The sequence below is a fragment of the Platichthys flesus genome, chromosome 5 (assembly GCF_949316205.1).
Source record: "Platichthys flesus chromosome 5, fPlaFle2.1, whole genome shotgun sequence".
Taxonomy (NCBI): domain Eukaryota; kingdom Metazoa; phylum Chordata; class Actinopteri; order Pleuronectiformes; family Pleuronectidae; genus Platichthys; species Platichthys flesus.
In genome coordinates, this window is record NC_084949.1 from 27,252,552 (window position 1) to 27,390,149 (window position 137,598).

Sequence of the window (137,598 nt, forward strand, 5' to 3'; positions counted from 1 at the left end):
TCCTTAAAGAACGTTTAAAATGGAAATTCAAATCTACAAAGAATCATAACAACAGAGCAAAGTCAATGTGCTGATGGAGAAACAATCGAAAACTCCTGAACAGCGTCTAAATGGTTGGATAATAATTAACTCTCAATCACTTGTTCAAAGGTTGAAATTAAATCAGAAATGTATATGTGGTAATTTAATAAATGTATTAGAGATTGGTAATACAGGATTAATATGGCCTATTTAAGGTGAGCTCACATTTTATAACTTTTACACCTGCAAACCTGCATGTCATTGATAAACAGTCATGAGTATTTCTCTAATAACATGGTAATGAACAGATTCACCACCTGACCTGAGCAGCTTGCAGCCTCAAAGATGTCTGACCCTCTTTATATTCAGTCTCTGGTCTGGACCTCACATTTTCAGGGAGGGGTTCCCACTGCTCAGTCAAGATGGAGACAGCTTAAAGCTGAAGGAACCAGATGATCTCAGGGTTTCTCTTCAAAATAATACTTCAGATGTAAAGTGGATGTGTACGAAAGTGCATTACGTGGACAGAATAACCATATAATATAATATATCATAGTTTAATGTTGTGAGCTGAGAATGAGAGTAAAAAAAATCATCTGACAGACATACATTTATTTTAGTAGCATATGTTAAATAAGTCTAAGGAGGCGTCAAGATGAGAAGAGTTGAAGATTTCAACATGTTGTTGTCGTCGTGGTAAAAACTTGTCATTCCAGCTTTGCCGGCAGGTGATAGTCATTTTTGTGTTTGACATTTGACCTGCACCTGTTTGGACCAAAATAATTCACCTGTAGGTTAAAATGTCTGCGTGGGAAGTTCACACTTAGAAGTGTCTTCACCTCCGGCCTCATACCTGAAGTATTGACACTAAGGAAACATTTCAGTCATGTCCTGCAGGATGTTTTGGGTCATAGAATATAAAATGAGTTTTTGGGGAAATTACATGTGAGAATGTGAAGTAGAAGAATCCTATTTTATAAATCAACGACACTTTTATTTTTCTTCCTTTCATAAACTTCTTCTACTTTTTGTTTATCAGTTTTATTATACAGCCTCCGCTGAGGTTATATCTTCATACACAACTGAAACTTTACAGCCTTCAGGGGTCTGAAATAAAACCAAACACATAAATGGTTACAGACACTTCCAAAATCATGGGTTGAGGCTGCTGGGTCGTGAAATGGGATGGTTTGAAAAACCAGCATTTTGAAGGTTTATTAAACTGAATCTATATCCTCTCCCTCTTTTCTCTGTTGGTTCCCTCTCCTTCCACCAAACCACTGACACCTGTATTTATATAGCACCTTTTACAGCAGAGGTCATAAAGCATATTGTTGTATATTGTGGATTCAAATATTAATCTGTAGGTTTATTGTCTGCAGTTTGATTCTTTGTCAACCTGCCAGGGACTGAAACTGAGTCTTAGAGACTAACCACAGTTCTCATATTCATTTGTATGCACTGTCCATTTGATTAAATCAGATAAATGAAATACAAAACTAATTTTAAAGGAACGAGGCTGCGGAGGAGGCGGTGTTTTACTTTGAAAAGCGGAAGTGCGTGGGGGCAGTAATCCGGAGACCACCGGGAGACTTCCGCTCGGGGAATCATCACCGGACCGCGCGCTGGAGAAGGTTCCATTAATTCTACCGGATTCTGGGGAGCGGCTGAATGATTGAGCTACAATCTTCAATGAGTAAACACACCCCAGTAAGTCCCGCGTCCTCGTGTCCCGCGGCGTCCATCTTGAGCCCGCTGCTCCGGAGCGGCTCGTCCCCAGCTGGCCTCCGGGCTGTGTGGGGGGGAATCACGGCCTGCTCGAGACTAACCCGGGTTAAGATCCTCACGGCTCTACCGCTTCACATGTAGCCTCCTTGTGGTAACAGAAGCGGGCTAACTCCGGGGTGTAGTCCCGGTTGTTCCGCTGCGGGTAAAGCTCCGGGTTGTCCCCGGGGTGAGGAGCCGGAGGAAGCCGCTGTCAGATGCGCAGCTGCCGGCCAACTCCGGCTCTCACGCTCGGTGCAAACATCGACGCGTCGTAGCGGGGAATAACAGGAAAATGGCGACGGACGGTTCCCTCGGTGGTTGTGCACACTGTCGAGCTGCTCTCCGCCCGTAGCGAGGCGTCGTGTCTGCAGCCTGGGGGAAGGCGGAGGGTCGGTGCAGCCCGGAGCGGCGGCCGCTGCCTGCAGGGCCGGGGAGGATGATGGCGGCCAGCGCCTCACACAAAGGAGGCTGAGCCCCGAGCCTCCGTGTGGATCCTCCATGTCTCCTACACGTCTCCTACACGTCTCCCCTTTACACCATCTCCTTTGTCCTCGGTTTTATCACTCTCTACCGAAAGGCAGAGTTTCACCCGGAGCCCCCCGGTTCACCGTCGGAGCGGCTCCGGTTCATTCGGTGTGAAGATCTGTTTATTCAGAGGTGAACATCCGCAGAGACGTGTTCCTGCCGATGGCTGTAAAAACATCCAGGAGGGTTTAAAGTCCGTGGTGATCAGGGTCTGTTAAAGACCCGGCGAAGGGGCTCAGTTTACACGGATGTGACCTGCATGTCAGGAACCACTGCTCTCTGGAGCTCAGCAGCCATTAGATGTTCTCCAGAGCTGCAGTTTATATCAGATCCAGGCCGGTGGGCTCGTGTATTTACTGTCACTCAGAGAGTTCACATCTCTGCCAGAGGTCTGACCAGACCCTGGTCCAGATCTGGATCTTATTTGGACCTGAACCAGGGCCTGGTGGAGACCAGACCCCTGAAGCTGCAGGTTGTTTTTCCTCCAGACCTGTGACGTGGTCCCTGGGAGGCGGGGACAGGTTTCTCCCACTTAGAGGGTTTTGCAGACATGTTATTGTCGTTGATGGATCGTGGAGTCAGAATCCAGAGGGCCGTCTGTCGAGTGTTAACCTCTGAAACACAGGACCAGATTTATTTACACTCAGTTCCCTAATTTTTTGTTAAATATTTCATCAGAAAAAAACAATGACAAAGAAAGTGTGTGTGGGGGGGGGGGTTATCCAGCATCCGGCCTCTGATCCAGATCCAGTTCTTTCCCGACTCGTATCAGATTCTTCACTGTCTTTGTGTGATCCAGCTCAATAATAGACGATTAAATTAAAACACGCCCTCCATGGCAGAGCTCACAATCCTTAATATAAACTCAATTGTCCAACCAATGATTAAATAATCACGGTTGTGTTTAAGGTCAGTGTGAGAATGAAACCCTCACGCTCCTGTGGTGGGTAGTGCCTTGCTCAGCGGTGACTGATACTGGTTTGTATTAATCTCTCATGAAATAACAGAGAAATTCATTCCACCTGTTTTTCAGAGTAAGAAGGAAGTTGATGTTGAAACCGAATCCACCCAAACACTTTATGGTTTTATCACTACTCGTGTTATTACTTCCTCACAGTGTGTTTCTGCAGGATTGTGTGTTGGAGGTGTTTATTAACACAACCTGCTGTTGTTCCTCTTAGTGGATTTAAAATGAGCTTTAGAAAGAATCTCTTGTCGTGTTGGACTTCAGGACCAGGATCAGTACTGGTGTGGGACTGGACTGAGGTTAAACAACATGAGACGACACCGAGTCTTTAATCCTGCTCCCGAAATTAACTTTAAAACATCATCAAGACGAGATTAAAGTTAAATCTGTCGTTTTCATTTGATCATTTGATTCTTAAAGTGTCAAAAATGCAAAGATATGACAAAATCTCATAAACCGTGTTGGAGAAACATGGAAAAAACACATTTACTTTATAATAAACCTGTGAAAATTAAGAAAAATCCTTCAGATTCTTAAATTTCCAAACCAACATCAATAACATTTGAGCTCTTTGTTCGGTCACCGGATTGAAACACTAATTCAAGCTGCACAGAAAAGTCAGTTAATCAACATTCTGATAATTGATCGCTTGACTCGTCTTTAACAGAAACATCAGAATTCTACTGGTGTCGTTTTCAGTTGATTTAAAAAAAGGGAAATCTCGTGTCCGTCAGTCAGTAGGCTGGAAGAAAACATTTAATGGATGAAAGTAGAACTAAGGCGCCGCTGCTCTGCCGTGTTTCAAAGTGACTTGTTTTATTAACCTCCTGAGCTCTTGAATCCTGTCTTCTAACGAGCTGCCTCCTCTGTCCTCTGCAGCAGTTCCGTGGTGTTCTGGGTCACACATTTATGGAGTTTCTGAAGGGCAGTGGGGACTACTGCCAGGCTCAGCACGCTGCCTATGCAGACGAGTGAACAGCCGAACTCGCCATCGATCCGAAGCACTTGAGCCACAGGAGGAACCCCGGAGCGTTGGCAGGACCGGGACGCCTCCCAGAACCAGCGACTACTCGGCCTGGATGGGGTAACTCCACCCGCTGCACACTGCCCTCGTCGGCCAGACCCAAGGTGGAACCAGCCTTGTTTTTTTAGTTTTCTTCCTTTCCTTTAGTTTCATTCCAAAGAAGAGGGTTTTGAGTTTCTTTTCCCATCGTCCACCCTTTCGGCCGCAGACTCCCCGAATCGACCCGTCGCAGCCTTTGTTGGTTTTCAGTTTTTCCCGCCTTGCCAACCTCGAAGACGACCAGAGCTAGTTTTTGTTTCTGGAAGCTCGTTGGACAGTTTGCGTTTTTGACATTCCCTCCGAGTTCAACTCAGTGTTTACATCGGTGTGTCGCCATGGCTCGCATGAACAGACCTGCCCCTGTGGAGATCACGTACAAGAACATGAGGTTCCTCATCACCCACAATCCCACCAACGCCACCCTGAACAAGTTCATCGAGGTGAGCAGCGTTTGCATCGGGTCTGATTCATCCATTTGTTCAGATAGAAGTGTCTGTTCACTTTGAGGAAGCATGAGGTCAATGATTCCAGCCTGGGGGAATGATTTGAGTAGAGATAACAGAACATGAGAACTTTGAAAACTGTAAAAGCACTTTTGATATCTTTTAATAGTGTACATGTGTGTCTCTCTGCTTATTATCTCTCACCAGTCACCTGATGTATTTTTGCAGGAGCTGAAGAAATATGGAGTCACCACTGTAGTGAGAGTTTGTGAGGCCACCTACGACGCCGCCCTGGTGGTGAAAGAGGGAATCCAGGTTCTGGTGAGTTCAAACTTAAATAACTGACGAACCTTGTGATTAATGTTTGTCCCTTTGAGCTGTGGGTCTCCCTCAGTTCTTGAATTAATTTGACTCAAGCTGCTAATTGTTGTGATTTTTTTAAACAGCTCCTCTGCCTGTTTTAATAAAGAGCATAGAAATGAATTTAAACTTAATGTTCATAAATTCAAACCTTTTTAAAATGTCAAGCAAAGCCTCTGAAACAGAAGAAAGGAAAAGGCCTCCATCCCTCCATTCCCCCCCCCCCCCACAACAACATGTTCTCTCGGCCCGCCCACTTCTTTTGTTTTGGTTTCCAAGAAACTGGGCCAATGACGTTATTTCCCTTTTGCCTCCTCTCCTGCTCCAGGATTGGCCGTTCGATGATGGAGCTCCTCCCTCCAACCAGATCGTGGATGATTGGCTGAACCTGCTGAAGCTGAAGTTCCGGGAGGAGCCAGGCTGCTGCGTCGCTGTCCACTGTGTGGCAGGACTGGGGAGGTGAGCGCTGGTACTGGGTTCTCAGCCCAGTAACTGGTTCACACCTGAGCTGTGCTGGTGGGAATCTGACAAGTCAAACTCACACTGGCTCGTTACAGCAAAAAACTGGGGATTGTTTAAAATCTTTATTTCACTGAAAAAAGATGAACACGAAGTAGAAGACAGAAGTGTTGACTTGAAGAAGTGCTAGTTTTATTTAAACAGGAAGTTAGAGGCTACTCATACAACCTCTGTTTCCTGAGGGTTAAACAGATAAAGCTAAGAAGACGAAAGCTTCACATTTTCCCAAATGTCAAATGTACCATTTTATTTATGAAATAATGATCATTAGATAAAATACGAAAGTGGCTGATACCGTTTAATTATATCAAGTCAAATTAGAGTTTTGAAATCAAGTAGCCAAAGTGTCAACACACGTGTCGTCAGTTGTGGTTTGACAAACAGACGTTGTGTGGATTCTTTTTCTCATGTTGTTGAACACTAGTCAAGAAAACACACATTACCTATTAATTCTCTTTAGTTCAAGTAATTCTACATATTTCTTTATAGTTAGTTAGTTTATATATAGTTGGTTTTATACTCTTTAACTGTAAAATATCAGAATCAGAAAGTATTTATTGCCAAGTAGGTTTACACCTACCAGGAATTTGCTCTGGTTGTTGGTGCATACAATGAACATAGAAACATAATAACACAATAAATATAACACACATAAGAAAAGCAATAAAAAAACTGTATATTTACTCACTATTTACGTCTTATTTACTCACTTTTTCTAATTTTTATACAAAGTAACATTTATTTAGACAAACATATCTAAATTAAATAAAATGTGAAATGCAAAATAGTGAACAGTGTCAAATTGCAATATGCAATGTAATGCAGTATAATATAAAATATCAAACCTTTGATAAAATCATCAGAATCGTTTCCAAATTGTCTCTTTTCTTTTTTATATCATCTGTTAAACTGGAATCTGAACTTCTTCCTCCCAGTCGGTCAGTGGGTGAGGATGAACCAGTTGTTTGTGTTTCCTGTTGACTGAGGTCCGTTCTGCTCGTCTCCTCTGCAGAGCTCCGGTTCTGGTCGCTCTCGCCTTGATTGAATGTGGGATGAAGTATGAAGACGCTGTCCAGTTCATCCGACAGTAAGTTCACGTGATAACACACAGTCTGAGGTTTGGTTAAGATGAAGGAATGGGTTATGAACAGCTGAGGGGCCATCGCTCAGCTGGATAATTAAGGCAAATGTGTATGTTGATATTCAGGTGAGAAATCCTTTGAGTATAAAATCCAATGCTTGATCAGGATATGAACGAGCGGCATGTTTTACAGTTACATTATCTGCAGCACCCTCTAATGACTGATCCTCCACCACTAGATCTACAATATAATAACTGTCCACTAGACCAAAATACTGTGTGACATAACCTGCACATCCCACAGACAGGAAACCAGCAGCGATGAGTCACAGCTCTAAATAGAAGAGGAATCAGATACAAGAAGAGGGACTCAGGTGGAGGAAGTGCTGTTAGAGTCCGATGAGTCATCGCTTGATGGGAGATTTGTTCTCACCAGATAATGAACCCGTTGGTACTTTGACCTTTAACCTTTTTACGTTTTGCTGTACACAGAGTTGTGTGTTTATAGATGGAAAGAACTGAGGATTTTCTACTTTTTAAGATGTAACTCAACACTTTGAGTTCCTGTGAATGTGAAGGCAACGCACACTTCTACATCTTCACCTGATAACACATGAGCTCTGCTTGACCTTCTCCTGGCGACCGCACTATAACTTTTAACAAACACCACAGGGCCGTGGTTTAGTCCTGGTTCCTTCAGGCTTCCATCACATTCCCACAGAACCCCACCAGCCTCAGACAGCATGTGGTGGTTGTTGCTCCTTCTGACACAAACCTTCTCTTTGTTTCAGGAAGCGTCGAGGAGCGTTCAACAGCAAGCAGCTGTTCTATCTGGAGAAATATCGTCCAAAGATGCGCCTGCGCTTCAAAGATTCCAACGGCCATCGCAATAACTGCTGCATCCAGTAGGGCCAAGCCCTGAGCCCCGCCCACACCGCCCCCCCACCGCCCTGCGGACCGGCTCAGTTCGACCTAGCTAGCTTCTTCGTACCCGGCCGGCTTGTTTCCTTAGTCATTGTGTTGAAGTCATTTTATTTGGAAAATCATGTGCGGTAGTTAAACTGTCCTTCCCCCCCCCCCCCCCCCTTCAGGCTCCAAAGTAGTGCTAGAAAAAGACAAGTCCAGAGTTTTGTGAACCGGGTGTTTCCTGTTCTTACGCCCATTAAAACAAAAAAAAAAAACTAAGCCAGGGCAGCGCTGAGTCGTGTATCATCGTAAAATGTTGGATTAATTGTTTCTTCTGCAAACGCAACTCAAAGATTTTGATTGGCCGGTGCGTTCTACGTCACCTGAGATTGTGCTAAAGGATAAAAAGATGAATTCATTTCCTGTGAGCAGATAAGTCCGCCCCTCCCTCCGCTTCAGTTTTAGGATTGTGTTTCCCAGACTGACTAGAAAGAGGTTTTGCCTTCCTGGAAATCAGACGGTTCATCCATAAATGCCTTAAAATCAAAGTGGAACAAAGGCAATCGAGGCAGATTCGTCTCCCGCTGGCATTTGGAAATGGTTTCATTTTTCTACTCGGAACAACAACAAAAAAAAAGAAATAGTTGCCTTTGTCTTGTGCAGGAAGTCTTACACACACTTATGCCCTTTCAGCAACTATTTTTTTTTATATAAAAATGCTTAATTGTTGCAGTATTTGTCAACTGAAAGTCTAGGAGCTTCGTCTCTTTTCTTTTCTCTATCAAACCATCTGTTTACTAATTAACTGCCATGTCCAAAATGTGATTTCTCTCATTTTTCAGTTTGTTTTTTTCCGCTTCAAACTGGACTTCCAACGTCTGCGATATTTTGTATGCCTTTTTATTTTATGTCCGTAACTTAAGACTTGGATACTTGATGATTTTATGTATTTGAAAAATGTGTACTATTATTATTAGGTTGGCTATTTATACTATCAATGGATGTGTGATTTAGTACCGTGAGCGACAAAGTTGTACCTGTTCACCAACTTGTGAGAGTACATTAAATGATACACTGAAAAACAACAAGTGGACGCGTTGAGTCGTTTTTGTATTTACAGTTTTTATTTAAATAGTCTGAACCAAGCTTCATGTGTTTGTTCCATTTGATCTGTTTGTTTTGGATTTACATTTTAATTTGGGGACTAAAGAATTTAGGGTTGACATCACCTATAAATTGTGTTTTATATTAAACTGGGCCTATTGCCATTTATAAACATAGCTACACTGTTATTGTGCACTCCATACTAATATTACACGGGTTCATATGTTCATGTTTTTAATTTAAACGCGCAAGGTACATGGTGGCCATGCAACTGCCATTTATAAACATAAATCTTGCATACAAGACTGAGCTATTAAAGTAATTCACAGATTATGTTTTTATTTTAAACATACATGTAGAAGAGACAGTGAATCCTCAAGCCATGTATGGATGCCACACATACTCCCACATCAGTGAGACCATGAATGTCGGACCCTGATGGGTAGAACACAACTTATCTAAGCTTGGACGGATGGAGGTTGTCAGGCAGAGGGTCAAATCAGCCTCACAATATGTTGGATGCATGTTAATGTGTATTTAAACACATTTAAATTTGTGGGTAACAAATTGGCTAGAAAATAAATCAAAGATTCTAAAAAATATATAAAAAGTTGTCTAATCAAACAAACATTTTGCGACCCCCCCTGCAGTACCTCCGCGGACCCCCTGGGGGTCGCGGACCCCCTGTTGAAGACCTCTGCTCTACAGCACTCCACTGATCAAGGATTTCATCTGGTTTGACCTGAGATCACAAACATTAAACTTGTCCCTATTGAAATGCCATCGGCCGACTTCACTTCTCTCTCAGACGCATCCTGATCATTTAAGGGTCAAAGTTTAGACTTCAAAATAAAAGATAAATCATATTAATTTGAGCCTTATTGAAATTGATTAAGTGATTTTAGAAAATATGTTTTTAAAAAATATGTTTTTAAGTCCCTGATAAAAACAAGTTGGACAGAAATGTGGTTTGAAAGAGATTTTGTTCAGGGCAGAAACTGAATATTTACAATTAACAAACGTGAAAACAAAGACTCAAATTAAACTTCCTTTTTGATTTATTGTTTACCCGCCTCACCATATTTAGCAGGTTTGTTTTAGAGAAATAAATATAATGCTGACAATCACAGTAATTCATGTTTAATTCAGATTTTGTCATATTCTCATCCTGTCAGTTTTGGGCCGTTCTCTCGTCCGTACAAAACATGCCAGAGGTTATCAAAATGTATTTATTTCCCCCTTTGTACAACTTGAAGATGTCGTGTCGAAGCTCGATATAATAAATAAGAAGTCATACAAAACTGCCAGAGGGTTTTTCACACATCACCTCAACTCATCACAAAAACAACGTCATGACAGAAATCATCAAACACATCCTGCGCTCAGAGGAAAAGGCTCACGGCCATCTTTAAGTGGATAAACAACAAAGATACTCACAGACAAATGTTAAGTATCCAACAGTATAACTTGCGTATCAACACATTTACATAAACATACACATTGTTGTTGTTGTTGGGACAGAAATGGGTCTGGTGCGGTTCATACATATACAGAGTTTTTAATTTCACAAAAACACGGACTACTCCTTTAATTGTACAGTACACAGATGGCACACGTGAGGTAAAAATTAAACTGTTTTTTTACAAGAAGGTTTCAAAAGTGTTGGTGCTCAGTTTCCACCTTCAGGTCAAAGATGGCGCCGAGAGAACAAAGAATTCAAATGAGCTGACCGATTCAAAAAAGTGACGAAACCCAAATGGACCAAATCTTCCTCTAAGTTCTGGTTCTGCTCCAGTCTCTCAGTTCCTCCAGCTCCTCCTCACATCTCGTTGGGGCCCTTCATGCCGGAGTCCTTCGCTGACACCGGGGACGCCACCATCGCCAGGATGCACTGCGACGACTCGCAGTACCCGTTCAGCCCCGCGGTGCCGGGAGGCCCGGGCACGCCGTGCATCCCGGGAGCGCCCCGAGGTCCACGCTCTCCATCCCGGCCGTCGCTGCCGTAAGCCGGTCGACCCGGTTCACCTGAGCACCGGAAGAAAGAGGACGTCACAAATGTGTCCAGGACCGGGTCTCACCCGTCCCTGCTGGAAGAGAAGCTACTGGGCCAACTGGTCAGTGACTCGACTTCCCTCACTGACATTTGAACATTTGAACATTTGAACATTTGCACTAGACTATTATATCTACTACTGTATTATCCCACCTATAGTGTATTCATATTTAAATATTTATCTTGCTCACAGTGTATTCATCATTCTTATATCATACCTCTTAATACTGTTCATATATATATTGTCTCTTTTATTGCTTTTCTTATGTGTGTTGTATTTATTGTGTTTTTATGTTTCTTTGTTCATTGTATGCACCAATAACTAGAGCAAATTCCTTGAAGGTGTAAACCTACTTGGCAATAAACACTTTCTGATTCTGATATTCCACTTATATTTCTAAGTGTACTTCCTATTTATTTACATATTCCACTATGCACAATACTCTGCACTTTTACCGCCTTTTTCTGCAATTCTGGTTAGATGCTAAACTGCATATCATTGTATATGTACTTGTGCCTCTGAAATGACAATAAAGTTGAATCTAATCTAATTTAATTTATTTATTCTATATGTTTGTATATAATAAATGTGACTTTGTGGATTTCCGAGCTGCTCATTCACTGAATGACGCTGAGTGAGAGTCAGAGGACTGAGGGGACAGTTCTGAATTGTCTCCGTCATACTTGTCGTTTACCTGATTGACCGGGCGCTCCGGGTGCTCCTTTGGGTCCTCTCGCTGTGTGTCCTCTCTCTCCTGGGTCACCGTGGTCACCTGCCGAGCGGACACGTGACACCGAGAGGAAGTTCAGACTCTATCTGTTCCTTCATTACAGTTAGAATGTAAACGTGTTTGAGCTGTGAACAGAATCATACGACTGTTCTCTGATGAAACACTCAAGCTGCTGGTTTGAGGTGAAACTCCCACAGTGTGGTTTCCAGTCCACCAACGTTCCCACTCAAAGCTCCTGGTGTTTGTGGAGCTGCTAATCAGAATCTCACCTTTGGGTCCTTTGCGGCCCATGACCCCGGACGGCCCCTTCAGCCCCGGCAGTCCTCGAGATCCGGAGTGTCCGGGGAAACCGTTCTCCCCAGAGGATCCCGGGGGTCCAGGCGGGCCGGGGGGGCCAGGCAGCCCGGAGACTCCTGACTCGGGCCTGCTCAGGCTGGCTGCTAGCTGGGCCAGCTGCTCTGTGGCGCGGGAGGGACAGGGGTCAGACTTCAGAGTCACTGGGTTTCACTCAGAGATCGTTTTGAATTTGAGTTTCATGCAGCGTCTGAGACACAACTTCTTTCTTATGTTCAAAGTTGAACTCATAAGTTACACACTCAGGAGTGCGTTTGCTTCTCATTAACACAATGGCTGAAAATTGAGTATTCACTATTTTTCAATCAATATCAAGTGATGAGAAAAGCGTGATCACGTGACCATGCAAACACTTACCTTGCATCACCCTCATGCAGACTTGTTTGATGTGTGTGTCTGTCGGAGCTTTGCCCTGCACAGACAAAGTGATGAGCAAACATCAGAAGGTAAAAGTTTCCCTTCTCACTTCTGACTCTGACGTTAGATTCTGTCTTTTATCATCACTTGTCTAAAACCACCAGATTGGTCCCTTGATTGACAGGAGGTCTTACCGCTGGTCCCTGGGATCCGGGGAGGCCCGGTACCCCCCCGTCGCCCTGCATGCCCCGCGGCCCCGACTGGCCCGACTTGCCCTCTTTCCCTGGCTGTCCTCGTCCACCCTCGGGTCCTTTGTTCCCCGTCTCTCCCGGTGGGCCGGTCTGCAACCGACACATTGAAACAACAGATGAGCCACAGAGCGCCACCTGGAGGTCAGACATGTCCCTCCGCTCTGGATTATCGTCTCGTCTGCACCAAACTGCACAAACTCATCGATCTCTGGGTCAGAACCATGACTGAGGTTTTACATCAAGATCCAAAGAGCATTTCCCAAGAAAGAGACTGAAACCAGTAACATTAAACTGGTTCTGACTGGTAGATCTGATCTGCTTCTCTCAGCCCGTCACACAATTTAGGACAAATTCAGTATAAATTGTATGAAATGTTCTGAGTTAGATTTCCGTCAGTCGATATAAACGAGAAGTCAAAGAACCTGCTATTGTATGATTTAGTTTTATAGATTTTGGGAATAAAGTGCATGCAAAACTTAATAAAGCTGCGTTAGCTTGTGATGAAAAGACTCAAGTTATCCTGTGAGTTTACTTCTGACAGCTGCAGGACGTAGTAAACAGCTGGATCGGTATCAGACAACCTTAAGGCATTAATAATCATATCAGAGTCGTGTGGTCAGCTGACAGGTGGAGGTGTGGTCATGATGTGTAGTGAACGTACCGATCCTTTCTCTCCGCCTTCTCCTTGTTCTCCCTGGAAGAAGAAACAAATATAAACAATCCAAAAAAGTGGGATGTGTAAAAAACTATTGTTCCAACACATTCATCAGACTTTTTCAAATCTCAACATGAAGTAGAACTTAAAATTAAGTTTCAGTCCTGCTGTTTCCTGACTCATCATTAATCTGCATTCAGTCGTCCATCACTCACCAGGTCTCCTCTGTCTCCAGCCGTCCCCTCGGAACCCGCTGGTCCCTGAAGGAAAGACGGGGACAGATGTTTGTCTCTGAATCTGATGATCAGAATGTGAACATGTGATATTAGGACCTAGAGGAACCTACCTGCTCCCCTCCGGGTCCGTCCAGACCGACTGCTCCCTGACGGAGACAAAACACAATCACTCTTTAGATGATCCGAGTCTGTTGAGGAGGAAATAACTAAATCCATTGAATCCTTGTTTCCTGAGGTTTCTCTCACGTTACAGATGTTGATGATCCTGATGTGGACTTGAGGTTCAAATTGGATCTCACCTCATTCAGTTTGAGCTTTGAGACTTTAAGAAATGAGACTTCATACTGAATATTCATCAGATGTATCAGCAGCGTTTTCCAATCAACAAAGAGCTGCTGCTGCTGCTGCTGTTGTTGTTGTTGGCAAATGAGTTTCTTAAATCCAAATTGTCTCTGATTGGTGGAATTTGATTTTACCATTGAAATGTTTCCCTAAACTGTGAAAGTCATGTCGGCTCCAATCGGACACCTCAGCTTCACTTCACGTTTACCAGAGGACGACTTTGATTTCTCTAAAGTTTTTGCTCTTAAAATAATTATCTTCTGTCTTGTTCGTCTTTTTACATTTTCTAATATGTGTATTTGTTCTGAACTAAAAGGTTTGAAGGTCTGAATTCATCTCGGAGCTGGTTCCAGACTCATTTGACCTGACAGCTCTCACCCTGTCTCCTTTCTGACCACGATAACCAGCAGGTCCAGGAAGTCCTGGAAGGCCCGGATCCCCTTTGCCTCCCTGTAAAAACACACACGTGAGGAAATAAACTGTTAAATACACACACACACACACACTCAGAATCATAACACACCACCAACTGTGAGAAGTCCCCCCCTCCACCAACACCACCACCATCTTGACTACATCTAGTGAAAAAATAAAACCAGGTCCCTCCGCGCCCGCACGGGGCCGAGCTCCACCCGTCAGATGTCTGTGGGCGTCAGTGGGCGCTGGTGGTGGCGTACAGTGAGCCCACCACCTTCAGGCATTCCTGGGGAACAGAGAACTCTTTCAGGGCTTCTCAGCTCCTGTTCCTGCCCCGATTCCCCCCCCCCCCCCCCCCCTGAGCTCCAGAGAACCCCCCCGGGCCTCAGATTTCTGTAACAAGAGGCCATTCATGCTCGCTGGCCGGTGGATTACAGACTAAACTGCAGGGACAGAAGTTCATCAAGCAACGAGCCTCTGGGATAGACCTGTTGAATAATATGTTCAGGATGGGAGACGTGTTCAAACACACTTTGTGTTTCAGGGTTTGTGGTTAAACACACTTTGTGTTTCAGGGTTTGATGAATCGCAGCCGAACACTTCATCCAACTCATCGTCTCACGAGTCAACTTCCACCGCCCTGTTGGTTTTCATGTTGTTTTAATAAGAGAAGCTGCTTTGAGACGCAGGATCAACCTGAGAGAGAGGAGCTGAGTTCATAAGGTTCAACGTCCACTAGAACCTGCGTGTACTGATTCATAACTCCATGGTTTTATCATTATTATTATTTATCTTGTGAAAGTGTTATCATAACTTTCTTTTGTTGTTTTCTTTCTGAATTCACTCTGTAGAGAATCATACGTGTCTGGTCTTATATTGTTGTGTTGTGTTCTTTTGTGTCTTGTTGTGTCTTGTCTTGTTGTGTCATGTTGTGTCTTGTTGGGTCTTGTCATGTTGGGTCATGTTGTGTCTTGTCTTGTCAAGTTGTGTCTTGTCTTGTCATGTTGTGTCATGTCTTGTTGTGTCATGTTGTGTCACGTTGTATCTTGTCTTGTTGTGTCTTGTTGGGTCATGTTGTATCATGTTGTGTCATGTTGTGTCTTGCTGTGTCTTGTTCTTTCTTGTCTTGTTGGGTCATGTTGTGTCATGTTGTATCTTGTCTTGTTGTGTCTGGTTGTGTCATGTTGTGTCATGTTGTGTCTTGTCTTGTTGAATCCTGTTGTATCATGTTGTGTCATGTTGTGTCTTGCTGTGTCTTGTTCTTTCTTGTCTTGTTGTGTCTTGTTGTGTCTTGTTGTGTCTTGTCTTGTTGTGTCTTGTTGTGTCTTGTTGTGTCTTGTTGTGTCTTGTTGTGTCTTGTCTTGTTGTGTCTTGTTGTGTCATGTTGTATCTTGTCTTGTTGTATCTTGTCATGTTGTGTCTTGTTGTGTCTTGTTGTATCTTGTCTTGTTGTGAGTGTAGCAGTAAACCCTAGTTTCTCTCTTAAACCCTTTGTGTGTGACCCGTGTTCCTCTGCTTCCTGAGTGAGTTCATTGATCAGACTCTGAGTCTCTTACCCGGGCTCCAGGTGATCCTTGAGGTCCCTCGGGCCCTCGTTCTCCTCGTTCACCCTGAACAAAGAAAATACACAAATAGACAAATGAGTCAAAATGGAATGAAGAGAAAGTCCCAGGACCCTGAAGCGCGGCATTATGGGTAACGTGGAGCACTTCCTGTTCCGAGGATTAAAAATGGTGTTGTGAAATGTAGCAGAGACTCACTGGTCCGGCTCTGGGTCCAACTGGTCCCACTTCTCCCTGCTCACCACGCTCGCCCTGGAGACAGAGAACAACTCAACGTCACGTCTTTTCTGCATTAAACTGTAGTTGACACCTCAAATATTAAAAAGCTGTAAGAGGTAGTTTCACACATTTATTCACTCTGAGGTTTTTACTGTTTCTAAAAAGTGAAATTTGTAAGAACGTGCTTCAACAGACCTGTTTCCCCGGGGACCCCATCAGTCCTGCAGCTCCTGGATCTCCTGTGCTGCCCTGAGGACAAACAATCACAATTCATCTCAGCTCATTCAGGAAGTCACCGTGTAGAAGAACAGCACTGTGGTTTTAATCCTACCTTCCCACCGGCGTGTCCTTTCTGTCCATAAGCGCCGGGCAAACCCTGCATGGAGACAGTTTGTGTCAAACATCAGAATCCAAACAAGAAAAATACACATCTCACATGTCGGGAGGTCAGAGGTCAGAGGTCACTCACAGGAAGTCCCTGTAAGCCACCGTCACCTGGAGCTCCATTCTTCCCTGGAAGACCCTGAAGACAACGAGGGACGGATTGAATCAAACACATCACTGGTTGATTGTTTAAAGCACCGGTCTGTAGTGAGTTTACCTTGGACCCTGGCAGCCCGGGGATTCCCTCCCGACCATCAGGACCCGGTAAACCCTGATGACCAGAGGCAGAGGAAACACATGACGTTAATCACAACAAACACATTAACACCAGGAAATCCAGCATCTGAGATTATGGACAAAAATGATTTCACTGATAAGAACATGAAGGACAGAGACTAGGAACATGGATATTTAATAAGTAGGATGTCTGACAGGTGAAACTGAAGGACAGTATTCCATTTATGTGATTGATTGATTGATTGATTGATTGATTGATTGATTGTGGCTCTGATCAGATGAAGGGGTGCTCACAGCTTCTCCTTCAGGACCCGGCCCTCCTCTGATTCCTTGTGGTCCTCGATCCCCCTACGAAGAAACACAAAAGTTAACAACATTTAAAAAAGTATGTTTATAATAAAGTTAAAGGTTGTACCAAGTGGAGAATCAATTCATTAATTGAAATTTAAATCTTGGCTGTGTTTTTCAATCCGGTGGAAGCAGGATGTGAGGACAGTGTGTAGGCCGGTAGCGTGTGAGTGAACTCAAACTGTTTGTGTTTCCACAGCAGCCGTTGTTACGTCTTCATGTTTCTTACCGACACTCCCGCCGGTCCAGCCTCACCGATGGCTCCTCTCTGACCCGGGTCGCCCTACAGGATGGAATCAGGTCCGTCAGTGTCAGTGTGAACAACCAGGAGAAGTCAGATGATGTGCTGGAGACTCACCGGGCCTCCCTGGATCCCCCGAGGACCCACACCGCCCAAACTCCCACGAGCTCCCTGTTTGGGAAACGGAAGTTAGTTCATATTTCGTATCCAGGTGCAGACCCACAGATGAACTTGATTAACATGCTTTTATTTTGAAAGTGCTCATTGTTCAAGAGGTTTGAGCTTTTATTTGTTGCAGCGCAGACATGAGGTGGAACATATCAGACACGTGACGTCTTACCCTGTCCCCTTTGGAGCCCACTATTCCCGGGAGGCCTCTTGCTCCACCTGGACCCTAAAATCACTCAGCGGACAGAGAAGACAGACACAGAGACGTCTCATGTTAGCATGTTTGACCGAGTGAAGGACACTGAGTGAGTGGGTGAGGTGAAGTATCTTACTGGTAGTCCCTGAGCTCCCACGTCTCCCAGCAGGCCTTGATCGCCCTCCTCCCCCTGAAAGTCAACGAAACCTGGTTATGTCCGGATTATTACATCTGGATTATTTTCTGTCACGCGTTAGAAACGAGGATGTCACCTTGTGTCCTTGTCTTCCAGGCTCACCGGATTCACCCTTGACCCCTTTGTGGCCCTGCAGGCAGGAACCAGAAGTCATTCATCTTTAAAGTGCTTTAACTCAGTGTCAGTCAGGGAGGACAAGTCCAACTGGGAACTCACCTTCATGCCGGGGAGACCAGAGTGTCCATTGAGGCCAGAGGGGCAGGCGTTAGGACACTGAAAAACACAACAGCCTATTTGAGGTCATGGAAGAGCCCTGCCACCAGGGGGCTCTACTGGCAGTGACCCCATTAGAAAGAGCAGAAAGTTACATCTGTGTGTTCTAACGTAAAGAAGTTGTTCACATCATAAAGGGTTTATTTACTGAAGCTTTTATCACAGTGAGGAAAACTAAGAGAATCATGGGACAATGAAATTAAACTAATTCAATGTATTTGAATATTTAAAGGAGAATATAATCTCTTTCTTCAGATCAGTGTGGCAGGAGGTTCTCAGAGGTGGACATGTTGGAGCTTCCTGTCGACAAAAACACTGATAAATAGAGAAATGATCTATGTTTTCTATTTTACTATTAATATTGTGAAGTCAAACAATGTTTGCCGGGGAATTGAATGTTCAACTTAAAACATAGACTGTGAATAAAGGTGGGCGACATGTCTCCACATCCTCCCACTGACCTGAAATGATTTAAACCATCTTAGAAGAATTATTTATGTCTACTTTTATTTATTTTTTATTTTGGTCCATGTCCCATCTGCTAACATGGAGGAGGCAGGGTTTAAGATCTATACTCTAACCTGCCACCAGGGGGAGATCAGGACACTTTGGCCTCATTTTTGTCGTCCATCTTTATTCACATTTAATGATTTGAAAACTTTTGGAGTGAAGTGTCAGTGGAGTGAATATGACATTGACACAAAAAGGCATTAAAATCTGTTTTGTAAATATTGTTGAGTTAACTTTCCGTCTGGGATCAAACTTACCAGGTCTTCTCCTTGATAAACAGCCGCAGGTCCCTGCTCAGACAGAAAAATACCGTTATTCAACTTTTTATCTGGCACAGATCATATTTCACAGAACTAAATCATAACCTAACAGGAACAGAAGCTGGATATTTACCCGAGGCCCGGCGGCACCAGGAAGTCCGACCTGCCCTCTCTTCCCTCTCGCCCCCTGTGACACGTCAACGTTTTTATTTAGGCACGAATCTTAAAACTCAAGGCAACTTTTTAATGTTTAAATCTCCTGCCAACTTTTAGTATTTTAAATTTTAAATATGAAAAATACTCACAGGGCCGCCAACTTTGCCCAATTCCCCCGGCAGCCCGTCTGTACCAGGGATACCCTGTAACAAAAAACATTCAAAATTCATAATCATCAAACAAGTCAGGTGAAGAATTCTCATCTAACTTTGCATAAAACATCTCATGGTCAGATTTTTACTAAATGTTGTGGAATGAAAACGTTCATGTGTTTGATTTCTCCGGGTGTCCACGAACAAAATAAGATGAAACGCTGTTCAAACATCTGATTCTGTTATTTAAACTGTATTTATACAAATATTCTCCCTCTGCTCTTAAATATGTGAGATTTTCTCCTTTTACACTAATATATTACCTGTATTAGACATTTTGTATCTTTTGTGTATTTGTTGTTATTATTTCAGTGTAGCTGCCATGTCAGTCTTTACTGGTTTCTACCACCTATATATGTTAATATTTCATTTTGAATTTATGTTGTGTGAAATAAACTAAACTAAAGTGAAACCATTAGAAAACTTGATGAGGTTAAACTTTTACAGAAAAATGATTTACGTTACTCTGATGTCAGACTGAAACCTGTTGGATTAAAAGTTTATTGCTTCCATGTGGATGAAATTCACGTCCTTCACCTGCAGATCCTGTTATCATGAAACAGGATCTATCACCACAGGGATTCAAACATTGAAGCTACTCACGTCGAGTCCGTCAGGTCCAACCCCCTGAGAGAGAAACACAGAACCACATGACGAGTGAGCAGCAGAAATCACAAACAGATTAAAATCATTTTATCAATATTATTCTAATTTTTGCAGATTTATAAACACAACTCTCTTCACACCAATGCATCAAATCATCCTTACGTCTGGTTCAGTGCACATCTGCTCTGATACTGACCATGTTTACGTGGTTTTAACAAAGACTTGACAGATATGAGATATGATAGATGAAGGTATAAACAATAAGAGGTTATTCTCTGGACTCACAGGCTCTCCAGGGGTCCCTCGTCCTCCAGCGTCTCCCTGAAAACAGGAAGAAATAAGTTTATTAATATTCCTGTCTCATTCTCCATAGTTTCTCCAGACTGGGCCTCAGGAAACAGAATTCAAACAGTGTTGACGTGTCCACAGAACTACTTCAGTGACCGATGATGAATTTACCTTCAGTCCCTTTGGGCCGACTGGACCTGGATCTCCAGGAGGTCCCACGGGTCCCTGCAGGCACACGTCATGTGATCAGAAAAGCGCAGCAGCTATTCGTCAGATCACCAAAAGTCCACAGGATTTGTCAATCTATTAAATTGATCTAAGAAAATCCTAGACCATGTAAACAACACATTGTGATCTTTTGCATTATTATAATTATTGAGTAGTAGTACTAGTAGTAGTACTACTCAACCCGGAGGCAGCACAGAGCAGAGCAGGGATGAAGAAGAATGAGGCAGGATGGGTCATGTACAGTAGATGGCGATAATGCACCTTGACGTTGATTACCAGCCGCCAGTTAATGGAATAAAGAAGAAGAAACGAAGGCCAGAAAGGCGCCGCCCACTGGGGGAGGGTGTGACATTAGCCCCGCCCCTCACTTTCCTGCTCCATTAATAAACGTTCAAACCAAAATCTCCTAACAACAAAGTCGACAACATTATCGTCCTCGTCCATTTGGACAAAGTCAGAAGAGAATCAAAGACTCAGATGATTTCCGACCTGCTGCTGAATTCTTAATATTTAGTATTTTCAAGCTTCTCCCTCTGAGCCAGATCCTGTGAATCTGCTCCGTCAGCTCTCTGCACCATCACCACAGCCCAGCACACTGAGGCCAGTCTGTGTCGCCTCTCCCAGCAGACACTTCTCTCCTGTCAGCCATGTCTGGGGCGGCGGCCCCCCCGACACCCCCCAGGACCGCTCACAGAAAGCCCCCTGTTCCTGTCAGGAAGCCCCTCCTCTCTCTCTCACTCCTCTAAATGGGCAGAGGGATTTATTCAGGGAACGGTTCTCTCTCTTTTTCTGGGCCAAGACAAACTTCTCCCACAGCAGCAGGTCTGAACGTCTCAGATCTTACACCTTCAATACATCCTCTCATTGGAGGCTGAGCAGCAGGAGTCTCCTCTGCTGGATTCAAACCTCAGCACAGCCTCAGAGCAGTTCCTGGAGGACAAACCCGCCGCATGAGATATCAAATGTGTCCCATAGGAGATGATCTCTCCGTCCAGCCTGTGTCTGAGGTGGAAGATGTTGCTTCACTTACGTCTGCGCCCGGGAGGCCTGCAGCTCCAGCAGCTCCGTCTTTGCCGTTATCTCCGTCAGGACCCTGGAAGCAGAAGTTCACTCCTCATTAGCTCTGAGTGTGTCAGTTATAATGACGTCAGCCTCCGTTCTCCTCTACAAGTGAAGGGAAAGAAATGTAACGTCCACTCACTGGTCCTCCGTTCACTGTGGAGTCTTTTCCTCTGTCGCCCTGAAGACACAAAACAGTGAGGATTGAGAAGATGGATCTGGGTTTCTAAACTTTGAGATCTTGTTTGAGTTAAGGACCTCAGAGGACACTGAGTCCGTTCTAACCCGACAAATGTCTTAGTATGCACTTTAAAAACTGTATTTTTGAACTGGAAAAACAATAAATAAATTAAATGAGCAATTAAAACATGAAAATCCAACTGGAATCATAGTGCCTCATAGTTGCACAAGTTTTTAGCCGATTGTGCAACTTGTAATCTTAAAGTTTAATGATGAAGCATTTCAATAAAATGGATGTAGTTTCTCTGCATGTTCTCATGTGATAAATCTTTAACATGAGAGAAAAAGTGTATCGTGACTTCATCACAAAGAAACTTAGTGAGGATGAGAAATGTTTGTTCTCAGAGTTAAAACTTCTTCTGTGTGAACCAGTGAAAACCGGCTTCCCTGAGCTGATGAACCCAGAAAGTGAACCTGGCGACTGAGGAGAGAAGCAACTCACATCGATGCCGTCCACTCCGGGAACGCCGGCTACTCCGGGCGGGCCTGCGGGGCCTCTGGGACCCACCGGGCCCCTCTGGAAAACAAACAGAGAAATCAGTTTATAAGCATGAAAATCATCTCTAAATATCATCCAGTGCTGCTGGAGGAGGAGGAGGAGGAGGTGGAGGAGGAGGAGGAGGTGGAGGCCGTGGTTTGAAGGGCAGCTCACAGAGAGTCTCATTGTCTGGGTGAGGTGGGGGGTGTGAGGGGTGTGTGGGGGGTGGGGGGTAAAGGTCATGAAACTAAACCTTGTTTCCTATTATAGAGCCATTATACCACCTAAGTAACTGCATGTGTTCAGGTTGTGCTTCTGTCTGGAGCTCAGTGGAGCCAGGTGAGCACACACACATCCACGGTTCAGCTTTCACCTCATCATCATAAAAATATAGATATTTATAAAGAATACAGTTTCTGAGAACATGTATTTATACGTTTATAACTTTAGATTCACCCAGTTTCAACATTTACATACCCCAAACTGATTCTCATGCAATAACAATGTGTAAAGAAAACAATATTTTACACTGGAGGTTATTTGCTTTTGTGAAAAACCTCACGTGGGAGAAAGTCTGATAATAAAACCATAAAATATGCAAAGTAGATTTGAGCGCCTGAAATTGTTGAAGAGATTTAAATGGATTATAAAAAGGCTTTAAAGTCTCTCACTGTTTGTTTCTGAACAAATGTGAAGAAAAACCAAATACTCTTTACTGATCAACAGAAACAAGCAGAAAGTGGAAAACTAAATATCAAACAGGAGATTAGAAACAATAAAACATGAAGGTACAGCAGAAACTCAGCATGAAGACGCACACATTCTCAATCTCTTGCTTATCTTTTATAATCATGCATCAGAAATAAAACTCTCTACACTAACACCACTGAGCTTCTTCACAAGGAGATACAAGTAGTGAAAAGAAAGAGCACCTGTGTCTCACCTGAGCCGAGCAGATCAAGAGGACTTGCAGTAAAATCACCAGTAAAGACGCCCGACAGATCCTGGACAGAGACATGGTCGTCCCACGGCTGAGGAGGACGCTCACACTCCTCTTTCACCCAGATCAGAGACGGGGCTCACGGACACTCTACCTGTCAGTCTCCCCCTGAATAAAACCCCACCGCCTGCTGGAAGAGGAGGATGTTAGAGAGTCCTGGTTATTCATGAGCAGCCGAGGAGGAGGAGGAGGAGGAGGAGGAGGAGGAAAGGTAGGAGGAGGAAGGCCTGCACTTTTACTTTGTAACGAAATGGGTTAGGGTTAAAGCTAAAGGTCCAGTTGAAGGTGACCCTGACAAAGAAGAAGATAGATATTATTCTTAGCCTTCAGAAAACGAAGAAATCTGTCTATCTACCTCTCCATCTCTCCATCTCTGTATCAGTCTATGACAGTATAATATAATATAATACGAGCACATGCATTTTGAAGCGTGGCATGTTTTAAAAAGAAGCTTATTTCCTGTTGCAGGTAGGTGACGCCATCAGTATTATTACGCACAGACATAGAGATCTGTTCAAGTAGGGGCGCTGATGTAGCGTGAGCAATTTAGTGTCAATTGGACAATGTTTAAACAACTTCATTTTGACATTGATCAGTAGGTGGCGCTATGCCCCTGAGACACATAGAGCTGTTCGGGCTTGGACTCTGATCATGAGACAGAAGTTTGGTGGTGATAGGAAAACGCAACGTGGAGTAATGATGAGAGAGAGAGAGAGAGAGAGAGAGAGAGCAAGAGAGAGAGAGATAGAGAGACGTCAACGGCTCAGCATCAAAGGACTCATGGTCCATGTATGATACAGAACCTCGTGTTTTGATGGCGTGGTATCAAACTGTGATCATGTGCTCGTTCAGAGCTGCTTTACAGTCCCAGAAATTGTAGTTTTAGTTTCCTGTTTGAGTTTTCTTTCCTGAAACTGTTAGGGTTTGTGGTGGTGTTCGGACCCCAAAGCAGACACGGAGGAGCAGGTAGTGAAACAAAGGCAACAGTTTATTGAGTGTGTAGGCAGGTGCAGGCTGGAGCGGCAGGGTGCAGGCTGGCTGGAGGATCCACTGAGAGGCGAGGATGACAGCCGAGCGAAGAGGCACACGGAGGTTCTGCGTGGAGCAAGCAAGCAACAGGAATTAGTCCACGATATAACACAAGATGTGAAGGTCGAGAGCATCACCGAGACAACTACCCAGATCTATGGAATAATCTGGCGCCGGCTTGTTGAGCGGACCAGATCTTTATAGTGGAGAGGATTAGGATTGAGTGCAGGTGCGCCTCGTCCGCTGCAGGGAACCAGCCCCGCCCCCTAGCGCTCACAGCACCTGCAAAGGGAAACAGAGAAGGGGAGGAGGAGAGACGAAAAGAACAACAAACAACTACACAAATCCTCACAGAAAAAAAATGTTTTAAGTTGCATTTATTTCATTTATTTTGCATAAACTCAGACTCAAATAAACGTTGTAGTTTTCTGTTGTTTCTGGAATCAGATTAGAGTGAAAACTGTCTATAAAAATGCATTTAATAACAATATTAATAACAGGCAACACTGAGCGTTAGAGTCAGATGTGTTGAAGTGAGTTTGGGGGAAATTATAAAAGATCATGACTTCTGATATTTTCAACGTTTTGAGAGTAAAACGCATGGACTGATAATACAAATCACACTTCTTGAAGTAATTCATTCTCATAATTAATAAAAGAATAATCAGAGAGTGTATGTCCCGCGTCCTGATGGCTTTACATAACTATTTAATATTTAATGTATAAAACACACATGGGTATTTCCTCAAAATGACAAAGCTGAAGTTACATAATGAAACTAATTGATGACGGTTATAGATTTAAATCTTTAAAGTTATATTACTAAGTCTTCATCAAGTATAGTTTATAAGTATCATAAACATAACACATTTATACAAATGTAAATTATTCATATATGCATATCATAACAAAAATGAACAAAATATCCCGGATGAGAATTTTGTGGTTTCATCTAATTATTATTTTCTATTTTACATGGACTTAATTAAAACAGGCTTATTTCTTATGATCAATATTGAAACCATCCCTCTGATGTCTGTGCGTGTTGTGTTTTTCTGATGATGAGGGGACGGCTCTTTCATGTCATATCATAGCATATGTCCCGACCCTGCAACGGACACTCCTCCATGATACACACACATACACACACACACACACACACACACACACACACACACACACACACACACACACACACACACACACAGAGTCAGGTGATTTCCAGTAACTGCAGAGAGGGGGAGGAGCCTCCAGTGAAAGTGAAAGTGTTCAGACTCGTTCTAACTTCAAGGAGCAGAAGGAGGAGACGTGAAGTCTGAGGCTGGTGAGTGTTCAGCTACATTTATATTATTCATTCATATTATTTTACAGTCAGTGTTTTTCACTGGATCCAGAGACAGATGTGAACAGCAGGTCTGGATCAAAGAGCCTTCAAAGGACTAATTAACAGAGTTAACTCACAGCTTCACTTTTTATCTTCATCTGTTCATCAAGTGTTTAATAACACAACGTGTTTTCACAATCATACGTTACAGTCACCTGAGCGTGTGTGTGTGTGTGTGTGTCCTTGCTGGGACAGGAAAACAGAAAGTGAAGCAATTCGCTTACAGTGGTACAGAGAGAGAGAGAGAGAGAGACTCTTGTCCTTCCTGAGGTTTCTGATGTGATCACTGTATTTCCTTGTATATAAGAAGTCCTGTGTACTCAAATAAATACCAGTACTACAAACTATGAAGCTCTGCATCTATTTCACAATAAAAATAAATTAATTGATTCAGTCGACAGAAACGCTGGAGTGCTTTTATTTTGAAATGGGTCGGCTACAGGAAGTGTTATTTGTGTTTGTGATGTTTTCAACAGATTAACATTGAAACTGGTGTGAAAGATCATTTCACTGTGTTCTGCTGTAAACTGAGCACAGAACCAGAGGAAATACACCAGACCTTGAATATCTAGAAGAGCAGCGTGGCCTGAACCACAACTGAGCCGCAGCCGGTGAAACATGGGCTCGGACACTTCAAAGCAAGTTGGACCCTCACACACAAAGTAAGAGACCTGCTACAAACATGTGAAGCTCCAAACTGAATCCTCACAGAATGAACCAGTGAATGATGTGTTCTGAATAAAAACATGTTTGTGTTTGCAGAGGTCAGGACCACAGACTGAGAGCAGAGTCTCCAGGGTCCAGCTGTCTGTCTCTGAAGAGTGACCAGTCCATGGATCCTCCTCTAGACTTCAGTAATGAACCTGGACCCTCACACACAGAGTAAGAGACTGTTTCTACTGGGACCTGCTCTGAAGAGGATCTAGTTTCCTCTAGTGTGGCCCCTGCATTAGGACACAGCTACATTGAAGTTGGTGACTAATCTCTCAGAATCACTCAAAGAGCTCAGACCTCCACCAAGAACCAACACGCTCCTTATGAAACCACTTTGAAATCCACTAGAGACTCATTTGGATTTGGATCTGCACCAAATTCCACACACTGGTAAACATCAGTCCTCTGAACATGTCTGTGAAAGAGGACCCCCCCCCCCCCCCCCCCCGATCTGGTTCACAGACCACAATCTTCCACCTAGTTTATTGGTAATCTGTTGTTTTTTATAATCCCACTAACGAACCAACCAACACATAAACATACTGGGTGAAAACAAAACCTCCTTGACAGAAGTGATGACAACCTGTGACTGTGACATGTGAGTTATCAGGACATGTCTTCACAGGGAGAGGAAGAGGAGTCATGTTTCTGAGGAGGAGCAGTCGTCCTGCTGTGCTTCGTGTCAGGACGTCCTGAAGGATCCAGTCTCCACCAGCTGTGGACACTGGTTCTGCAGACAGTGCATCACCTCATACTGGGACCAGTCTGGTTCTTCAGGAGACTCCTCCTGTCCCCAGTGTGGCAAAAGATCCAGAACAGGAGCTGGAGGTCAGACAGCCGGTCAGAGCAGCACTGTACATGTGTCTGCTGATGTCTTCACTTCTGACAACAGCACATGTGGTTTTATTTTGTTCCCTCATACAGCATCAACATTTAACATCGTTAGAAAAGCACAAAGTTAAAAAGCTTTTATTTTCTGTAGTTTTTCTGTATCTGATGAAAACAATCAGCAGATTCTCAGATTCTCTGTCTCTCACATTGTTTCTTGTCTTTCAGCAGATCGTGGTCTGCAGGAGGTTTCAGATGAACATAAGCTCAGTCTGAGGAGGAGATGTGAACATGTGACTGAAGGAAGTGATGAAACAGGAAGTAGAACCCTCCTCAACAGGATCTACACTGAGCTCCACATCACAGAGGGACAGAGTGAAGAGGTTAATACTCAACATGAGGTGAGGCAGCTTGAGACGGCTTCCAAGATGAAGATCCTCCAGGACACTCCCATCAAGGTCCACGACATCTTTAAAGCCTCCACTGACCAGCAGAGCAGCATCAGAGTCGTCCTGACCTACGGCGTCGCTGGCGTTGGAAAAACCTTCTCGGTGCAGAAGTTCACTCTGGACTGGGCAGAGGGTTTAGAGAACCAGGATGTGGGTCTGCTGGCTGTGCTTTCGTTCAGGGAGCTGAACCTGGTGAAGGACCAGCAGCACAGTCTTCTCACGCTGCTCCATGTTTTCCATCCAGCGTTACAGAAGCTCACTGCAGAGACGCTCGCTGTCTGTAAACCTTTGTTCATCTTTGACGGCCTGGATGAAAGCAGACCTTCTCTGGACTTCAACCACAGGGAGCTTGTGTCTGAGGTCACACAGAGGTCATCAGTCAACGTGCTGCTGACAAACCTCATCCGGGGGAATCTGCTTCCCTCGGCTCTCGTCTGGATAACCTCCAGACCTGCAGCGGCCAATCAGATCCCTCCTGCATGTGTTGACAGGGTCACAGAAGTACGAGGCTTCACTGACGCCCAGAAGGAGGAGTACTTCAGGAGGAGATTCAGTGATGAAGAGCTGTGCAGCAGAATCATCTCACACATCAAGACGTCCAGGAGCCTCCACATCATGTGTCAAATCCCAGTCTTCTGCTGGATCAGTGCTACAGTTCTGGAGCACATGTTGACCACAGACCAGAGAGGAGAGCTGCCCAAGACCCTGACTGACCTGTACTCACACTTCCTGATGGTTCAGACAAAGAGGAAGAACAACAAGTACGGTGAGGGACATGAGACGACTCCGCAGCAGCTGACGGAGGCTGACAGGGACATTCTCCTGAAGCTGGGGAGGCTGGCACTTAAACATCTGGAGGAAGGAAACATCATGTTCTACCAAGAAGACCTGGAGCGGTGTGGTCTTAATGTCCCAGAGGCCTCGGTGTACTCAGGAGTTTGTACTGAGATCTTCAGAAGAGAGTGTGTGATCTTCCAGAAATGTGTCTACTGCTTTGTTCATCTGAGCGTTCAGGAGTTTCTGGCTGCAGTCTACATGTTCCACTGTTACACCGAGAGGAACACAGAAGAACTCAACAACTTCTTGGGAGCATCTAAGAACACATACAGTACCTCATACCTGGATGAGCTCCTGAAGAGAACCATGAAGAAATCCCTCACCAGTACAAATGGTCATCTGGACCTGTTTGTTCGCTTCCTTCACGGCCTCAGTCTGGAGTCCAACCAGAGAGTTTTAGGAGGCCTGCTGGGTCGGACAGGGAACAATCCAGAGATCATCCAGAGAGTCATCAACAACCTGAAGAAGATGAGGAGTGATGACATTTCTCCTGACAGAAGCATCAACATCTTCCACTGTCTGACTGAGATGAACGACCACTCAGTTCATCAGCAGATGCAACAGTTCCTGACGTCAAATAACATTTCAGAGGAGGAACTCTCTGAGATCCACTGCTCAGCTCTGGCCTACATGCTGCAGATGTCAGAGGAGGTTCTGGATGAGTTGGACCTGATGAAGATCAACACATCAGACCAGGGTCGATGGAGACTGATCCCAGCTGTGAGGAACTGCAGGAAGGCTCGGTGAGTCCAGACATGATCAATAACATGTTCAATCAGTGGAGATGAGTCCTTCTTCAAATACACTCAGTGTGTGTGTGTGTGTGTGTGTTTGTGTGTGTGTGTGTGTGTGTTTGTGTGTTTGTGTGTGTTTGTGTCTTTGTGTTTGTGTGTGTGTGTGTGTTTGTGTGTGTGTGTTTGCGTGTGTGTGTGTGTGTGTGTTTGTGTGTGTGTGTGTGTGTGTGCGTGTGTGTATGTGCGTTTTTGTTTGTGTGTGTGTGTATGTGTTCAATAAAGTTATTATTATTATGTACATTCCTTGAAACTGAAGAAGTAGGAAATATAGTTTATTCTTCTTTCTTGTCAAGCCAGAGTTCCCACCCTGCGTTTGTCCTCCACCACCAACCAGTGCAGTGTCTGTCCCTCCAGGTTCTTGACATGTTGACTTCAGAACAAGATAGATAGATAGATAAATTACTTTATTCATCCCCGAGGGGAAATTAAGTCGTCATAGCAGCCAGTACATTTGAATACAATAAAATACAATACAATAGAATAAAATAAAAAATATTGAGTTAGAAAGAATAAAAACAGAAACACAAGGTAAATAGGTAGATAAGGTGCAGTGGCAAGATGATGGTAATAGTACTGATGATATGATGGAAATGTTATTATTAGACAGTATATAAAAATAGTACAGTATATATAGTATATAATATAATATAACATAATATATATTTATATATGATAGTGTCGTATTTCAAGCAGCAGTGTCTTGTCGAAGTCGGTGTTTGAAGAGAGGAGACGCGGACCCAGAACTTGCAGCATAACAGAATTTATTACACAGAAGTTTCACAGGTCAGACGGGCTCCATGGTATGCCCGGAGAAATCACAAAGGCCAGATAGTGAAAATCTGGCTCGCCTCCGCCAGGCAAGACCTTTTAAAGAGGAGTTGTTTACAACAGAACTATAGATAAAATGACGTAGCACATAGGGTCTATGCCTAAATTTGGACATGTTTTTAGTAACTTCAAGTTAAAGTCAACCTCTAGATCTTTGCTCCTCCCTTGGCAGGTCAGATACTGTACGATAGGTCAAAGATCATTCCAAGGAGGGGACGAATAACTCAAACTCAAAACTTAAGAGGGTAGCATGCCATCATTGTATATACACATGTTAGAGCTGAATATACTACAATAGTAATTATACCAATATAATAGCAGTATATAGTAGTAATGGCAGCAACAGTATATATAATAATAATAGTAAATATAATAATAATAATAACAACATGTACACATGTATAAATATGTGTATATAGACTTATATATACAAAGAATATACAAAGAGTATGATATAATATGATATATATTAGAGGTATAAATATAGGTATTTGACTATACAATAGATGATATAATATAATATGAGTGTAAGAATATATAGACAGAGTGTGCAAAAGACAATATTATTGTATAAAATGATATATAGTATCAATATGGTTTATATTAACACATAACACATATGATGTGGAGTAAGTGTTCCAGTATATGGAGCGGAGTGTTGTACAGGGTAAACAGTGCAAGAGGTCACAACATGAGGTCACTGTGACCTTTGACCTTTGACCACTTAAATCTAATCAGTTTATCTTTGGGTCAAAATGTGAAGAAATCCCCTGAAGACAGACTTGAGATATCATGTTCAAGAGGCCATGAACATGTTCTGTGACCTTGACCTTTGACCTCTGATCACCTGAGTCTAATGAGTTCCTCTGTTAGTCTGAATGAACGCTTGAACCAAATCTGAAAGGATTCTCTTGAGGAGTTTTTAACAAAGAGGGGATTTACCAGGGTGAGGGTCACATGATCACGTTTTGTATGAATGTTGTGTTTTCTGGTTTAATTCTCACAGATTTTATATTTTCTTTAATTACAGACTCGTGGGTTGTCACCTCTCAGAGATTCACTATGAAGTCGTGGCCTCAGCTCTGAAGTCAGACCCCTCACATCTGAGAGAACTGGATCTGAGTAACAACGACCTGCTGGATTCAGGAGTGAAGCTGCTGTGTTCTGGACTGGAGAGTCCAAACTGTCGACTGGAGACTCTGAGGTCCTTAAATCCTTCTTCACTTTTCAGACTTTCTTTCTTATTGGGTCATTATTTATTTAAATTGTCTCAGTTCTGCTCTGCTCACTGTCCCTCAGTCATCTGTCACTCACCCAGCCTGTCAGTCACGTCCACCTCATCAACTCCATTCACCTGCACTCACCTGCTCCTGATCACTAAGCAAGTGTCAGTAAATAACATGTGGACTGAGGCCGAGCACTCGTCCTCCTCAGGTTTTCAAAATAAGACACATTCTTATTGAAACACGTTGGAAAGTTGATATGTATAGAAACAAACAGGAAGTGACATCAGGAGCCATACCTACTTTAAACAGTGTTTAATTACACAAACCTGCTCAGTGACCAACACACAGAGAAGAAGGTGATGAATGAAACAATGGTCCAACATGTCTGATCTGATATTTATCTTCAGGTCACAGACTGGACTGAGGTCAGCAGCATGTTGAGAGTCTGTGTTCACATGATGACGATCCACAACAACAGGAGGACACATTCTAATATTCATATTTCTTTATCCAGGTTGAATGTCTGCAGTCTGTCAGAGATCAGCTGTTCTTCTCTGGCTTCAGCTCTGAGGTCAAACCCCTCTCATCTGAGAGAACTGGATCTGAGATACAACGACCTGAAGGACTCAGGAGTGAAGGAGCTTCTTGATCTACGGCAGAGTCCAACCTGTCGACTGGAGACTCTGAGGTCAGTAGATGGTTGGAGTCAGTCCACGCTGCTTTCATCAGTATGTTACTAAACACAGTCAGTATCACAGATCCAGGGTCTGTGCTACCAAGCAGGATTTGTGGATATCAGGTTAACTTCAGGTTTAGTTTTTTCAGTTCTACGAAGCTCGTCCACTTCTAAACCAGGTAAATCACCATGGTAACTTCTGATGACAGCTTACCTGCTCCAGGTTAAGTTGGAGATCAACCCGTATAGAAGCTCCGCCCACTGACCACAGTGACTCTACACTGTTGTGTGGTGCACACTCTCCTTAAAGGGACGGATAAGGGAAGTTTAAATCAACGTCTGGTTGGTTCAGTTGATCTCTAACTCACCCAGAACATCTCAATGTCTCCAGACCCATCCCGTCCCCAAAACACCAGAGGACCTCAGTCAGCTTCCTGGAGACAGGTCCATGTGTGTGTCCTCAGAGACAGTGAGACAGTGTGTGTCTTTAGAGTCAGTGAGACAGTGTGTGTCCTCAGAGACAGTGAGACAGTGTGTGTCCTCAGAGACAGTGAGACAGTGTGTGTCTTCTTGTCTTCCACTCGTCTTGTTAGTAAACAACAGATTCAGATCTCGTGGTCTCGAGTTATTTATCTCGTTCACACGTTGTTATGTTGTGGTCACGTAATATATTTTTACCAGATGCCACCAGGGGGCGCTGTAACTTACACAAGCTGGACCACAGCTGACAGCCTCACACGAGGGACAGAGACGGTGTCGTCCTCACCTGATCTGAGACAGTTTGTCCTCTCACTTCATCAGTGAAGAACTGATCAGGTGGATCTTTGTCACATCTGAGATCAGTGGGACTGAAGCCTCTCCTCATCACATGGTAACCAGGAGCTCTTTATACAGAGCAGAACCTCTGCTGAGGTCCATCTGTCTCCTCTGGTCCCAGTTTGTCAGAAGCAGATGTTCATCAACACACAGTGAAACATGGCTTCACCTGTAACAGCAGTAAATCCACCTCTCAGGTGTCCACTCTGCACTTTGACATGCAGAGGACACACACTGAGCTCTTAGCGTGTTCATTCTGTCACCCTCTGGGAAAACCAGTTGTTACCAAAACACTTATTTATAGTATTATTTATATTTCCTCCTTACTGAGAATTCCTTTCATTTAATTAACAATTCTGTTTTATTTCTTCTGTATTTAATTTATTATTATTAAGTCATTTCCTTTTTGCTCAGGAAGTGTTCTACCTGTCAAAAAAACTTGACCACAAGTGAGCCTATTGGTTCAAAGTGAAATAACTGCATGTTATTGGTGTAAAACATTCTAAGTCCCGCCTCCTCACTCGAGTCAGAGAGGTGCAGTCGAGTGTGGAGACAGACGGAGCCTGATGAGAAGTGGAGAAGTTGGAATTACGGAGCGATATTACTGCTACTGGTACTCGATACTGAACGAAGAGAAGTTAGAGTATGTTTGAGCCCATAAGAAGTTTATCAACTACTGAGAGGACCTGGAGAGCAGCTTAGAGCACCGTTTATTCTTTTCTTTTCCCGGCTGGGTTTTCTGGATACCCTTGAACTTTGAGTTGGATTGGAATCTCTCCCTGACGAGGGAGATGGCGAGCCACCCGTGTTGAGCACCTGGATTGAGGAGCGCTTCCAGTATTCATCATTCTGTCAGTGTGGTAGGACTGTGGGGAAGAACCTCAAAGGACAGTTGAATCTAGCAGAACATCCTATTTTTTGAGGATTACTTTTATTTTCAGGGTGCACCCATTTCAAAAGACATTTCTAATTTTACTAAACTGAATGCCGGCAATGTTGTAAATATTTTGTGTGTTAATACAATTGTTTTGATTTAAACTTAACTCTGTGTTCTGGTTGCTAATTCTGGTGTCTGATTCCTGTTAATTACTCCTCCCTTCGAATCTGGGTTATACTGGTCCAGTGTGCACCTACCCTCCATGTGGGTTCCAATTCCAACACGTGAACATGAAGCAGAGAGGAAGCTGCTTCACCTCTGAACAGGACTGAAGTCCCTGCTGCTCTTTCTACTGGATGAGCTGCATCACTGACTCACAGCTGATGAAGTGAGTCTCTGTGACACTGATGTCTTCTTCTCTCAACAGGTGGAGGAGGGGATCTTAGTGGAGGAAAGAGTGAAGAGGACAGTGTGTGTGGACGGAGGCTGAGCTGTGTCCTGAGGATCCAGAGGCTGAAGCAGCAGCAGCTTGTGTGTAGTCTCCAATCTACACAACCCCTAATCTGCATGTGTTTGTGAGATGAAGCCGGAGCACCTGGAGAAAACACGGGGAGAACATGCAGACTCCACACAGCAACACCCCATCTGAACCGGATTCAAACCAGCAACCTTCTTGCCCCGATTGTGTTTATTCACATGAAGAATGTGTTTATTGAAACGACACAACACAAGCAGAATATATAAACCCTCTATAAAGACTCACATACAGTGTGTTTAAGTTTGTCTTTATTATTGTCCACCTTTGTCCCTCAGTGTGTCTCCATGTGTGTAGAACCACATTCTGTGTATATGTTTGTCTATGATCTTAAAGTTCCTGGATTCACGTTACAAATTGATTTAGTTCAACACAAAGTTCAACACATTGAAATCACTTTGAATTTAAAATCAGAGTTTTGTCTTTGACACAAAAGATCAAAACTCTGGACTTAAAAATGGGACGTTTTCATTTCTGCTTTTCTACTTTTGACCCACAGGTGGCGCTGCAGTATAACAGCAGCACATCCCAGTCAAAGCCTTTATATTCAGTCTATGAGTCAAACACATGGATCATTTCCTCTGTGACAAACCAGATGTAACGAGAAGAAAAACATGTCAGAGAGAAAAGTTCTGTTTCTACTTGTCTCTGCTTTAATGCTCAATAAACATCCTTCCACCGACTTCACTGGAATCATGACTCAGCTTTTCTTTCCTCTTCAAACAAACTGGTGGAAACATCTCGTCCTTGGTGCAGGTACAAGAACAAAATCACCAGTTTGACATAATGGAAACCACCAGAAGAAAAGTGAATTGAGACATTTACAGAATGAAGAAGAGTCGATGAAGAGCAGAGCATCTTTAAGTCTCTGAGGAAACTGTTTCATAAACATTTTACCATATTTAATAGAAAACTGACCCGAGGACGTTTTATACAAACGTAGATGAAGATTCTTGTTGTATGTTCTCGACCACCACCTACGAACCACCACCAGGGGGAGACTGTAGCAGCCTCTGGGAACAGCTGCATGCTGGGAAATAATTGATGATGGGAGGTTCACAGCAGAGACAAGGGACAGAAAGTGTCTGAGAGATGATGTCCTGAAGACAGTGGACATGTTGGGCCTGTTGTGTTGAACAGTTTGTGTTATTTTGTGGAGATACTTGTCTCAACATGATGGTTTCACTTCATGTTCAAGCCCGTCTCAGTTCTTTGTGTCTTCAGGATAAGAAATGTTTGACAGAGTCAGTTCCTGACAGGCTCCAGTTCTCACTGTGTGGAGAGGTCATCATGTGACTTTGTGATGATCCTCAACACACGTGTGTCAGTGTAACATGTGACTGTGAGGCCATGTTCATGAACACGCTGCTCTCACATCTGTCCAGCAGATGTTGAAGCTCTGAGGTCCACTTCCTCTGCAGCAGAGTGAGACCATCATCTCTTCATGGAGCTGTGCACCAGGCTGGTGTCACGTGACCAAACACAAAGTGTGAACAACACGTCATCAAAGGATCCGATAGAATTCCATCAAACACATTTATGTGATATACTTAATACTTATAAGGAAAAGCTTGTGCTCGTAATGAAATTCTACATCTGATCAATATGTCTCAATATAAACAGCCTGACAGCAGATCAATACATTTATTTATGATTATTTATCAGTGGATTTCATTCATTCACCAACAAAACCATTTAAATACAAAACACAAAACCTCTGATCCTGAATGAAAAGGAGCGGGAAAGAAGAATAATCTGATATAATCTGCTGCTCGTTCACAAGACGCTCATCAGCTCAGTGGCTTCAGCTTCAGTTTAGTGTTTGGTTACTTTAAGGTTCAGGTTTTAGATTCAAGTTTAACACCTCTCTCTCTCTCTCTCTCTCTCTCTCTCTCTCTCTCTCTCTCTCTCTCTCTCTCTCTCTCGCTCTCTCTCTGTATCTCTCTCTCTTCTCTCTCTCTCTCTCTCCTTTAAAGTCCTCAAAAATGAAATCAGTAATAATAATAATCCTTAAAATGTCCATAGTTTCTATAATAATAACAATAATATAATATAATATAAACAGTTTATAACCGGAGCGATGAACCCTGTTATTTGCTGCTCTCCCTCTAGGTGGCGACTGTCAACTGGTTTTGACACCAGAAGAAGAAACCGGGACCGGAAGTGAGAGCTGGCGTCCTGTTTAAAAGTCGTTAACGGTTCTGACGCGTCGTCCCGGTTCCCGGTTCCTCTTCCAGCTGATGTTTACATCTTTGTTCTAAATGTTTTCATGTTGACGTCTTCGTGTGGACGGATTCTCCGAGGAGGTGAGAGAAGAGTCCATCTTGTCTCCGTGTGTCTGCTCCTCCGGCTGTTGGAAGAGCTGCTTCCGGTACAGTGACGTTTAAAGTTCGATGATTCCGATGATAAACGTCTATTTGTATAATCAGCACTTTGTTTAACTCAAGAAAACACAACAGAAACTTTTCAACTTGTTTAAATTAGTTTAAAGTCTAAAATCTGCTTCGTCACTGTTAGACTCAGAGTTTTATTATCATTTTGTTATTAAACTGAATCTGCAGCTCTGGATCTTTATCTTTATAGAATGAGGCTCATATTGTTTTAACAAACAAAGGGTTCATTAATCAAATGGTTGATCTTTAATAAATAAGACCTCTTTAAAATCTGTTTTAATAAAAACATACTAAAGGCAACAACAAAATAAACTTCAAACCTCATCAATACAGTTTTAAACTTGCACCATTGCTTTTTTGCACTATTTTGTTCTTTTTTTAATCTTCAGTTGTGTATATATATATTTTAGATATGTATATTTTATTTCTATTTACATTTTTATATTCTATTTTGTCTTATTTTTGTGTCTGTTTCTAATATTCTGAGCATTGCCATAACAGAGCCTGTGACCCAAGCATTTCATTGCAAGCTAATGCTTAATGTCATCAATGTGTATATGACAATAAACTACAACAAAACAAACAACAACAAATCAATCAAATTAAAATCTCCTTTGCAACGCGTCAGATTTTTATTTGCTCGTCAGGTTTCTCTCCACCTCCTCGACCTGAAGCTGTAAACACGATGGACGCTCTGGATTTCACCGAGGAGGAGATTCAAGAGCAGCTGGCGATCCTCGGCTACAGGAACATACCGAGGCACAGGCTGCACGAGTTCAAGCAAGGTCACAACCGTTCTGTCCTGGAGGTCGTTCGGGACATTACATATTCACGTTATTAACGTCTCTAGAAAATAGTAAATATATCAGGAGAAGAGGGTTTTAAACTTGCTCTGTCGTTCTTTGTGTCAGATCTTGATGATCTGATTCGACGTGGAGAATGGAAAAGCCTGACCTCGCCCAAACAGACGGACGCCACCTCTCCTCACTCAGCCTCCTCTCAGCCGAGTCCTCCTCCCTACACCAAAGAAAAAGGTCAGGACTTCGGGTTCCAACTCTTTTCTGTTTCACACACGTCGCCTGTTGGAGGTTTTCCCCCCAATAACATTGTTGTGTTGTTTCTCCACAGTCAGTCAGAGCTACTTTCAAGGCAGTGACGAGGGATTTTTCTTGCATTCGACCAAAACTGACCATGAAAGTCAGGTAAGAATTGAAGATACACTACATTAGAATTCCTGATTAATACAGAAAATCTAATGTCAGCATTCAGCAGCTCTAAATACTGCTATCAGAGAAACGTTAATGGTTTTAGTGTCAGTGTAGTTTAGGTTCTGCTGCATTCACAGTTTAACAGTGACATTCAGCTTTAATTCAGGGTCAAATCCAAAAGGAGACAGAGGTCGTGATTCGATTTGTACATTTTGAACATGTTATAACCTTATTTAACCCCTAATATTCTAAATCTGACTATTAAATACTAACGCACAAAATTGGCAATTTAAATTCGTTGCACTTAAATAAAAGACACGGCTGAAATAAAGGTTTTTCCAATGATATCTTTCAGCAGAAGTTTGATTTAAAGTCCTAATCTTGTCTGTGTCACAAGGGAAGACGCCAGATTATTCTAGAACGGTTTCACTGTCGTACAAGATAAAACTGAAACAAGACAAACGTCAAGATTGGAGATCGGACCTGTGAAGAATCCTACTTTCACATGTGATGGAGTAATAACACGTCTTCAACACACAGGTGCACAACACTAGTCAGATCAGACGATGTGAGCAGCAGCAGGGAAACCGGGACTCGTACGCCCGATACTCCGTTGCTCCAAAGCTCCAGCTGCCCTCGGGAGCCCCCAGCGGGCGGCAGGTGGAGCAGCACCCTGAGGACCTCCTCCACCCGTCACTCACAGACAGCTACACATCCCCCCCTCACTCCCAGGGGCGACGCTTAATCAAGAGGAAAGTCCTCAGGTAAAGATACGATTCACGTCCTTGACAAGAGACTGTGGACGAGTGTGTGTCCCTTTGTCCTCCTGACAGGAGGACACATTCATCTGTGAAAAATACAGCTGAGCATTAACAGATGTTTTGTTCTGCTTAAAGGAAACATGAAGGACAATCGCTCGTCTGTGATGAATCGTTCTTCAGTGAAGACTCAGGTAAAGTCAACTCAGCTGTTTGTAGGAATTCAATTCAGTGTAATAGTTATAATTATCTTTATTTAACATGTTTCAAAGGCCAAATAGAAAAATCATCAAATGTAAAATGTATTAAAATAGACAGAGGGTTTGGCAGAGATCATGCAGGATGTTATTTATTCAAACTAATATTCAGAAGAGTATATACATATACAGTTTATACAAACCTCCAGCTGCACCAAGTCACACACACACACACACACACACACACACTCCAAAATGTGATTATTTATCAAGATCCATGAATTATTCTCTGAAATCAGTAAATAAAAATTATCCCACCGTATAGACAAAAATAAAAAAGATTTCCTGGATCTGCACCACAATTGAACTGGTTCTTTCTTGGCCCATTTCCCATCACCCCACTAAGTTTCATGGAAATTTGTCTGCACAGGGATGAAAACTATAAATAAATATAAAATGTATAAAGTTAAATTAACATTAATTAAATCGAGCTGTGGGATTGAGTGATATGAAATTTAATAAAAGGGATAGATAATAACAAAGCACAGATGTAACACCTTTGGTCACCAGCAGCCGGTGCTGTTTAGGCAGTCAAAGGAGGATGGGGAGGATTTCAGGTTAATCCTCTTAGCTCCTTCCTTAAACCCTTTGCCTCCGCAGCTCACTCTGCTCACTCCTCAGCAGAGGGCACGTATCCAACATGTACAAAATGTACAACGCTCAGTGGGATGAGGGGAGCGAAGATGACAAGGATTGTCTCAGCTCCTCCTTTTGGACCGACGAGGAGAAGCAGCAGGAGGAGGAGGAGATAGAGCGAGTGGTCAGTGAAGAAGACTCCAAAGCTGAAGCCAAGAGGGCAGAGGCGACTTCAGAGAAGGAAAATGGAAGTAGTGATGAAGAGGGGGAGGAGATTAAGCGAGTGGTGGAAGAAGAAGAGTGGACACCTGTAGACGAGGCTGAGGAATCTTCACAGGAGGCTTCAGAGGAGGAAAAACCTGACTTGAAGAACCAGGAGAACTTCACCGGAGAGAGTTCTGAAGATGGAAGTGATGAGGAGGTGGAAGGAGAAGAAGAAGGGGCAGATGATGAGGAAGGTGGAAGTGATGATGAGGAAGGTGGAAGTGATGAGGAGGAGACTGAAGGAGAGGTTATTGAAGACAAGTCCAAACTTGTTCCCGAAGCAGAGGACTCTTTCAAGGAGACTTCAGAGGAGGAAAGACTTGAGGTGAAGAACCAGGAGAACTTCACCAGAGAGAGCTTAGAAGATGGAAGTGAGGAGGAAGAAGGAGAGCCGGAGGATGATGAGGAAGAGGAGATTGAACGAGTGGTTACTAAAGAAGAGTCCAAACCTGTTGAGATTTCTGGAGATGGAAGTGATGATGAGGAGGAGGAGGAAGAAGGGGAGGAGATTGAGAGAGTGGTAAATAAAGACGAGGCAGTGGAATCTTCAGAGGAGGAGAAACCTGACATGAAGAACCAGGAGAAATACAGCGAGGAGAGTTCTGAAGATGAAAGTGATGAGGAGATGGAAGAAGAAGAAGAGGGAGCGGATGATGAGGAAGATGGAAGTGATGAGGAGGAGAAAGATGAAGGGGAGGAGACGGAACAAGAGTTTAATGAAGAAGAATCCAAACTTGTCGCCAAGTTAGAGGACTTTCTTCAGGAGGCTTCAGAGGAGGAAAGAGTTGAGTTGAAGAACCAGGAGAACTTCACCACAGAGAGTCGTGATGAGGAAGAGGAGGAGATTGAGCACGTGGTCACTGAAGACGATTCCAAACCTTTAGCCGAGACAGAGGAGGAACAACCTGAGGTGAAGAACCAGGAGAACTTCATCAGAGAGAATTCAAAATGTGGAAGTGATGAAGAGGAAGAGGAGGGAAACTGCACCAGTAGTCCGGCTCAGAGTCTGATGACCTCCGGCTACGGCACCTACAGACCAGAGGAGCAGGAGGGAGGAGACGACCGAGACGACCACACCATCACAGAGTTTGACCAGGACAGTCGAGGAGACGTGTCTGAGATGAGAGACGAAGAAGAAGAAGACGATCGACCCAGCAGCTTCGGGTTTGAGATGGAATCCACACGAGAGCGAGGAGACGTCCAGACTCGTCCAGAGAGCGAAGACCAGAACCAACCTGGAGCTGATGGAGCGGCGTGGAGATCACCTGGTGCTCGACCTGAAGAGGACGTCCCAGACTCTGAAGACAAAGACGGGACTAATGAAAGACCGGAGGGTCGAGGACACGTCTCTGGGTTAGAAGACGGGTTCACGTCCGATGAGAAGAATCCTGAAGAGGGAACAGGTAGTGAAAAACCCGATGAAGAGGAGAGAGAAGCCGAGGAGGAAGACCCCGACGACTCCTCGAGCAACAAGGACATAAAGTTCATCGACTCCAAAGTGGACTTCAGTTGGATGGCGTACGACGATATGGAGTGGGAGGGGAACCTCCGGCAGAAGAAGGGTGACTGGTTTCCTGTTGGTTTCACCTTTGACCTTTTGGTGTTGCTTGTTTGTTGGTTTGTCTCTGTGGAAGAACACGGGCTGAGAACCGACCGTTGAATCCTGGTGTGGATCCTCATGAAGCTAATTTAAGTCTTTTAGCAGCTCTGCACTTTGGTACAGATCCAAACTCAAGTCTGGATTCAGATGTGCTTCCAGTGTGTTTTCGGCCGTTGCAGGCCAACCAGTGGAATCCTGGGTAATCTCGTTGATGGTTCTGATGGTTCTGATGTTTCTTGGCAGCGAGCGGTCTGGAGGAAGGACTGGCGGAGCTTCACGTGTCCTCGTCCACTCAACAGGACTTTGAGACGGAGAACGAAGACGTCCCCAGTCACAGCTCGGAGGAGGACCGGATCTCGCTGAGTGCTTTTGAATCCTACATCAGCTGCATGGTGGGTAATGTAGTCCGACTGTACTACAATGTTTTATAACTCCTGAATATTAAATCCTTGAAGATGATTCGTCAGTAAATCCATTTGAATGTCATTTTGTAGACTGAATCTGAAAGTGACTTCGACCTCAGGCCCAAACCGAAATCCTGTAAGTCCACACCCACACAACACAACACAACAACACAACACACCAGAGTGCGTTTTCACTCTTACTCTTAACAAACCTGTTTCTCTCCAGTCATCCGACCAGCGGTGAATCAGCAGAACCTAAAGAAAACGGACCCAGTGACCAAGTAGGTTAAAGATCCGAACTCCTCGACTCGTTCTGAGCTGAGGACAAAACAGTCGTCAACAGATTCCGACGGTTGATGACTCAGCGTTTTCTCCTCCTGCAGATATTTCCAGTACAAGCAGTTCTGGGAAGCGTTTAAAGTCCCGGGAGAGAGAGACCGACGAGCGCTGCGCTGGGAGATCAGGGTACAAAAAAAACAACTGTGATACAAGAACCTCATGTTCACCTTTCAAGCTTCAAGTCGTTTCTTTATTAATAATCGTTTTTTTCTTGGTTTCCAGGAACGTCTCGCACACGAGCCTCCACCCGTGAGTCTGACTTCTCCAACTCTGTGTTCTACCACTTCTCACTTAAATTAAACACCACTGAAGTTCACTCACTCGTGTTTAATGCTCACAACATGCTCGTGTTCACAGGAAGATTTTGTATTTAATAAAAAACTGTTGAAAGTTTGATCTCGGGCCGTTTCACTGAAGAACGGTTTCATCACAGGCCGTTCAGTGAGCTGGTGAAACATCTCTAATCTTCTCTAGAAGTTGTTCTCATCGTTGAAGTTGTGTTTGTGTTGCAGACTAAACCTCGGAGGGTCCTGGTGCCGAACACCTACACCGTGCCGACGGAGAAGAAGCGAGCGGCGCTCCGCTGGGAGATCAGGAGCGACTTGGCTCACGGCCTCATTCCTCACAAGCTCAGTCACGGATGTTAGACCTTTCTGCCTTTCAGATACTTTTATAAAACTTTGGACTGGTTGTGTTTTTTTTAACGCATTATTTATTCACGACTTTTGTACATATTTGAAATACAATAAAGACAAAAAGAAAAACAACAGTGAGTGGATATATTACAGGTGGTGTTTCCTATGGGAAGTCAGAGTAGGGCAGTTTAAAGGAGTAGAGAGGCGTGAAGCGCTGGTCGTGCCACAGCAGCTTGTCCTCCAGGAACCTGAGTGTCTCCAGAGTGAGGACCACGGCTTCGTGCTTCAGCAGGCTGTGGACGTTCAGACCTGACGGAGACAGACACGTGTGACTGACGGGGGCAGTAAAGAGCAGGTGTAATAATGACAATATAAAAAAGCACAAAGCTCTGGGACTCACCAACGGCTGGAATGATGTTCACGCTCTTCAGGTTCGCTGTGGCCTGAAGAATGTTCTCAGGAAACTCTTGACCTCTGAAAAGAGAGAGAGCCACGTCAGCGCCGAGCAGAAGACGTTTGATTCGTGGAACACGAGGTTCAGTCATCGATACTCACACATCTACGATCAACAACGACTCCCCCCAGTGTCTGTGTCGGATGAGGTCCAGCAGGTACTGGGAGTCGGGGGTGGGGATGTTCAGAGAGTCCACGATGTGAAGGTAGTCCTGGAAAAACCACAACGTGATGTCAAACACGACTAGAACATCTCAGTCGAGCTGATTCCTCCAAACGATCAAATCACACACACTCAGAAATATCAGATCCATGAGTAGTTTCTTTACAGATCTACAAACTGCTTCCATCAACACCCAGTCTGGATTGTGTGTGAGAGTGAGTTCCTGTTACCTGCGCCATCTTGGAGCTCAGCGCCACTTTGAGTCCTTGCACTCGAACCTTCATGGGCAACATGTAGTAGTAGCTGGTCGGTCCTCTGGGGCCGTGGGACACTCCCCCTGAGGGACACACACATCAACCCGTCATGAAGACTCCTGAGCATCACAGGCCTCAGCTGCTTCTGGGACAGTTTCTACATTCAGACATGAAATTATCCAAAGAGGGGAGGTTTCTAACACGTAACAGACGTGAAACGGAGACAACACACGTATCTCAGGAGGTTCAAGTCTGAAAACATTTGAGTTTATATTAAAACTGATGCGAGCAGGAGTTGAACAACAGAAGTCCCGTCACCTCCTCTCCACAGCGGCGAGCGGATGCTGCCCTGACGAGCTCGGCCGCTTCCCTTCTGCTTCCACGGCTTCTTTCCACCTCCTCTGACCTCTGACCTGACCTTCGTGTTGGCGTGGCTCTGAGGGACGGAGACAAAGATCAGAGATTCAGGTTCTGTGTGGGACGTCCGGCTCTGGCTGCTGGAAACAAGGACCCTGATCCTCCGCTCGGTGAAAAGCAACACGTGAATCCTATGATTCTTCTTCCTGAAGCTGTTATCTCAAAACATAAATTACAAACATTTCAAAGTAAAACCGTAACTTACAATTCTTTTGAAGTTCCTCTGCCACGTTTCGACGTTGTGAAGGATGTCGAGCCTGACGAGAGGAAACAAACAAACAGGATTCAAACCAAACTTCCACTTCAGACGTTTTCCTTTAAGACTCGATTCAAAGATCGGGTTCCTCAGGAGATCGGGGTTCGAGTGTCTGAGCTCTGAACTCCACTTTACCTGGGAGCCACTGCAAAGACGTCCGGGTGGAGCTGAGCCAATCCCACGGGCTCGGCGTCCTGCGCCTCCAGAGTCTCCACCCACGTGTGGGCGGGGCTCAGGTGGGCGGGGACAGCGGCATCACACCTCCTCAGGAGAGGCAGCGAGGAATCAGCAGGAGGCGGGGCACGCTCTGACGGAGGAAACACGAGTCAGACAAAGTCTCTGTTGCATCTCTATCTCTGGGGAAATTATTATTTGATATCATTTGATCCACAAAATGGAATCGACGGAGCCACGAGTCGGACTCACTGAGCCGGGCCGGATCCACGAGGTTGGACGGCAGCAGGAGGTTCGGAGGCAGAGCGCTCTGAGCCGAGAAGCCAGAGGAAAACTGGAGGAGCAGAAAACTGGAGTTAGTGTGAGAACAAATCTGAATCAAAACTTTAACGAGATAATAAATAATAAAGTTGTGATCGAACCTCGTGTCTCACTGAACCAACTTAAATACAACTTTATGTAATCCAATGAATAAAGGTTTATACAAATCAGTGTAGTAGTTGATGACTCTTCAAACCATCGTGTTCAGACAGCAAAGACAAACATCGCAGACAAATAACAAAAATATAATATAACATATAATAATAATAATAAACAGAATTATACAATAAACAACAATGTGACACTGAGCCGCAACTAAATAACTCAAATTATCAGTTCGACTGGAAATTAACGTTCAATCGATCTGATGATTAACTCAATGTTGTCGTTTATTGTACAAGAATAAATGTTTGATGGATTATTGGTAATAAATCAACTCATGAATCCACAATGAGAATAATTCATTCTTGAACTAAAACAGTCAAATCATTTTTTCTAAACTGTGTTTTGATGCTTTGCAAATTAATCACATGATTGTTTTAATGTGTTTCCTGTCAACAAACCCTGATAATAAATATTATGATCAGATTCAGAATCAGCAGCTGATTAATCATTAGAAGTTTGAATCCTGGAGATTCACTGTGTGCACGTGCTGAGGAATCAATAATCAATAACTGATGAAATGAATCATATCGAATCAGAATGAAGCCACGTGAACACGAAGAGTTACTGTCACTTCATATTTATACACGGATCATATTTATCTCTTCTTCATATTTATACACGGATCATATTTATCTCTTCTTCATATTTATCTCTTCTTCACAGGTTCCCCCTCGTGACGTCACTCACCCTTATCGCGGATCCTCTGTTAAAAACCGTCAAAGACAAACGAAACATCTTCGGTTGTTTTTCACTTTGAATCTTTATCTGGAAACAAACATTTTAAAACCGAGGCAGCGAGTTCGCGTCGCGTGAGGAAGAAGGTCGCCGGCGCATGAGTGTGACGTCAGAGGGGAAAAACACGCGCCTCCTCGCGGCTGGAGGCGGTGAAACATCCGGAAGTAAAATATGAATAAAAGCAAGAATAAACAATTATTATAAAAAGAGTACAGGGATAAACGATTCATTAAATGATGTGAAAAAATTACAATAGAAAATTAGATTAAATAAAGCAAAAACTGTAACGAAAACAAGCAAACAAGTTGTAAGCAACTTGTTTTTGAAAATAGTGACAATAATTTTGTTTAAATAATGTATAGCAATATATAATATAATAATAGACTTAAAAAGATAAGTAAGCAGAACACCATTTAAACCAACAAGATAAATAACACAAACTAATATAATAATCACACAGAAAGCTATTCGAGATCAAAATCTGAAAGGTTAACCCTAAAGAGCGACCACAGGACGCAGGAGGTTTAACTATACATATATTCATCTTATTTAATATTCCCCACTTCTTCACCCTGTAAACTGCTGCTTCATTTGATATGTTATATGTAATGTTAAATATTTTGTAAAGTCGTCTACTGCGTAGATGTTTGCCTGCCATGTCACAAGAATGTCACAGGAATGTCACAAGATGGATTATTGGTCACAAGAATATCACAGCTCCGATGACGCTGTCATTGGTGCATGTGACAATAAACTTTGATTTGATTTGATTTTGGATCCACGTTTCTTACACATCTGTGGTGAATTAGAGTTACAGATGTATCTTGAAGTTTTGCAGTGACTGAGGGTTCACAACCTCTTTATTAAAGAAGTCTTGATTCCTGTTCATTCGGACTGTGAGAAACCTTCTTCTTAAAATTATTTAAGTTCTGTGTGAAACTGTGTTCAGCTGATTGAGTCAAGTCACCAGTGTCTTACATTATTATATTATAATATTTCAGTTTAGTTAGGAAACAAATACTAAATTTTTGTATGTACATTTATTAAACATTTTTCACACAGTTAAATAAAACATGCAACATGCTGAACATTTTGAATTGTTTAATTTTCACCTTTAAATGGTCTGCTTACATATTTAGATATACACAGTATAGTCATCTTAAATACTTAATGTACAGCTCAAACATGTCAGAAGCAAAAATATAAAATAAAACCTAACTATATACATTTCTATTCAATATAAAATACGGAAGCTTTTTCAGAACATTTGTACAAAGCAATAGAAAAATATGCAAAAATCTGGATATATTAACACAAAATCACTTTTTGTCCTTGTAATCCCCAAGTTTCCTCCTCGACTTTCAACATCAGCAGTAAAATTAGTATTAAGTGATTTTACAATATTGTAACTTTGATGTACATACAAACAGCAAGTGTTGTGTAGTATTAAATCTCATATTATACAACATAAGTGCAAGAATACAGCTTTATAAAGTAATTTGCAGCATTACAAAGCTATTGTCCACAATTCAAATACAACATTATACATTTGATGAAAATTATACATCATAATACATCTTAAGTGACTAAACAAATCCGCCCAATACAAAAAGCATATGAACAGAAAGTGTTGCCGTGGCTTGTGGAAGAAGGAAACCTACACGAGGTCGGCGAAAACGAAATTTGAACCTCTCGGCTCGTTTTGATTTGGAACTTCGAGTTCCAGGTTTCCTGAGTGAAAGTCAAGTCCTCCGAGAGTGTTGTATTTACGATTTGGCATCCTCTGGTTCTGCGTGTGAGCGGGGAAGGAAGTGACGTAGTATCCGTCTGAACTGTTGGGTACTTGTATCCTGGGATCTCGTGCACTAACATCAGGTCGTGCTGTTCTCTGGTGCTTTGCATATATGTCCCCAGCTGGAATCCTGTGGGTGTGCACGCCGTCCATCACGTCAATGTCCAGACCTGATGGGGGGAACCCCGATCTGTAGTCCCGTGAGGCCTGGACGTCCAGCTTCGCACCTCTGGCTCTAAGTACGTGATCCTTTCCCGTGAAATCATCGATGTTGAGATCTGAACGGTGACCAAACACTGCGTCCGCCAGAGGGAAGCTGGGGGGGGGGTTTCTATGTGACCTTCTATCGCTGTGGTGAAGTCTGACGCCTCCATCTACGTCCAGATCAGGAATCCTCATGTCTGATCTGCGATTCTGGTGAGAAGGTCCTCGGAAATTTAGTGAAGGATCATCAACGTTGAGATCTGGATATTTGTAATGCAGCCCTGGACTCCGTGGTGCCGCTGTGGGAAAGCGGGGGTCCATGTTTGGAGCATTGACCCTCGGTCCTGAGATGTTCCCCTTTAAATCAACTGGTTTCACATTCAGCTTTGCATTGGGAGAAGAAAAGCCCTGATTCAGATCTGGACTTCCAAAGTGAGGAAGGTTGAAAGAAGGGACTTTGAATTTTCGGTCTGTCAGATCCAGATCAGCCTGAGGACCCTGGAAGTTTCCAGAGGGAACATGCATGTCAAAGTCTGGACCCCTCATTCCTCCTTTGACCTGAGGGGCATTAAAGTTCATGTCAGGTCGGCCTAAGTTACCATCTATTCCCAGATCTGGTCGTTTTGCATTAAGGTTGAACTTGGGACTTTTGAAATTTGAATCTGGCAGATTTATATCAGGTGCACTTAAACCAGGGCCTCTCAGTTTAGGCGCTGAAAGATTAATGTCCGGTACTTTTGCCTTCGGTCCAGAGAGACTAAGGTCTGGTGCGTTTAAACTTGGCATTTTGAATTTTCCTTTTGCACCATTGATGTCAACATTTGGTAAATTCAGATCAGGTCCCCGCAGCTGTCCGTCTAAATCAACATTTGGCATTATTGGTGTCTTAATTTTGGGCTTTTTGACCTTTGCATACGTTAAATCCATGTTGACATCTGGAGCGTTCATATCGAACTTTGGAGCTTTGAGGTCAACACCTGGGAAGTCCAGTTTGGGGGCATCAAGTCCACGTTTAATTTTTGGAGCTTTGAGATTGAAATCCGGTGTCTTGACGTCAAAGTTTGGGCCGTCCAACGATGGACCAGAAAAACCCACATCAGGCATTTTCAAATGTGGCTTTTTGATTCTTCCTGACGGGCCACCGAAGTCCACATCTGGCATTTCAAAGCTAGGTTTGGACCCTCGGAAGTTGACGTCCGGCGCATTAATATCCAACTCTGGGACGTCTAAACCGCCGTCAATGTCATGTCCTTTCAGGCCCGGTAGACTAACTTTAGGCATTTTCATTTTGGGTATTTTAAACTTTGTTTTTGGTGAACCAAGGTTAATATCTGGAGTGTTTACATCTAACTTTGGAGCTTTAAGGTCCATGTTGGGTAAGTCCCAGTCAGGGGCACTAAGTCCGCCCTTTATCTTTGGTGCTTTGAGACTCAAATCGGGTGCATTCATATCTGTGTTGATATTTGGTCCTTTTGGCAACGTGCCTGAAAGGTTCAATTTAGGCATCTTCAATTTGCCTGATGGAGCTTTGAGATCCCAGTCTGGAGCATGAAGCTCTGGCATTTTCATTTTACCTGACGGCATGTCTAGATTGAGCTTTGGAGCATTTAAGTCCAGTTTGGGACCTTTAAGGTCGACCTTGGGCATGTTAATGTCTGGTGGGTTTATCCCACCGCTGAGGTCGGGACCAGACAGATCTAGGTTTGGGGGGTTCAGGTTCAAGTTGGGGCCATCTAACTTTGGACCAGACAACCCCAAATTAGGCATGTTAAAGTTTGGTTTCTTGAATTTTCCGGATGGACCAGAAATATCAAAATCTGGCAAATCTAAACCCCCTTTAGGACCTTTGAGGTTGAGCTTTGGTGCATTGATGTCCATGTCTGGACCATCGAAGTCTCCATCAATTTCAGGTCCTTTTAAGCTTGGGAGGCTGAACTTTGGCATTTTCAGTTTTGGCATTTTGAATTTTCCTTTGGGTGAACCGATGTTGACATCCGGAGTGTTCATGTCTAACTTTGGAGCTTTAAGGTCCATGTTGGGTAAATCCCAGTCAGGGGCATTAAGTCCTCCCTCTATTTTGGGAGCTTTAAGATTCAGATCTGTGTTTATTTTTGGTCCTTTTGGCAAAGTGCCTGAAAGGTTCAATTTAGGCATTTTCAATTTGCCTGAGGGAGCTTTGACATCCCAGTCTGGAGCATGAAGCTCTGGCATTTTCATTTTACCTGAGGGCATGTCTAGATTAAGCTTTGGAGCATTTAAGTCCAGTTTGGGACCTTTAAGGTCGACCTTGGGCATGTTAATGTCTGGTGCATTTATCCCACCGCTGAGGTTGGGACCAGACAGATCTAGGTCAGGTGATCTGAGGTCCAACTTAGGTCCACTTAACTTTGGACCAGAAAGCCCCAAGTCAGGCATGTTAAAGTTTGGCATTTTGAAATTTCCAGATGGACTAGGGATATCAAAATCTGGCAAGTCTAAATCGGCTCTAGGAGCTTTCACATTGACATTGGGGACATTCACATCAACATCTGGGGCGTCCAAGTGTCCATCGATCTCAGGCCCTTTGAAGCTTGGAAGATTAAATTTAGGCATCTTGAATTTGGGCAGTTTAAATCTTGCTTTGGGGGAACCAATGTTGACATCAGGAGTGTTCACGTCCAACTTTGGAGCTTTAAGGTCCATGTTGGGTGCATTCAGATCTGTGTTTATGTCCATTTTTGGTCCTTTTGGCAAAGTGCCTGAAAGGTTAAATTTTGGCATTTTCAATTTGCCCGAGGGAGCTTTCACATCCCAGTCTGGAGCATGAAGCTCTGGCATTTTCATTTTACCTGAGGGCATGTCTAGATTGAGCTTTGGAGCATTTAAGTCCAGTTTGGGACTTTTAAGGTCGACCTTGGGCATGTTAATGTCTGGTGCATTTATTCCCCCGCTGAATTCAGGACCAGAGAGATCTAGGTTTGGGGATTTAAGGTTTAAGTTGGGGCCATCTAACTTTGGACCAGATAGCCCAAAATTAGGAAGGTTAAAGTTGGGCTTCTTGAATTTCCCGGATGGACCAGAAATATCAAAATCTGGCAAATCTAAACCCCCTTTAGGACCTTTGAGGTTGAGCTTTGGTGCATTTAAATCAACATCTGGACCATCGAAGTCTCCGTCAATTTCAGGTCCTTTTAAGCTTGGGAGGCTGAACTTTGGCATCTTCAATTTGCCCGAGGGAGCTTTCACATCCCAGTCTGGAGCATGAAGCTCTGGCATTTTCATTTTACCTGACGGCATGTCTAGATTGAGCTTTGGAGCATTTAAATCCAGTTTGGGACTTTTAAGGTCGACCTTGGGCATGTTAATGTCTGGTGCATTTATCCCACCGCTGAGGTCGGGACCAGAAAGATCTAGGTTTGGGGATTTCAGGTTCAAGTTGGGGCCATCTAACTTTGGACCAGACAGCCCCAAGTCAGGCATGTTAAAGTTTGGCATTTTGAATTTCCCAGACGGACCAGAAATATCAAAATCTGGCAAATCTAAACCCCCTTTAGGACCTTTGAGGTTGAGCTTTGGTGCATTGATGTCCATGTCTGGACCATCGAAGTCTCCATCAATTTCAGGTCCTTTTAAGCTTGGGAGGCTGAACTTTGGCATCTTCAATTTGCCTGAGGGAGCTTTCACATCCCAGTCTGGAGAATGAAGCTCTGGCATTTTCATTTTACCTGACGGCATGTCTAGATTGAGCTTTGGAGCATTTAAGTCCAGTTTGGGACCTTTAAGGTCGACCTTGGGCATGTTAATGTCTGGTGCATTTATCCCACCGCTGAGGTCGGGACCAGAGAGATCTAGGTCAGGTGATCTGAGGTTTAAGTTTGGACCATCTAACTTTGGACCAGAAAGCCCAAAATTTGGCTTTTTGAATTTTCCAGATGGACCAGAAATATCAAAATCTGGCAAGTCCAAACCCCCTTTAGGACCTTTGAGGTTGAGCTTCGGTGCATTGATGTCCATGTCTGGACCATCTAAATTACCACTGATGTCGGGTCCTTTTAAACTTGGAACACTAAACTTAGGCATCTTGAATTTGGGCAGTTTGAATTTAGATTTGGGTGAACCAATGTTGACATCTGGAGATTTAACGTCTAACTTGGGGGCTTTAAGGTCCATGTTGGGTAAGTCCCAGTCAGGGGTCTCAATCCCCCCCTTTATCTTTGGTGCTTTCAAATTTAGATCTGGTGATTTCAGGTCGGCATTTATGTCCAAATTTGGTCCTTTTGGCAACGTGCTGGAGAGGTTGAATTTAGGCATCTGGAACTTGCCCTTGGGAGCGTCAATGTGCATGTCAGGAGCATTCAGGCCAAAGTTCGGTTTCTTTATTGCTGGTCCTTTGAATTTACCTGAGGGCAAATCTAGGTCGACATCTGGACCAGAAAGATCCAGTTTGGGTTTATTAAAGTGCATGTCAGGTAAATCCAGATCTGGGGAACCAACTTGCAATTTGGGGGCTGAAAGGTCAAAGTCTGGAGTGTTCACCTCGCCACCGAACCCTTTCATCTTCGGTCCAGACAATCCAAAATCTGGCATCTTCATTTTTCCAGAAAAACCTCCAATATCGGCATTCGGCATCTCCAGGTTTGACCTCGGGCCTTTCAGGTCAAGTGAAGGTGAATCAATGTCAAACCCTGGTTTACTGAATTTCCATTTGGGTGAACCGATGTTGACATCTGGGGCGTGGAGGTCCATGTTTGGTAAATTCACATCAGGAGCATCTATGCCTTTTAGCTTTGGGGATTTTAGATTTAGCTCGGGTGTTTTCATCCCAGCGTTCACATCCACATCTTTACTCTTGGGCAACGTTCCAAAGAGCTTAAATTTTGGTAATTTAATTTTTCCAGAGGGAACATCCGCATCCAGGTCTAATTTACCAGAGGGCATATTAATATCCATATCAGGGGTATTGAGGTCAAGCTTTGGTTTTTTGAGCCCAAAGCCTGGCATTTTGATTTTTCCAGAATGACCTGAAATGTCGGCCGAGGGGACATTAAAGTTTGGGTCTAACTTTCCAGCTCTGAGATTTGGTGCAGACAAATGCAGATCTGGTCCCTCGAAGTTTTCATTCAAATCTGGAACTTCAACATCTGGTAAATCAAATCTGGGCATTTGAAACCTCGGAGCCTTGTATTGTCCAGCCGGAGCCCTCAGGTCGGTTCTGGGTGGATTCACATCAGGGGCGTGAATCTCACCTCTTATTTTTGGTGTTTTGAGGTCTGGCATTCTAGCTTCACCGTTCCCAGAGAATCCAAATTTGGGCGTAGTGAGTTTACCGTCAGGAGCATCCAAATTTAAATCTGGAGACTTAAGATCGATCTTTGGCTTCTTCAGAGACATTTTGAATTCATGTGAGTTCATATCAATGTCTGGTCCATTGAGATTAAGCTGTGGTGCACCTGGCATTTCTAGGTCTAAGTCAGGGGATCTCCCAGATACACCAAAGTTAGGTGACTCCACATGACCGGAGAAATCATCCACATTTAGATTTGGCTTTTTCAGTTTCTTGGAATGCTTGACATTGATTTTACGTGAAGGAACTTCTGGGATATTGAAATCTGGTGTGTCCAGTTTATAATCTGTTCCACTTAGAGAAGGTCCAGAGAGACCCAGGTCAGGCAGATTGAATTTTGAAGCATCAAAAGTTCCTTTACCTTCCAGTCCAATCTGAGGTCTTTCAATATTTGGCAGTGACAGGTCAACTGATGGACGGTCCGTGTTCAGATTCCATCTCGGTTCCTGGGTTCCACTTCGAGCAGCCCTACCCGAGCCCAGACCCAGCGGGGGCAGATTCAGATTGCTGCCGTATGTTAACGTTGTGTCATCGGATTCTGAATCAGCGTCCTCTTCAGATTCGGATGTTTGGCGTCTCTTGGTTTTCATGAGTCCAAAGTCCACTCCGAGGCGAGGCAGGTCCATGTCGTGCTTCAGGCCGACCTTGGACAAGCCGCCCATGGCCAGTTTGCCGTTTTCACGACTTTCATCGGCACCGCGCAAATCCTCCTTCATAAACCTCTTGATTTTGGCATTGTAGAGTTTGTTGTAGGAATCCTTCAGCATCTACGAATACAAAACACAACTTATCTACAAGAACTCTTGTAACACAGTTTATGGCATAAAAAAAAGATTGACCATAGTATATGATATAAACAAAGTTATAAATCGGTTACCGTCTTGGGACTCGCTAACTGGTCCAGATTATCGAGGCTCTTGCTCAGGTTGCTCCTGGTGAGGACTGGGACTCTGTTATCAAACTGCTCCCCCGAAACTTCATCCCCTGACAAAGGAAAATTCAGATTTCTGTGAAAAACAATAACTTGCTCCAGGACTTTGAACCTGGCCCAAATAAATCCAAGAGGTTTAGAGGTTCTGAGGGTTCATGCAACAGAATCACGACAGGAAACAGAAATATTGGAGGGTTTTACATCACTGTTAATAAAAAAACACTGAAAAAATGTCAATAAAGTCTAATTTGTTGAATTTTTTAGGCACATTCTTGTGAAGCGACAACTCAAGACAGTTCTCACCTTTCTCCAGACGCTGGGTGTTGATGCTGGAGATGAGCCGGCTTCCTTCCTCTGACAGCTCCAGGGTGATGGCGTCCGACAGACTCTTTCCTCTGCGGTGGCCCGGCTGTGATGAAGACGTTTCGTTAAGTGACTTTCAAAAGACTTTCAAAAGCAGCGTGGGAACGAAAGAGAATTCAAATGTTCGTACCATGATCCTCGTGTTTCTGTCCAAGTGTCGAGAAATTCTGTTTGACTAAATCTGCACGAGAAACAACAAAGAGCAGAAAAAGTTCAATTTCCAATTCACTATGACCTCACAAAGAGAGTAAGAGTTTATTTACATAAGTTTTAAAAATGATTCTCATATCAGCTCATGACCCGAGATAAAAAATACTTTTACTGAAGATTCAAAACTCCCAAACTAAAAGCGAGAGGGCGTCAGTGTCCCAGTTCACAGACGAGTGTCAAACAGGAAACTCAGCAGGTCTCTGAGTCATGTCCTCGGGCCGGTGGGTCCGGACGCAGGGAAACTACAGACCGGTTTATCCAGAGTCCTGCTGAGCTCTGTTGTTGGGCGTTTCCCTTCTGGAAGCACATAATGTAAAAGTAACCACACCCACCCTCAGCTTTCTCTTAAGAGGAATCCTGAGAACTGAGAGAAACCAGCTTCTAAGTCAATTAACATTAATGATAATGATCATTTGTATTTCATGGAGCCTTTCTAGACAAATAGGGACAGAATATGATATCATAAATACACACATGAATAGATTAGGAGACACAAACGCCTCTTAATACGACATACAGTACATAACACATGAATAGTTTGAAAGTATATATACATATATATCAGAATATACTGCAGTTATACACATACGTTATCAGGAGTTTCAGATGGGACAGACTTGGGTAAATATAACTAAGTTTTTACATTTATAACAATCTGCAGAATATAAACTTGTCTAGGGGGTTGTGGCCTAGTGGTTAGAGTGGTGGTTCTCAAACAAGAAGGTTGCCGGTTCAAACCCCATCTGCATGCCAAAGTTTCCTTGGCAAGATACTGAACCCCTAAATGGCCCTCTCATGAATGTTGAGTGTACTTGTTGTAAGTCGCTTTGGACAAAAGCGTCAGCTAAATGACCTGTAATGTAATGTACTATTTATTACACTGTATATATCATCACATGTTTTATATTTACTTCAGTTCTTACTGCATGTTTACCACTACTACTCTGACTACTTTCCCTTTCTATTATCTACCTTCGTCAGCGGGTGGTCCACAGCACAAACTCTATAAATCCACCAAACTAACTCACTGCATTTATCTCATGATTCAAAAAACAAGATGGTGAACAATCTGGAGTTTATCGTATATGACGAAGAGCAAAGGAAGAAGCAGCTTTACGACTCACGCGGTTACACATTAAAGGTTTTACAGCCGAGTCAAAGTGCACATGGCTGCACTCACACAGAGGGGAATCCTTCAGGTGACACACAAGTGGTGTTGTGTACATTACATGTTTCATTGTCAACTTGTACAGCCGCTTATACCTGTGATCTAAAAGCTGCTACCTGATGAAGTTTATCATTATTATCATATTAGTATTTTAAGACTCATCCTTGAACAAACTCTGTGGATCATCAGCTCATTTCAGGGACGACAAAAGTCAAACGATATCAAAACAGAGGTTGAAAGAAGAGAAGAGAAAATAGAGGGTGTGAGAAGTAAAGGAAAAGATTCAGCTCCAGGAATAAACTCGTCCACGATGGAAGCAAAACAAACAGCCGACAGGTGGAGTGCTGCAGGGGCCCGGTTCTGGGTGAGAGCCTCAGCCGACTCTCACCCAGAACCGGGCCCCTGCAGCACCGGGCCCCCGACAGGAGGAGGGCCCCCGACAGGAGGAGGCCGCTCAGTGAACTCACCGGGAAGACGGAGCCCAGCACCCCTCAGGCAGCTGCACACATCTGGCCTCTGTGCTGGTGGAGTCCCAAAGTCCCAGTTTCAGTCCCAGTCCCAGTCTCAGTCCCAGTCCCAGTCCCAGTCCCAGTCCCAGTCCACGCTGCCGCTCTGCAGCTGGATTCTGAGGTGAGGAACCGCCCGTCAGCTGCACCAATACCTGAGGAGAAGCCGACAAACAGGTTGAACGTTAAATGTCCCGCCTCCGTTAACCGTCAACACACATCCACATCACACGCCCTCGTGCAAACACACCTTGACGACCACATGCCTGTGGCTGGCACGCACACAAACACACATCAGGAGGGAACACCGCAATTTAAATGTCTGACCTGACGTCAACACACCTGCTGTCACATGCACGTGTATTCCGCACACACAGACACACAGACACACACACACAGGGTCATGGAAGCTGAACCTTTGAAGGCGCAGGAACTTAAACACTCCCCCTGACAACACGATAAGTTTGTGACCAGGAGAGAAATGCTGAGCTGAGCCGAGGGAGCGGTTCACTGTGACTCATCATCACACGTCTGTAACACAGAGTTCAGGCACTTTCACAGTTACTATGTAAAGCTCTGAGTGTGATTCCAAACGGTGACACAACAACAACGTTCTCACACAAACCTGCTGAGACTAAACAGGTACGACAACAATATTAATAACCTGTGAGGAGGAGTTTTATCATCTTCATTGTTCACAAGCAGAAGAGTTAAAGAAGTTGTTTGTGTGTTACATTGATCAGCAGAGCAGTTTGAGTTTGAATCCTTTAATTCAACGTTTACATTAGAGAGAGTTGATTTCAGCATCTGTGAATTGTGTTGACTTTTTTTTCACGCAATCATTTCTAAACATGTGAAGTTCCGTGTTCTTCAAATCTTCAGTTTAGACACTTTACAGACCATCAACAGATTAATACATAATGAAAATAATTGTATGTTAAAAAACATTCGAGGTTCAAACCAGTTGAATCAATTTAGCAAGTTTCTGTTGACGAGTTTGTAAAAATCATTTCTCATCGTTTGAAAAAGAGACGAACACAAAGTCGATCGAGACGGATTTATGTTCCTATGAAAACACAACTCGAGTTTCTTCATTATAAAAAACATCTGCTCTCAAAAAAGTTGTAGTTTAGTTGTGATGAGGGAACAGAAATGAAATAACTGATGAATTAACCAAGAAATCTCTGAGCTTATGATCTTATATAATTAAAATAATAATCTTACAGGAACATCAAGTGCCGTGAATGTGCTTTTTATTAAAAAAATTCTAAACAAGGAAAATGTGAACATGTGAATAAAACAGGCAAAATTAAAAAACAAGAAATACGTTTTCTGTCGTCTTTTGGTCAAACTTTCAGAGTTAAGCAGTGAATTGAATTCAATGAAACAGGGAAATTGTTTATATCAGATTTATAACTTAAAATAAAGTTATACAAGTTTTCATGACCATTGTTTTCAGCTACAGAGCCACAAACCGTTGCTTCCTTTGCTTTTTATGGAAAAAGTTAATGAAAGTAAATTAACTTTTTTCAAAATTACCAATTGATTGACATAAAGAGACAGATTAGCTTCTTTGCCTCATTTGTTTCCACATAATTGTAGAGCAGTGCATCGTCAGCGTAGCTCCAGATATCAGGTCAGATATCTCTGGAGATAAAACACAACAGTCACCGAGACAGCTTCCCTGAGGAACCCCTGATTATAGAGTCTGTTATTATTTCAGTTGCTTGTAGAGCAGAGCTGAGGCAACTGATCTGCAGTCAGATAACTGCAACATGCTTATTGCACAGAGACCTTTAACCGTGATATTACTGACGTATCATTTAAATTAGTGTCCGACTCCTTCAGGCCACTAAACCTGCAGCGGCTTCTCCTGCATCTTCTGCCCAATAACTCTCTGTTACACAGCAGCAGCAAGTCCAGAGACTTTATAATGTAACAAGACAGGAAGCAACATCCCCCCACCCCCCCCCCAGCCCAACAGGAAATCTGCTTCTTATAGTTCAAGTTATTCCAAAACATTCAGAAGTGAACACAACAACTCAGCTGCAGAGCAACAACATCCGAGTCAACAAAAAACATGTTTAAAAAGAAGATCAAAGTTACAGACGTGTCAGTTTTTATAGGTTTAAATAAATGATGTGTTGGAGATATAGAGCCCGACCCATTTAACGATATACATATCAGCCAATGTATAATATCAGAATTTGTACAATCCCTGATAAAGTCCAGGTCGGCCTCGAGGCGTGTGATACAACTTTGCAACTGGAGAGAATCAAGTCGATGTTTACTGAACAACAAAACACAGATTTAATATTAAATTAAATAATCCATTTAAAAAAGAAATAAATGTCCGTAAAAAAGAAGTACCCTCCGTTCCAGGATAAAAAAATAAAAGTGTTTAAAGTCTGTGATAGAAAAGTTGGAGGACATCAGAGAGACTTCCTCCTTCGTCTCGGCCTCATCTCCCAGCGACCAGCCGCTGAAAGATGGAGTCGTCCCTTTGGCAGAGAGCGGCCGGCGTGTCGAACTCCACCGCCTTCCCAGCATGCATCACCAGAACCCGGTCACAGTCCAGGATGGTGTTGATCCTGAGGACACGAGGACACAGAGACAACGTGAAGGAAGAACCAAGAGTTTAAAATGACTTATCTGATGATAGAGTCAGATTCAGTCACTTTCATTCTCCAGACTCTTATGACCTCCCTGGGCCCTTTGACCTTTGACCTTTGAAATCTAACCTGTTCCTCTTTGAGTCCAAATGACAACTTGTCGAAATCTGAAGGAGCTGACGAGGTCACATGTTTAGTTTAATCTTTAATCCAAGAGTCTGAGTGAACATCTGCACTGAGTGTGAAGAACTTCCCTGGAGGCGTCTGGAGATATGATGATCACATGATGGGACGTGTGTTAACTCCCTCTTAACAAACACGACATTTTGAATATTGAGAATCCATCTGGGTTTGACTTTAATAATAATAATGAGATCATGTAACTATATATATATATATATATATTTAAATATCCGGGAATCTAAACCGACTTTTGAATCAGGAGACTTTTCACCTGTGGGCGATGGTGAGGACGGTTTTGTCCTGGAACTTGTCCCGGATGGTTTGCTGCAGCAGCGTGTCCGTCCTCTGGTCCACGCTGGCTGTGGCTTCATCGATGCACAGCAGCTTCAAAACACAGTCTCAGTTACGTGTTGTGATCTCGGTGGATTCAGTAAATACAAACGTTACAGCCGTGAAGGAATTAAAAGGTTTAAAGCTGCTTCACTCCAGAAAACACCAGTAACAGCCTCAGTTAGTGTCAAGTCCCAGTCCAGCTCAACTGGGCGATACACGTATTAGGGAGTAAAATATCAAAACACCAACATATCGGCATGTTATTAAAAAGTGTAGAGGATTCCTAAGATGTGGTTATGACCCTTAAGATAAAGAAATGTACTTGAGGCTCGATACTTTACACGTTTATGATAAGTAAAGAAGTTTAAATGCTTCCAGTGTTTAGAGTCGGAGTTCTCACCTTGGCCTGAGTCAGCAGAGCTCTGCACAGACACAGGAGCTGCCTCTGCCCCACGGAGAAACTCTTTCCTCTCTCTCCAACCTCAGCATCCAGACCACCTGACACACACACACACACACACACACACACACACACACACACACACACACACACACACACACACACACACACACACACACACACACACACACACACACACACACACACACACACACACACACACACACACACACACACACACACTATAAATCAAGTGAGAAGTAGAGTCTTCTATACAAACAACCAGGGGAGTCGCCCCCTGCAGGTCTTTCCAGAGAACACAGGTTCCAGACACTGGCTTCACTTTCTGACCCTGAGTCAGTTTTTAAATCAACAGTTTATGATCTGAACAGAGTCTCAGTGCTTCAGCATCTTTCTCTCTGTGAACCTCCTGGTCTCCATCCTCCTCTTCACGAGGATCAGAAGATTCAGTCTATAAGTTCATCTTGTGTAACTATGAGCAGCTGCCAGTGAAGGGTGGAGGTTTCTAAATTAGGACACTGTGAGTCAGGTGCTTTTCATTTTAAACAGCCACACCTCGTCTTGTGTTCTGAATCGTTCTCCTGCTCGTCCCTAATTCACCGTGTCAGCTCCCCCCCCCCCCCCCTCCCCTCCCCCCCTGCCTCACCCATCCGCTCCACCACAGGGCTGAGGTGACACTGGTCCAGGACGTCCAGTAGCTGCTGGTCTGAGTGGCGCCCACACGGGTCCAGATTCTCCCTGATGGTCCCGCTGAACAGGAAGGGGTCCTGAGGGATGATGGCCAACCTGGACCTGCAGGGGGCGCCAGCAGCACACACAAGTCAGAACTCTGCCTTGTTCAAAACCAAAGGAGCAGGTTTACAGTCACTGCGGTGTTGTGTATTCATAATGTTTTTTTTTAGAAATGGATGTGACTCCGGTTTCTTAATTAAAGTACATGTGAAAATCATTATGCCCAATTCTGCTTTTTCAAAAAATTTTAAATGAATCTTGAGACTCGAGTCCTTTCAGGTTCTACAACCAGAGGAAATTCTGATTGGTTCTGATCACAGGAAGTTGAGACGGCTTTAAATGTCAAGTTTATGTAAACACAGGACGAACGTATGTCAGACATAATTCTCCCTGTGAAATCAAAACTAACATCAAATGAAAAACACATGAAGCTCGGTTCAGGGGTGAAAACGTCTTCAAGGTGAAGGGTGATTTGATTCCCAGTCCTACCTGAGCTGACCCAGGCCCAGCGTGCTGATGTCCAGCCCGTCCAGGAGGATCTGACCCCGGTCCAGCTCCACCATACGGAACAGGGCCAGGAACAGCGTGGACTTGCCGGAGCCCGTGCGTCCCACGATGCCCACCTTCTCCCCGGGCCGCACCACCAGGCTCAGCCCGTCCAGGGCGTTGGGGAGCCCGGTTCTGTAGGACAGCACCGCTCCACGGTACTCCAGCCCGCCCTGCTCGGGCCAGGCAGGGGACAGCTGGACACACAGAAACATTTCACTCTTACAGCTCTTGATCTCGGTTGCTCCCCCCTCTGATGTTGTTGTGACATCGGGATCCGGGTCTGACCTGTGCGTCCTGGTGCTGTGGCTCGGTGGGCAGGCCGGTGGAGTACTCCTCCGTCCGCTCCACGCTCACCAGCTGCATCTCCGTCTGCGTGAAGCTGAAGATGAGGCCGGACAGCAGGGACGTGATGGACAGAGCGTAGGACAGGGACAGACCCACCAGACCTGACGGGGACGACACACAACCAGCGTCACGGAACAAGACGACTCACACTCAGGTGCACAGCCGCCACACAGGGCTGACGTCTCACCTGGATCAACGGAGTGGAACTGGTGCTGGACCACAGCGATCACCCCGAGGCCCGTGACCACCGCCACTCCGATCAGCTGCAGGCGGATGTCCAGCCACTGCATGGCGGCGCTGCTCAGGAAGAGGCAGCGCTGGTTCTGCTCCAGACGTTTAGCACTTTCCTCCTCGAACCTGGAGGGACAGAGAAGCTCCTGTGGTTTAGTGTCACTCTGATTCACATGACCTATTCAGGAAACAATGAATTTGGCAGTTATCACGTCACTGGCTAGATTTCAGTCGGTAAGACGTTTGTTAGCTGCTCCAGAAAACTCCAAAATAACAAATACTAAATAATATCAGTGTGTGCCTCAATAATCAGGTTTTGTTGTGTTTCACCTGGAGGAGCTGCCGCTGGCCCGGATGGTTCCCAGCCCGCTCAGCGTCTCAGAGAAGTGGGAGTAGACGGGCGACAGGGTGAGGCTGTACAGGCGCCTCAGCTCCCGGGACGTGTGTCGGTAGAAGAGCTGCGTGCGGTGGTAGAGCAGAGCCAGGGGCAGCAGGGGCACCAGGACCCAGGGGAGGCCGTAGCTCATCACCACCAGCATGCCCAGCAGGCCGAACAGGTTGGCCAGGAGGATGTTCAGGATGAAGGGCAGGCTGTCGTCCACACTGTACAGGTCCGAGGAGAACCGGTTCAGTACCCGTCCCAGAGGGGTGGTGTCGAAGAAGGTCACCGTGGCCTGGAGGGGTCACAAACAGGAATACATTCACCTTTCAAACTAATATCTTAAATATGGTTTTATCTAGAAGCTGCATCACATGATAACTTGATGAACCATCACCAGACCAGTTCCCCTGTAGCTCTATGGAGCACGTTAGCTTCCCTGTCCTGGTTCAGCCTCTTGCTCTCACATGTCTTTACCACCAACACGGATCTATTCATTATGGTTTCACATTTCTGACCAATAAGAGCGTTCCTATCTGAGATGTTCTGGCTTCTTTTCTGGACAGTGGGAGGAAGTGGAGATGTGTCGTCCATCTTTATTCACAGTCTATGATTTAATGATGTAATTAACTGTACAAACTGACACATTAGAGTCTTACAATGTTGTTAATCCATCAAAAGTCTATTTCCACGTTAAACAGGCCCACGACACTGAACACTGCCGCCTGCTGGTGGACGGGGGCAGTGAGACTGAACCTAATGAGTCAGAGTTTGATCCGGGCTCCTCTCAGTCACCAGCCTGGTTCCCTGAACTTCAGCCGGTGCTGCCAAACCTGACAAACACTCAATCTGCTCGGCTCGTACTGGCGCCCCCTGGTGGCCCGGCAGTCGCTGTGGGACTCTGACGCTGACGCACCTTCAGGACCCGGTCCAGGAGTCGGTTGTGGACGGCGGTGGCGGCGCAGATGCCTCCGTAGGCGAAGAGGACGGATCGGAGGGCGGTGAAGACGGTGGTGGCCGCGGCGACTGAGGCGTAGACGGTGAGATAGAACCGGACGTCAGAGCTCAGGTTGCTGGACGAGAAGGTTTGACCAGCCGGCAGCGGACACCTGCAGGGACGGATGTGGAGGTTAATGAATGAAAGTAAAGACTAATTGATAAGAGGAGAAGGTTCTGTTGATAAAGCTGATTATCAGAACAACAGGCTTGTTTTAAAATAGAGTTGATGTTTCACATGTTTAATTATAGACGCTCATTATGAACTGTTATTCAGTGAATATCAATAGATCCCATGTTATCTGCCTCCTCTGAACTCTCTCTGGAAACCACACGTTGTTCCGAGAATACATGTAAGACATAATAATCATATAAATGTAAAATACACGAACAATAACAGTGTCTCTAATATCTCCATAGCTGAATTACAAACTGCTTTGAAAAGGAAAAGACAATAAAACTCCAGTGAGTGAAATAGGAAATGAAACTGTCAAAAGTAGAAAAGAAACATTAAATGTAAAAGATGAAAAGTGTAACACACATGAGGTGTCCGGGTGAGAAGAGCAGCAGCTGAGATGAGATGAAGGAAACTGGAGTGGAACCATTGGGCCTCGTGGAACCATTGTTCCTCAGCTCGGAGATCCAGTGAGAGAGCCACCAATCAGAGACGTTCTTAGAGGCTGAACCACAAACAAGAACAACAGTGGTTGTTAAAAAACAGAGTCGATGTGAAAATGAATTCAAAGAGATAAAGCTCAGTCTGGTTCAGGAGGGAACCGGTTCATTTTCAGATGCAGGAGAATCGTTTTCTAATGTAAATGTAAAGTACGTAAGTCCTGGAGGAGGTGAACTCTCAGAACGTCCTTCAGGTTAGTTTGATCTTTGGATGTAACTGTGCTCGTTGTCTCTAACGTCCTTTCAGATGGTTGACATAAACTGACAGATTCCAATTTGAGCAGCAGAATGAGAATCACAGCATTTAAGTCTGGAGGAATTCAGATGGAGACGACTCTCAGGCTGGAACCTCGACCTTGCATGAGGAGCAGCGACATCAGGACGGAGGAGGCCAGGACTCGGCCCACAGCTGCCCAGTAGGTCTGGTAAACTGTCCACGCCAGCCCCCCCGCCTGCTTCTGCTCCGCCCCCATCTGGTCGGGATCATCAGCCACCAACAGATCGGGCGGCGAACCCGGCTCCTCCTCCTCCTCCTCCTGCTTCGCTGCACCTGTTACAACCAGGAGAGAGAGGAGAGTGAGTCAGACTCCAGATCAGCAGCGACCGATCGGAGGAACAGCAGCAGATCCATCTTCACCTCTCTCTCTCGCGTTCTGCTCGTTCTTCCGGTTCTTCGGCACAGCCTCGACCAGAGGGAGGATTTCAGCTGGAGAACCTGTTGAACAGTGACGGGACAATTCAGGAGACAATATCAAAAAATAAAATAATTCTTTGATCTGCAGTGAATTAACCAAATACTGAATAATGTCATGTTTTATAATGTAGAAGATTCTGTCTGTCTCTGGCATCAGTGATAAACCTGAAGTTCATATGATTGAATCCAACATTTAGAGAAGCTTGTGAGCCGAGTCTGAGCCGAGTCTCAGTTTCTACCTGTTTTGATTATTGTTCCATTCTCCATGAGGACCACCGTGTCAGCTTTGTCCACAAACTCTATACGGTGGGTGCAAAGGATTCTGGTCTTTCCCCGGAGAAGCTCCATGATGCATTTCTGCATGAGGTGTTCGGCCACGTCCGCGTCCACGGCCGCCAGCGGATCATCCAGGAGGTAGATGTCTTTGTCCTGAGGGGACAACACATGTGTTAGGTCACCATGTTGGACGTTCTGTAATCTGACTCGTGGTTTGTTCATTTTGTGTCTTACACATCGACAGTAGTGGGGAATGCTGTGGGGAATCAAACCTGTGACATCCCCAGCAGGAGAAGGATCTTTTAACTACTTCAATGTTTTCATTATCTCATAAAAAAATGGAATCAGCTTCTGGACTGTGACCAGAATAAAGAAATCGTTATCTACAGATTTAGTAAATATGTTCTGGCAGACGAACAGGTTCTCTGGAGGAACCTGCTGATCGTCTGTGAGCCGGAGGCAGATGGCCGCTCGGGGAGGAGGACTGACCATGTACACAGCTCTGGCGAGCGCCAGCCGAGCCTTCTGTCCTCCGCTCAGCGTCACGCCGTTCTCCCCCACTTCTGTCCGGTCACCGTTCGGCAAAACCTGCCGGAGCAATTCAGAAAGGATGAAAGGAAAAGTTCATCCTCTGGGGACCAAGAATATTCAGACTTTACCAAAAGGTCAACCAATTATCACTCAAAGACAAAATAAAATACTTTAAAAGGCGGTAATCATGGTGATGTGTAGGGATAGCGTATATAATAAATGTGCAGAAACAGAAAATATAAGATATAAAACGTAATTTTCCGTACGTTGAGGTCATCAGTGAGAGCACAGGCCTCGATCACGGCCTGGTAGAAGGCGGGGTCGTAGTCTTTGCCGAACAGGATGTTGTCTCGTACTGATGCGTGCTGGAGCCACGCCTCCTGAGACGCCAGACCGAAGCCGGCGCCTCGGTCCGCCACGTAAACCACGCCGCTCACCCTGCAGCGAGAGGAGGAGCTTGTAAAAGACACACCCACCTACACCTGCACCCATTGGACGGTGCTACCTGTCAATCACTCTGTGGTATCCACCCCCCCCGAACACATCTGGTGCTTAAGACTTGAAACCAGAGCCTGAGACAGAAACTCCTTCATGTTTACTGACGTTATAAAGTGAGAAGTCACTTTCTATAGAATCTACCAGTGGAGATAATTAATCAACATGTATACTGAGGAGAGCCTTGAGGAGTCGTACCTGTTGAGTTCTCCAGTGAGCGCAGCCAGTAAGGAACTCTTTCCACAGCCCACTTTGCCCACCACGACCACCAGAGAGCCCTGAAGAGAGAGAGAGAGAGAGAGAGAGAGAGAGAGAGAGAGAGAGAGAGAGAGAGAGAGAGAGAGAGAGAGAGAGAGAGAGAGAGAGAGAGAGAGAGAGAGACAAAGACGGACAGACATTAAAGCTGGAGTTTCCCCATTAAAAGTTGTGTTAGTGGTTTAGCTGCTGTCTTGTACCTTAGTGATGTGTAGATTGAGGCTGTGCAGCATCAAACTCCCTTTAGCGGCCTCAGGTTTGATTCCCTCTCTGCTCGGGTCTGGATCACCAGGCCCCTGCCAGGAAAATGTCCCCTGGCTCAACAGAACTGACGTCTGGTCGTCCTCCGGAGAGACTGTGGACAGATGTTGACAACACAAAACATTTTTCAGTGATTAAATCTTTCACAGGACGTCCGAGTGGGACCGGATAAAACCCCAGGACCAGTTTTCAGTCGCTGGTTGAAAACAAACTCACCCAGAGCATAGTACGCCTGCAGGTCCTGGTTGGTCAGTTTGAAGAAGCGCTGGATTCGCTCCAGAGAAACCTTGGACTCCAGGACGCTGCTGAGGACCCAGGGGAAGGCGTTGAGTGGGATGATCAACATTCCCACCAGAGCCAGCGTGGTGAACACCTACCGGAGCGGAGAGGGACTCAAACCTGTTAGTGACAACTTTACAAAAAGTCACTCTTTACATGGAGTGGATGAGAGTTTTCATTAAACTAGTTTTCTGTGTTAGCATAAAGATTCACGTCTGTCTATCTGATCTACAGCTCAACGTTACTCTTCAACTTTCTGGACCTGATTCTGACAAATGAACCTTCAACCATCAAGTCTTCTTCAGACATGAACTCCAGAGGATTCAGTCTCCGGAGGTTTCTGTTCACAGCAGGAGATTCTCAACAACACAGGAACCTTCATCATCTCACTATTGTTGTTATTGACACAAGAGTCTGTATTCACTCCCTGATTTCACCACAGGACACACAGTTCCCACACATTGTTCAACACACTCTCTACCTTGGCTGCAGTCAGCTGATGTCCCAGCATCACGTAGGTCACGAAGGTGAGGATGGAGATGACCACGGGCAGCGCGGCCCACGTGTACACGCACATGGCGTCCAGGTACTTGATGACCTTGAGGTGGGACAGCTCCCGTTTCCGACAGTCGGCCACCTTCTGGATGAAGTGAGGCTCCCAGGTGTAGAACTTAATGACCCGGATGCCGAAGAGGATTTCTGTCATGAGCTGGAAAAGAGAGAAAAGTCTCAGAGTCTCAGAAAAAGACGACAATATGATTTCATCCTCTGGTGACAGTGAAGTGAGCACAGGTTGTCATTGTGTTTTCATTATTATCAAACAACAGGAGGTCTCACTTTGACGCGGCTGTCCTTGAACCGGAGCATCTGCTTGTTGTTGCTGATGATTCGTGAAGCGATGAACTTGTTGAGCGGCAGCAGCAGCAGCGCCACGCCCAGCCCGCCCAGGAAGGCCACGCCCACCTGCAGATAGAGCAGGTAGAGGGCGATGCTGAAGCTGAAGGGAAGACTCCACAGCTCGTGGAAGCTGTTGAAGAAGTTCACCACCCGGTCGGTGTCCGTGCTCATCAGGTTCACCACCTCTCCCAAGCTGATCCGGGCCAAGCTGCTGCCGCTGACCCGCAGGGCTTTGCCGTAGATGGCCGACACCAGAGCGGCGCGGGCCGACAGCGCCACCTTGGAAACCTCGAAGGAGAAGATGTTCCGGAGGATGGACGACAGCAGCGTGGTGGCAAAGAGCCCGAGTGCACACAGGGCTCCTCTGCTCACCGGGGCATCGTCCTCCTCCATGAAGGTCACCAGACTGCTGAGGAGCAGGGGACCAGTGAAGCCCAGCATGTTGACCAGCACCTTCAGCCCCCCCAGCAGGTAGTACCTCCCCCCAAAGGCCTTGTGCAGGACCCTCAGCAGACCCACATCCCCCTCCAGCTCCAGTGGCTCCTCCAGGTAGTGGGAGCTCCAGGTGCCGTTCAGGAGGTTCCTGCTCACCGGCCGGGGCCACTGATCCCGACCGGCCCCGGCCCCGCCCCCGCCCCCGGCCCCCCCCCCTCGTCTGCAGGCCTCCCAGCACTGATGGAAGTATCGACAAACCACACTGGTCCGAAGTTTCCGAGGGAGATGATAAACATCGGCCGGTTTGTCCAGCTCTCCTCGCTGCCCTCGCCTGAGGAGCGGAGTCAACCACAGGTAGAAGAGTCGAGAGGTGCAGCCGCTCCCGTCCTCCGCCACCATCCCCCCGGTGTCTGTGGGGGGGCTCTCTGGGAGGAGCGGGGACCCGTCCACAGCGTTGGTGTACAAGGTGTAGCCGGCGTCACTGATGCAGGGGAAGGCAAACGCCAGCAGGTACATGAGGAGGGGGAGAGTCCGGGCTGCGGCGAGGACCAATCGGGCCAGTTTGAGAGGTTCTGTGAGGTTCAAGTATCCCTCACTCTCACAGTAAATCACCAGGGTGAAGACCAGGTGGGGGATGGACAGGAGAACCAGCAGCAGCAGCAGCAGGGGTCCTCTGGTTCTCCTGAACACGGTTCTCTGGAGCGCTGCCATGGCACTGACGTGGACCAGCCAGGCCAGGATGGCACAGCTGTCAGTCAGAAGGTCCAGGTACATGTCCCCCTGCTGCAGGATGCTCACCAGGACCACGTCTGCAGTGAAGAGCAGAGCGGCCAGCAGACCTGAGACCAGCCGGAGGGTCCAGCCACAGGGAGGAGGCGTCTGCAGGGGGGGGCTGCATCTGAGGAGCAGGAATCAGACGTTATCTGGATTCTTCAGCTACTTCATTAGGATTAGTTTAGTCTAGTGTCGGGGCTCAGCTTCAGGGACCGGGTCAGGAGCTCAGAACCTGACCCGAGCCCGGAGGAGCACAAGACCAGGGGGGGGTTTTAAACTTCATCATTGATTTGTCAGCGGTTTCATTTTAAATTCCTATAAATTAATTTAAACAAAACTGATGAGCTTTAATATTTATTTGAATTTATTTGAGATTCTCTCTGTGGTTCTAAAGGTTTGAATTTTTCTCAGTGTCATAATCTTCTCAGATTAAAAAGGAAATCATTTCATTTGTCTTTATGAATTCATCACTTGCTTGTTTTTGTTGTGTATAAATCTAAATGTGATCTTTAGTGTTCACAGTGTCAACGATTGAGTTTGATGATGTCATGAAGCCGCTCGGGATCCTGGGAGTCGTTGGCTTCATCTCCATCATAAATGAAACATGACACAAATCATGTTTGATTCACTTTAACATTCAGACATCACCCACCGGACCAGGCCCAGGTAGCAGGCGCTGAACACGGCCATCGCAGCATGAGGCAGGGCTCCGAGGACCAGCTGGTTGAAGCAGGAGCTGACGTGTCCGTCCGTCCACAGGGGGAAGGGGTTCTCCCTGTCTGTGTGACAGAGGCCCGAGAGCAGCTCGGCTGGTCTGAGGTCAGTCATCCCTCCTCCTACTTCCCCTCCGTCCTTCTATAAAAACATCTGAAGAGCAAGAGGACGACATGAATAACTGACTGAGCCGAGGGAGACGTCTTTGTCCTGAGAGGTCAGCTTCTGATCGAATCATAACGTGGCTCATTTTTGTTTTGTCAGTTTTCACAGAACATTGTGTTTTTTTAATTTTCCACATTTGGTCCAAGTCTGTGTTTATTCGTTTGTTTGTTATTTAGCAGGATTACGCAAAAACTACTCAAAAGAGTGGAACATGATCCAAATATGAGCCCATTGCAGTTTGGTGTGGATCCAGGAAAAGGAGGTTTCTCAAAGTTTGAATGGATTTCTGATGAAGCTTTGAGAAGTTATGGAACTCTGCTCCTCGTCAGTGGAGATGGATCTTCACACGACATGGAGCTGCAGCAGGTCCGACACTTTATTGTCGTTTTCACACTTTGCAGCACGTTTCTGTATCTGCAGATGTTTTCTTAACGTGCTCCCTCGGCCTCAGTAAGATCCAAATAAAGATTATTAGAAATTAACTTCTTTAACACATCAGTAAAACGACAGGAGAGCCAGACCTCTCTGTCCATTTGAAATCAAAGGTTTGAAATGAAATAGTTAAAAGTGTAAACCACTCTAGAGAATACAGATATCCTTTCATAGACTATAAATCTGAAGGGAGTTCATTCAAGCTCAATTGGTTTCAATGGTTCCATGTTCTCAACTTCACTGATTTAAACTGTTTTTTACAGGAAGAACCAGTTTGTGTGGTTCTTTCTCTCAAAGGAGGAAGTTGAGTTGGTGAAACTGCAACAGGTGAAAACACCAGAACCAGCCTCCATTTAAATCCTCTGACCTGAGACCAGCAGAATCCACCTGAGCCTCCAGCTGCCAACACATGTAAACAAACCAGGCTAGCTAGCTAGCTCAGCTAGCACAGACTGACCGCCGCGATAACAACACGGAAATAACACGAGCGCGCAACAGTGACGCGTCACGCACGTGTAAAGTTCAACTCGACGAAACTATGAAACTGAGCTAAACATCTTTTAAACATTTAAACATCACCGGTTTCCGGCTAGCTGTCGTCCTGTCCCCTTCTGATGACGTAGACACCTTTCAAAATAAGAGTTCCATGTAAAGGTTTCATTGAATCACAAAAAAAATTCCACAATTCAACATTAACACAAATGTATTTATATGTTTCACGGTTTTTTCTTCTTCAATGTCCTTGTAGTTTATTTCTTATTAGATACAATGAGATATGATAATTAAGATTCTCATCTTATCGTAAACTATTTTCCATTGAAATGTTTTATTAAACATTCATGAATTAATCTATTTTGAGGGAAAAAACAAGATAAAGTATTTATTTTAAATTCTAAGCTTCAGCTTTTAAATAACGAAATAATAAATAGCAAAAATAAAGAGACTCAACGTTAGAAGAATAGCTTAAAGGAATTTTTAAAATATTAATTGTTGGAAATAAGTCTTATAATCTACATTCACTGTTTCTTCAGCATTTATGTTGCTGCAACAAAATAAAACACGTGTCAGTCATAATTTATCAAAACAGGTGCAACACTCTACATTTAAATATAAATATAATTTTATTTAAAGGTCAGATATTGAATATCTAAACAAAATAACAAAACATGTTATGTGATGGAAACAAATCTGTACCTTTGGATTCTCCCCTTGACAAACTGTGATGTCACATTTATACATTTCAACAGTTGTCAATAAACAACACTAAACAAAACAAAAGTTGAAAGAGACGCAGAAACAGTTTGAGTTGTTTATTGAGGGGGTGAAGTAGAAAAGGAGCAGACGTGGTGTTTTAGCACCTTTATACAAGTTATAAAACATCTCCTGGTTCTCTGGCTGCTCCTGATGAACGTGTGGAGAAGGAGAAAAGCTCTCGACTCGTAGAAACGTCTCAATTTGAAAAAATCTCATTACGTTTGAATTACACCGGAGATTAAATTGACAAATTTTGGAACCTGTGATTTTGATCAGTGCACATGACATTAGCATGTAACATAAGTTAAAAACAACAGAAGGAATTTTACAAATGTTGTTACCTGGAATTAGACAGAGAACATCATGAAATACTGGGTGTAGCTATCTAAGGCATCTTAAATTCAATAGAAAAGAAGATCTACAAGTCTCATCCAAAGCAGGAATGAAGCTAAACCATGTCACATTATATTTGATTCCTCGCACGCTGTACAAAGTTTGTTTTCTTCAGGGCTGGTCGCACAAACCTCAACACTGGGCAGCTGAACTTGTATTTTTTTAATATCCTACATTTACCGTGTCTCCCAGACACACACTGTATTTACATAGTCAGATGAGAACATAAATATGAGCCGGCTCTTTCTATCCGTCCCAATGGCATCGCATGTTCTCCAGACACATTCTTAAAAAAATATACCAAATATTGGCCACCTACGCTTTAAACCGTCTGCCGCCGTGAAGCACTGAACTCAAAGTGCGTTAAAAACATGTCTGACCTGTGTTGAGCTTTTTGGTCAAACCTCTGTGTCGTGTGCAGAGAGGAAGGTGGTTGTTGGAGCGTGACCTTCCATCGCACACGCATGTCACAGTATTAAAACACGCCACAGGGGAAACTCTCTCATGGCACAGAGCTCATTTGACCAAAAAGCTTATAATAAAATAATTCACTGTATTTGTTGGATAAAAAGAAAAAGCGAGCGTCAAACTGACTGAGGACCTGTTAGAGAACATCTTCATTATATCAAAAAACGATATCAGCAACAGTTTGTTTGCTATAAAGCAAATGATGAGTGACATGTGAATACTGTACAGTCGGCCTAATGCTGGTCATCAGAGGGAAACGTCAGAATTAAAGCTTTCACATAGCTGGAGAGGAAATCAAACACAAACTGAGGCCTGAGAAAGCGTTGTGTTGTTTTTTTGCATCTTGTGACATGATTGTCGAGTTAGAGCAAAGAGTTTGAAATCTGAATCATATTTACAGCAGAGGCTACAAATCACCGGATGAAAACTATACTGTGATGAAGCAGAAGAGCAGTTACCCTGGAGTCGTGTTTCACGAGGAGTCGGTTGGACTGGGAATCGTTTGGTTCAGCTACCAAATGTGTATTTTTTTGTGTTTTTTTTAAGTGGAGTATAAACATGTTTTTAAAAAATATACAAAATACTGAAACACTTTATCGGTTAATTAAAGAATCGGGTGTTTTCCGCTGGTTCATCCTCCCAGAAGCAGCCGTCGGTGAACTTTGATAAAACATATGAAAGTTTGAATCAGTAACTATTTGGTGAATCAGGTGGAAGATTTGGTTCCAACACATATTGAAGTTCGATGCCCAGGACAGAAGCGGACCTGCCGTGTAGCAGCTGAGTTTCAGAGGGAAGAGAGCGTGTCAATCATATCTCACTGAATTCAGCTGAACGCACCCAGAGCCCTGCCCCCCCCCCCCCCCCCCGATCACACAGGAAATGAAGACGCTGCACTGAGTTGAATATGGTTGCAGTGTTTCTCTGAACGTAGAGAACTGTAGGTAGTACACATGTTTCATACGTGACAGGTTGTTAGTACAGCTGCCACGTGTGTCAAATCTATCAAACAGAATTCAACCTGGAACTATCTCACCGGTTACTAGTCTGTCCTGTAAACCCCCCCTCACGTTTAATACCATCCCAGCCTGGTTCACTGCCAGGACCAGGTCCTGTTATTATCCAATTAAAACTCAAGCCTGTACAAAAGCCTAAAAATACTTTCTGTAAATTCAAAGTTGAAACTTTCTCCACGACGCTGCCACGGACCCTTGAGCAACCAGACGGTGTTTTCAGGACAATCTACATTTCTACGTATTCTTTAACCATCTGGGTCCGGTCCCCGTCTGGAACATTTACAAACTTCACATTTGTTCCATCTTCTTGTCACATTCAGAACTTTGCTCTTCACCAAGTCATCACCAAACTTATCCAAAGTCCAGAATCTCTTTGTGGTTTGTTTGAAAAATGATTTTAAAATGTTAATGACAACTTTTAAGGCACAGTGACTTCTGGCCCCGAACGGTGAAACTGATCCAGAGTCAGAAATCTTTCTGAACTCGTTTCTTCTCCACTGAGTTCCCAACCTCTTTCTTTCTTATTGTTTTAACATCTTGTTCTCAACTTTCTCATTTAGTCTCTTTCGATTTTATGTCAATCCTATTCCAAATCAATTTGTAACGACTGTATGAAAAAAAGATATAAATAGTTTATAATCATTATTAATATTATGTATAATAATACGCATATACACACTTTAAAAATAGCCAATGTAAACTGAAGAAGTTTTGTGGTCCCCAACTTTTTTTGGGGGTAAATCAGCAAAAAAAAAAAACTTCTGCTAAAACACAAATAGATCATTTCCAGATAAAATAAGTTTTTGGTAAATTTATAAAACACTGCGTCAAATTCTTTTTTTTTTGCTTCTTCACAGACAATTTGTCAGAGTTCCCGATGTTCCACGAAAAAAACAACAAGTGGAGAATGATTTGTGGGTGAGAAAAAACCCAAAGTGAAGCAGTGAGTCCTGTGGCCTCAGGTGAGGGAGTCTGAATTACTCTTCTACCAAAGAAGTTCATAAATAAGCCGGCAGAGTGGTGCCTCTGCGTCTGGAGACTCCTCTTCGAGTCACTTCACACGTTCAGGCCTCCGCTCGGACCAGACGGGAAAATAACACAAACAAAAATGATCTACTGTTGTTAAATGTGCTGGGTCAGTTAGAAGTCTCTGCACACCACACAGCGTCCTAGAGGAATGAGCGGAGACACGGGGAACTGGTTTTTGGAGTATTTCCCAGTATGGGATAAGTCTCAGTCTCCCCTCGCCCCCTCTGCAGCTCCACTAACACAGTCTTGAGTTTGTGTGTGTGCACGCGGGGTGCACGGTGCGCTCACAGGTTCTTGGTGTTTATGTGCGTCTTGTAATGCTTCGTCAGGTGGTCGCTCCTCATGAAGCGTTTCTGACACTGGCTGCACTCGAAGCGCTTGTCTCCTGTGGGGGAAACACAAGCAGTGAGCAGGGTGATCACTCGCTTTAATAACAAACTCTATCACATGACAGACGTGTGTGTGTGTGTGTGTGTAGGACACCTGTGTGCGTCCTGGCGTGCCGCTGCAGCTCGTCGCTGCGCGTGAAGCGTTTCCCACAGAAAACCCAGTTGCAGGCGAAGGGCCTCTCGCCGGTGTGCAGCCGGACGTGAGCTCTGAGCAGAGACGTCTTCCTGAACGTCTTCTCACAGCCGGGGACGTGACAGATGTGCTTCCTCTTCCCGACCTCCCCGGGCCTGCAGCGTGGCCGAGCACACAACAAACACACAAAGGCACACACAAACACACACAAGCAAGATAAACCGTTAAAAGAGACGAACTTTAAAATCTTTCAAACAATCAAAAGCTACAAACACGTTGTAAATCTGTCCAGGAATCAGTTCTGCAGTTGATAATGTTCCCTTGAGCATCTTAATATCTCCTCTCTTTATTAAATGTTTCTTCCAGACCCCCCCCCCCCCCCCCCCCATGGATGGTGTTGTAATGAACTGCACTGACCTCTTGTCTGCGTCTTTGCAGTTGGGGCAGGTGCAGGCCATGCGTCTCTTCTTCTCTCCTGGCTGACCGGGCAGCTCCAGGGTCAGCGTCTGGTCCACCTGGATGGCGGCCTGGCCCTGCGCCGCCAGCTGGAGCCCCCCGCCCTGCATGGCCTGCATGGTGAGGTGCTGCTGGCCTGAGGGACACAGAGGGACACAGAGGGACACAGAGACAGACGCAGTGTGAGAGACGCAGCGGCCAATGAGACGAGACCAAGTTTGCTTTTAAATGAAAGGATTCAAATGTCTCTGGATTCTTGACAATCAAATGTTGCTCTTGTAGTATTTGTCAATTTGATGCATCACAACTAAACACACAACTTTCATTGTGTGAATACAGAATGTTGTGTTTGAGTAGAATTATCACGATTAATTTGTTACGTGAGATTTGTATTTTCAAAACAGAATAAAATGTCCCTACGACCTTTTTTATAAATATATAAAACTCTGAAAAAATAATAATGACTTTCAGATGTAGTGTGATTTAAAGTCCACAACATTAAGTCTCAAAGTTCTGTCCAACAAATTTTAATTAAAAGCAAAACTGATTCTCAAAGTTTTAGAGACTTTAGTAGAATTAATTTTCTTGATATCTTAGTGACGCGTTCCATCAAGGAGGTTATGTTTTCACCCCTGTTCTATGAATGATTGGTTTGTTTCCTTGTTCTTTAGCAGGATCACTCACTAACTCCATGTTTCCTGTGAGTCAGTGAAACGACTCGTGACCCACTCACCCCCCGCGTTGGTGATGGTGACAGGAACTCCCTGCACCTGGACCCCGTTGATGCTGATCGTCTGCACCGCCTGCGCAGCCGAGGGGAGCTGCGACGGGTTCAGCGCCATCATCCCCCCCGCTGGGGCAATTTTTGCCAGAGTCCTCTCCTTCCGCCCCCCCGCCAGCGTCCTCTTGGTGCCGGCCGGCGGCGAAGTCGTCGCGGTGGCGACCGACGTGGTGGAGGTGGTTGTTGTTGTGGAGACGGAGTCCTGGAGCAGAACCGACTGCCAATCACCAGACGCCGTTTTGAAGAAGATCTGAGGAGAGGACATGATGATGTCAGAGGTTTTCTTATAACTGGAGAGAAAATGGATGAATACTTTAATAACACAAAAAAATATCATGAAAGCAACGATATGTGACAGAGACGTTTTCAGACATGAACCTCAGAGAACATCCACAAAATGAGGTCCAGACTTTCTCTGGAGTTTCTGCTTCTTCAGTGACTCCTCTGCCCCGAGTTCGAAAAGTCGTCAACACACAAACTCACTCACGGTCGATGTGTTGAAACGGTTAATTGTCACATTCAGAGCACATGTGACTGGATACCTGTGTTGGTGATGGATCTGTGGGAGAGACCTGCAGGTTGGTGGGGGCCGGCTGTCTCTGTGGGACGGGTGGCAGAGTGGCGGAGGCGGCCTGCACCACCTTCAGTGCCTGCTGCGGGATCTGAACCATTTGAGAATCCTGTTTGGGCTGCACCAGCTGGACCTGCTGCACCATCGGAGGCTGCCCGGGACTCTGCACGATCAGGAGGTTGTTTCCAGCCTGGACGCACAGAACCAGGAGAAGAGAGGTTACTGGGACGCTCAGGTTTTAAATCGACTCTATCATCTGAACTGGTGAGTGACTGACACCTGAAGAGGTCCTAATATGAACACTACAGAAATAAACTGTCTTACCCAGGAAGTCCCTGGTGCCTACAAGTCCAGAAACTTAACATTAACATTGAACCCTTCCACACCACAGAGGACACTTGTTCTGCAGCAGTCGCCGGTGAAAATATCAAAAACAGGGGATTTCATTTCTTCCAAAGCTTCTCTTTAGACGCACCTGAATGATGTTGTCCCCGGCTTCGATCAGGATCGTCTCCATCTGCTCCGGGGGGGGGGAGGCGGCCTGTGCAGGATGAGACAGTGGAGTTTGTGAAGCCAGAACCACTTTCTTCCTCCTCCCTCGTCGTCCCTTTCCAGGAGTGAGGGTGGCCGTCTCTGTGATGATCTGAGTCCCACCCACCTCTCCGGTCGCCACGTTGAGCGGCAGCGTGAGCCCCCCCGGCAGCTGCACCATGTGAGCAGCCGAGTGGTTCGGCCTCCGCGACTTCGGACACGGCTTGATGGCGACAGTCTTCTGTGGCGTGACCGGAGCGGTGGCGGCCGCGGGGGCCGGTACAGTCATTGGAGTGGTGAGGATGGCCTGGTTGGTGCCGGGTATGAGCTGGAACTGCCCCCCCTGCGGCATCATCTGAATAGTCTGGGGGCCCTGCATCTGCGGCACCACCTGGTACTGGATGTTGCCGGGGGCCGAGGTGTTGCTGCGAGCCGGGCTCTGCTGGATGGTGAGGACGATGGGGCTCCCGGGGGCCGTGGAGCCCAGGCCGGCAGGGAGCTGGATGACATTGCCCTTGGTTGAGAGGAAGCCCAGGTTCTTGGGCGGCGCCGGGGCGATCGGAGCCGGCTTTATGGGGAGGAGCCTGCGAGGCTGCGGCTGAGATGGAGGAGATGTGACGGGAGCCTGAGCAGCGGGGGGGCCGATCTTACTACAGGTCGCAGCCAGGAGGGCCAGAGGAGAGGGCTGGGTGTCCTGCAGGCAGATACACAATCACACAACTCAGAGGCTACTCAAACAGTTCATCACTGAGAGAGAGAGAGAGAGAGAGAGAGAGAGAGAGAGAGAGAGAGAGAGAGAGAGAGAGAGAGACGGTGATGGTGAGAGATGAGAAGCACATGCAGTGTCGTAGATGTGAGTTTCCACCTGTAAGGGTTGTGTGTCCCTCTGTCGTCCATGTGTGTGATCCTCAGGCTGCAGGACGAGGAAGCATTCTACGTGAATCTCAGCTCCAGCTGTTTTAAAGCACTTTATCTACACTGGACGACTTCATGTACCTGAACCATCACAGAGGATGAAAAGCCTCTGAGCTGCTGAGTGGCACCGACATGAAGTCTACTGAACTCAGGGTTTATCCTCCTGAAATGATCCCTGGTCTGAGCCAGTAGACATTTTTCTGTCGCACTGTCACTGGGACTCACCAGGAGTAACTGGGACATTTTCCAGACCCTTTAGAAGGAGGCAGGCAGGAATGTGTGTGGAGCAACCGACTCAGACATTTGTGATCTCCCTCTGGACAATTTTTCCAGAAAATGCTAGTACGAATACTTTAACATTTAGCACAATATTCCAGTGACCAAAATCCAAGATGACTTTAAGTCTTGCCTGACTGAATATTCTAGACTCGAAGGTCCACTCAGTCTTTTGAGGTTTCCCACTACTCCTTCAGTCGAAGCTGAAATTACCTGTGAAAGCTCCAAACAGCTGGTAAGTGGACTTTAGGTTGATTTGTACCAGTTATTGTTCCCTAAGGTCAAAACCGTTTATGCTCAGATAAGTGTTGTGTTACAAAGCTGGTGTTATTCTCTTTAGTGTGGAAACTGAACTGCTAAAGGAGTTAATGTGTTTTCAATCTGCCTTAACGTGTCAGATCACGCTACATGTTTGAAATGCATCAACGAATGGATGTTAAAATAAAATATAAAATGTTCTTCCAGTGCCACAGAGAGAGAGAGAGAGAGAGAGAGAGAGAGAGAGAGAGAGAGAGAGAGAGAGAGAGAGAGAGAGAGAGAGAGAAAAGCAGGGAACAACATCCCTTTTCACTCACTTGTGTGGAAGCGGTGGAGGGCTGGAGGTATTCACTGGGACTGACAGCAACAGTGGTGGCCATACTGTCCTGTTGTTCTGGAAAACACAGACAGGGCAGTCACATTCAGGCTGCTCAACACAACATCACATTCCTACACAACACAAACACATCGGAGAAAGCACCACAAACATCTGACATATAAACAGCGTCTGTTACACTACAAGGTCACCAGTGCTAATAACGGCACAAACTCACAAACAGGTGAACCACAGATGAGGTCACCGGTCTGTTGTACAGAATATAAAATGGAAACATATGAGCAAACAAATATCAAGCTACTGGCAACAACTCAGATGCTTTCTACAGAAACACAATGCTGGACTGTGGTCAAATGCATTATGACAGGAGCAGACAGGAAGTTCACTGAGCATATTAGATTCTATAAAGACAGTCAGTGCAGGATGTCCAATAGTTTAAGAGCAGGGTGAATCTCCAGTAATCACAAGAGGTTTTTGAAATACGTAATATTCTGAAATAATTCCCCTGCATCAGACAAATGCACAAATGAAATCTCAGCCCTCTCTGCTTCGGTTTGGTTCTCACAGCTGCCTGGTGGGAATATTAAGACTCAACTCAACATCTGTCATCGCTCTTAAACGTGAAATATCACATCTGCTGAGCTCCTGGTGCGTTAACAGGAAGCTAATGCTTGAGATGAACCAGCAGGTGACACGTAACCACATGACCACACACAAGCACTGTCCTGGCAGCCAGCGCCCCCCCCCCCCACTCCAGCTGTAAGACACGCTGATGAAGTATCACAACTGCACTCGAGTCACAAAGCTTTCATCTCCTTTAATAAGAAAACTTAAAAAAACACACACCGGCTTCATCTCGAGGCTTTGTGCAGAAACTCTTCTGACGATCTGGGAGAAAGACAAACGAGAACCAAACCTCCGCCACAGCCCCCTGGTTAAACCAGGTTTTAATTCCTGAGCTCCAGATCTCAGTTTGGATCGGAACCAGCTCGCACTCGTAGAGATCAGTCCCCGAATTATTCTCTGAGAAATCACTGAGTCTGTTTTTTATTTCCCAATGTTAGTGAAAGTGGTAAAGGAATCTCTGGATCCGATCCGTCCCCCCCCCCATCCTGAACGACTTCCTTCCACCAAGTTGTCCTGGGTGTCTGTCCAGTGGCTGGTTCTGACAAACCAACACACACATGGGGTGAAATCTCAACCTCACACAAACAACACATCTCACTTCCTCCACTCAACAACTTGCTTTGGATCAGGAACTTTCAGATTTCACAGGAATCAAACCACGAAGCTCAGCTCTGATACTCCAGTGTATTCATAATAATAATATATGATTGACAGGGGAACACTCAGCTGTCAGTCACGGGAGGAACCGGCTGTCAACACTGAACTGATCCCTGACACACGAGTCAACGTGAGGAACCAGTTCAGCCCACTCTGCCCACTGGCTCACATGCAGGAACGAACTGGGGCTGTTGGTTCCACAGAAGCCGCAGAGGGATCCAGCTTGCCTGCGTGTTTGAGTCTTTGAGTCCTGAGTCTTTGAGTCTGAGGTTCACACGGGGGAGGGAACACAGCGCGGCCTTAAACACACACACACACTGACTCGGCTGTGGAGCAGCAGCTACCGTTAGCCAGCGGAGCTAACTAGCATCAATGACTTAACATTGGGGCTGGCTCGAGCGGCTAACAGCTAGCTCGAGCGAACTGTGTCCGTGTGCAGCTGCATTCAACGAACCGAACTGGGATCGTCGCTTGAAACCAGTTTGTGTTTCTGTGCAGTGGGAATGCACGTCCGCGTTCCGGAGCGGGGGAGGAGCCGCTACTTCAGCCCCGCTAGCTGCACACTGAGCCCCGCTAGCCGCTCACTGATCCCCGCTAGCCGCTCACTGATCCCCGCTAGCCTCTCACCTAGCCCCGCTAGCCGCGCACTAAGCTAGCTGCAAACTCTTTGATAACGTTACAGAAAGAGGCAGCCCCCTTCCCGGAAGTGCGAGGCTTATCCCGGTGCCCGGAGCGGCCCGCGTCCCGGTGTGAACCCACCGGCTCGTGGCACATCGCGTCCGGCGCCGCGTCCCGGTGTCGAATCCCCGTTTAGCGCAGTAGAAACACAGATAAACACCAATGTTTGAATTCCTACCCACCGCTCATGACGACATTCGCTGTCCGCGAGCCTCGAACACCGAGCCCGGGGAGGAGCCCGCCCCGCTCCGCGCAGCCAATCCGCGGGCGGCGCAGTGCTGAGTGGCGGCCACGCTCGCCAATCGATTCTGGGTGTCATTGTGATTGATATTCAAGGCGACCAATCAAAACGCGGTGTTTATGTGCGTCACCTAGTGGAGGAGGGTTTGGCCAATCGGTTGTCGAGGTTGTGTTTGGCGGAGGCGGCTCCCTGGTGTAAAATCCCTGAACGGACGAGTGTCCTATGAGAGCAGCAGCTTGGCTGATTGACGTGAGTTCTGGCCAATGAGAGGCGTGACCGAGATGTTCGGCCAAAGCCGGAGTGAAAACAGGGGCGGACCAATGAGTTGCGAGGAGCTGCACCGTTAACTCCTTATAATAAACGTCTAGATTTAAATTGTCTATTTGTTCAAACAGTGATTCGTGGTTTTATTGAATCTCATCTGATTGGCTGTGAGGCAGTTTGGTAGAATTCTGCCAAAACATGTTTCCACAGTTTTGGGGTTCAGAGTTTCAGTGTTTCAGGATGTGATCCAGAACCAGGAGTCAGAATCAGATGTGACCCAGAACCAGGAGTCAGAATCAGATGTGACCCAGAACCTGGAGTCAGAATCAGATGTGACCCAGAACCAGGAGGCCGAATCAGATGTGACCCAGAACCCGGAGTCAGAATCAGATGTGACCCAGAACCCGGAGTCAGAATCGGATGCAACCCAGAACCAGGAGTCAGAATCTGATGTGATCCAGAACCAGGAGTCAGAATCTTCTCTGATGTCCTGGTTAAGGTCAGAGATCAGATACGAGTTGTGGTCAGGTTAAGTTTAGGGATTAGTTTGGGTTAGGCTGGCCACAATGAATGGAAGTCAATGCACAGTCCAAATAAGGATAGTGTGTTTGTCTGTGTGTGTGTGTGTGTGTGTGTGTGCACAAGCAATTTAATTGTGATTATTTTAATCTTCGACTGTTGTTCATAAGCCACTGAAATGATGATGAGGCACATCCTCCTGGAACAAGGTGGTTGTTCTCTGTCGTGAAGATTATTGTAACTCGGACTCGGACCAGATTCTGAACACTGGAGACTTTTTTTTTCTAGATAAGTCTTAATTCACAAAACAAACAACAAACAAACAAGGTCTGCCATGATGCCAGCTCTGTCAGGGCCTCAGTTCCAGTCGTGAGCGTCAGTGCCATCTGGCGTCAACAATCCTCCCAGTTGGCCCCCAGCACTTCAGGCTCTTTCTCACTGGACCTTTCACATCCACAATGCATGTGGCCCTTTTCATACAGGCTTCTTCCCAAAGAGGGCACTTGACCTTATTCACGTCCCTGCTGCTCCCGCTGCGTCCTGCAGCCGGCGAGCGCTTTGAAGTGCTCAGGAAACCAGAGTCCTGCTCTTAGCCGGAGCCTTTCCTCCCTCCTCACCTCGAGTGTGCTGCGGTGCTGAGGAGGAGGAGGAGGCAGATCCCGTCTCTCACCTCCTCCCCTGGCTCCTCAGCGGTGAGCCTCACAGAGAAGGAGCTGCATAATTTAACTGGGATATCTCACTTCTTCACTTAACAGGCTCCTGGAGCGAGCCAGGGCGTCGGCTGCAGAGTTCTCAGCCTTAAACATGTCAAAGGAAATAGCTGATTTTAAAAAAGGAGGAAAACTATTACGCATCTTTACGCTGTTAACTCACAGATATGAATATCACAGCTGCATTTATCTCTCACATTCATGTCCATGGTGGCCGCTCAATGGCTTGTGCTGTTGTTTGGATAATTATCACCGAACTTACTTGCAGCTGAAACTCAGTTGATCGATTCATCTGCTTCAAATTTGTCTGGAAAGTGATTCAGTGGAGCTCGGATCTGCACCGAGGTCCAACAGGCACCAAATATAATATGTCAGATTTCTTAAATCAAGATCCATGAATTCTTCTCTGAGAAATCCAGGAAGATGATAACCTATGGAATGATGTTATAGAAAATAAAGAATAAATTCATGAGTAGTTATTGTGTGATCCTGCGAACAAGCAAACATCTGTGGTGGAGCTGAGGAAGCAGGACAACAGCCTGGATTTTAGAAATAGAACATGAATCAATAAAGTTAAAAGTCTCCTGAACCATGACCAGGAACCATGGAAAGTTTCTGTATTACTGAAAAATGTCCCTAACATGAACATCTGCTGTAACATCTGTTCAAAGCCCAAACGTTTTTAAAATAAGGTCCAACTTCCCTGATGCAGATCACATCCTTTCATCAGGTTTCCTGGAAATCTGTTGACTTGCTTTTGTGTAAAACCTTTCAGTTTTTAAACATAAAACTTTTTTCAGCTTTGAGGGAATATATTTCTGAAATGCTCAATTTGTTTAATTTGTCTTTTATGGGGGGTTCGGCTGAGGGGGCGGATCCAAGATGTTTTTCCTTGATTTCTCAGAGAATTATTCATTGATCTTGGAAGAATACAGCATATTATAAAATAATATTTCTGAGTGTGGGATTTGGTGCAGATCTAAATAAAAATCTGGATCTTTAGTGAATTGAAATGTGGTTTCATGATATGAAATCCATTGAGTGACCCTCTAGTGTTTCATATTTTTAACCTTTAAATGTTCAGAAGAAAAAACTTCCACTCAACTCATCATTTCAAAAAATCAATATCACCATAAACACATTCAAAAGTAAAAATTACGACACATACCAACGTTTATTTGTCTTTTTCTTCTCTTTCTTTTTTACTGAAAACGCTGAGCGGGTCGCTGCAGCTTCAGGGAACTGAGAAACAGAGTGAACAGAACACACCTGGGCCTCTCCACAGAGAGAAGAGGTGCAGAGCGGCGAGCGGACAGACACACGTCATGAGGCAGGGCATCAGAAACCAGGCATCAACCTCCCGATGCATCGACTCCAAATTCAAACCAATGTCTCATCATAGATCTGATGTTTATTTACAAAACTCCTTCATCCTCCTGCTTCGGTCCCAATGAGCTGTGACGCTGTAAAAGATAAATCTGCTCTGAGCCACTGTAGCTCTGTTTAAAACATAGTTTTATATATAAAGTGAATTTTAGTGTTTCCTGTTGACTGTTTAGAAAGAATTCCTCAGATATCAAACGTCTCCCTCTGGTGGTGTCAGGTTAAATACCTCCATCTATAATTATTATTATAAACAAAACGAATTATTTAAAAGAATAAGGATTGGAGGTGCTGTTAGACGTGTTAACGCTTCCAGCACACTGAAGGGTTCTCCAGTAACACTGAAGGTTCTGAAGGTAGAACCCACTCAGCTCAGACTCACGCCCATAGAACCTGAGTCACTTCACCTGGGAGTGAACGAGCATTTCATCTGTTCACATCGAGTTTTCAAACTAAAACCGGCTCTAGAACTCCGGAGCAGTGTGGACGCCGGAGGAATCTGTAGCAGGGTGGATGTGTTTCTAAGTGTGGACGGAGCCTCAGTGTTTATGAGACACGGGTGAAGTGGACTTGAATTAATAATGATTTTTTAATTTGGCGTATTTTATTTGATTGGTGTAGAAACGTTCCTGACAGCAGCGTCTGGAGCTTCTGAGAAACACCACCAGCAGGAGGATCAGAGCCGAGTGAAACTCAACAGAACCTCAGTGTGATCAGCCGATAAAGAAACTAATGACCTTCAGGTTGAGGAGTTCTGAAGAGTTCATCACATCTGTCAGGGTCAGCTGGTGTCACAAGCAGAATAAACTTCTGATTTAATTTAATCCATCATGTCATTTTGCTAGTCGTAGTATTTTTGCTAACAATGGAAACTTGATTTTGACTCATTTCTCTCCGGCTCCATCTCTATGCCCCGTGCTCGGCAGTGGTCGAGCGCGGTGGTCGAGCGGGGCGGTGGTCGAGCGCGGCCCTGCCTCGTGTGTGTGAATCCCTCCTGCAGGCGACACTTCATCCAGAATCACTCATCTTGACAGAATGGAAGGAAAAACGAGAAAACGGCAGCAAACAACAGTTGTAAAAACTGACCAGTGCATTTGTGTTTTCAGTCCAGTTCAGCAGGTTTCGGGGAAATTTGCAAATCAAGTTCAAAATTTCCTTTTCGTTTCCAGCGACGTGTCCGCAGGCGAGAGCGTCTCTGCCGTCCCTCAGAGGACGAGTCCCCGGCAGCGGCACAACCTCAGTCTGGAAACACTGTCCCTCCTTTCATTAGTCCAAATCAACAGAGAGGCGGTTCTGTCCCCGTCCAACCGGACACAGAGATTTTCAGGGACTGGGATCGGCTGATGCTGGAAGACCAGTTCAGATCAGTCCTCCACACAGAAACCTGGACAGACACAGGAGGACAGTTAGATAAGATAAGATTCATTGATTCCAAACACATGCACAGTCACACTACATGCAGATGAGGGAAATCTGTCCTCTGCTTTTGACTCATCTGGTGAACACAGCAGGACACACAGAGCTGTGGGCAGCCATGCACGGCGCCCGGGGAGCAGGTGTTGGGGGAGTAAGGTGCCTTGCTCAGGGGCACTTAGACAGTGGGGGTAGGGAGAGGGCTCTTTGGACTTTCGAACAGATCCAGGGTTTGTCCATCCAGTTGTTTTTATTGTCCCTGTGAGGAGTCGAACCAGAGACCTTCCGGTCTGATGTCCATAAGTTTCGGCCACTAGTCCACCGCCTAGCCACATGCTAATCAGCTCAGGACAGGAATGTTAACAGATCTGCAGGTTTCTCTTCTCATAAACCAGTAAGTACTGGACCCATTCCAGTCAAAGTCATCTTTCATCGCTGTCCTTTTCTCTTAAAACCATTTGAGTTGAATTCAGAAGAAACCTTTGTTATAATGAATCAATCAAGTCGAATCAGAGCAGCTGAAATGAAACCGACTCACTTGAGCTGAGAAGATCTCCAATGCTACGTCTGTGACTCCGCCTCCTGCGCGGCTCCCACCACCCTCTGGATGCTCTTGATCGACACGTACATCTCCTCCTCCGGGTCGTAGTAATAAAACTTACTCAAGTAGGAGATGAGAGGTCTGGACAGAGAGGAAGACAAGAACATCAGTTTGTTCCATCACAGCAGGTAGAGTCGCTCCTAAAGATCGGATTTCAGGGACAGGTCGGTTTGGTGTTTTTTATACAGATCATTTCGTGGTACCACACAAACATCAGGAAGTTCTCTAGATGAGCATGTGAAGGTCTCTAGATGAGTATGTGAAGGTCTCTAGATGAGTATCTGAAGGTCTCTAGATGAGCATGTGAAGGTCTCTAGATGAGCATGTGAAGGTCTCTAGATGAGCATGTGAAGGTCTCTAGATGAGTATGTGAAGGTCTCTAGATGAGTATCTGAAGGTCTCTAGATGAGTATCTGAAGGTCTCTAGAGGAGCATGTGAAGGTCTCTAGAGGAGCATGTGAAGGTCTCTAGATGAGTATCTGAAGGTCTCTAGATGAGTATGTGAAGGTCTCTAGATGAGTATCTGAAGGTCTCTAGAGGAGCATGTGAAGGTCTCTAGATGAGTATCTGAAGGTCTCTAGATGAGTATCTGAAGGTCTCTAGATGAGTATCTGAAGGTCTCTAGATGAGTATCTGAAGGTCTCTAGATGAGTATCTGAAGGTCTCTAGAGGAGCATGTGAAGGTCTCTAGAGGAGCATGTGAAGGTCTCTAGATGAGTATCTGAAGGTCTCTAGATGAGTATCTGAAGGTCTCTAGATGAGTATCTGAAGGTCTCTAGAGGAGCATGTGAAGGTCTCTAGATGAGTATCTGAAGGTCTCTAGATGAGTATCTGAAGGTCTCTAGATGAGTATCTGAAGGTCTCTAGAGGAGCATGTGAAGGTCTCTAGATGAGTATCTGAAGGTCTCTAGATGAGTATCTGAAGGTCTCTAGAGGAGCATGTGAAGGTCTCTAGATGAGTATGTGAAGGTCTCTAGATGAGTATCTGAAGGTCTCTAGAGGAGCATGTGAAGGTCTCTAGATGAGTATCTGAAGGTCTCTAGATGAGTATCTGAAGGTTTCTAGATGAGTATGTGAAGGTCTCTAGATGAGTATCTGAAGGTCTCTAGATGAGTATCTGAAGGTCTCTAGATGAGTATCTGAAGGTCTCTAGAGGAGCATGTGAAGGTCTCTAGATGAGTATGTGAAGGTCTCTAGATGAGTATGTGAAGGTCTCTAGATGAGTATCTGAAGGTCTCTAGATGAGTATCTGAAGGTCTCTAGAGGAGCATGTGAAGGTCTCTAGATGAGTATCTGAAGGTCTCTAGATGAGTATGTGAAGGTCTCTAGATGAGTATCTGAAGGTCTCTAGAGGAGCATGTGAAGGTCTCTAGATGAGCATGTGAAGGTCTCTAGAGGAGCATGTGAAGGTCTCTAGATGAGTATCTGAAGGTCTCTAGATGAGTATCTGAAGGTCTCTAGATGAGTATCTGAAGGTCTCTAGAGGAGCATGTGAAGGTCTCTAGAGGAGCATGTGAAGGTCTCTAGATGAGTATCTGAAGGTCTCTAGATGAGTATCTGAAGGTCTCTAGAGGAGCATGTGAAGGATCTAGAGGAGCATGTGAAGGTCTCTAGATGAGTATGTGAAGGTCTCTAGATGAGCATGTGAAGGTCTCTAGAGGAGCATGTGAAGGTCTCTAGAGGAGCATGTGAAGGTCTCTAGAGGAGCATGTGAAGGTCTCTAGAGGAGCATGTGAAGGTCTCTAGAGGAGCATGTGAAGGTCTCCAGACCAGTACCTGGGCAGTGGAAGCTCCTGGATGTGGTCGATGCGAACGATCTGCCGGATGCAGAAGCGACAGAGGTGCTGTAGTGACTTCACGTTGCTGAAGCGAGATACGGGATAGAGCAGCTGAACTGGAGTGGGAGGAAGCCCTGAAACACACACACACACACACACACACATGCACACACATACACACACAGACACACACACACACACACACACACAAAAACACACACAGACACACACATTATCACCTGTTCAACAATAATCTGCTTCCCTGTTTTCCTTTGATTTCCTGTCAATGTCAATGTTTCCTTCTTTTTAAAACGTTTTGATTGGCTGAACTCTCACTGACATTCAAAGGAAGTCATTGTTGTGTATTCTTAGATTTATTCACATTTATATAATTCAAGTGAAATGATTAAAGGAGTTCTATGTTATTGCTCTCTGTCTGTATTTGCTTTTCAAAAGGGTTTAACTTGAGCCATGTCACGCAGGGTAAGTTGTGTACATCTGCTAAATGACGTCAGATACACAAAGTTGTTAGTTCTTAATGGAATCAGAATCTGTATCAGGAGGAAAGATGTGATTAGAACATCTCCAGCAGCTGTAGGTGGAGTTTGTTCATGTTTTAATGGTTTTAATACCCTGCTCTGCAGCCTGAGGCCTGTTGCATCCACCCTGCCCTGCAGCCTGAGGCCTGTTGCATCCACCCTGCCCTGCAGCCTGATGCCTGTTCATCCACCCTGCACCGCAGCCTGATGCCTGTTCATCCACCCTGCCCTGCAGCCTGAGGCCTGTTCCATCTACCCTGCTCTGCAGCCTGAGGCCTGTTCCATCCACCCTGCTCTGCAGCCTGATGCCTGTTCATCCACCCTGCCCTGCAGCCTGAGGCCTGTTCCATCTACCCTGCCCTGCAGCCTGAGGCCTGTTCCATCTACCCTGCCCTGCAGCCTGATGCCTGTTCATCCACCCTGCACCGCAGCCTGATGCCTGTTCATCCACCCTGCACCGCAGCCTGATGCCTGTTCATCCACCCTGCACCGCAGCCTGATGCCTGTTCATCCACCCTGCTCTGCAGCCTGAGGCCTGTTCCATCTACCCTGCCCTGCAGCCTGAGGCCTGTTCCATCTACCCTGCTCTGCAGCCTGAGGCCTGTTCCATCCACCCTGCCCTGCAGCCTGATGCCTGTTCATCCACCCTGCCCTGCAGCCTGAGGCCTGTTCCATCTACCCTGCCCTGCAGCCTGAGGCCTGTTCCATCTACCCTGCCCTGCAGCCTGAGGCTCGCTTCATTATCCTGCTCGGATACACCGTTTCTTGCCCCTAGTTTTCTCTTTGGGACTGAACTCTGTGCTGGTACTATGTGTTCTCTTTTCATGGTCCTCATCGCCACTGTGATTCTCTCGGATTCTGGGTTAACCTGCTACCATGGGGAGTGCACATCAGGTATTGTGCTCTCTCCTCCAATCATTCCAAACCCTGAAACCAATAACTTGCTCAGTGAACGAAGTGAACAAGTGCTGACCCATTCTTATTTGGATCCTTTTGTCTTTGCACAATGGTTATGTCTTGTTTGCACCTCTGTCCTGGAATCAAACTTTTTACAGTCTGATAAATCTCTTGTCATGTTGCATGCTAGATTACACTCCAAAACAGAAACACCTAGCAACCCTGAAATTAGTAGGAAAAGATTTCTGTTGCTACTTTTACTCTTGATTTCTGGTATCCAGCCAAATCCTGGTCCTGGCATTGCTATTTGTAACACACCTGCTGAATTTAAGGATAGGACCGGGCTAGGTTTAATACATCTGAATATTCGTAGTCTGCCATCAAAGATTGATATGCTGCATATCTGGGCAAAATCAACTGATGCAGATGTCATTGTTCTGTCGGAAACGTGGCTCAGTAAATCTTATTCTGACAAAGCAATCGCCATCAAAGGGTATAATGTATTTAGGGCTGACCGTCCTAGGAAAGGGGGCGGGGTTGCAATTTATTGTAAATCAAAATTTAATGTAAATGTCCTGCAGTCCAAATCAATCAGTAAACAGTTTGAATTCTTAGCCATAAAACTTGATATTTCAAATGGGTTTTCCATCACTGTTGTGGGCTGCTATAGACCCCCATCAGCTACTGCTGAAGCGCTAACTTCTCTGAATCAGCTATTAGCTGAACTGACCTATAATGAAATAATATTAACTGGTGATCTAAATTGGGATTGGCTAAATTCTAACTCTGATGCCTTCAAAGATTCCTGTGTTTCATTGAATCTTACGCAGCTCATTGAAAGCCCCACACACCCAAATTTGAAGTGTCCAGATAAATCATCTTTAATTGACTTGGTCTTGACTAATGTACCACACAAGTATTCGATGTCAGGTGTTTTTGCAAATGATATTAGTGACCACTGTGTGATTGCTGCAGTCAGAAATGCCAAAGTTCCAAAATCCAAACCTCGTATTCTGATAAAACGTAATATGAGGGCCTTTGTTGAACAGGCGTTCTTCCGTGATTTATATGATCTTAACTGGGATCGTATTGAATTAATTAATGATGTAGAGACTGCATGGCAATTTTTCTCTGAAGGTTTATCTTCCCTGCTTGATAAGCATGCTCCCTTCAGAAAATATAAGGTTAAGGGGAGGGATAATCCCTGGTTCACGCCCGATTTAGCCGATCTACTGCATAATAGAAATCTTGCATGGGCTAAGGCCAGAAAGACACAGTCTGAGGCAGATAAACTTATATTTAGGCAACTCAGAAATAGTTTTACCTTTCTTATTAAAAAAGCAAAATGTAGCTTTTATCTCTCTGCAATAACGAAAAATTTAAACGACCCTAAAAAATTTTGGAAAGTGATCAAATCTATCTCAGCCACTGAAAATCATAGCGAACTCCCACCCTGTATTGTTAATGATGCTACCACTGTAACTGACAGGGCAACTATACTTGATTGTTTTAATACTCATTTTTCTGACTCTGGCTCCTTATTCTCTCGGTCTTCTTCCACGATTGCTATGCCTGCCCTTAATATTGCGTCTTCTGCCCCAGATGTTGGAAACATGTCTCAAGGCCTTATCCCTGCTGGTCAACCTTCCTTTGTTTTTAGGTTGTTTTCAGTGGAAGAGGTCCATAGAGCTCTTTGCTCTCTTGATATCAGTAAATCTGCAGGTCCAGATCACTTGGAACCATATTTCTTAAAGTTAGCAGCTGATTTTATTGCCAAACCGCTCCAATATCTTTTTAACCTCACTATCACCACAAATTGTATTCCTGAAATTTGGAAAGTCGCTTACGTCCTTCCCCTTTTGAAAGGAGGGGACCCTACTTGCTTGAATAATTATCGACCCATCTCCAAGTTGTCCATCCTGTCAAAGGTCCTTGAAGGTCTAGTAAACAATCAGTTGAAAGATTTTCTCCATACTAACAACATTCTCTCCCCATACCAATCCGGCTTTAGGAAACAACACAGCACAACTACAGCCTCACTCAAACTCACTAATGATATAATAGACTGGCTGGATCAAAAGAAAGTGTGCACAGCTCTCTTTGTTGACCTTTCTAAGGCCTTTGACACAGTGGATCATTCCATTCTGAAGCAACGCCTGCTTGATATAGGTTTATCTGAGCAGGCTGTTGGCTGGTTTAATAATTAGCAGTGTGGCAGCTCATCCACACTGCTAAATGTCTCTACTGGTGTGCCACAGGGCTCAGTTCTTGGCCCGATTCTGTTTGTTATTTATGTAAATACATTGGGCAGTAACGTCCCAAATGCCAAATTTCATTTTTTATGCTGATGACACAGTTATATACTGTTGTGGCACCACTCTTGCCGAAGCCCTTGGCAACTTACAAATTGCTTTTAACCTTGTGGAAAATCAGCTCATTGAACTAAGACTTGTCTTGAATGCCGCCAAAACCAAACTGATGATATTTTCCAATGGCAGAAAAGTGCCTGTGTCTCCACCCAGCATTTTGTCATTGCAAGGGTATGAAATTGAACTTGTGAACTGTTACAAGTATCTCGGCATTTTAATTGATGATCGACTTTCTTTTAAACCACATGTAGAAAATCTGGTAAAAATATTAAGAGTGAAACTGGGATTCTTCTTCCGTCACAAATCTTGTTTTTCTTTTTTTACCAGAAAAAAAAGTTGATTGCTACCACTTTCCTCCCTGTACTTGATTACAGTGATCTCTTATATATGAATGCCCCAGCAAACTGTCTGCGTTCTCTAGACACTGTATATCATGGTGCCTTAAGGTTTGTCACTGGTTGTAAAGCCCTCACTCACCGCTGCATCTTATATGCTCGAGTTGAGTGGCCATCTCTGGCAGCACGCCGCCTTATCCATTGGCATATTTTTATTTATAAAGCTATCTTGGGTCTGCTCCCCCACTACTTATGTAAGTACATCTTTAAATCCCAGAGCAATTACTGCTTACGTTCAAATGAGCTTTATTTATTAATTATGCCCAAAGTACACACTGAATTTGGTAAGCACTGTTTTAAGTTCGCTGCACCTGCTGCTTGGAATGTACTGCAAAAAACCCTAAAGCTAAAGGAGCTCATAAACCTTGACACTTTGAAGACTCGTGTGAGAGAAATTGGAGCGGCTTCATACCACACTTGTTCTTGTTTTGGTGGGAATCCGGAGCTTTAGTCCTGTTGCCTTATCTTAAGGGAACAGGGAACTTATCTTGTTTGATCTGTGTTATGTGATTTGTGTGTGTCTTGTGACTGTTTGACATTTTGTATGCTGCTGTCTTGGCCAGGCTTCCCTTGCAAAAGAGGTCATTGTATCTCAACGGGACCGACCTGGTTAAATAAAGGCAAATAAAAAATAAAATAAAAATTAGTTATTGATGATATGAACAGGCTGAGACGTCATGATTGAGAGCTGAGACTGACTCCTGATTGGTCGAGCGTGTATCAGTGGAACCTCCTCCTTCTCTAGAGGCAGGTCCCACTCAGCTTCCACCAGATGAGATGAACAGATGCATTCAAATCCTAAACCCGTCCAACTTACTGTAAAACACTCGCTGCATTCTCACAATCATAAAAGATGCAGTGGCTGAGCACAGACACACAATCAGATATGTCCCCCCCCCCCCCTCTGTCTCTCAGGCGCTTCCCACTAAGTGGCAGCTCACATCCATGTTTGATGCACGAGGAGATATGATCTATATTTTACCTGGGACTCTGGAGCGCAGGAAGTACAGGAACTTTCCGTTCTTGGAGTGCATGATGGCTCGCTCGATGAACTCCACCACCGAGTGGCAGCGGTCCTCAAACTTGGGGTGACACCACAAGCTGAATGTCCCTGGAGAGAGAGGAAGGTTTTTTCTTTATGTGTCGTACGTCACATTTCAACATATATAAATCATCCCCACATTAATTATGAAACATGGGCATTATTTCAGTTTTCTATGTGTTGGGGGAGGACGTTCAGAGTCAGGTGGGCATGTTCCCTTAGAGGGTGAGAGCAGTGGCTGGACGGATTTAAGAGGACGAGCTGTGCAAAAAATAAAATTTGTTTGTTATTAAAAACTAAATGTCCTCAACTTCCTGGAAAGTGTTTGTCTGGAAGCCAATCAAGTGTCTATAAAATCGATGTCATTGATAAAGTCGACATTTCTTCTTCCCATCCCAGGAGATGAAGACAGCTGTGGATGATGAACTGTGAAATATCACGCCCAGTTCAATATATTGATCACAATTCATCAACAACTAAATTTAAATAATCCCTGAAATATTAAAATATTAGATAGTAGATATATTTCCTTAGTTAATATCTTAGTTTTCATTTTCACCCTTGTCAGTTTTTTTGGTTTGTTGATTGTGGGATAGTCTCATTGTTGGTTGGTCGGTGAATTTGTTGAGTTGTTTGTGGGTTTGTTTGTTGTTTTGTTGTTTTGTTGGTTTGTTGTTTTGTTGGTTGTTGCGGGGGGGGCTGCCTTCGGGGGCCTCGCCCATATGTCAGGTCTGTTAGTGAAGCAGAGCTTGATCTCAAATAACAGTCAAGTAACACAGAGAAGTGATCATCTGCAGGACTGATCAAGGTGCTAACGTGTCTACAAACTGTGTATGTGCGTGTCTGTGTGTGTGAGTGTGTGTCGACTCTCTCAGAGCTTGTTTATCTCCCCTGCACTGGATCCAGTCGAGCCCCGATCCGTTCATGCACACAGGATCGTGTTGATGTGAATATGTTGTGTCAGTCGAGGCAGAGCTTCTGAATAATGAATGTGTTTCCAGGCATGACTCTATAGCTTTATGATGATGACTCATTAATGTAGAGCCCCGTTTCTGTAGGTCCTGGTGTGTGTGTGTGTGTGTGTGTATGAATCACCTTGTTGGTTTGTCACACACATGGCGTTGTGAGTGTTATTCATGCTCCAGCTCTGGAGTGTGACCTTATTGAATCGCTCTGAGGTCGTGTTTGTGTTTATTGTCTCTTTGTTTTGTTCAATTTGTCTCATGCTGTTCTCTTGTCGTCCTTTTCTTACGCTCTGATTGTTTCCACTGTGTTTTGTGAAGAAGATCCCGAATCAAAAGTGATGAATGTGACTTATTAAAAGTTGTTCTCACAGAAACATGAAATATTCTTGACTAAAATTAGAGTTTTACTTCGGAGAGAAGTCGATTTTGAACTCTGAGGACTTTAGGGATTCTGTCCTCAAACTCTTGAAAGTCGTATTATAAACAACAAAACAATCTGAATGTCTTCACCTCTGTAGATTAGATCTCTGTGGATTATAGATTAAATGAACCAGGAGCGTTTCCTGATCAACAGAGAAGTTGATCCTCAGTTCCCATCAATCATTGAAAAGTTTTTAAGCATAAATGACAAACAGCTGATGAGGACAAACTGCTGTTTTTCCTTCAGTGTTTATAAATTAAAAATCCATTTATTTGAATCAGTTTCAGTTTGAGAGCAGAACTTGCAGATTTTCTAAAAGCTTTCACTCAAATACCACTCGCCCTCAACCGGCCCTGCTTGTACTCGAGCTCTGATACTTCATCGCTTGCACTCGTGTTCCCTGAACTCATGCTGCTTCTGTGCTCGAGGGATTGTTGTCTGTGGAAATTGCCCAACCAATAGAATGACAGGTGTAGTATTGACAGAGGAAATCGCCCCGCCCTTATTGTGAAGGCATTTGCTTTGAAAACGATGACACCCTGATGGAACAGGGGCTCTATATGAAAAACATGTATTATATTTAATATTATTATTGATAAGTCATGTGACATGTGATGTCTTACTCTGGAAGCCTCTGATCTCATAACTCACTCATGTCCCTGTTTATCTGAGTGACGATGGAACCAGAGAAACCATCAGTGACTCGTCCATCGATTATCAGAACAAATCTTTAGTCGAGTATTTGACTGAAAACTGCTTCTGTTCGTCAAACACAGTTAATCTGCTGCTGTGAGCGAGCTGAATGTAAAGAAGCTCAACATGTGCTGTGTGTCGGTACAGGATGTGTGTGTGTGTGTGTGTGTATGTGTGTGTGTGTGTAGAAAGCTGTTCAGGTCACTTTACAGTACAGATAAAGTTCAGGTCGATGTGATGGTTTGGGTAAATAGCTGAGTCCACGGTGGTACAGTGGTTCACACCGCTGCCTCACAGCAAGAGGGTTCAAACCTCAGGTTCAGGCTTTTCTGTGCTAGGTTTGCATCTTGCCGGGGGGGGCACGGGTGCTACCAGGATTATATTTCACAGTAGGCACAAGAAGTGCTTGTGCAGTAATGTCAACATTTGCACATACGACTACGCCGCATGTTCGATTCCGTGGTGTAACTCAGGGCCGCGTGCAGAACTTCCACAATAAAAGCACAGGAGCATAAACAACGGTAAAAAGATCTGGTAAACTGGGAGAGCTGTGTTGAACTGGGGCTGAAAAACAAACTCCCTCATTGAAAAGCTCCATGTGTCTCCAGACAGGAAAATGAATCTCTTCCTCCAGCACATTGATCCATAAATAAAACATCCGTAGATGCTGTTAACCCCAATGTATTTACTGAGAGAGATATTTACATGTTCATTCCTAATTGATAACAAACTGTGTGTGTGTGAACACTGTGGTCAAACACACGTGTCTCCTGCCTCTTCTTTCTTGTCACATCTTTCTGGTCAAGTTAAAATGTGAAGGAAGGTTTTTCAGCCTCTCGGACTAAACTCAGTGATTTGTGTTTCTCTAACTGTCTCCTCGTGTCCTGGGTCACAGTGTGGACCCTGTGTAGTAGAAGGTGAGAAGAGCTGGAGTCACAACAGTCTGTGTCTCAGAGTCTCATGGTCAGTGAGCTGCTTGGTACCGATCAGAGAAGAAGGATCTTTATATGTTTGAAGTGGTTCCATTAAGAAGGAGCATATTTGGACGTGTAGTAAGTATGATATGATATGGACGAGTTTAAATATGGTTAACTTGAGAGGATCTGGAGGATTTTAAACATATTAACTGAAAAGCTTCTTCCATTCACCTCCGTCACATGACATATTGTGTGTGTGTGTGTGTGTGTGTGTGTGTGTGTGTGTGTCTCACCTCTGTAGTGCTCCATGCGGGTGTGGTGCGTTACCCCCTGCGACCTGAAGCTGAGGCTCAGGATGTATCGGGGGTCTGAACTGTCTCGGACCAGGAAGGACCCGTCCGGTTTCCCCTTCAGCTTCATCTCTGCGTCCTCCCAGTTCATCGGACCCCAGTACCACCCGCACTGCAGCCGGAGACACCAGTACATGTCTTAGTGCCAAGGCACAACACACATCATCTACACAATAAGACTGAGACCTGGCCATATCATAGAGGTGGAGAGAAAAACTCCAACTGGAACCAGAGATCAGTGAGAGACCAGCACCAGAGGAACCAGTCCGATCCAAGCGGCTGCCTCCTCTTCGTCAGCTCACAACCAGTTCCAACAGATTGTGATTAAACTCTATTTATTAGAACTGGTGATTTATTGAAAGTATGTTTTTTGTTTACTCAATTTACTGCAGAGATATTCGCATTTCAGAAACGGGACCTTGTGACAGTTTTGCAGCGACGTGATTGGCTGTCACTTCGCCGGGCTTACCTTCTCCAGCTCCCTCAGACTGGCGGTGAAGTTGCTGGCCTCAGAGCGCCGCAGTGCACAGAGCATAGGGGGCGGAGCCTGTCTGGACGGGGGTAACGCGTCGACCGGCGATGGGGTCGAATGAGGGAGGGCCCGGAGGAAGGCGTCTAAACAAACAACAACATTTAAAAGTCCCGTCTGAGGAGGTTCGAACATCAACACGCCATCAATTACAATCAAGTCAGGAGGAGATGGTCACCCCCCCAACCCGCCCACCCCCTCACGGGTCTTACCATTGAGGCTGAGACTGTGCTGGATGGTGGCGTGGGAGGGAGGAGGAGGAGGAGGGAGAGGCAGGGGGAGGGACTGCAGGGAGGCGCCCATAACTAGGAAAGGCCCAGGCTGAGGCCCGGCTATGTCATCTGGAGGAAGGACAACAAGGAGAGGAGAGAGTGAGGAAGGACGGCAGGAAGGAAGGATGCAAGGAAGGAAGGATGCAAGGAAGAAGGAGGGAAGGAAGTAAGGAAGGAAGGAGGGAAGAAAGGAAGGAAGGCAGGAAAAAATAAACAACAACAAGGAAGGAAGGAAGACATCCTCAACACTATCAGACAGAAAGCCTCAGTCGTCATCCTCAGTGTGTGTGTGTGTGTGTGTGTGTGTGTTTGTGTGTGTGTACGGTGTGTGTGTGTGTGTGTGTGGGTGTGTGTGTGTGTGTGTGTTTGTAATAGTGTGTGTGTCACTGAACTTCATTGTTGTCAAAAACAATTAAAAACACCTCAGTGAACCAAACTGATGCACTGGGTGACATGTTCCTTCATTACTCTGAACACACACACACTGCACTTTATTTGGAATCAGGCTGAGACACACACACACACACACACACACCAACAAACACACGCACACACACACCATCCTGCTGCCCCAAATACCCAGCAGAGCAGCCCTATCCCTAATCCACCAATGAAAACACTGATAAAACAAACGCAGCTTCCTCCTGCCTCAGATACTTTTACTACAGAATCAAACTCTTGACGTCTTTTCTGAAATCGTCTTCAGCCAATGGGCTTTGACCACATTGAGTGACACACTAACACGTCATTGGTTCGGGGGGTTTTCATTGGTTGTGTTCACAGCAGTAACAACACAGAATATCACCATCTTCAGCTGTTAAAGAAATCCAGCCCGCTGCTTAAGGCTGCTGCAGATGTGGGTCAGCAGACATCAGCGGCTCGTGGCGAAGGAAAAGATTCTCTGAAAGGTCAGAGCATGGTCCTGAGATCAGAAAGGAGGGGATGGACCAAAGCCCTGATACTTAGAAATAGAGTTTTAACACGTCAAGTGGTTTTCCTTTCTGTTTGGGGACCGGGCGCCTGCATTAGAGATCTGGACTTCCCTTTATTCAGCTTTAGACTTTCAGTCAAACAACGAGTCCCTGAAACGAGGAGGTTGAATGTTGAGTTTTCATTCCTCAGAGTCCGTGGCCACCTCGACATCTTTTCGTCCAGATTTCAAATTAAATCTGTAGTTTGAATCTGACCTTTCAAAGCACCTCCAATCAGATTAGAGCAGATTACAAAAAAACTTGCTCTGCATCCAAGTTTCAAGAAATGACAGACGAACACAATATTTGACTAAGAGAGAAAGAAGCAGAGTTCCTCTAAAGCCTGTAACTTAAGCTGTTTGCTGCCACCCCCCCCCCCCCCCCCCCCCCCCCCCCCCCCGAACACATGACACTGCCGGGTGTGTGTGTCTTCAGATGAAGAAGAGGAGGAGAGAGGGGGAAGCAGGAAAAAGGCGAGAAAGGTACCTAGCAGACTGAGACTCCGGCGTGGAGGAGGGGGCGGCGTGGGAGGGTGTGGCGTGTTCGCCCCTCGCCGAGAAATGTCCACGTCCACCAGAGAAACAGTCTCACCTGAGAGAAGCAGAGAAGAAGCAGTGAGGGGAAACAGAAGGAAGGGAAAGTGAAAAAGGGAAGTGAGAGAAAAGAAGAAGAGGTTTGTGTTTCTGTGTCTTTGCCTCCTGTTGCTGCAGAGAGCCATTAAAGCTGCAGCAGCCAGGATGTTTATGGAAAATTACACCCAGCTAATCAGCCTAAATCACGGCCATAAAAAAAGAGAGAAGGAACATCCCATCATCCTCACTAATTGAGACGCTGCAGATTCACTGTTTACTAAAGTGAGATTCTGCAGCGAGGGAAACAAACTCAAATGTTGCACGAGTCAAATCCAGAACGTCTGGTCGGCGGTGGAGGAACCGGCCTTGACCACATGACACCTCCACCCCCGCAGCGCCAGGACATCACAGACGGGAAAACATGAGTGTGTGGATTGAAGGATTTCAAATAACTCGGCCCGCCCCCGATGGGACCGCCAGGGCTGCTTTAATGTTTCTGTCTAATTGGTGGTTGAGCCTCTAAATTTCTCAAGAAAGCTAATTTGGTAAAAGCTGAAGAGTAATGTGGGACAGGAGCCGAGTCTCTGAGCCCGATGGAGGTGATGGAGGTGATGTTCCAGACCTCTTCACCTTTTATACCCACAGGCCTCTGGTGCTGTGGCTGGCCTCTTCACCAGTTACACAGTCGGACTGGTGACAACTTTGTTACCATAAAGGTGAAAGAGTCTATTGGCAGAAATTACAAATAAAATAATCCTTGTGAAGTTTTCACTAGTGTGTTTCATCTAAATCGTATGAATTGTTGTTTTCTTTATCGTAGAATGTGCGCTTTATGTTTAATTACTTCATATTTAAATACTTTATGTTTACATCAGGAGCGAGTCCTCTCTACGGAGGCAGCCATGTTTCTTTTACAGTAGCCCAGACTGGACAAACGAAAACCCTTTTGTGTTTTTATGACAACTGAAGCTACCACAGGTCTGCAGAGGTTGAGGTGAGGAGTGCTCAGCTGCAACATGACTCTTCACCACTAGGTGTCACTACATTCTACACACTGGACCTTTAAATGATGATAAGTTGAGTTTGATGGTTCACAGGCTACATCCACAACATCTACACGAAGTCTGTCCACATCCGAGTCCCTGCTAATCCCTGTTTTGTCCTCTGGTGTGAGTGAAGTTAGATGGAAGCAAGCCCAGTGAGGGAGACAGATCTTACCAGTGAAAGCAGAGAGGGAGGCGGAGAGGGAGGCGGGGGAGAAGGCACTGTGGGCCCTGGTCAGTCTGGGCTGGTGGTGGCTGCAGGACGCACAGTAACACCGTCAGAAGAAGAAGAGGAAGAAGAAGAAGAAGAAGAAGAGGAGTGCGGAGAAGAAGTGTTAGTAGCTGCAGAGGCTCAGAAAATTAACTCTTTGAGTACGAGTGTGTGTCGGCGGTTCGATGCCATCAGCTCTGGTGGTCACTACTTCTGAGCGTGTTTTGAACCCCTTCCTTCAGGGAGCTGCTGTGGACACCCAGGTGGAGGTTTGAAAAGTCCCTGCAGCAGGAAGCAGGAGTTCCTGGACATCTGAGAGGACGTCTCTAAAGGCCCCTCACGTCTCACACGTCTCTCTCACCTTTAGGAGGACGCACCTTACGTCCTGACCTACATCTTCAAGCTTATTTACAACTTCTGGACTGTGTGTTCTGGTGTGGGAGCGAAGTCACAGATGATTATCAGACATCCAGCTGCTCTGTCAGCTCACGTTATAGAGCGTCATACATGTAACATGTGTGTGTTTGCTCCTTTGAGAAATCAGAACATCAGGCCTCAGTCAGAGTCACAGCACACACCGGGCCTGTGACAGCGCTGAGGGTCATGTTACATGCTACATGCTACATGCTACAGGTCATGGGGGGGGGGGGGGGGGGGGGCCTCACCTGTCCTGCTCAGCTCCAGCAGAGCTCGCCATGTCCACCAGGCTCCCGGCGGAGGACACCGAGTATGTGACCGAGGGCCTCTTGTCCAGCAGGTGGTTGGAGCCGCTGCAGCTTTTAGTCCGGAACAGTTTGCTCAGGCGGATCTTTAACGAGCCCTTTTTGGACTTGCCCGGGACTTTCAGGCTCTTGTCCGCCCCTGCCGCCCGGCCCGTGGGGGTCCGCGGCGCGCTGGCGCACCGCTCCGGCCGCCTCCTGGGGGTGGACGCCAGGCTCAGGTTCGGACTCGCGGCCCAGGGGGAGCTCTGGACCGGGGTGGGGGACGGGGACATGGCTGAAACCTGCGCCACGACCTCGGAGTCCCCGGAGCTGACCTGCGCCAGGCGGCCGGCCGCGCTCCCGTGGAGGCTGCACACCTGGGCCGCCGCCGCCGGGGCCAGAACCTCCACCTGCCGCCGCAGCTCCGCCTGGAAGCTGCTGATGGAGAAAGCTCCGGACATCTTCTGAACTATTTCCCTTTTCCTGTTGAGTAGAAACTCGCGGCGTCCGGTCTCGTCGTCCGTGTCGTCCTCCGGGCACTGCTCCATGCCCAGGCCGGCCACGTCCCCGCTCCCCAGCCCCTCCAGCACCAGCAGAGCATCGCTGGTCTCGGTGGGGTCATCCCCGGGTTCCACTCGCCCTCCCCCCGGCCCGTGGGCACCCTGACACGAGCACTGCGGGAGCTCCCCGGCTTTAAACAGCATCTTGGGGACCGCGCCGACCCCCAGCTCCCCGAACCGCCGGGCCAGCTCGAACACGGCTCCCTCCCGGTCCCTGGAGGCGCAGCCCCATTTGGACTCGATCACGGTGAGAGGGTTGGATCTCTCCGACAACAAGGGCCACTCGGGCGGGTGGAGATGAGCCGATGCCGGCGGCACAGCTCCGCGGCTCCCTGCATGTCCGCGGAAACGGAGATCCGCTCCTGCTGCGAGTCCCCGGGACCGTTGTTGTTGACAGCCGGGCCGGAGCAGCCGGAGCCCGGGCTCGGCTCCAGACCCACCGCATCCCTCGGCTGATTCCGTCGGTCCAATTCTAGAATCCCGTCCTCGTTCCGCATTATGTTGGAGAAGACCAGCAGCTGAGGCCGGAGGCCGGGGCTGGGAGCGAAGTCAAAGCCCTGGGCCTCCATGGGGCTCTGCGGCGGAGGAGGCGCGGACAGCGGGGCTCTGCTCTCCGGCAGCCCGCTGTCAGGTGCAGCCGTGCCCTCCCCGCTCAACGGGCCTTTGTTCAGGCGGCCCCCGGGATGCTCGACGCCCGCCGTCGGATCTCGGCTTATATCCAAACCCGCCTTGACGCCGCTGTGAGCCAGGACCTCCTTCCCCAGCCCCGGCACCACTCCTCCCGGCGGCACGTTCCCGTTCTCCGCGTCCAGGCGGTCATCCTCCGCCGCGGACACCAGGCGCATCAACACGAAATCCGGCGACATATCCTGCGCGTTGTTCATAATTATTCGTCAGGATCGCGAGATGAGAATTATCGGTCGATCTTCACATCGCGAACCGCGGATGACTCGTCCCTATAATAAAGAAAGGGCCGAGCGGCGGCTCCCGTTACCAGCCTAGAAGAAGCTCGACGCTTTCATCCTCCTGCAGCGCGACGACGGCCCCGCATCCATCTGTCACATGTGACGGGGGATGAGTGCAGCTCGCTCCCGGCAGCAGACGGACCCCTGGGTCAGACATGCGGTCGGATCACAGCCGAATCAAATCCAGGAGAGTCTCCGGTCAGTGACCAGAGCCAGGCCCCACCCGCTCCTCCTCCTCCAGCCCACAGCAGCTCCTCACACCGAGCAGGAACCAGTGGCTCTGTTCCCATCCTCCGCTGCACACCAGTGCCGTCACATGCATCCCCCTTCTATTTCTACACTTGATTTATTCATCTGCTATGTTTGCGAATCCAAAGTTCACATCTTCAGCTTCAGCTGCAAGAATGTTATATTTGTAAGAAAGCAAATGTCAGTGGAAAGGGTCTCAACCTGATTTAAAATATGAAAATGATAATATTAATAATAACAATCTGGAAAAACAAGTTTACAAAGAGATTAAGAGACAAAACAAATCATTGATTAATCAATCAAATTGTATTTAAATATCCATTAATCCCAGTTTGTCTCAGATCTTAACGAGGAGCATCATCCTTTGTTCTTAACCCTCAACAAGAGGAAAACTACTAAATAAACCTTTGAACAGGGGAAAAGAGACGTAGAAACCTCAGAGAGTCACATCTGATGCTGCGAGGAATAGATAAGATAAGATATATGAGGTTAGATAACAAAGCCGGCTTTAGGAATTCTCTATGTGAGAAGTAACACAAGTGCCAATCAGGTTTATAAGTGATGTGACAGATGGAAGATCAGCTGGAGTCATGGACGGAGACAACATGGGATCATCAGCGTAACGTGACACAGAGGTGACATGTAAAAACAATAATGGGCCAAGAATAGTTCAACAAATATCAACATTATCGTCACGTTGCTCCAGAATGATCCTGGTAGCAGGATGGTTTTTAATCTGGATTAATGTTCGAGCCCTCAAGCTCCTGAAGGTCACTGCTGTGATTAACCTTTGTTTTGTGTGAGGGGAATATTATGATTTGATCTGAAGACCCCACTCGGTGAAGGTAAAGATCTGTGATCACCACTTGAAACCAGAACACACAGAGAATCGACAGCTCCACAGTGAGTTTCAGCTCATTGTTCTGGTGTCTGGACCACAGCCGACCTCATGGGGTCTGGCTACAGCAGGATGTTGGTATCAGGAGGTGGAGGAGACCAAAATCAGAGTCACAAGAGAGGGAAGACTGGACTCAGATTCAACAGTTCAAACACAAACATGACTCCTAATGAGCAAAAACACAATATAAAGAAACACAAATGTTTTGTCACAACAACATTGTGGAGACATCTTGTTTTTGTTGAATCACAACTTTAAAAATCATCAGAAATGTGACACGTTTTCAGAGAGCAGCAGAAAATCGAATTTCAACAGGAGATGAAGATGGAAGAAATAGCAAAAGGATAGAATGAGTTAAATAGAAGAAGAAGAAGGATTATGAGAATAACAAACCATTGAGAAAGGAACACAAGGAAGATTCAGGTTGCAAGAGGTGAGCGGCTTAAATTAAATCATAGAATTAAATTCCACCTCACACGAGTGAATCTCCTGAGATGCTCACGATTAATGTGTGTCTGCTGCTACAGGTGTTTCAGTCAAAGAAGAAGAAGTAGAGGTTTGTTTGCTAACAATGCTAACAATGCTAACAGGAGAAATACGCTAGCTTCATCATGGGTTTAATGTTGTGCTGAAATATCCGGAACCAGAGGCGCTGGCTTATGAGGAAGACATTTTGTTTTGGCTGATTTGCAGAGAGGAGGCTGAAACGTAGATTGATCACTAGAGTCTGATTACTGAACTGTAAGAAGCTCTTTATCTCTTTATCTGTTTATCTGTTTATCTGTTTATCTGTTTATCTGTTTATCTCTTGCTGTGTTGAGGCATCCGGCCTTAACTACCTCTCACAGCTGATTGTTCATTGGCACTATTTATTCTTATTGATTCCCATTATCGGGACTTTTCTTTGGCTCCTTCACTCTTGTGATGGAATCTGGAGCGACATTGGATTAAAAAGGGTCAAAGATTGTTTAATTTGAAATGTAACATTTTTATAATTTTGCCTCAATAAGAATATTGAAACATTTAAAAGTCCAAAAACCTGCTTCTGATTGGTCGCCCCCCCCCCCCCCCCATTGCACACGACACATGATGCAGCTGAATTTCATCCTGTGTTAACGGGGCCCAGGGCCACTAGCTCGCGGCCAAAAGACGTTTGGTGGAAGGATTGATTTGGTTTGATGGGGGGGCACAAGCTCCTATGTCCTGGGGACCCTACAGGTTCTTGAAACACTCCTGTGAACGATGGATGTTGATGTTGCAAGAAAATTTGTTTAAATGAATTTCAGACCGTGAGGAAAAGAAAACAGGATCATAAACTAAGGTACTGGATAAATGAGAAACTGAACCTGAAGGTGGCGCTAGAAGAAAAGTCACCAGTGCTACAATGCACCCAATATTTCAATACACTTGATTGAACACTTTTAAGATGTAATAAGACTTTATATCTAACTAGACATTACTAGATATTATATATTCTCCATTGTACATTACATTCTGACAAGGATCTAACAAGAGTCTAATAAATATCTCCCAGTGGGAAATGATGCAGTACACATGGAAACAGCCTCCACAGCTGTGGAGCCGGATAACAATTAAATGTTCTGATTATTATTCACTGTCTAATTTGATCTAAACTTGTCTTTTTAATGCACGGTAAAGACAAGCGAGACCAAGACTTCTCATCATAAAGTCAAACTTTGAGAGTTTAAAGCCTGAAACGTCTCACACCCAGAAAACAACAGCACTGACCTGGGGTGGTGCAGTACTGTCACCTGGCAGGTAGATGGCGCTGCAGGCCATCTAGCGGTGATGGAGGCTGCTGGAGACAGATAATGACAGAAAGGCCATTAATGCTAAATGTGTGTGTGTGTGTGTGTGTGTGTTTGTGTGTGTGTGTGTGTGTGTGTGTGTCTGTGTATGTGTGTTAATCAAACTAACACCCTTCTCCTGCAGAGCTGAATATTGATGTGAAGCCGGCCGGAGGTCAGAGGTCAGCGGTGAGCAGCATTAATGTTACACAACAGCCTCATTGTCTTGTGTAGTAATGTTTGTTGTTTTGTTTGCGTTGTCTTCTCATGTGCATTTAATCGTTTTCATATCACATTATGTGTTGTCGGTTTGTTATTTTGCAGGATTACGCAAAAACTACTGAGCTGATCTCCATGTGTGTTGTATTTATTGTGTTTTTATGTTGTTATGTTCATTGTATGCACCAAAAACCAGAGCAAATTCCTTGTAGGTGTAAACCTACTTGGCAATAAATACTTTCTGATTCTGATTCTGATGAAACTTTGTGGAGGGGCGGGGCCTGACCACAGGAAAAACACACACAAGACAATAAAAGTGACACAGCACAATTATTCAAATTACACGTATTCTTCTTCTAGTGCTACTAATATTCAGAAGTACTTCCCCATTTTAATAGTTTTGTATCAACACTCAACACAAACTGTTGAAGGTTTTTGGGGAAAGATCCAAAGAATGTTGAAGATGTGAAGTTTTGTGTCAGAAGTCATGTTGTGTGTGACCTGATCAGAATGTGATGTTTAACTGACGACAACTTCTCTTTAGAACTGCACGAGAGCCACCAGGAATATGATTAGACTGCAACACACACAGACAGACAGACACACACACACAGACACACACACACACACACACACACACACACACACACTCAGTGCCTTATTGTCTCCTCCGGCTCGACTGCTGCACCTTCGCCTTCTGCAGTGAAGTCCCAGGGTGGGGGTGGTGTTTGAGGATCTGTTTGTGTGTGTCTGTGTGAATGGAAGGTGATTTTGTGTGTGGGGGGGGTGGGTGGTGGTGGGGAATTTGGGGTGAGGGGGGGGGGGGGGGGGATTCTCAGAAACCTGTTGCCATGGTCACCGACACAAGGACTCTTGCCTGCATCACTCCACAGAGACAATTCATTTCACTCTCTCTCTCTCTTTCTCGCTCCTTCCCCTTTTTTTATCTCCTCACACTTCTGATGCAGCATCTCTCATCCAGAGTTTGGTGAATGCACACACACACACACAAACACACACACACACACACACACACACATTCACACACACACTCACACAGGGAACTCCCTGACATCACAAAAACAAGAAGCAATGAAATCAAATAGGTTCTGGCTATTTTCATGTCTCTTATCCACAAATGTCAACTTTGTGTATTTATTATATCCCTAAGTTTGTGTTTATTGTGTTTATTTAGAGTGTGTGTATATGTTTGTGTGTGTGTGCAGTTAAAGAGCATCCTTCCACTCAGTGAAGGAGGGGTTAATCCATCCATCCATGCGTCCATCAAGGGGATCCTTGATGGACGCCCAAATGCAGCAGAGCTTAACCCTCATCTCTCAGCGACTGCATCATCCTCACACACACACACACACACACTCACTCACAACCACACACATATACACACACACACAAACACACACAACAGATGTACCACTCTCATCACCTTTCAGCACTGATGAACGTCCCTGTCGATACGGAGGAGGAGGGAGGCACAGTGTGAATGAAGGGATGAAGGGAAAAGAGGAAAAGAGAGGGAGGTGATGTGAGGGAGGGGGTGAGGGGTGGTGGAGGTGGGAGGGGGGGTTTGTGAGAGAGAGAGAGAGAGAGAGGATGGTCGAGCTTCACAGCAGCCTCCGTCAGATGAGCTGAAAGCTCTGTGGAGCAACAGATAGACTGAGAGAGAGCGGGCGAGAGGAGAGGAAGAAGAAGAGTGAGGAGGCAAGAGAGAGAGAGAGGGAATCTACTCTTCTCTCTTCATCCCTCCATCTCGACAACATGCTGCTCTCCACCTCCCCCCTCCTCCCACCAGACATGGGGATCCCCCAACTTTGAGGCTTTTCCCTCCTCTACGTCCTCCTCCTGCATCCATCTATCCCCATCATCCCCTCCTCCTCCCTCCATCCTCTTCCCTCCATCCCCATCATCTCCTCCTCCTCCCTCCATCCTCCTGCATCCTCCTCCTCCCTCCATCCCCATCATCTCCTCCTCCTCGTGTGTGTTTTGCTCTGGAGCCTCACGGCGGCTGAACACTGGAGGAGCTGACGGAGCGCAGAGATGCAGGGATCTCTCCCCCTGTCAGCCGCCGCCTCCTCCCACCTCCACCTCCACCGAGGAGACGCAGCTTTAAAGACATTTCCTTGTGAGAGGGTGCAGGAGCGCAGGGGGGGGCGTGCATGTGCCTGGGCGGTGCACAGATGGATCAGTGCGTTCCGAATGTGATGGAGACAAACAGAAGAGGCAGAGCTCTGACAACATGTGACGAGTTCTCTGCTCAAGTTTGACTGAACGAGGCTCAGAGCCGCAAAGAGAAGGTGTGTGACCCCCTGCTCCTCTTCCTCCTCCTCCTCCTCCTCCTCAGGATGGATCCTCTTTGGCTTCTTCTTCTGCTCCCATCCCTCCTCCGAGCCCAGGTGACTCCAGACTCCTCACCAGGAGTCCTGGTGGAGTCAGTCAACAGCACCGGGTCTTTGACAGACAGCAGCAGAACCCCGGACCCCTCCGGGGGCCTCAGACCCTCGGAGCCTTCTGGGTTTGCAGCCACAGCTTCAGAGGCTCCCACCCAGGAGGAGGACGACTGGACTCCAGCTGAGACCTTCTTGTACACGGGAGACCCCTTCACTCTGGAGGTGGCACGCTGCTCACGGGCGTACAGCTCAGGGGGGCAGACCGGGTCCCTGCCCATCAGCTTTGGCCCCCCCCTCCGGCCGGCTCTGGACGCCCTGGCAAGTACCGCCAACTTCCTCAACATGATCTTCCAGGCCAGTGACCTGCGGGAGAGCACGGTGCAGGAGGACATGGAGTGGTACCACGCCCTGGTCCGGGCCCTGCTGGAGGCCGACGTGCTCATCCAGCAGGCCCTGCTCACCTTCGATGCCGACCCCACCAACCCGGTGCCACAGCTGGTGCTGCGAGCCACCCGCAACCCCACGGCCAAGGTGCAGACCATCATCCTCCAGGACTTATCCAAGGCCTGGGAGAGCCTGCACCCGCCGGCCCCGGCCCCCGACGACAGCTGGTTCACCAGCTTCAAGTTCCCAGGGTCCAACCAGCCAATGGCAGCCCTGTCTAAACGGGTGCTGCTCAATGACCTCAGCACCTTGGACACGCCCAAGTGGGGGCAGGGGGACAGCTACGTGACCAATCGCAGCGGGGTGCGCTGGGCCAGCGCCCCCTTCCTGGACTGTGAGGACGGACGCTTTGTCCCCGGGTGGATGCTGACGCTGTCCACGTCTTTCTACGGCCTCAAGCCCGACCTGACCCCTGAGTTCAGGTCAGGACCCACACCCTAACACACACTCTAACACACACTCCAACACACACTCCAACACACACTCTAACACACACTCTAACACACACTACAACACACTCTCTAACACACACTCTAACACACAATCCAACACACACTCTAACACACACTCCAACACAAACTCTAACACACACTCCAACACACACTCCAACACACACTCTAACACACACTCTAACACACACTCTAACACACACACACGTAATATCTGGCTGCTCCAGGATTATGTGACCGTTGTGTGATCATACATCTCCCTCAGAACATCAGGGCTCTGAGTAAATGAAAGACTCTCTCATCCCTTCAGTCTTCTGGCAGGTGGAGGTTATTTAATGTGTGAAGAAGTAACCAGCAGCTTCTCTCCTCTGCAGCAGGAGAATGAAGCTGCATTCAGGTTCAGACCTGATCTCTCATCCCAGGTTGTTTCCTGCTCTTTACTGAAGCTTCTCATGTATTTTCTGCCAGTGAAACATTTTCATAACCGGGTTGATATTAGTATTTCACCCTCCTCCGCCCTCCAGAAACATTTGATAAGCACGTGGGATAAATAACGTTTGATTCAACAGATATAGAATCTCACATTTAGAAAGAGAATCCATGTGAAGGCCACACAGGTTTCTGCAGAGGAGAGTCACGATCATCTGAGGACACTCACCTGTCTCTTGTCTCTCTGCGTCAGAGGTGTGATCCGTGTGGACGTCAACATCCAGGACATCGACTTGGACCAGTGTGCAACAGGAGACAGCTGGTTTGCAGACACACACCAGTGCAACCGCACCAGCATGGAGGTAAACAGACAGAAACTAACAGATGCTAATACGAGTTTTTATTACAAGTCTTTATGGTTAATCTATTGATTGTTTTCTCTCTGAGACACAAAACGCACAAACTATAAAGTGCCATTTACTTCAGGGGCCAGTTGTACTTAGAAATGTGTTCACCTTCAAAAGGCCACTTCCACCATCTTACTGGGTCCCAGTTGCCTTCACCATCAGCCGCCACTCTTTCTTCTCTAAAATGATCATGATATCTCAAATCCCAGTTGAAGTCAGTGCAGAGCTGTTTCATAGTTAGTGGGTATTTCATATTTTTGTCCTTACCAATCATTTACAGCCAAAAATATGGACAAACTAAGATCATAATCCCCATATTTATAATTGAAGTGTGGAATATTTAGTAGCTGGTTCAGAGTGGTGAACATTGGCTGATCCCAGGACAGTGGGTACTGTACATACTGTACATACTGTACTGCACCTTTGATTAATGAGCCTTCAGGATGTCCCCTCTTTCCCCATCAGCCTCTTTGGTTAATGATCATCAGCTGTGAAGGGTTCCTCAGAGCAGAAGAGGAGTTCTGGGTCCGGATCAAACTGAACCTGGGTCTGTTGGTTTGCACTGAAAACACTTTGTTGGACAGTTTGGACTTTTGGACCAATCACAGGAAGTAGAGACAGAATTAAACAATAGAAGAAGAAAGACAACGGACAACAGTTTAGCTGTCTACAAACCAATCAGAGTCAAGTATAGGTAGACCACGCCCACATAGGTGATGATGACAGGACGCACGTCTAACAGACAAAACTCTTTAGTCCCTAAATTACAATGTGATGCAAACACATGAAGCTTCAGCCTCTCAGAGAGGAACCTCAGGAACCCTGGTTCCCTCACGTGAGGTCAGAGAACCAAGTGATGAACTGTTGACCCAGTTAGAAGAAGCTGACCTGTGGAGATCCGAGGGGGGGTTCGGTTCTTCTGAGGGTAAACAGGTTGGAACCACGGATCTAAAGTGGAGACAGTGTTGAACCTGTGTGATTCATGTTTGTTACTTTCAGTTGCATCACACGTTTTCACTCGTAACCTCTAAAAAGCCTTAAGCCCTGTCTGTCTGCACTAATTGCTCCGTTTTCTGCCTTTTATCCTTTAACTCATTCACACTTTCATTCCCCTCCTCCATCGCCACCAGTCTTTCTGCGTCAGTCGCTCTTTTCCCTGCCGGCCCTTCTGTCCAGACCCAATCCTCTACCTCTCATCTCAGCCATCTATTTAAAGATGGCTGTGCTGGGTGGCGGGCTGTGGGATGATCTGATGGATTATGGCGCTAATCCAGTCCGCTGACATACTTCCCCCTTCATGCACCGCACTCACCGGAGGACTGAAAGACAAGAGAAGAGCTGACCCTGAAATCCCCAAATCCACACGGCCCCCTGTGTCCTACCTTGAGGATTCAAAGCCGTTCACTCTGCAGAGCCTGTTGTTGGTCACCTACCTTCACCTCCTTGTCCCCTCATCACGTCTCCTGAGACCTCGTCCTGTATCGTCCTATCACAATCCCTCGTCACGTCTCAGTCATTTGGGATTTTAATTTCCAACTCCACACATTCAGTGTCTGATAAACCTGCTGCGAGTTTTCCATCTCTGCATGGAAGTATCCACGTTCTCAAGGTGCCGCTGCAGTACTTTTATGACTTTACGAACATGTTTCCACGTATAAGTACATGTATACATGTATTTATATATATAATGTGGCGTAATTTCTGTCTATCTGTTGAATTGAGATGCAGCCTTGAAGAGAATTAAGTTGACCGCTGCATATAATCCATATCACATTAATGTTCAGCCCGCGCCATCAGGTCCATGAACATCTGATCAGGGGTCACGAGTTTGGACCTATGTATGTATGCGAGGCCAGTGTGTGTCTGTGTGTGTCTGTGTGTGTCTGTCTGTGTGTGTGTGTGTGTGTGTTTGTGTGTGTACATGGGAACAGGATTTCTCTAGAAAACGGATAAAGCTTTCAGTAGAGGCATTATGTGTCCATTTAGCTTTTAACTTAGATTAACACACAGAGCATCCTGTGTGTGTGTGTGTGTGTGTGTGTGTGTGTGTGTGTGTGTGTGTGTGTGTGTGTGTGTGTGTGTGTGTGTCACTGTCCCGAGCATCAGTAGGAAATAGAGAGAGAGCGTAATGTGACCCTGTTTTGTAACCTTCATTCATTCAGCTTCAAGGCAGAGAATTATTCAAATTTATTTCAACCTGAGACTCAACATTTATTTGGTTTTAATCTTTTTCTGTTAAACTCCTCATTTAAACACTGAACTTTATAAATACACACGATTATGAAACAGTCGCTGTGCCTAGACACGTACAAAAGACCCCCCCCCCCGCTTCTTGTTTTTACTACTCAAAGGAAAATACTACAACCTGAAAACTTCTCGTCTGCAGTGTGTGCCAGAACCAGGCCGCGGCTTTCGCCTGGGTCAGTACTGCTGCCGCTGTAAAGAGGGCTTCTTCAACCCGGAGACCATCCCTCTGGACTCAGGTGAGTGGATCCCTCACCTCTACCTCCTGAGCTTAGTTAAATACCTTCACATCGTCCTAGCCTCGAGGTCCCACTGATACATCCAACCAATCAGGAGTCAGAGTCAGCTGTCAATCGTGACGTCTCTATTTAAACTGATCACAAACACTTGAACAAACATCAGTGTGGGAAGAACGAGCTGAAATGCCAGAAACCATGTCCCATCTACCAACATGGAGGAGGTGGGGTTGAAGTCCTATACTGCAGCCAGCCACCAGGGGGCGATCCAGATGTTTTGGGCTCCCGTTAGGACAGAACTCTTCTCTGCCCTTGTGAACATTTGGTTATCGAACACAGACTCTTTGCAGGCTACAGGTTTCCCGCCTGTTTATCTGCTTATTTCACAATCCAGAGACACATCTTGAGCTTGAAGTCACATGTTCGAGTCCCTCACGTGGGTTTGTGTAGGTGTCGATGCATGTGTCTGTGTGCGATGCAGATGGTGGCCCCGTGAACGGGAGTGACGGCGGCGGCGTGTGTTACCCGAACATGCCCATCTGTCTCCCGTGCTGGCCGGGCTGTAAGAGCTGTGAGGACGGCGCCCCCTGCTGGGTGCAGGAGGACTGGCTCCTCAGGGCCGCCGTGCTGGCCCTCCAGGGGATCTTCATGCTCCTCATCTTCGTCAGCATGCTGGCGGCCTACAGGCATCGTCGAAACCGGGTGAGTCAGAGCTGCTCAGCGGAGCCGCCATGAGGATGGAGCCGATGAGCTGTGATGCAATATGTTTAAATTCAGCAAGAAATATAATTTCCTTAAGATCAGAAATGATCACCAACAACCAGAGAGTGGAAACATGACGTTGGGCTTTTCTTTTTAAATTGAGTGGATTGAGTATCTGCTGCACAGCTGCTTCAAACGTCTGGTTCTCATGAAACATCTGCAGCTCAGATCATGTTCGGATGTGTCTCCACAGCTAAGACTCAAGAGAGTTGAAGTTTATAAAAGCCAAGAAATAATCATCGGTTTATTATGTTTAAAAAAATAACTTAAACAAGTTCCACAGCTTGAGAGTGAGTTGAATTTAGAATTATTGAATTTGACTTTCGATTCGTCGTGTATAGCAAAAAGAAAAAGTCCTTCTACCTATTTTTGCTATTGCTTGGCCGCAGCTCTTTTTTATTGGATCTGTAGTTTCTTCACTTGATTTCCAATATGGTTTTTGTCTCTGAATCAAATGTTTTATGGTCATGATTCATCTCGTTACTGCTCTCAATAAGAAATGTTCTCCTGGAACCCGAGCCGTTCTGAAGGTGAAGGCTCAGCGTTCCTCTCTCCTGAGTGCGTCTTCACCTGAGACGTCCAATCTACACAAGACTCTCAAAGGTTGAACCTGGTCCTTTGACCTCATCATCTCACGACTTGTTCCTCTCCTCCTTCTCCTCCTCTTCCTCCTTCTCCTCCTTCTCCTCCTCCTCCTCCTCCTCCTCCTCCTCCTTCTCCTCCTCCAGCGGATCCGAGCATCCGGCCTCCTGCTGCTGGAGATGATCCTGTTCGGCTCTCTGCTCCTCTACTTCCCGGTGAGTGTGGCAGATTACAGCTCTTTACAGATCACTGCACGGCGCCACGGATTATATCATAATGGACGATGCGTGGTGGTGGTGGGGGGAGGGGGGGGGTGAGCAGTGTGGGGGCGTGGTTGTGTGCATAAGAGGGAATGGGGGGGTGGGGGGGCGGTCGACACTTTCACACCGTCAATCAATCTTCTGAATCAATTAAAGAGTGATCACGTCCGTCTCTCTCAGAGCGTCCATCGATGTGTCCTCATCCCTGTGGACGCTGAGGGACACAGCACCCGGAGATTATTGATGAGTGATTACTTTTAAAGGGATGAAGGGTCTCGGCTCCTCTTCACCACACACTGGTGCCTCGGTTTTTATACCACTGAATGTTTATGTTTTTCATGACCAGTGGAAGACGAACTCGGGGTCTCTCAATCAGATCAGGTTCTGAAGTGTCCTCGGGGATCTCGTCCTCTCCAGAACAAACAGAGACGCTGATCCAATCCAAATCATAGACTGTTTATAAACATGGACGTAGACTCGGGATCCAGAAAGGGAGGCCTTGGCATGCCTTAATCCTGTCTTCTGTGTAGTGACCAGCAGGGGGCGACTCCACTGGTAGTTTCTATCGAAGTCTATAGAAAGTGACTCCTCCCTTTATAACGTCAGTAAACATTCAGGAGCTGTAGCATCTCAAACGGAGACCCTGGTGAGTTTCAGTTTGACAGAACCTCCACTGACGATGTCCCAGCTGCAGACATAGAGCAGCCTATGGGGGGGGGGGGGGGGGGGGGTAGACAGAGAGCAGCCTCTGGAGCCGCCCTCCAGCAGCCCACTGTTTGTAGATCAAACCACATCGGACCCCTCGCTGAGATGAGAGAGCGACCTCTGACCTTTCATCGGACTTTCAGAACTTCAGTAAGATATGTGGGCTGCAGGCGAAATAGAGCGGCGCCTGGCGAACGTGACAACCACACATGAGATGAGCCCTGCTGTACTAGAGCGACAGGCATCTCAGCCTATCACACTCGTCCCGTCTCAGCTGAACTTGCTTCTCCGTGCTAATTATAATCCTAAAAAAGAAAAATCCCAATTCAGGAAAATGACTGTGGATTGTGTTCTGCAGCAGCAGAGAGGAAAATCCAATCAGGCCTCAGAAGTGAAAACCCTGAGGTGTCATCATCGTTACCTCCATGTTGGATTCCAGGGAGTTTCAGCATCAACATCCAGACACGGAGATTAGACGTCCACGTCTTCTATTGGACGACAAGTGGAAATTAGCAAAGTGCTGAATATGGTTCATGTGTCGTTCACAGATTAAAACTAGGACGTCGCTCAGAAGAGCACAGACCTCCAGCACTGCCCAACTGTCCACATCTAGATTCACTGGATCCTGGTTGAGATCTGGATTTTAGTTGTTTATTTGTTTGCTTGTTGGTTTGATGAAGGTCGTACAGGTGACACGGAAATAAAAGTAAAAAGGAGAGTATAATGGGGATAGAGGATAATGCAGAGTCGGAGGAAGTGGTCTTCATAGGGCGGGTGGACCACGTCCTCAGAGGGATTCAGACTCTAAATCTCCTGTCCTCTGACGGGTCAACCAGTCTGATGACTTCTGGAGCTCCGTCTGGAACCGAGACGTCTTCTGCACGTTTCCCTCTCAGGACTTTATCCTGAGTGGTTTTCAGCTGATGCTCTTATCCAGAGTGACCGACACCGAGCGCCACGGCAGAATGAGCTTTAGTTCCTGGATTACCATCGTCCGCTCTGCTGTCACACACTGAACAGAGTGGAAGGTTCGACCTGCTGTTAACTGGGACCAGTAACAGGCACGGTGAATACTTTTAGTTTTTCCGTCACGAACTCAAGAAACTCAAGAACAACTCTGGGATCAAAGGTCAAAGGTCTTTGTGGCCGTTAGTCAAGAATCAAGGAGCTGAGACATTTTTTTTTGACAAACGATAAAGTGATTATAATTTTCATCTTTCATCATAATACTGCAAATACACGTTTCTGAGAGTGAAAATACCACATATTAAACTTATACTCAGCTGTAGATGGACTCACAGAGCGTCTCTCTCCGTCCTGCAGGTTTTCATCCTCTACTTCAAGCCGAGCACCTTCAGGTGCATCCTGCTGCGCTGGGTCCGGATGCTCGGCTTCTCCATCGTCTACGGCACCGTCGCTCTGAAGATGTACAGGTCCGTTCACAGATTTCAGTTTTCAGTCTAAACCTGAAGATCAACTGTCTGTCAGTCAATTAAAACCTATTGCTACTGTTCTAAATAATCTGAATTCACAATTCAAATCTAAAAACAGAATCTGGAAAATGATTCAAGACAAGGAATCTAATCTTGATTGTGATTTTAAGAAAAACAATTGGCAGCTGATGCACATGAGAAACAAATGATAAATCAATAAAGTGTATTTAGATATAAATGATATAAAATAGCTGTTTGGGGAAGTTTTGATAAGTAAAAGAAAAAGATAATTAAAATCCCCTCGACTGAGTTTGTATTTAAACTTCCTTCACCGACACTTTGTGTTTAAACCGTTTCCTCTGGCCTCCTCCAGGGTGCTGAAGGTGTTCCTCTCACGCACGGCCCAGCGGGTGCCCTACATGTCCAGCCTGCACCTGCTGAGGATTCTGGGAGTCATGCTGATGACGGTCAGCTGGTTCCTGTGTGCGTGGACGGTGGGCGTCCTCCAGAACCGTGACAGGAACATCCCGGTGTTCGTCACCACCAACACGACAGAGGGACAGGGCTTCAACCTGTGTTACCTGGACCGCTGGGACTACATGATGGCCGTGGGTGAGTGGCAGCGGATAGAGACTCTGCAGCTCTCAGAAAAACTATGTTTATGTCACTGACACCAGCTGTAACTTCTTGAGGGACAGTTTATATATTAGTTAGCATCACAATAATCATCATACACATCGGACCTTTTTGTGGGTCTGAATAAATAGATTAATACAGATGTGGCCCTGGGTAAGGAGTCATCGGGATGTGAACCTGAAGCGACCAATGAGGTAAAAGGTGAATATGGCCAAAATAGCATTAAAGTAATTATGGCCACCTTTGGTTAACCAGTGGTATTTCTATGGCTACTTGTGGCCCAGATCATTCCACACCATCTGTGGAACGGATGTCGAGCAAATTACAAACACATGTTGTATCCGCTGCACATTGGTGGTAGTTACAGTTTTAGCCATATTTGTATAAGATTTATAAATAAACCAGATCCAGATTTTTATTTTGGTCTACAACCTAATAGATAGATAGATAGATGGATACTTTATTAATCCCGTGGGAAATTCAGATAGTCTCACAAATGATGAAAAGCAAACTTTTTGTTGTTGTGGATCAAGAAGAGATTCTTGATCCACACCAACATGTAATGAGTTCTTCTCTGACCCAAACCTCATCCTTCCAGCTTTCGTGGTAATGCATCCTGTAGTTTCTGTGACATCTTACAAATTAACAGGATAGAAAATATCACAAAGTGTTAAACTGACTTCTCCTCTTCCTCAGCCGAGCTCCTGTTCCTGTGCTGGGGAAGCTCCCTGTGGACCGCCGTCAGGCCGGTGCCCTCGGCCTTCCACGAGCCTCGCTACATGGGCATCGCAATCCACAACGAGCTGCTCCTCTCCTCCATGTTCCACCTCTTCAGGTAAACAGACAGACTGAGTGAGCACCATGCAAACAGCAGCTGATGGGAACTGACGTCTTCTCCCCGTCTCCCTCAGGTTCACCTTCCCCTCTCTCCATCCCGACTGGATGCTGCTGCTCTCCTTCACGCACACTCACGTCACCATCACTGTGACGCTCGCCCTGCTCTTCATCCCCAAGGTACTGCTCAGGTTCTGGACCCGCCAGAGTTCATTGATCCTAGAGCAGAAGAAGGAGTGAGAGTAAAGAGACGTTTCCTTCTGTCAACGGGACATTCTCCCTTTAAGGCTCGAAATATCATTTAAATTACACAAGTGAAAGAAAACTCGACAGTAAGGTGGTCAGAAAGGTGGTTGTTTCTGATTAACAAAGAGACAGGCGTGAAAACACTCAACCTGTTTCTGTGGGTGGAGTCTTTGCTGAGCTAAAGGTGTCAGAGATAAAAGCTTTGTTGTTGTGAGGCAAAGTTTGATGGTTTGTGCGGAGGGGATTTTAGAACATCACCGTCAACAGAACTTTGCTTCAGCTTGGTTTGTTAGTGAAATATACTTTTGGTTATCGTGTTAACGCTTTGTGGAGACAACGGAGTTCATGAAACTAAAGTGTTGGAGCGACAATCCTCTAAACTGAATGTTATTGTCAGGACTCTTCTGACTTGATCCACGTTCCACAACGTCTCGATGATCTTGTGAACACACTCGTAACGTTCTCCTTTGCAAAGTGTGGACGTGTGAATCGTGTACGTTTGCTCCTCAGTTTCTTCACGTGTCCAAGCCTGGGAGGGAGGAGATCGCAGCTGAGGTGTATGAAGACGAGGTGGACCTGAGGCGCTCCTACCTGAACAGCAGCTTCCAATCGGCCTGGAGCGAGCACAGTGTGGACCCCGAGGACTTCCGGGTAAACTCTCTTTTCCCTTCAGAGCGGTGTTATCACTTCGCTTTGGGACATCATTTACAAACAGGGGAAGAACTTCCAAAGATCATGTTTAAATAAGAACAAAATAAAAACCTAATTTTAACCTTGACCACATGTAGACTCAATTAAAACGATTTTAAATGAATGATAATTAAAGTATAAACAGGAGATGGAGTCAGAATGTTGTATGACCTTTCCCCGCCCTTTATCCTTCTCTTCTCCTCAACTGTGTTCTTAAATGAAAACATGTCTTTTACCTTTCCTCTGACTTGTTACTGTCCTTGTCTTTTCCTCTTCTCCATCAATTCAACCATCTCCTCAATCCCCTCATCAACCCCCACCCTTCTTCACACGCACCAGGATGAGCTGAAGAAGTTATATGCCCAGTTAGAAGTCCACAAGACGAAGAAGATGACCGCAAACAACCCCCATCTCTCAAAGAAGCGGAGCTCTCGATGTGCCCTGGGAAGGTCCATTATCAAACGCATCGCTGAGATCCCAGAATCCATGAGCCGACAGTGCAGCCGCGAGGACAGAGATGGATCCTTCCACAGTAGACGTGGGAACATGTCCGACTCTTTCAGGAGGCCCCCAGACGCCGTCAGCATCAGTTACAAAAGTTCAATGAGGTCCCCGTCACCGTCCATGCGCAAGTCCCAGAGTGAACATCACTATGTCAGAGAACGAGACGCTTCCATGCGCGACTCCACGTTAAAGGCCAACGTTGTGAAGACCCCCTCCCAGCGCTCTCAGACGGACTCCTTAGATATTCCTCCGGGGGTCTGTAAGTCCGCCAGCGCCCAGAACCTGACTATTGATATCAACCTGCTGCATCCCGATCATACCAGACTCCATAAGTCCTGGAGTCTCACCTCCACCACCGCCCATTCTGTGGAAAATACACCGAAGGTTAACAGAGCCAGAACAGTGCTGACGAGGTCCCGGCAGAGCATCTCCATCAGTGACCAGACCCGGAGTGCTCTCATGTCCGAGTCGTTTGACAATGCGGAGGTCTGTCCTTGGGAGCTGGAGCAAGAGCCGACAGGCGATAGGAATCAGAAGCATGTCACCTACGCAACCTCTGAGGACAGTGAGGAACAAAGGCCAGCATCTCCACAGGTACTTATCTGTCCCTGGGACCATTTACCGCCCGTCCAGAAGATTCCTTCTGAGGACAAAGGTGAAAGTGAGTCACCCAAACCACAAGCTCCTGTTTCTGCAAGCGCCCCGGGCTCTCCAAGACCAAAGGTCACCAAAGATCAGCGCGTCTTCTCCTTCCGCACCACCACCAGTAAGTGGCTCTCTGTCAAGTCAGCCATGGGGTCCATGGATTCAGGAAGCAGATCCAGCAAGGATGGACATTTAAATAAAGAAGATTCCATCTCACAAAGAAGCCAGGAAAGTGCTTCTACAACACCAAGGTTGGGAACATCTAGCAGGCGTCCAAGCATTGAGAAGAGGTCACTGCAGAAAAGAAGCATGACGACAACAGAAGGAAAACCATGCCTCGTAAAGCAGCATGCGATCAGACTGTCCTCTGGGGATTCATCAGACAGAAGCCCAAGAAAGCTTGTGATTGTAAAATCTGGTGTATACCCATGGGACATAGATGAAATGCAAAAAGACGGCACCTATGAAAACGTCTTTCTATCGAGACAGAACAGCAAACGCAGCAGCATCAGCTCCTGGGACAACGCCAGCAGCTCAAGAACTCCTTCGACTCACAGAAGAGGCAGTTCTAGAATCACTCCGGCCCGCAGTATGGCTCATACAGATGTGTGTCCATGGGAGGGAGCTGGTGCTCTGCAGCAAGGAGAAGGACTAAAGAAGCAGCAGAGCATTAAAGCAGATGTCTGCCCTTGGGAATCCCAGGTACCTGAAGTATCTAATGTTTGTCCATGGGACTCTCAAGACCAAGGGAATGTGAGAAGACAAGGAAGTGGTCGTGGTGAAGTGCGTCCGTGGGAATCTGCGGATGTTCCTGTTATCTCTTATGCTACTCTGTCCAAAGACTCAAAGAGACAACAGTCTTTGAAACCTGCAGCAGACATATGTCCCTGGGAGACGGCAGAAACTCCCCAGCCTTCAGTGAGACAAGATAATGAATATACTAATATTTGTCCCTGGGATGTTCAGGACAAGGCTGAAGTCATATATGAAAATCTAAATCCTTTGGAGACCAAGGGAACTTTGGCAGTTCCCCATCGGCAAGAGGTTATGAAACCAGTCGCGTGTCCGGCTTCAGCCACAGAAATGGTAAATAATGAGCAACAATTAAAAACAGCATCAGCTGTTCATGATTGGGGGAAACAAGGGACCAAGACATCGGAAAGTTGTCCATGGGAATTCCCCGATCCTCCTCAAATCGTGGAAGTTATTTGTCCGTGGGACGAGGGAAGCACAGACTCGTCTTCACAAATGACCATCAAGGTAGATGTGTGTCCCTGGGAGACTGGAAATCAGGAGGGACCAGGAGAGGACGTCTCCGCTGGTACAGATGCACGGATTCAGACTGAAGGAAAAGACAACACAAGAGTAAATGTATGTCCCTGGGACACCGAGTCCCCCGAAAGAAATGCAGCTACCAAGATGGAATCACAAGGGCTGGAACGACAAGCAGATGTTTGTCCATGGGAAACTGCAGGACCGGAATCAGGTAAGCCAGAGACCCCCAAAATATCCGACAGTCATTTAAGACAAGACACAGCTCGGGGAAATGTTTGTCCGTGGGACACAGAAGAACCAAAAGTTCTTAAAAAACAAGACAGCACTCGAGCAGATGTTTGTCCGTGGGACACAGAAGAACCAAAAGTTCTCCAAAAACAAGACACAGCTCTAGGAGATGTTTGTCCCTGGGACACAGAGGAACCAAAAGTTATTGTAAAACAAGACAGCACTCGGGCAGATGTTTGTCCGTGGGACACAGAAGAACCCAAAGTTCTCGTAAAACAAGACAGCACTCGGGCAGATGTTTGTCCGTGGGACACAGAAGAACCAAAAGTTCTCGTAAAACAAGACACAGCTCTAGGAGATGTTTGTCCGTGGGACACAGAAGAACCCAAAGTTCTCGTAAAACAAGACAGCACTCGGGCAGATGTTTGTCCGTGGGACACAGAAGAACCAAAAGTTCTCGTAAAACAAGACAGCACTCGGGCAGATGTTTGTCCGTGGGACACAGAAGAACCAAAAGTTCTCGTAAAACAAGACAGCACTCGGGCAGATGTTTGTCCGTGGGACACAGAAGAACCCAAAGTTCTCGTAAAACAAGACAGCACTCGGGCAGATGTTTGTCCGTGGGACACAGAAGAACCAAAAGTTCTCGTAAAACAAGACACAGCTCTAGGAGATGTTTGTCCGTGGGACACAGAAGAACCCAAAGTTCTCGTAAAACAAGACAGCACTCGGGCAGATGTTTGTCCGTGGGACACAGAAGAACCAAAAGTTCTCGTAAAACAAGACACAGCTCTAGGAGATGTTTGTCCGTGGGACACAGAGGAACCAGGAAGTGCCATAAAGCCGGATAGCGCTGTACCTGATGTTTGTTTGACGGATCCACAAACATCAACCAAGGTCGACACTCACCACAGTGAGCGAGATGAAGTGACAGGAGATATGGAGACGCTCACTGACATCGGCCCAGAGCAGATGGACGAGTCTAAGACCAACTTAGCGTTGGGTCGGCGTGATGCTCTGTGTCCCTGGGCGATGAGCAGGAGCAGATCTGGGTCCTTCACTGACAACGCCTCAGACGTTTTCACTTGGGAGCCTGAGAATATTCCAGAGGAGGACGAGGAGGACGATGCAGAATGTGCTGCTGAGGCGTTTGTGTTCCCAACGGACTTGTGACCTAGCCACTAGCTACTAGCCACTAGCCACCAGACACTAGCCACCAGACACTACTCCCCCTAAATCAACAGGAAGAGGACCTCTGTTGAACTTGTTGACAGTCAGGAGGAACTTTAGACTCCTGCTGCTTCACTGGGAGGTCAGAGTGCTGCTCGGGAACAGCTCCCCCTGCAGGTCGCTGGGTTTCTGGTTCACTCCGTCAGTAAGAAGTGTTTTTATAGACGCACATGTTGCAGACTTGTTAAAAACCCCATTGATCCTGCATTGACCTACAAAGAGACTTTTTTGAAAGATGGGAGGCTGTTAGATAAATCCCCCTCTCTTCCTGCCTCTACCCCCCCACCCCCCCCCCCCGTTCTGAGTTAAATCGTTTTTGTGTATTTGCATGTTTTAAGGTGAATTAGCCGGGTGCTCACAATACGTTCGACACGGCTGCAGTGAATATATCACAAAATCTGGACAAGTCTACAAGTGCAAATATAGCAAAGGACCAATGAGACAAAACTCTAAACTTAACAATCATAAACAAGATCAGTCGACTTTTATTCAGATCCATATTTTTTAAGTAGGAGAACATGTTGAGTGGGTATTAATAATTTAAATACTGATGAATACCTGTTTTCTTAACTGAATGATGAATAAAGAATGAGTTCAGAAATAATGACAAACTGCATAAACAACCATAACTCAAGACTTAACCCTCAAACCTCCACTTGTTATAACAGAGGGAATAATCCATATTTCTTGTTTATCTGGGAACGGTAGAAAATTCTGTGGATGCAGTTCAGTGGAAATCAAGGTTTCATGGGGATGAGTTTAAATTAGAAACAGGCTGTGAAGATTTCATACTTTTTAAATGTTAACAGCAAAGAACATTAAATCGAGGGATGTTATTGTATTCTCTAAATCTTGTGAGCTCAGTTCAAATCTGTAAAGCGAAGGAGGTCCAGCCTCAGAGCGGCAGAGCGCTGAGTAACAGAATAACTGCAGGTTCAGGGTTCAGTCTCAGAGGAGCTGGATTCTCAGAGATCCTTCGTCCTTGATCCTAAACCAACATTCGGATTCGTCACATTTCTTCTGATCAAAGGAAACAAATTTCAGATCCAAATAATGCAACTTTAAAAAAAAAGTATTTTTTACATTTAATGTCGAATAAAACTTAAACTATCAGTTGTGTGTGTTGATGTGAATCATGTGTCCGTTGTTAAACAGTGACGATCAGCCAACTTGTGCCGCTTCACGTTTCTCTCGGATATTGGGATTTGTCAGTGACCTAGTTTTGTGAGCATTGTTGCATGTTTGTGTGTTTTTGAACGAGCGTGCTGTACTTTGTCATCATGTTTAAAAAATATATATATCATTATAACACACCCCTTGTTTTGCATAGAAAAACAGCCTGTGTACTGTTTCCACTTTTGTATGCATCTGCTCTGAAAGCTGGTGTGAAGAAAAGCAGATGGGACACTTTATTTTTCTATTTCCCGAGGTCGACAAGCAGCTTCATCATCATCATCATCATCATCCCAGAAATAAACCATTTGATTTCAGCAGATCTGTACATTTTATTTTTTCACATGTACATATTAAATTAGTCACAAAGAAAACAGTTATTTGCCAGGACGGCTGTGTGATGGTTCCGGTGTCGAGTGAGAAGCAGCTTTATTGGAGGTTTGTTCTATTGCCTCAACTCACCTGCTGCTTCCAGCCTTTTAAACACAGACAGAGCCTCCAGAGGAAGTGGACAAACTCCCCGACCACACAGCCAAGTTTGAAACAGCCTGATTCTGGTCATAATGTCCTACTGTGGGTTTGAGGAGAGGGCGTCGCCATCTGGTGGTCTATTTAGACCACTGCACCGCTGCTGGTTTGGGAACTTCATAGTTGACGGCATCGAACTCTTGGTCGACCCGGAGCTTCGGACCAGGAATCATGACAGTCTGGAGGAGAACGAGGAGCAGTGGAGTTGTGATTAAAATCAGCACATAAATCATATCAATGCATAAGAGTGACACCTTCACATCTCCTGTAGTGACTCAAGCTCCGTGACACTCATTCAGAGCGGGGGTGAGGAGGGGGGGGGGGTTCTTCAAAACGACTTCAGCAACCACTTTACTGGAAAGGAAGTAGTGTGAAGGTTGCTCAATGATTTACTGTCTTTCTGTCACGAGGACCGACACCGTCTAACCTCCACGTCCTCTTTTGTGTTCACATTAACCACGAGGTCCGTGGTGTCGTCACTTTTAGGTTCATTTGAAAAACACTTCTAGATTCGGTCAGAGTGAGAAGCAGCGTCACTGCTGTGTGTGTCAGGTTTATCTCACACACAGCTCAGGCTGACTCACACATTTAAGGTGATTATGTTCTCACTTTTGCAGAGAAGCGTGTCCCAGTCCTCACTCCACTCACTGAGCACTTTATTAGGAACAAAACACCGACACTGGGTGACATCACGGTGGCTCCAACCACCGTGATGTCACCCAGAGGCCATTCTGGAGCCTCAGTTTGGAATTGTGTTCAGCCCAGACTGGGTATTAGAAACCATAAGTAACATAATTGGAGGAGCAATTATCTCCGTTGGCCCAGTTATCAGATGGTGGGAATTATAAGTGTGTGACACATCGAAGACCTTGATTGACAGCCAGGGTCTAACCATCATTTATCAAATGAACATCACAAAACCAGAAACTCCTCAGGAAACTGTTCAAGTCACTTTCTCAAAGACTTCTACAGAAAGTGACGGACAGGATTCAGAAGCTTCCACTTTGGTTTCACTCGTCAAAATCCGTTTTCATATTCAATCTTCCTTCCACAAGCTGTTCCTTTGAGGCTCTGCTCCATGTTGAGATCATTTCTGCAGATCTTCCGGCTGCACATTGATGCTGCACACTCTCCCACTCTACCACATCCCACAGGTCTGGTGACTGGGCTGTGGAGGCTACAGCCACACTATTAGATTGTAGTTTTAAAACAAATCATTGTTTTTGAGAACCTAAAAGCATGAGCTCTGGGGTTGTGGTTTAGTCGTGACGGACAGAAACAGAGATTTGAAAACACAGATGCATTTTGCTTTACTGGTTCTAATCAGTGACGACTTGACAAAGCATCGCTCCCAGTTACTGTTCTTCCTCCGTCACGATAAGATGGAGCTGTTACTGCAGGAAGGATCTATCACAGGGCTGTTGCAATAGTTAAAGTTCAGAGTATGTAATAAACCTCCACCTGGATCTAAGTCGACGAGGAGCTCAGACAGAGCGGGAGCAGAACTCCGGCCGTTAGAAGACACCAAATATTTCATCCTCTATTTTACAACAGGGAGCAAAATCAATGATGAGAGAACTGATGAGCGCACCCGACAGAAAGATAAGTCACTGAAAAAGTGATATTAAAAAGCTTGAAAGTTCATTCATTCATTGGGTCATTAATGTGAAGTACATACCGACCAGTTAATAAAGGTTTTATCATCTAATTTAGCAACAGAGAGCAGCTGGGAGCTCTGCACGTTTCTCTGGGGAAGATAAATGTTGTGGAGCATCACCTTAACAATTGGATCTTTGGCCGGAGCCCAGGACGGCACTATCTTCCCGTGTAGCCTCCACAGGCCGTAGGGGTTGACGAGGTGGCGTTCTATGACCAGGTACTCCAGGACGTCTTTGGGCGCGTCCTCGCTGCCCAGCATCAGCCTCCCGAAGCGGTCGTAGACGGCCAGAGTCTGAAGGACAGACACCAGGATTCATGAGATGACATAAAGCTCAGGCATGAACAACTAGGATGCTGAGATGAGACATGGATCTGAGTACACATCAGAGATTTATTCATTTAAACACATGAACAACAATCTAAACAACACAAAATGTGACAATATTAGAGTTGAAATCATGGACTACTGCAGTTTATGTCATAAACCAGCTCTCCTCCGTGTTAGCAGATGGGACATGGACCTGTTCTGATCATAGTGATGTTTGTTCAAGTTCATGTTTCTTATACGTTCGGTTTTATTTAGTTAAAGTAAGTATTAATGTGTTCAAATAATCTAAAGCTCAAAACTACAGTTGAGCCTTGGTTACAGATGGGGACAGTAATAAAAATAAACCAGAATGGATTCAGGGGCTGATGCATTGAAGTCAGCTGAAACATATTTTTTCTTCATTTACAAAGATTCCCATGATGTCCTTCAAACCCATCGACAAAGAACTGCAATTGAGGTTTGATATTTTACAGTTTACACCACAATCTATATTATAAGTAACTATAGATAAATGTAAAAAACATAAATACACCTTAAGTGAAATGTAAATTGAAATGCTAATTTTTCCTGCTTTGTTTGTTCTGTAACTCGTTTTTATATCAGCAAACATGTCTGTGACAGGCTCATATCCGCTGGGCTCGAATATTAATAATATCTCTAATAAATAATGACAACAGGGTAAATTTGAGACAAAGCTCTGCACACAGACGGTTCAACTCGTATCATTACTGCAGTGGATTTGGATCGCACCTGTTTGGAGTGCATGCGGACCGTGACCTGGCCGTACAGGTTGCCCTTGCTGACCATGTCGGGGCAGCGGGCGTGGACCACTCTGGGCGGCTCCAGGGACTCGATGAACCTCCAGTGAATGGTCTTGTAGCGGTTTCCCCTCGTCATCTCCTGAACACAGGACATGCAGGTCGTGTATTTAAAAGGCAAAATGTAAGCAAGGGGGCAACATGAAACTGAATCAGCAAGCGTCTTCCCAAGGAGACTTACCGGATAACACCGCTCTGTTACCAGGGAGTGAAGTTTCACTTTGTTAAACCTGCAAAAGAACAAAGACTCTACGTCAGAGAGAGAACACAAAGGTCTCAGTTGCTGTGGACGGTTTCTCTAAACAACCCTCAAACTATATGTCAGAGTGAGTCCAGGTGAGAGTTTAGCAGGACAATGTCTGGAAGCTTCCCAGTGAGCGAGAGGACGTGTTGAGGTTTCTAACACGTGAAACTGGAAGAACACAAATATCTCAGGATGAAGAAGACGAAGACGTCAACTTGTAAAGACAAGGAGATCGAGAGCTCCGCCCCCTCGCCTGAATGATCCCCACATGTTCCTGTTGTTGTGAACGAGTCGGACCCGGACAATCTGCTGCTTCACATGGGAAATACGAACTTAATCTTTCATGTGAGAGACATAAATTCATCTTCTTACTGGATCAGAGCGTGGTGAGCCTCGGTGAAGATTTCCTGAGCTCGCACGGCGAAGTCCTTTGTTTTGAACAGAGTGTCGTGCTCTTTGATTTTACGGATCCTGTGAAGACATTAAAAGAAATAAACGACATTAAGCTTTTCAGCATTTGCTCGGAATTCAATAAGTGAACGGCTCCAACAAACTCTCACACACAGAATGCTCTCCTGCATTGGTCCAGACCAGAGAACCATCAGCACAGGAACAAGATCAGAGGTTAGAAAAACCCTCTTACGCAAGCTGTGAGGCGGCGCTCTGTCGAATCTGCTCAGTTCGCTGCTTCAGGCCTTCTTTGGACAGAGTGGACAGACGAGCGTCTCCCTCTGGGGGGATGTAGGGGTCGAAGACTCCGGCTGGTAGGAAACAGAAGACAGGACCAAGCAATCAGTTTGTACCATCACCATTATATACAACAATCCACCCTTTGCTTTATACAATTGTTATTCCTATTTATATGCAGATGATGCGATCCTTTATTCCTGTGCAGATTCTTCAAAAGCACTTTGACAAACTGAAGCCTGACCAGAATGTACACAAACTAAATGGATGTTGTTTTCAAATGCTGCAAGTATTGACTATAATAGATGTGAAAATTCAGACTGTCAATAAAGCTCAAGTTGAGAGAGTAGAATACTCATTTGGCTTCTGTATTGACCAGAATCTGACCTTTTGATCTTTGGTTTCAAAGCTGTACAATAAAACTGGGATTTCTTTCTTTTTTTTGTTGAAACAGTTTTTCTCTCTGCGTCTGAATCCTGCGGAGAGTTTGTTGCTGTTGTGTTTAGATTCATTTACAAATCATATTCTTGTTTTTATTGCATTAAGCAATGCATCTCTTGAGAAGTGCTGTGTAAATGATGATGATTAGAAAGAACTGGACACAACATGTGACCAGGAGCAGCAGTTTTATTTTACCAGTGCAGGCGATGTTGATGGGCCTCTCTGAGAACTCCTGGCGCATGACGAGGCCGGCTGCTCGGGACTTGGCCTCCATGTTGCCCTCCGTCCTCTGCTTGATCCCCGCGGCCGGAGGGATGAAGTAGCGCTTCTTGGTGCGGACGGGCACGTACACTGGGTGTCGCACGCCCAGAGACGCCTCTGCGTTCTGAGACAAGGGGGACGAAGCGGATCTTATATTATCTTAAATAAGTGGTTCATGATAACAAGTGTTTTCACACAACAGCTCTGCCTTTCACTCTAATGAAGCCAGAACTAAGTTATTTAGGTCGTAGTTAGACTTTTTGTTGATTATATAATACATTTAAGGGATTTCTTATATTATTACTTGCTATAATAAAAAATAATAACTACAAAGCCGAATAATGCCATTAAAAATCATAAGAAATATAACTTTTAAGGTTGAAATGATATGAATTACCTGTTTATTAGAGTCGAACTGACACTGTCATAGGTTTCACTCAGTAACTCATATTTTATTAAGTCACATTCCATCCTCTAGTCTAAGAAACTTGACATATTATGATGGTGACAATAACCTACATGTCCTGACAGGTAGCTAAGCTAAGCTAGCTCAGGGAGGCGCAGTGCAGTGTGGGTAGTTTAGACCAAAACAAGCAAGCTGCGTCTTCAAGGTGTTTACGTCTCTTTACAAACAACAACAACAACATGTTGGAACTCTTCCTCACCGTCACACAGAGACATGTTGCTCTGTGAAGAGACACCAGCGTCCTCCTCATGGGCAGCGCCATCTTTAGACCGTCCACCGGAAAGCACGGAAAGAAACTTCCGGTGGTAACCTTCTAAATTATTACTATGTGTAAATTAAATTATCTATCTATCTATACATATATACATCTATACATTTATATGTCTCTCTATATTCTATAGCTCATATACATAATATATATGTATAAAGTAAAAAAGTAAAATATAGATATTATATTTATATTACATATATATATATATAGAGAGAGAGAGAGAGAGAGAGAGAGAGAGAGAGAGAGAGAGAGAGAGAGAGAGAGAGAGAGAGGGGTGAGATAAAGGTTATATCTATGTCTATGTATATCTAGTATATTTGTTTATATGTATATACTATGAATACTGTATATAATATGTATGTATATACATAATATATATGTATATATATATAGATAACTTTTCTTTTTGTACTTTTGTTGTAACAGTAAATTGTAAATGATTTTAATGGCGTGCACCACGCTAGGTACGTACCTAGGGATGACGTGATGACGCTTTGTGCGTTTGCGCGTGCGCACATGTGTGTGAGTGTGCGCGTGAGTGTGTGTCTGGGTGGATGTGTGTGTGTGCGCGCGCACGGAGGTTAAGCGGAGTGTCTGCTCGGTCTATGCGGGCAGAGGAGTCGCTGTAGACGGATCGAGCGGAGCCACTTTAGCTGCTGAGCATCTCCACCGAGGCCCCGACTCACCGAGCACCACCACCCACCCAGCAGCACTTTGTTAGCGGACACATCTCCAGGAACCATGCCCGAGAGGAGGCCCTTCGTGCGGTTACCGACTGACGTCTACCCCGTCAACTACGGCTTGTGCCTGAAGCCCGACCTGATCGACTTCACGTTCGAGGGGCGGCTGGAGGCGCTGGTGGAGGTACGTGTGCCCGGCGCTGGGTGTCCATGTCGGGGATCTGCTTACGTAACGTGGCCGGTCACGTTCCCTGGAGCTGGTTAATTCGCTGGGCTCGACGGAGGTAGCTAGTGTTAGCCGCGGGGAGCTAACGGACCTCCCGACTCAGGGGGGGCTCCGGCCGCCCCGAGGAGACCCGCGAACGGGCAGCGAGCCGCGGCGGGTTGTGTGGCTGACTAGCCGCTAAGCTAAGCGATGTCAGTCGGTCCAACAGTCCGCCGGAGCTGCCTTCTCTTGTTAGCTTAGCCCGCTGTCTCCCACCGTGCACGTTAGCCTGTTAGCAGGTTGTGTGTTTAATGTGCGGCAACATTTTCACAACCTCAAATTAACACACAACCGGGCTGTGTGGATAAACTGCTGCTTCATTACAGAGGTTGACTGGAGCTAGCTAGCTGCTAGCATCCACTGCTAATGTTTGCAAAATCATGGCAACACCATGCCGCCGCCCCCCCCCAGTTCAGCCCAGGTTTACCTCAAACACTCAGCCGTCACTTTATTAGGAACACCTCACTTTAAACAGCCTAATGCTGCACAAACACTCCACATGGAGCTTATAGTGTAGAGTGTGTGTTGAGAACAGCAACACAACACACACAACCTCCAGAGGGATCATCAGCAAGTCAACTTTAAGATGAGTGATCCCAGGCCTCGAGTGTCAGACAGATCAAACACAACAACATGTCCTTATATTCAGATCTAGAAGCTGCTGGTGCTTCTGGAGGCTGACGTGTGGGAGGTGGTGTTCCTGAGGTGGAGTCAACATTAAATACACTTCACACAGCAGCACCACTTCAAATCACTTTCAGCAAAGACGCACCAGTGTAACCCTCGGGTGTTGTTGTATTGACTAATTAAATAACAGACACACGGTTTAGCACACTACACTCAGTTTCAATAATAAACCCATTATAAGCCATAACCCCAGCAGTCCTGTGATATGATGATGTCACAGTGGAGGTTTAGAAGCTGTTGATGTCTGGAGGCTGTAGTTTGTGGAGCTGGTGACTGGGCGACATGTGGGAAACGATAGAAACACCTGTCATTGAAATCATTTTCCATTTGGATTGATTGATGGATTTATAAATTGATGGATGGATTTATAAATTGATGGATAGATGGATGGATTTATAGATAGATGGATGGATGGATGGATGTCCCACCACAAACTGCAGCCTCCAAAACAAACAAACAGTGGAATCTGTCCTGACACACATCATGACCTCTTATAACGTATATTCCTTGAAGGCCTGTAGTGAGCTGTACCTAATAAACCGAGCACCCTGTGAATTCCCATGAGCTCTCTGTCCTCTCAGCTTTAGTTAAAGTCACACTGCACAGTGTGAGGAATGCACACAGGTTAGTGAATCAGTTTCCTTATTACTCTGAGCTGATCTGGAGGTTGATAGTGGCTCCTATAAAAACTTGCACATAAGTATCAGCTCACGGTGGGTGGGTGTGTGTGTGTGTCATAAATAGAAGTGTAGTGTGTAACCGGTCAGCTGATGTCCTGACACCTGTGCCACTCGCTCATCAACACTTGAGCAGAGTAATCAAGTGAGACCACGTCGGTGTGTGTTTCCCAAGTGTGTAACTTTGCTTCCTGGACTAATTGAGTAGAAGCTGCTTCTCTATAGATGTGATCTCCTGAGAGTGTCTGAACATTTGATTCCTTTTTTTCTGTCACATATGAAGAACGCAGGTGGGTGGGGGGTGCAGAAGAGGAGGAGAAACTCCAGAGCGACTGACTCTGTGATTTGTGGTCTCACATGCAGCCGCTCTGGAGAATGTCAGGGGCTTGTCTGGAGTTCAGTGATTGTCTGAAAGCAGCTTTCACAGAATCAAGCTCCTGATGCTCCGAACATTGTTCACCATCATATGAAGTCATGTGACCTCTTCATCCTTTTGGACTGTAGACACAACATGAAGGATTTATAGATCAAAACAATAAGGTAGAATGATGACGTCCTGCTGCAGGTCACGCTCTGGATCAGAAGATTCACTGCTGTCTGATGACCAGGCTGGATCCAGCATCATTTCTCCATTAACACCAGTGGTAAACTGGTTTCTCTACGTGCAGGGATTAGATGCTGCAGCCCAGCCAAGATGCTCAGGGGATAAAAGCTGCTGTTTTATGTTTGCAGGTTACACAAGCCACAAATCAGATTGTGATGAACTGTGCTGACATCGACATCATCACAGCTTCCTTTGTGCCTCAGGGAGGAGAAGGTAAGAATCAGACTCTGTCAGCTCCCCCCCCCCTTCTTTTTCCTTTATCATTTACATTCCCATGAATTAAGTTTCTAGTTCCGTCTGCGCTCCATTTTGCAGGATTGTTCATGAATGATTATCCAGTGCAAACAGCCACAGCTCTGGAACTCAGCCCCTCTTTTCTTTCCCCTTCATGATTTTCCTTTTTTTCAGAAATTAACGCGACGGGATTCAACTATCAAAACGAGGATGAGAAAGTCACCTTATCGTTTCCTAGCGCTCTACAGAAAGGTAAGAGGGGACCTCGCCGGGCTTCACTGACGATAAATTATTATTGTTTTAGAACAAAGTCGTTTTCAGACGTGTACTCCGGAAAGAATGTCTGGAAATACGGATCTAGACATTTTCTAGAAGTGTCAGCAGCAGCAGGTTGTCGGGTCCGAGTCGTTCACACCGACTGGAACATGGGGGGAACATCCAGGCGGGGGGGGGATGCAGGAAAAGTTCAGGGAATTGTCTGGACCTCGGTGTATATCTGAAAGCACCTTGGCTGAACAAACAGTACATCTCTCTGTGCCCCCCCTTCCCTCGCCAGGCTCCGGCGTGTTGAAGATCGACTACGTCGGGGAGCTGAATGACAAAATGAAAGGATTCTATAGAAGTAAATATACGACCCCTGCAGGAGACGCCCGCTACGCTGCTGTCACACAGTTTGAGGTGAGTTGGCGGACTGATGTTTTCCTTTGGTTCACTTGTTTGACCCTTCTCTGGTGGGTGTTGCAACATATGGTCATGTGACTCTTGTTTGTATTCATACTTAATATAGATTCATGTCATATTTGCTTCTATTTATACACATGTTTTGAAGCTGCTGCTCTGTGTGAACACGTGTTTCTGGAGTCTGACTGTCGCTGGGTGCCTCACTGGAAGCTGAACCAGTGCAGGATTTAAATCTGTTGTGTACATGCACAGATTAAAGGGTTTGGCAGATTGGCTTTGCACAGAATTGTTTTCAATCATCAGCTTCAGGTCCAGGTATCGGATCCTTTCACGTGAGATACAGCCTCCCTGTTCAGCTGCAGGCATTTTACTGTCCTGTCGATTTGAGCTGTAGCTACTAGCTAACTGTGGGCTGTTGTTTTTGTCCTAGAGAGTTTGTTGCCATTTGAGTTAAGTGGTTGTTAATTGTTAACTGGACTTGTGTGGTGATGTTTATGTTGCCGCTCAGAAGGAGAACTCTTTCAGTCCAGAGCTCAGGCACCGGAATGAAGCCCCAGAATCTGCTTTGTGACTCGATCTGGTCGGAACCAGCTGTGTTGGAACCGGTGTCAGTATTTTGCCAGATCTTAGTTCAGACTCTCACTAAATTAGTGCATTGTTACAGGTCGAGAGTAAGTTTGTTACCTGAAGAAATAACCTTTAATGTTTTATAATTATGACTTTCTTGTTACTGGATGTTTTAGTTTGCTCAGAGCTGGTTCTGGTCTTTAGCCACTGAAACCATCTCTGACTTCAGGTCCCTCAAAATGAAAAACCCAGAGAAGATAATAACACTTTCACTTAAATAAATATATAAATGATATAAGATGATATATAACGGCTTCTCTTGACTGCAGGATCCATTACTGGATTAATTTGTCATAAAATGTGTCCTGACCTTTATCCAAGTGTGGACAAACGCAGTGTGCGCAGTGTGCTGATAACACACACACACACTCACACAATTATAATCTTTTACTCAACACACCCATCAAGCATGCAAAGTGGTGGTGGTGGAACCCTGGATTAAATGACTGCTGCTGTCCAGAGACAACACTGTTAATAAATTCTGACCGAGACAAAACAGCAACCTCATAGAAACTGAGTCTTCCAGTTGCTCGTTGGGTGGGAGTGTTGCTCAGATACACTCTGCAATATCAAGAAGCTGCTGCCTCATGTGCTCATCAACTTAAGATGTTTGAAGATGCCTTTCCAGACAAGAAGCTGAAACCATAACATCAAGTGTATTTCAAAGAACTACACAAGTATTTAGTTCATCAACCTGCAAAGTACGCAGAGAATGACCTTCTCAGCTGCCACTGGTGAATCACAACAAGGAGCTCAGAGCCCCGTTAAGTTTCAATAAGTGTTGAGTTATGTTTTCATCCAGGCTTTGCATACTTAGTCTTTGTGTTTTCTTTCCTCTCTAAGTTGTGTTCAACGTCACAAATACACACAAACTTCTGTTCCGATGGAAGAGAGTTTACTTTTTGTTAGTTTTGCTGTCACAAAGTTTGATTGTGTGGTGTTGGTCCATCTCAGCACCTCTGAACTCATCTGGATTCAAACACCGGGTCTTACTTTCTGTCCCTTCCCCCCCCCCCCCCCTCTCTCTCTTAGGCTACGGACGCTCGCAGAGCTTTCCCCTGCTGGGACGAGCCAGCGATCAAAGCCACCTTCGACATCACTCTGATAGTTCCCAAGGAGCGAGTAGCCTTGTCAAACATGGTACGTTACACCGATCCCTCCTGACAGACTGACTGACATCAGAAAACACCACCTGCTTTCCATGATCTCCCCCCCCCCCCATTCAGGGTAACTCAGTTCCTCTGGGCGTCTGCAGAGAAGCTGAATGTTCCTCTCTCTGATGATTGACCCTGTCAGTGGTGAATCTACATACAAGAAACAAGGCAATAAACCAAACATTATTATGCATAAATAAACCTAGATGATATAAAAAACATGTAAATGATTATAAACCAATAGTAATCACTAATTGAACCACGGTGTAGCCCGAGTCCAGCCTGTGTTTGGCCTCATGATGGTCCAGCTCGTGACCTTCTGTGTTCTCACGCCTGCTGAAGTCTGTTGCCTCAGTGAGTTACATTGACCTTTTTAAAGTCGGCTGGTTTCAAGCTTTTCTCTCTTCACGTTGGAGAGGAAATGAATTTGCCTGTTGTGCTGCGTTCAGGTTCCTCCTCCCTGAGTCACACAGGAGCAGCAGCCAACCCCTCTAGCAGCAGGTTTTTCTTTTATGCTCTCTTAACGCTGGGGCTTGGTCCCAGGGATGAGTTTGAATTTAGGGATTAATAATTGTTCAATGTGGAGCTTTTTATTGTTCTCAGATAACGCTGGATAGTTTAATGAATAATAACGCATCATAAGTTATTTGTATTAAGTCAAACTCAGGTCACCTGTGATGTTGAGAGCGTTCATGATGGATTCAGTAACTCATCCTAAAATGTTTCCTTTATATAAACACATTTTACCTCCTGTGAGAAAGAATCGATACCATCACAGCCGTAGTTTTCACGTCACCAAATTTTCAGCAATCTGATCTTTAGGCCTTAAAAAGTCTTAAATACTAAATATCATGCACCACGTGTTAAAGGTGTTTAGTTCGGTCTTTCTGTGATAACGACTGCAGATACTGTCTCCGTCTGTAGCTGGAGAGAGAACCTGGTGTTTCCTGGGTTGTTTTCTTCTCCACTTCCTCTTACTCTTCAGTTATAGTGAAGTGTGAGTGGTTCTGGGACTGATGCTCCTTCAAATCAGTCTAGTTCTGTTCTGTTAGCTCACAGAGATGCTAATCAGTGACGTAGCATCAACCGTGCAGTTCAGCTCCGTCGGCTCATTCCTCTTTGTCCTCTCCAGAATGTCATCGATCGAAAGCCATATCCAGAGGATGAAAACCTGGTGGAGGTGAAGTTTGCCACCACCCCCATCATGTCCACGTACCTTGTAGCTTTTGTCATCGGCGAGTACGACTTTGTGGAGAGCCAATCATCAGACGGTATCACGGTACGCGTCTACACCCCCTTGGGGAAGGCGGAGCAAGGGAAATTTGCGATGGAGGTGAGTGTCAGAGAGGAAGCTGCAGAGGCTGCCTACACCTCCACCTGTTCTCCATCAGTGTGGCTGTGTAGACCTTGTAGTCATTTCTTTATTTCTCTCCTGCAGGTGGCGACTAAGACTTTACCTTTCTACAAAGACTACTTCAATGTTCCTTACCCGTTGCCTAAAATTGATCTCATAGCTATTGCTGATTTTGCTGCTGGTGCCATGGAAAACTGGGGCCTTGTTACCTACAGGTAAACTTCACTCCCTTTCTAACTACTGATTTTAAATGGTTTTGTATTTATTTAGAGCTTTTCTAGTCTTGATGACTCAAAGCGCTTTACACTACAGTTTTACATTCACCCAATCACACACACATTCATACAGTGCATCTAATCGCAGCACTTTGTTATTCTATGGGGGGGCCATTGAGGGTTCAGCATCTTGCCCAAGGACACTTCAGCATGCAGATGGGTCAGACTGGGGATCGAACCGCCGACATTCGGGTTGGAGGACAACCACTCTACCCCTTAGCCACAAATCGTCCCGTTTGTTTCAGTGTTATCATCTGCAAACCACTGTTGTCCGTAATGTTTTTACCGTCCACGGTGGCGGTCTGACCTCATAGTTCCAGCTGTAGTTCATCAACTTATCTTTCCCTTTTTCATATGTTCACCTGTCACTCGGAGTCTGTTGTGCGTGTGCTTCGTGCATGTGCCCCCCCCCCACCCCCCACCACCACCACCATAGATTTCATTAAGTCTGTAGGAAGCTCTGAAACGTCTCCATTGCTTTGGATTCCCAGGGAGACGGCGCTGCTCATCGACCCGAAGAACTCCTGCTCGTCCTCCAGGCAGTGGGTGGCGCTGGTGGTCGGACACGAACTCGCCCACCAGTGGTTTGGCAACCTGGTCACCATGGTAACCAACCTTTTGAAACTGAAATAACCTCAGACACAAACACACACACACACACACACACACAAACACACACAAAGTTATGAAAATGTTGATAATCAGAAGTGAAAGATTCTAAAGTTTGTTAAAAAATGACAAAGCACATGAAAAAAGTGACTCAGCAGCTCTGGATGTAGGAAAGTAAGAACTTTATACTAATTCAATTTAGTGCTGATGTCTTTGTTGAATGGAGATCTGGTGTCCAAGCTGCTGCATGTTAGTTGCGTCCCAGCTCAAGGAATGTGTCCTTTACGAAGGCCCAGTAAGACCAGAACAAGCTGGTGAAGCAAATGGGAAATATTCAAATATATCTCATCAAGCTGTGTGTGTGTGTGTTCATTTGTGTGTTCGTGTGTGTGTGTTTGTTTGTGTGTGTGTGTGTGTGCAGGAATGGTGGACCCATCTGTGGTTGAATGAAGGATTTGCTTCCTGGATCGAGTATCTGTGTGTGGACCACTGCTTCCCAGAATACGACATCTGGACCCAGTTCGTCTCAGCTGATTACACTCGCGCTCTGGACCTGGACGCACTGGACAGCAGCCATCCCATAGAGGTGAAAACTGCTGAGTCATGTGTTGATGATCACTCCACAGCCTCATTTTCACGTTTTCTATTCATGAAAGCAGGTTGTAGTCTCACTGAATTCTGATTATTTGAAGTGCAGATCAGCTTCGATGAACTTGAGCTGCTCGATCTCCTGATTTGTCTTTTCGTGCTGCAGGTGAACGTGGGTCATCCGTCGGAGGTGGATGAAATATTCGACGCCATCTCCTACAGCAAAGGAGCGTCTGTGATCCGCATGCTGCACAACTACACTGGAGATGAGGTTGGTCCTTTGACCCCAATCACGTCTCAACCTTTTTATTGTTGCTTTCATTCAGTTCTGTAATGATCTCATCTGATTCTTTCTCTGCAGGATTTTAGAAAAGGAATGAACGCTTATCTTTTGAAGTTCCAACATAAAAATGCATCGACAGGTAAGAGCGTGGAGGAGACGTTGAGAGGAGCAGAGATGTGATTGATTCCTGTTTCCCCTCTAACCTCGGGCTGTCTCCCACAGAGGACCTATGGGACTGTCTGGAACAGGCCAGTGGGAAACCCATCGCTGCAGTGATGAGCTCGTGGACCAAGCAGATGGGTTTCCCTATCATTGAAGTGGAACAGGAACAGGTGAGCGTCACTGGACCCACGCTGTTTAATCCAGGATAAAGAAATGATAAATATTCTTTTCTCATTTTGTGCCCTGGTTCTTGAATCTCTCTGACACACTGACCATGATGTCATTCACAGCAAGGCGACGACCGCATCCTGAAGTTGTCTCAGAAGAAGTTCTGTGCCAGTGGACCACATACCGGTGAGCCTGTTCTACAATAACACTCCACACACCATGAATCC

General features: G+C 45.6%; 12 protein-coding genes across 23 annotated transcripts in view; 5 read left to right on the forward strand and 7 right to left on the reverse strand.

The window, feature by feature from the left end:
* Positions 1–4,648: 4,648 nt before the first annotated feature.
* Positions 4,649–8,740, forward strand: ptp4a1 (protein tyrosine phosphatase 4A1). Of its 2 annotated transcripts, none has more exons than XM_062388421.1 (5): positions 4,649–4,783; positions 4,994–5,107; positions 5,475–5,605; positions 6,678–6,752; positions 7,538–8,740. In XM_062388421.1, exons 1-5 carry the CDS (start codon positions 4,679–4,681, stop codon positions 7,653–7,655), a joined length of 543 nt encoding a protein of 180 aa, XP_062244405.1. In that variant the 5' UTR covers positions 4,649–4,678; the 3' UTR covers positions 7,656–8,740. The 2 variants fall into 2 exon arrangements, with proteins under 2 accessions (XP_062244405.1, XP_062244406.1); XM_062388422.1 differs by having other exon boundaries at positions 5,015–5,107.
* A 1,173-nt stretch (positions 8,741–9,913) lies between these two features.
* On the reverse strand, positions 9,914–23,098 carry col9a1a (collagen, type IX, alpha 1a). Its single transcript, XM_062388278.1, has 32 exons — positions 22,957–23,098; positions 21,978–22,052; positions 21,438–21,476; positions 21,267–21,329; positions 20,180–20,233; positions 20,006–20,041; positions 19,718–19,741; positions 19,052–19,105; positions 18,880–18,933; positions 18,744–18,776; positions 17,920–17,976; positions 17,780–17,833; positions 17,644–17,697; positions 17,484–17,537; positions 17,261–17,314; positions 17,132–17,185; positions 16,849–16,902; positions 16,535–16,588; positions 16,403–16,456; positions 16,265–16,309; positions 16,129–16,182; positions 15,913–15,966; positions 15,709–15,762; positions 14,114–14,185; positions 13,504–13,539; positions 13,373–13,417; positions 13,164–13,196; positions 12,446–12,592; positions 12,252–12,306; positions 11,810–11,998; positions 11,505–11,582; positions 9,914–10,781 (listed from the first exon to the last, which is right to left on the reverse strand). Exons 1-32 carry the CDS (start codon positions 23,029–23,031, stop codon positions 10,576–10,578), a joined length of 2,064 nt encoding a protein of 687 aa, XP_062244262.1. The 5' UTR covers positions 23,032–23,098; the 3' UTR covers positions 9,914–10,575.
* Positions 23,099–25,281: 2,183 nt separating this feature from the next.
* LOC133954032 (NLR family CARD domain-containing protein 3-like) lies at positions 25,282–34,689 on the forward strand. 2 transcript variants are annotated; one of them, XM_062388288.1, is made up of 7 exons: positions 25,282–25,366; positions 25,903–26,088; positions 26,189–26,308; positions 26,766–28,997; positions 30,907–31,080; positions 31,617–31,790; positions 33,899–34,689. In XM_062388288.1, the coding sequence occupies exons 4-7, from the start codon at positions 27,397–27,399 to the stop codon at positions 33,915–33,917; spliced, it is 1,968 nt and encodes a 655-aa protein (XP_062244272.1). In that variant the 5' UTR covers positions 25,282–25,366; positions 25,903–26,088; positions 26,189–26,308; positions 26,766–27,396; the 3' UTR covers positions 33,918–34,689. The 2 variants fall into 2 exon arrangements, with proteins under 2 accessions (XP_062244272.1, XP_062244273.1); XM_062388289.1 differs by lacking the exons at positions 25,282–25,366; positions 25,903–26,088; positions 26,189–26,308 and having other exon boundaries at positions 26,661–28,997.
* A 1,470-nt stretch (positions 34,690–36,159) lies between these two features.
* On the forward strand, positions 36,160–42,572 carry hyls1 (HYLS1 centriolar and ciliogenesis associated). 7 transcript variants are annotated; one of them, XM_062388352.1, is made up of 12 exons: positions 36,160–36,377; positions 37,028–37,184; positions 37,311–37,433; positions 37,528–37,601; positions 38,148–38,371; positions 38,504–38,559; positions 41,306–41,454; positions 41,557–41,602; positions 41,693–41,747; positions 41,850–41,931; positions 42,028–42,054; positions 42,318–42,572. In XM_062388352.1, the coding sequence occupies exons 1-12, from the start codon at positions 36,276–36,278 to the stop codon at positions 42,450–42,452; spliced, it is 1,230 nt and encodes a 409-aa protein (XP_062244336.1). In that variant the 5' UTR covers positions 36,160–36,275; the 3' UTR covers positions 42,453–42,572. The 7 variants fall into 7 exon arrangements, with proteins under 7 accessions (XP_062244336.1, XP_062244337.1, XP_062244338.1 ...); XM_062388353.1 differs by having other exon boundaries at positions 36,160–36,312; positions 37,047–37,184; XM_062388354.1 differs by having other exon boundaries at positions 36,160–36,312; positions 37,074–37,184.
* On the reverse strand, positions 42,495–45,480 carry mrpl4 (mitochondrial ribosomal protein L4). The gene is made up of 9 exons (XM_062388393.1): positions 45,331–45,480; positions 44,410–44,491; positions 44,119–44,290; positions 43,933–43,984; positions 43,629–43,746; positions 43,287–43,393; positions 42,996–43,105; positions 42,841–42,914; positions 42,495–42,749 (listed from the first exon to the last, which is right to left on the reverse strand). The coding sequence occupies exons 1-9, from the start codon at positions 45,376–45,378 to the stop codon at positions 42,604–42,606; spliced, it is 909 nt and encodes a 302-aa protein (XP_062244377.1). The 5' UTR covers positions 45,379–45,480; the 3' UTR covers positions 42,495–42,603.
* A 984-nt stretch (positions 45,481–46,464) lies between these two features.
* On the reverse strand, positions 46,465–55,964 carry si:ch211-69b7.6 (neuroblast differentiation-associated protein AHNAK). Of its 2 annotated transcripts, XM_062388197.1 has the most exons (5): positions 55,837–55,964; positions 54,122–54,172; positions 53,932–54,037; positions 53,575–53,681; positions 46,465–53,464 (listed from the first exon to the last, which is right to left on the reverse strand). In XM_062388197.1, exons 2-5 carry the CDS (start codon positions 54,122–54,124, stop codon positions 47,036–47,038), a joined length of 6,645 nt encoding a protein of 2,214 aa, XP_062244181.1. In that variant the 5' UTR covers positions 54,125–54,172; positions 55,837–55,964; the 3' UTR covers positions 46,465–47,035. The 2 variants fall into 2 exon arrangements, with proteins under 2 accessions (XP_062244181.1, XP_062244182.1); XM_062388198.1 differs by lacking the exon at positions 55,837–55,964 and having other exon boundaries at positions 54,122–55,151.
* Positions 55,965–56,641: 677 nt separating this feature from the next.
* On the reverse strand, positions 56,642–70,135 carry abcc10 (ATP-binding cassette, sub-family C (CFTR/MRP), member 10). The gene is made up of 22 exons (XM_062388201.1): positions 69,907–70,135; positions 68,881–69,095; positions 66,960–68,352; positions 66,604–66,831; positions 66,060–66,216; positions 65,783–65,937; positions 65,526–65,605; positions 65,099–65,270; positions 64,791–64,889; positions 64,265–64,454; positions 63,969–64,046; positions 63,687–63,881; positions 63,198–63,336; positions 62,577–62,769; positions 61,612–61,955; positions 61,238–61,407; positions 60,991–61,151; positions 60,646–60,899; positions 60,071–60,216; positions 59,404–59,501; positions 58,942–59,054; positions 56,642–58,466 (listed from the first exon to the last, which is right to left on the reverse strand). The coding sequence occupies exons 2-22, from the start codon at positions 69,054–69,056 to the stop codon at positions 58,337–58,339; spliced, it is 4,671 nt and encodes a 1,556-aa protein (XP_062244185.1). The 5' UTR covers positions 69,057–69,095; positions 69,907–70,135; the 3' UTR covers positions 56,642–58,336.
* Positions 70,136–72,513: 2,378 nt separating this feature from the next.
* Positions 72,514–80,545, reverse strand: sp2 (sp2 transcription factor). Of its 3 annotated transcripts, XM_062388305.1 has the most exons (9): positions 80,491–80,525; positions 78,327–78,403; positions 76,688–77,254; positions 76,505–76,570; positions 76,001–76,219; positions 75,411–75,708; positions 74,639–74,813; positions 74,183–74,376; positions 72,514–74,084 (listed from the first exon to the last, which is right to left on the reverse strand). In XM_062388305.1, exons 1-9 carry the CDS (start codon positions 80,495–80,497, stop codon positions 73,984–73,986), a joined length of 1,704 nt encoding a protein of 567 aa, XP_062244289.1. In that variant the 5' UTR covers positions 80,498–80,525; the 3' UTR covers positions 72,514–73,983. The 3 variants fall into 3 exon arrangements, with proteins under 3 accessions (XP_062244289.1, XP_062244291.1, XP_062244290.1); XM_062388307.1 differs by having other exon boundaries at positions 76,505–77,254; positions 80,491–80,545; XM_062388306.1 differs by lacking the exon at positions 80,491–80,525 and adding an exon at positions 80,390–80,482 and having other exon boundaries at positions 76,505–77,254.
* Positions 80,546–83,205: 2,660 nt separating this feature from the next.
* socs7 (suppressor of cytokine signaling 7) lies at positions 83,206–101,950 on the reverse strand. Its single transcript, XM_062388254.1, is given in 11 exon segments — positions 83,206–84,809; positions 85,377–85,520; positions 87,216–87,351; positions 92,400–92,528; positions 95,749–95,917; positions 96,275–96,420; positions 96,547–96,675; positions 98,064–98,168; positions 99,368–99,447; positions 100,069–100,957; positions 100,960–101,950. Coding segments are annotated over 10 exon segments (2,493 nt in total). The 5' UTR covers positions 101,549–101,950; the 3' UTR covers positions 83,206–84,809; positions 85,377–85,399.
* Positions 101,951–107,163: 5,213 nt separating this feature from the next.
* gpr179 (G protein-coupled receptor 179) lies at positions 107,164–121,678 on the forward strand. The gene is made up of 11 exons (XM_062388200.1): positions 107,164–108,074; positions 108,784–108,892; positions 111,324–111,420; positions 111,899–112,119; positions 112,908–112,976; positions 115,050–115,159; positions 115,533–115,771; positions 116,492–116,630; positions 116,707–116,809; positions 117,386–117,526; positions 117,905–121,678. The coding sequence occupies exons 1-11, from the start codon at positions 107,164–107,166 to the stop codon at positions 121,388–121,390; spliced, it is 5,625 nt and encodes a 1,874-aa protein (XP_062244184.1). The 3' UTR covers positions 121,391–121,678.
* A 265-nt stretch (positions 121,679–121,943) lies between these two features.
* mrpl45 (mitochondrial ribosomal protein L45) lies at positions 121,944–128,343 on the reverse strand. The gene is made up of 8 exons (XM_062388391.1): positions 128,252–128,343; positions 127,521–127,710; positions 126,841–126,958; positions 126,570–126,668; positions 126,135–126,183; positions 125,886–126,035; positions 124,926–125,099; positions 121,944–123,327 (listed from the first exon to the last, which is right to left on the reverse strand). Exons 1-8 carry the CDS (start codon positions 128,312–128,314, stop codon positions 123,229–123,231), a joined length of 942 nt encoding a protein of 313 aa, XP_062244375.1. The 5' UTR covers positions 128,315–128,343; the 3' UTR covers positions 121,944–123,228.
* A 532-nt stretch (positions 128,344–128,875) lies between these two features.
* The window catches only part of npepps (aminopeptidase puromycin sensitive), a 14,369-nt gene continuing 5,646 nt past the window's right edge, over positions 128,876–137,598 (forward strand). The window contains exons 1-13 of the mRNA XM_062388244.1: positions 128,876–129,187; positions 131,365–131,449; positions 131,645–131,722; positions 132,027–132,148; positions 133,811–133,918; positions 135,065–135,265; positions 135,371–135,501; positions 136,053–136,167; positions 136,592–136,756; positions 136,925–137,029; positions 137,120–137,180; positions 137,264–137,373; positions 137,494–137,557. Coding sequence (XP_062244228.1) covers positions 129,065–129,187; positions 131,365–131,449; positions 131,645–131,722; positions 132,027–132,148; positions 133,811–133,918; positions 135,065–135,265; positions 135,371–135,501; positions 136,053–136,167; positions 136,592–136,756; positions 136,925–137,029; positions 137,120–137,180; positions 137,264–137,373; positions 137,494–137,557 — 1,468 coding nt within the window. The 5' untranslated portion in view covers positions 128,876–129,064. The remainder of the gene's footprint in view (positions 129,188–131,364; positions 131,450–131,644; positions 131,723–132,026; positions 132,149–133,810; positions 133,919–135,064; positions 135,266–135,370; positions 135,502–136,052; positions 136,168–136,591; positions 136,757–136,924; positions 137,030–137,119; positions 137,181–137,263; positions 137,374–137,493; positions 137,558–137,598) is intronic.

Bases quoted from the DNA above. Each gene is read 5' to 3' on its own strand.
- LOC133954032 (XM_062388288.1), top strand. From the start codon at position 27,397: ATGAAGATCCTCCAGGACACTCCCATCAAGGTCCACGACATCTTTAAA. The intron at 28,998-30,906 runs GTGAGTCCAGAC...CTTTAATTACAG, and splicing joins AGGAACTGCAGGAAGGCTCG to ACTCGTGGGTTGTCACCTCT. The intron at 31,081-31,616 runs GTCCTTAAATCC...TTCTTTATCCAG, and splicing joins TGTCGACTGGAGACTCTGAG to GTTGAATGTCTGCAGTCTGT.
- col9a1a (XM_062388278.1), bottom strand. From the start codon at position 23,031: ATGTCTCTGTCCAGGATCTGTCGGGCGTCTTTACTGGTGATTTTACTG. The intron at 17,977-18,743 runs GTAAGTTTGATC...TGTGTTTTTCAG, and splicing joins TTTATCAAGGAGAAGACCTG to TGTCCTAACGCCTGCCCCTC. The intron at 15,763-15,912 runs GTGAGTCTCTGC...TTCTTTGTTCAG, and splicing joins TTGGACCCAGAGCCGGACCA to GGTGAACGAGGAGAACGAGG.
- mrpl4 (XM_062388393.1), bottom strand. From the start codon at position 45,378: ATGTTTCGTTTGTCTTTGACGGTTTTTAACAGAGGATCCGCGATAAGG. The intron at 43,985-44,118 runs GTAAAGTGGAGT...TCCTCTCGTCAG, and splicing joins GTCTTTGCAGTGGCTCCCAG to GCTCGACATCCTTCACAACG. The intron at 42,915-42,995 runs GTGAGTATCGAT...CTCTCTTTTCAG, and splicing joins TCGTTGTTGATCGTAGATGT to AGGTCAAGAGTTTCCTGAGA.
- gpr179 (XM_062388200.1), top strand. From the start codon at position 107,164: ATGGATCCTCTTTGGCTTCTTCTTCTGCTCCCATCCCTCCTCCGAGCC. The intron at 116,810-117,385 runs GTACTGCTCAGG...TTTGCTCCTCAG, and splicing joins CCCTGCTCTTCATCCCCAAG to TTTCTTCACGTGTCCAAGCC. The intron at 117,527-117,904 runs GTAAACTCTCTT...CACACGCACCAG, and splicing joins TGGACCCCGAGGACTTCCGG to GATGAGCTGAAGAAGTTATA.
- sp2 (XM_062388307.1), bottom strand. The intron at 76,220-76,504 runs GTGCGTCTAAAG...CTGTGCGTCCAG, and splicing joins CCGGGGACAACATCATTCAG to GCTGGAAACAACCTCCTGAT. The intron at 74,814-75,410 runs GTGAGTGGGTCA...TGTGTCCCTCAG, and splicing joins CACCATCACCAACGCGGGGG to GCCAGCAGCACCTCACCATG.
- hyls1 (XM_062388352.1), top strand. From the start codon at position 36,276: ATGTTGACGTCTTCGTGTGGACGGATTCTCCGAGGAGGTGAGAGAAGA. The intron at 41,748-41,849 runs GTAGGTTAAAGA...CTCCTCCTGCAG, and splicing joins AAAACGGACCCAGTGACCAA to ATATTTCCAGTACAAGCAGT. The intron at 41,932-42,027 runs GTACAAAAAAAA...CTTGGTTTCCAG, and splicing joins CGCTGCGCTGGGAGATCAGG to GAACGTCTCGCACACGAGCC.
- ptp4a1 (XM_062388421.1), top strand. From the start codon at position 4,679: ATGGCTCGCATGAACAGACCTGCCCCTGTGGAGATCACGTACAAGAAC. The intron at 4,784-4,993 runs GTGAGCAGCGTT...ATCTCTCACCAG, and splicing joins CCCTGAACAAGTTCATCGAG to TCACCTGATGTATTTTTGCA. The intron at 5,606-6,677 runs GTGAGCGCTGGT...TCTCCTCTGCAG, and splicing joins TGTGTGGCAGGACTGGGGAG to AGCTCCGGTTCTGGTCGCTC.
- abcc10 (XM_062388201.1), bottom strand. From the start codon at position 69,056: ATGACTGACCTCAGACCAGCCGAGCTGCTCTCGGGCCTCTGTCACACA. The intron at 65,271-65,525 runs GTACGACTCCTC...CTCTCGCTGCAG, and splicing joins CTCACTGGAGAACTCAACAG to GGTGAGCGGCGTGGTTTACG. The intron at 64,455-64,790 runs GTCAGTCCTCCT...TTGTCCCCTCAG, and splicing joins TCGCCAGAGCTGTGTACATG to GACAAAGACATCTACCTCCT.
- si:ch211-69b7.6 (XM_062388197.1), bottom strand. The intron at 53,682-53,931 runs GTGAGAACTGTC...TTCCTTTGTCAG, and splicing joins CACCCAGCGTCTGGAGAAAG to GGGATGAAGTTTCGGGGGAG. The intron at 53,465-53,574 runs GTAACCGATTTA...TTGTATTCGTAG, and splicing joins AGTTAGCGAGTCCCAAGACG to ATGCTGAAGGATTCCTACAA.
- mrpl45 (XM_062388391.1), bottom strand. From the start codon at position 128,314: ATGGCGCTGCCCATGAGGAGGACGCTGGTGTCTCTTCACAGAGCAACA. The intron at 126,184-126,569 runs GTAAGAAGATGA...GTTCTTTTGCAG, and splicing joins GCTCACCACGCTCTGATCCA to GTTTAACAAAGTGAAACTTC. The intron at 123,328-124,925 runs GTGATGCTCCAC...GTTCTCCTCCAG, and splicing joins CCAAAGATCCAATTGTTAAG to ACTGTCATGATTCCTGGTCC.